The sequence below is a fragment of the Pseudophryne corroboree genome, chromosome 7 (genome assembly GCF_028390025.1).
Source record: "Pseudophryne corroboree isolate aPseCor3 chromosome 7, aPseCor3.hap2, whole genome shotgun sequence".
Lineage (NCBI taxonomy): Eukaryota > Metazoa > Chordata > Amphibia > Anura > Myobatrachidae > Pseudophryne > Pseudophryne corroboree.
Genome location: NC_086450.1, coordinates 386000358 through 386144536, shown reverse-complemented (window position 1 = coordinate 386144536; position 144179 = coordinate 386000358). Strand labels below are relative to the sequence as shown.

The 144179-nt window shown below is 46.2% G+C and overlaps 1 long non-coding RNA gene across 2 annotated transcripts; it reads right to left on the bottom strand.

The window, feature by feature from the left end:
• Positions 1-50284: 50284 nt before the first annotated feature.
• On the bottom strand, positions 50285-116808 carry LOC134943762 (uncharacterized). Of its 2 annotated transcripts, XR_010181732.1 has the most exons (4): positions 116563-116808; positions 76653-76803; positions 72904-73039; positions 50285-52609 (listed from the first exon to the last, which is right to left on the bottom strand). It is a non-coding gene; the product is annotated as an uncharacterized LOC134943762 (long non-coding RNA). The 2 variants fall into 2 exon arrangements; XR_010181731.1 differs by lacking the exon at positions 76653-76803.
• Between the last annotated feature and the right edge of the window lie 27371 nt (positions 116809-144179).

The following is a 144179-nucleotide window of genomic DNA, read 5'->3' as shown; positions in this document are numbered from 1 at the left end:
GGCAACGGAAAACCCTTTGAAAAACCTAACCTTATCAACTCAGCGTCCTCTCTATTTGGATAATAATCCAACCAATACAGTAATTTGTCCAATTTCACTGGAGTAGGGGCCCTACTTAACCCCAGCAGTTGCTGGGACTCATTGCTGCTGCTTGTGCAAACCCCCTCTACCACCGGCAGTCTGCTGGCAGTTTTTGATGGGGTGGGATACCTCACAGCGGATACAAACATGCCAAAAACGACACCTGAACCCTAGGGTACATTTATTACTGAAGGCATAACATTTGCCTGATCGATTCTTACCCACCATCCATCTGTTACTGGTATTGCCTCGCTTCTCAGCCAGACCCTCTGAACCACTTTTTAGAGGTTGAGTAACATCTACAAAAATCTCAACATCTTTTTTACCAAAATCTATGATTTCTTTGCCATTCTGTTTTCTACGAAACTCCTCATCATAGGACCTCCATGCTGTTCCGCGCCCAGATCTGGCCAATTTGTGAAGCAAATACTAGAGATGAGCGGGTTCGGTTTCTCTGAATCCGAACCCGCCCGAACTTCATGTTTTTTTTCACGGGTCCGAGCGACTCGGATCTTCCCGCCTTGCTCGGTTAACCCGAGCGCGCCCGAACGTCATCATGACGCTGTCGGATTCTCGCGAGGCTCGGATTCTATCGCGAGACTCGGATTCTATATAAGGAGCCGCGCGTCGCTGCCATTTTCACACGTGCATTGAGATTGATAGGGAGAGGACGTGGCTGGCGTCCTCTCCATTTAGATTATAAGAGAGAGAGATTTACTGGAGCTTAGGACTAGGAGGAGTACTGTAGAAGTGTAGAGAGTGCAGAGAGTTTACTAGTGAGTGACCACCAGACAGTGCAGTTTATTTAATATATCCGTTCTCTGCCTGAAAAAAGCGATACACACAGTGACTCAGTCACATACCATATCTGTGTGCACTGCTCAGGCTCAGCCCAGTGTGCTGCATCATCTATATATATTATATATCTGTCTGACTGCTCAGCTCACACAGCTTATAATTGTGGGGGAGACTGGGGAGCACTGCAGTGCCAGTTATAGGTTATAGCAGGAGCCAGGAGTACATAATATTATATAGTGAGTGACCACCAGACAGTGCAGTTTATTTAATATATCCGTTCTCTGCCTGAAAAAAGCGATACACACAGTGACTCAGTCACATACCATATCTGTGTGCACTGCTCAGGCTCAGCCCAGTGTGCTGCATCATCTATATATATTATATATCTGTCTGACTGCTCAGCTCACACAGCTTATAATTGTGGGGGAGACTGGGGAGCACTGCAGTGCCAGTTATAGGTTATAGCAGGAGCCAGGAGTACATAATATTATATTAAAATTAAACAGTGCACACTTTTGCTGCAGGAGTGCCACTGCCAGTGTGACTGACCAGTGACCTGACCACACTGACCACCAGTATAGTTAGTAGTATACTTATATTGTGATTGCCTGAAAAAGTTAAACACTCGTCGTGTGACTTCACTTGTGTGTTGTTTTTTTTTTTATTCTATAAAAATAAAACTCATTCTGCTGACAGACAGTGTCCAGCAGGTCCGTCATTATATAATATATAATATATACCTGTCCGGCTGCAGTAGTGATATATATATATTTTTTATATCATTTATCATCCAGTCGCAGCAGACACAGTACGGTAGTTCACGGCTGTGGCTACCTCTGTGTCTGCACTCGGCAGGCAGTCCGTCCATAATTGTATACCACCTAACCGTGGTTTTTTTTTCTTCTTTATACATACATACTACTACGACATCTCTTTATCAACCAGTCTATATTAGCAGCAGACACAGTACAGTACGGTAGTTCACGGCTGTGGCTACCTCTGTGTCTGCACTCGGCAGGCAGTCCGTCCATAATTGTATACCACCTAACCGTGGTTTTTTTTTCTTTCTTCTTTATACATACATAGTTACATAGACATCTCTTTATCAACCAGTCTATATTAGCAGCAGACACAGTACAGTACGGTAGTTCACGGCTGTGGCTACCTCTGTGTCTGCACTCGGCAGGCAGTCCGTCCATAATTGTATACCACCTAACCGTGGTTTTTTTTTCTTTCTTCTTTATACATACATAGTTACATAGACATCTCTTTATCAACCAGTCTATATTAGCAGCAGACACAGTACAGTACGGTAGTTCATGGCTGTGGCTACCTCTGTGTCTGCACTCGGCAGGCAGTCCGTCCATAATTGTATACCACCTAACCGTGGTTTTTTTTTCTTTCTTCTTTATACATACATAGTTACATAGACATCTCTTTATCAACCAGTCTATATTAGCAGCAGACACAGTACAGTACGGTAGTTCACGGCTGTGGCTACCTCTGTGTCTGCACTCGGCAGGCAGTCCGTCCATAATTGTATACCACCTAACCGTGGTTTTTTTTTCTTTCTTCTTTATACATACATAGTTACATAGACATCTCTTTATCAACCAGTCTATATTAGCAGCAGAAACAGTACAGTACGGTAGTTCACGGCTGTGGCTACCTCTGTGTCTGCACTCGGCAGGCAGTCCGTCCATAATTGTATACCACCTAACCGTGGTTTTTTTTTCTTTCTTCTTTATACATACATAGTTACATAGACATCTCTTTATCAACCAGTCTATATTAGCAGCAGACACAGTACAGTACGGTAGTTCACGGCTGTGGCTACCTCTGTGTCTGCACTCGGCAGGCAGTCCGTCCATAATTGTATACCACCTAACCGTGGTTTTTTTTTCTTTCTTCTTTATACATACATACTACTACGACATCTCTTTATCAACCAGTCTATATTATTAGCAGCAGACACAGTACAGTACAGTAGTTCACGGCTGTGGCTACCTCTGTGTCTGCACTCGGCAGGCAGTCCGTCCATAATTGTATACCACCTAACCGTGGTTTTTTTTTCTTCTTTATACATACATAGTTACATAGACATCTCTTTATCAACCAGTCTATATTAGCAGCAGACACAGTACAGTACGGTAGTTCACGGCTGTGGCTACCTCTGTGTCTGCACTCGGCAGGCAGTCCATAATTGTATACTAGTATCCATCTCCATTGTTTACCTGAGGTGCCTTTTAGTTGTGCCTATTAAAATATGGAGAACAAAAATGTTGAGGTTCCAAAATTAGGGAAAGATCAAGATCCACTTCCACCTCGTGCTGAAGCTGCTGCCACTAGTCATGGCCGAGACGATGAAATGCCAGCAACGTCGTCTGCCAAGGCCGATGCCCAATGTCATAGTACAGAGCATGTCAAATCCAAAACACCAAATATCAGTAAAAAAAGGACTCCAAAACCTAAAATAAAATTGTCGGAGGAGAAGCGTAAACTTGCCAATATGCCATTTACCACACGGAGTGGCAAGGAACGGCTGAGGCCCTGGCCTATGTTCATGGCTAGTGGTTCAGCTTCACATGAGGATGGAAGCACTCAGCCTCTCGCTAGAAAACTGAAAAGACTCAAGCTGGCAAAAGCACCGCAAAGAACTGTGCGTTCTTCGAAATCCCAAATCCACAAGGAGAGTCCAATTGTGTCGGTTGCGATGCCTGACCTTCCCAACACTGGACGTGAAGAGCATGCGCCTTCCACCATTTGCACGCCCCCTGCAAGTGCTGGAAGGAGCACCCGCAGTCCAGTTCCTGATAGTCAGATTGAAGATGAAGATGTTGAAGTACACCAGGATGAGGAGGATATGGGTGTTGCTGGCGCTGGGGAGGAAATTGACCAGGAGGATTCTGATGGTGAGGTGGTTTGTTTAAGTCAGGCACCCGGGGAGACACCTGTTGTCCGTGGGAGGAATATGGCCGTTGACATGCCTGGTGAAAATACCAAAAAAATCAGCTCTTCAGTGTGGAGGTATTTCAACAGAAAAGCGGACAACAGGTGCCAAGCCGTGTGTTGCCTTTGTCAAGCTGTAATAAGTAGGGGTAAGGACGTTAACCACCTCGGAACATCCTCCCTTATACGTCACCTGCAGCGCATTCATAATAAGTCAGTGACAAGTTCAAAAACTTTGGGCGACAGCGGAAGCAGTCCACTGACCAGTAAATCCCTTCCTCTTGTAACCAAGCTCACGCAAACCACCCCACCAACTCCCTCAGTGTCAATTTCCTCCTTCCCCAGGAATGCCAATAGTCCTGCAGGCCATGTCACTGGCAATTCTGACGAGTCCTCTCCTGCCTGGGATTCCTCCGATGCATCCTTGCGTGTAACGCCTACTGCTGCTGGCGCTGCTGTTGTTGCTGCTGGGAGTCGGTGGTCATCCCAGAGGGGAAGTCGTAAGCCCACTTGTACTACTTCCAGTAAGCAATTGACTGTCCAACAGTCCTTTGCGAGGAAGATGAAATATCACAGCAGTCATCCTGCTGCAAAGCGGATAACTGAGGCCTTGACAACTATGTTGGTGTTAGACGTGCGTCCGGTATCCGCCGTTAGTTCACAGGGAACTAGACAATTTATTGAGGCAGTGTGCCCCCGTTACCAAATACCATCTAGGTTCCACTTCTCTAGGCAGGCGATACCGAGAATGTACACGGACGTCAGAAAAAGACTCACCAGTGTCCTAAAAAATGCAGTTGTACCCAATGTCCACTTAACCATGGACATGTGGACAAGTGGAGCAGGGCAGGGTCAGGACTATATGACTGTGACAGCCCACTGGGTAGATGTATGGACTCCCGCCGCAAGAACAGCAGCGGCGGCACCAGTAGCAGCATCTCGCAAACGCCAACTCTTTCCTAAGCAGGCTACGCTTTGTATCACCGCTTTCCAGAATACGCACACAGCTGAAAACCTCTTACGGCAACTGAGGAAGATCATCGCGGAATGGCTTACCCCAATTGGACTCTCCTGTGGATTTGTGGCATCGGACAACGCCAGCAATATTGTGTGTACGTCCCATGTTTTGCACATACCTTGAATTTGGTGGTGCAGAATTTTTTAAAAAACGACAGGGGCGTGCAAGAGATGCTGTCGGTGGCCAGAAGAATTGCGGGACACTTTCGGCGTACAGGCACCACGTACAGAAGACTGGAGCACCACCAAAAACTACTGAACCTGCCCTGCCATCATCTGAAGCAAGAAGTGGTAACGAGGTGGAATTCAACCCTCTATATGCTTCAGAGGTTGGAGGAGCAGCAAAAGGCCATTCAAGCCTATACAATTGAGCACGATATAGTAGGTGGAATGCACCTGTCTCAAGCGCAGTGGAGAATGATTTCAACGTTGTGCAAGGTTCTGATGCCCTTTGAACTTGCCACACGTGAAGTCAGTTCAGACACTGCCAGCCTGAGTCAGGTCATTCCCCTCATCAGGCTTTTGCAGAAGAAGCTGGAGACATTGAAGGAGGAGCTAACACGGAGCGATTCCGCTAGGCATGTGGGACTTGTGGATGGAGCCCTTAATTCGCTTAACAAGGATTCACGGGTGGTCAATCTGTTGAAATCAGAGCACTACATTTTGGCCACCGTGCTCGATCCTAGATTTAAAGCCTACCTTGGATCTCTCTTTCCGGCAGACACAAGTCTGCTGGGGTTGAAAGACCTGCTGGTGACAAAATTGTCAAGTCAAGCGGAACGCGACCTGTCAACATCTCCTCCTTCACATTCTCCCGCAACTGGGGGTGCGAGGAAAAGGCTCAGAATTCCGAGCCCACCCGCTGGCGGTGATGCAGGGCAGTCTGGAGCGACTGCTGATGCTGACATCTGGTCCGGACTGAAGGACCTGACAACGATTACGGACATGTCGTCTACTGTCACTGCATATGATTCTCTCAACATTGATAGAATGGTGGAGGATTATATGAGTGACCGCATCCAAGTAGGCACGTCACACAGTCCGTACTTATACTGGCAGGAAAAAGAGGCAATTTGGAGGCCCTTGCACAAACTGGCTTTATTCTACCTAAGTTGCCCTCCCACAAGTGTGTACTCCGAAAGAGTGTTTAGTGCCGCCGCTCACCTTGTCAGCAATCGGCGTACGAGGTTACATCCAGAAAATGTGGAGAAGATGATGTTCATTAAAATGAATTATAATCAATTCCTCCGCGGAGACATTGACCAGCAGCAATTGCCTCCACAAAGTACACAGGGAGCTGAGATGGTGGATTCCAGTGGGGACGAATTGATAATCTGTGAGGAGGGGGATGTACACGGTGATATATCGGAGGGTGATGATGAGGTGGACATCTTGCCTCTGTAGAGCCAGTTTGTGCAAGGAGAGATTAATTGCTTCTTTTTTTGGGGGGGTCCAAACCAACCCGTCATATCAGTCACAGTCGTGTGGCAGACCCTGTCACTGAAATGATGGGTTGGTTAAAGTGTGCATGTCCTGTTTTGTTTATACAACATAAGGGTGGGTGGGAGGGCCCAAGGACAATTCCATCTTGCACCTCTTTTTTCTTTTCTTTTTCTTTGCATCATGTGCTGATTGGGGAGGGTTTTTTGGAAGGGACATCCTGCGTGACACTGCAGTGCAACTCCTAAATGGGCCCGGTGTTTGTGTCGGCCACTAGGGTCGCTAATCTTACTCACACAGTCAGCTACCTCATTGCGCCTCTTTTTTTCTTTGCGTCATGTGCTGTTTGGGGAGGGTTTTTTGGAAGGGACATCCTGCGTGACACTGCAGTGCCACTCCTAGATGGGCCCGGTGTTTGTGTCGGCCACTAGGGTCGCTAATCTTACTCACACAGCTACCTCATTGCGCCTCTTTTTTTCTTTGCGTCATGTGCTGTTTGGGGAGGGTTTTTTGGAAGGGCCATCCTGCGTGACACTGCAGTGCCACTCCTAGATGGGCCCGGTGTTTGTGTCGGCCACTAGGGTCGCTAATCTTACTCACACAGCTACCTCATTGCGCCTCTTTTTTTCTTTGCGTCATGTGCTGTTTGGGGAGGGTTTTTTGGAAGGGACATCCTGCGTGACACTGCAGTGCCACTCCTAGATGGGCCCGGTGTTTGTGTCGGCCACTAGGGTCGCTTATCTTACTCACACAGCGACCTCGGTGCAAATTTTAGGACTAAAAATAATATTGTGAGGTGTGAGGTATTCAGAATAGACTGAAAATGAGTGTAAATTATGGTTTTTGAGGTTAATAATACTTTGGGATCAAAATGACCCCCAAATTCTATGATTTAAGCTGTTTTTTAGTGTTTTTTGAAAAAAACACCCGAATCCAAAACACACCCGAATCCGACAAAAAAAATTCGGTGAGGTTTTGCCAAAACGCGTTCGAACCCAAAACACGGCCGCGGAACCGAACCCAAAACCAAAACACAAAACCCGAAAAATTTCAGGCGCTCATCTCTAGCAAATACATATATTTAATTATATTCCTGTGCTCCTGAGGTCTAGATTCCAAATAACAAGCCTCAAATATAAGCATGCCTTTCTGCCAATTAGAGTAAGACTTATAAGCCTCCTCACCTATACCCGATTTCTCTCTAGCCGCCTCTAATGCTTTTTTCGCTTTCTAGTTAAAGCAAACATATTCACAAATTTGCCCTGTCGAATACGCTCCCTAATTCTGGGCCGTACCCCTCTCAAAACAGCAGTATTGGCACATTGCAAAGAATCCTCGGGACCCTCCTCCGAGGACATGCTAGAGCCACTGTGTCTGCGCCTTCTTTTGTGTCTTTCTTTGCAACCACTGCACCTGCTGTCAACTGAAGATGAGGACTCAGAGGAAGAAGTGGATGAACCCCTGTGACTTCTGCGCCTATGCTTACGTTTTTGTGAAGCTTTTTTCTTGCATAATTTTTCCTTAACTGCGCCCATATTGCCTGAGCTAACCACTGCATCATTTTGACGCGCTGCAGGGTGCACATCCGACTCACCGTAAAGATCTACCTCGTCCAGGGCAGACTCTGCCACAGTCGCCGATTCCCCAGAATCCTCCTGTAATTCAGGGGCTGCAAAGGACTCTGCTGGAGAAATGCAAGGAGAAACATCCACCAGACACTCATTAGGATTCATATTGCCCCTATTCCTTCCACCCGTTCTGGCCCGTGAAACAGCAGCCGCTAAATCACTTACGCCATCCCCATGCAAACCGGAGGAATTCTGCTCACCCAAAAAATTCCCTTCAGTATGATTAGCAGTCAGCACCGGGACCAGTGCTGATATAACTGAAGTGCATATGGACGCTACCTCAGACGAGTTCCATCCAGCGCCATTACGCCCAAAACGCACAGCATCAGCTCCCCGTCACTGTGCCCCTCATACTATGTACCTCAGGCACCCCTTTTTTACCCCTAATATTCACAGTGCCTTTCAGCATTTCTCATTCTCGAGGTGCCCGCAGGCTGGCCCGCTACAACCGTGTCAGCCCCGGTATCTATTGATCTAACCGGACCCCTGTTATTTCCTCTGTTAGGTGCTCCCTCTCCTTGCACCAACAATTGTTCCCTTGTTCCTCTTTCATTTTGCTCACCTCTAGAAAGAACAGTGCTGCGACGACCACCTCTGGCAGCCACGGTCCCCCGCAGGCCCACGGGGCAACCGCGGCGTACCTCCAGCACATGCACTCCTGAGGTAACTCCTGAGGTAACTCCCCAAGATGTTACCGTTCTCCTCAACACCCTGCTCCTCAACTCCACCATAGCACCAACGCTTCGGGACATTGTACTATCGGTAATTAGTTCCGTAGAATCAATTCCCACAGCACGAGTTGAACCAACAGCTCGTGACACAGACACGCTGCTGACCCGGCCTCTGCATGATGCAGCTTCGCCCGCCAAAAGCCTCTCAGGCGGTCGAGCCCGACCCCCGGCGGCGGCATTACCCACATTATTCCTGGTTTGACCCCGTCCCTGTACTGACAAATGCTGTCCCCTACCTGACACTAACACAGCAGCGTCCCTGTCACCGCTTTCAATCAAACGGATAGGGGGACGCACAACACGACTGGGCCTCGGCATGTTAGAAAGTAGAAAAGATAGATAAAGAAAAAGTCAAAGAACAAAAGGGGGTGAAAAGATTAAAGATTAGTAAAGATTGAAAAGAAATAAGAAGAAAAATACCACAAATTCACAAATAATACACAGTTCAGTACAAAACAAACGCAGAGCACTTCACTGTTCAATTTTCTCTGAGGAAAAGAGGGAGAACCTAGTCAGTCCTCTCCTTATAAGAGCTAAGCCCCTCCCATCACCAGATTCCTCAGTCAACTCATAGGCCCACTGTTACCATGGATACCTCCACTTATCACAGCTGCTTCATTCAGCCTGCTAATCAGAATTTTGTCACTACAGCCATATAAAATGTCCTCCGTTCTCTAAATCAGGGACTCAGAGAATCCTCTATATGCTAAAGAACTGCATTTCTGTCTAAGTACAAATTTAGGAGCAGATTTATTTTATCACAGCTTGGAGAGTAATACAATGGAGAGAGATAAAGTACCAACGAGCTCCTAACTGTCATTTTATAGGCTGTGTTTGAAAAATGGCAGAAGCTGATAGGTTGGCACTTTGGGGTCTATTTACTAAGATTCCACTTAGCGTGGAGATAGAGCCACACCTGCTTCGCCCACTACAGCTGCATAGCAGGAGCTGGCTACCGCAAGTGTTACTAAAAATAGACCCGCCGAGGAGACTGAACATTACGTCTCTGACAGCCCTCTGAAATTTTACTGTCAACAAACCTTACTGACATCTGCCAAAATAAACAAGAGCCCACCTCCTGCTTCTCCAGTGAAGAGAAGCAGTTACCGGAAGCTGCAGGTGACAAAGCCACCGCTGGAGAAGACAGCTGAGGGTAATACCCCCTTACGATGAAAAACCCCGGTCCGAACCGGATAATTAAATATGGTTTCAAGCATTGTCACAGCTGAATTCCGATCATTATGCAGGCTGGACAAGAGTTAGTGGCGGGTCTTCCCTTTGCTGGCGCTGTGGAGATGACATCATGGCATTGGGGATGACATCATCTCCAAGCACTGGTGATCTGGGTCTCCATAGAGGAATTCCCAGGTTTGACCCTGGTATCTAACAAGGTCTGATTACTGGGTAACTGGACCCGGGTTATTTTGTAGGGACCCTTTTGCACTGAGCCGTGACCCGGGTAGACCCGGCAATAACCCGGGTTATTGAGGCACTGGAAAAGGGGTATAAGTGACCTCTCCTGTTAGTAACACCTGGGATACTTAACACTGCCAATCTCTGTCCACTCTATCTTACTCCAAGCTTTGAAAACTCTAGCCCTTGGAGTGGCTGACGCATCATCCATATTTAGGGTAGGATAGGCTGACCGTTGCTATTGCTCTCTAATGGAGTGGGATCTGTATGAGGAAGCTAGAAGAACCTGTGCTGATTTATAATTGTGGTGTAGAATGCTGATCAGGTGACCACCTATTTGTCTACTAAGTTAAAATTATATTGTTAGTATATGAAATATGTGTCTCACGTTACATAAGTTTTCTTGTTTGGTCTCTGTAAGCAGTTGGTATGGAAATACTCAAATTGTGGGTTCTCTCACAATATGGATGGACTGTGCCCAATAAATCTAAAGTACAGCATGTCAAAGGCATCAGTGTGACATAAATATATATATATATATTGTAGTAGTCCTGTACAGTATAATGAACATATGTATAATGTATAACTCAAGTGCATAGTCTGTAACCTGATCCCTAGAGGAGGGGGTGGGCCCTGAGGCAGTGGGGTCCGCCGGGGATGTTTCCCCTGTGGCCCTAAGGGAGTGGGGCCCACCAGGGGTTTCCCCTGTGGACCAATCTGGCCCTGCCCACAAGCTAATATATATTAGGCCTATTCCCAGCAGTATATGACTTTTCATTTTAGTGATGCCATTAGATTATGCATATGACCTTATAACACTTTGCAGAAGATTAGCCAATGACAAGTCGAGAGGTTTCCCACAGCAACCAATCAGCTCCTAGATATCATTTATCTAATGTAGAGTGACCATATTATCCCTTTTACCTGGGACGCTCATTGATTACACAGGTTCTGTGGCTGATTAAAACCAGCTGAAATGTAGGCTTGAAGTCAGCCAGCCACAGAACCTGTGTAATCGATGAGCATCCCAAGTAAAAAGGATAATATGGTCATTTTATTTAATGCATTCTATAAAATGATAGGTATCTGATTGGTTGCTTTGGGCAACACCTGCTCTTGTCCTATTTAGACAGTTTGATACATCTCCCCTATTGAAGTTTTCTGACATCACCAGGAATGTAAACAATAAAGCATGGGACTTGCCTTTCTTATTTAGAAAACACAATGGAGGATGAGTTCCCATTGTTCCTTGAAGCTGAGTACTTAAAGTCACAGGGAAGAGAGGCTTTAGCTGATCTCTCTATGGGAAGCATGAAACTAGACTGAGGCAATCTCTTGTTAAATGCAATTCATGGTTTTTCCAAGCTCTCTACCATGATGTGAGCCTTTCCACGCTTGGCTGCCACATTCAGTGTGAACTTTATAAAAGAACATTAAAATTGAGTGTTAAGCCATTGGCCACACATTAGTGTACGCTAACATAACCTAGTCCATGTGTTTATGGAATTAACAATCTTGGTTGATTTTCACTTGGCTCCAGGACGTCCATCTGAAGCTCTACTATTTCTTGTTGGTCTGCTGTATGTAGAGCCTCTTCTGCTAATGTAAAGGGTGCTGCGTGCGAGCTGTGTGTGTTCTGTGCAGCTAATGAGCATAGAAGAGTGTCTGCCCATTCACATAATGGTTTCACTGGTGCTGGGTCTGCCAATGGCAGATGGTGTTTGTGAGCAGTGCCAGGTCCCAGTTGAGTAGTGCCCTGGGAGACACTAACAGAAGCTGCCTCTGCAGAAAGCATTGCCAAACGCAGTGGCATATGCTCCACTCTGCCCTACACCTGTCTATGGGTAGGATTCACACACAACTCTCGTGGCACCGGCTGGAAGGAAAGAAGAAGATCTAGTTTCCATCTGGAATGTGTTTAACTGATAAACAAGCAAAAAAAAAAAAAAAAAAAAAAAAAAATAGAACACACAAAAAGACAAAGAGAAGAATGTCCTCAATGCAAGAACTGTGCGTGAAACCAAAACTATTTGGTTGTGCCCCAGACAGTGTAGGTGGGCTCATGTCTGGCCCTGCGCTGTGCTTTGTGTTTGCATCACACAGATACCCGGCAATGAGGGCTTGGATGTGACAATACCTGACAACACAACTAAGTTGATGCAGAACTTTTGAACCAATAGCACCTGCGTTACCTATGAAGGAAATGGTCAGCAGACAGTGGTGGCCAGCCATCATGAACCTAGAACCAGTTCACTAGGAACCAGTGACATCACTGAGGTCTGGGGCACAATGTGCATGTGTGGGCGTGATAGGCTTATATGCCTGCACTTGTATATATGTCGTCAGAGGACTGCAACATTTTGCCGGCGCTTGGGATCCCGGCTCCAAGCATACCGGTGCTGGGATCCCGACTGCTGGCACACCGACAGCTGGGCGAGCGCAAATGAGCCCTTGCGGGCTCACTGCGCTCGCTACGGGCGTGCCACGCTATTTATTCTCCTCCAGGGGGTGGTGGACCCCCAAGAGGGAGAATAGTTGTTGGTACGTCAGGTGTCGGGATTCCGGCGCCGGTATACTGAGTGCCGGGATCCCAACAGCCGGCATACTGAATACCTATTACGTGTTTCTAATTAGAAAAACAGGACATGAAGACTATTTTGTCTCTACGCATGCTTTCCATTTGGCGCTTAGTGCAATGGATCCATTATTGGAGCATTATTGGAGGAATCAGTTTACACTAATTTGATTAACACAGTTACAAAACTCTCAGTTAATGCTTTCCAGCGGCAATGATCACACATGGGAACCCGAGACAGAGCCCATATATTTCACACTTCCTGAGTATGTGGTAATGCAATTTCTCATGTCTGTTTCTTACATGAGGTATGTGATGTGCATTTCATTACAGACGCTGTTACAGCCAGTGTTATTACATAAGTGGTTGGTGCCTGCTTATTAAGGACATTGGACAGTCATATTCAGCAACTTCAATTATGTACATTACTGCCCTAGCATCCATTTCCCTGTAGTCATAAATTGGAATCTTCCTTACAGATGAACAGGGTGCATCAGGTATAGGGGTATATTTATCACAATACGCATTTTACATTTTTTAATGCATATGTAATAAATATTTTTTGGGCACATTTGCTATGTGAAAATTTTAATTTGCACACAATTGTATTAAAATGCTCACGTCAGGAGACAGACTCTGGAAGCAGTGTGACCGCTTAACGCTATCACACATCTTCCTGGTCCGGGTCCCTGGCAGCAAATGAGCATACACACATCACTGGGTGCTAACAGAAAGGGAGCCAGAGGCTATGAATTAGTAGCCAATAGGCTACTATACGATAAAGCCTTCTGTGGATCTGTGGATGGCGTTATCCTATCAGGACCAAGCATTCACATTCCGGAGCTTGGTAAATCTGATAGCTGTGCAGCCCTTATAGAAACCCAGGGCCGTAATTAGGTGTGTGCGGAAGGGACACCGCACATAGCACTGCAGGGCAGGGGGCACTGTTGGCAGCACTTGTCAATTATCTCTTTTAATTACTTTCACTTGCTGCTCCCCCCCTTTTTGAAGCCCAGCATCTCCTGACCACCGCTGTATCCTACCCTGACCCCGTCTGTCGCTAATACCTATACAACATTTATGAACTCAATTTGAGATTTCTTTGTTATCAGTCACACTGTCCTCTATTACATTTCAAGACTGTGACATACCCGGGATAAGAACCCATTGCCTATGGCATTGCAGTCAGAAAATCTATTTATTGAGCTATCTGCCCTCACATAGAAAGGTAGATAATTCTAATGGTGCCCATACACTTGTGCGATGACCCGCGACGTGACATTGCAAGACATCGCACCGGCAGTTCAGGTGCGACGAAATCACACCTGAACTGCCAAAGTGATTACCATGCGATCATCTGATAGATCGCATGGTAATCACGTGATGGGCACGTCACCGCCGAGTGGGAGCGGCCTCTGGTTGCTCCCGGCAGGTGCCCAATGCACATCGCAGTGCGATATATTGCATGTGTTTAAAAAAACGCATGCGATTGCACTGCAATCCGATAAATATTAAGTGCTGCACATAATATCATGAGACGCGACATTCGAGCGGCGTGCCCGCGCATCGCGTCGCATGGTACCTTAAATGTGCATACAATCCTTCGATTTATCTCACAGATGTGGTCGAAATCAAAGGATTGTACCTGATATCTCACAAGTGTATGGGCTACATAAGCCAGAGAATACTAACTATTTGAAGCTTACCTTGTACTTTGTGAAAACATGATCAGCAGCATTGTGGCTGAGCAGATCTATGTAGTGTGTGGCTGCAAGAGATTGGATGTGTGGCTGCACACTACATGGATCTGCTCAATTGCAATGCTGATTATTTGTTATAAAGTACCAGTAGCTTCATATAGTGTTCATAGTTTTTACGCATGATCGAATAGCTCAATGAGTAGGGAGTTTGATTAGAATTCAACAGGTTATAGGTTTGAATCCTGGGTATGGCAGTGTATTGAAATGTGTTATTTAATAAAGGGTATTGTAACTTAATTACAACGAGCTCTCACATTAAGTGCATGAATGTAGTATAAAGAGGATGTGTCCAAATTAAAAAATGTGGCAGCCGGCATCCCACCTACGTAAATAGTATGTATTCTATGTCACATATATGTTACACATCCGTGTATCCCAACACAACTGTTCCTGACATTCACTTCCGTATTGCCTTCTTTAGAAGAGCTCCTTAAAGTGTCTATGAAAGAAAATTCTCAATGGTCATGTCGCTGTGTATGATAAAAATCAGCAATGATTCTGGGGGTCATTCAGAGTTGATTGCTAGCTGCCGTTGTTCGCTGCGTAGCGATCAGTGAAAAAAAAGGCTAATCTGCGCATGCATATGCACCGCAATGCGCACGCACGTCGTACTGGTACGAAGTCCTTTGTGGTTTGCCCTCGTTCTAGCGACGATTCCAATCTCACAGCCGAACGCAAGAAGATTGACAGGAAGTAGAGTTTCTGGGTGGCAACTGACCTTTTTCTGGGAGTGTTTGGAAAAACGCAGGCGTGGCCGGGCATTTGCTGGGCGGGTATCTGACATCATTACCGTGTCACTCGTCGCAGCAATCATCGCACAGAATAAGTAACTACAGGGCTGGTCTTGTTCTGCACAAAATGTGTTTGTTGCCGCGCGGCTGCACACGCGTTCGTTCTCCTGCAAAGCGTAAATACACTCCCCCGTGGGCGGCGACTATGCATTTGCACGGCTGCTAAAAGTAACTAGCGAGCGATCTACTCGGAATGAGTGCCAGTGTTCTCTCTTTTTGGTGTTTTATATCTCTCTTAATTACTGGTAACTGGTTTCTAGATACATATTGATATTTAATAAAAGTGAATTGCGTATTTGAAAATTTTGTAACATACACCTTTGCTTATATTACTTATTTCATTTTGATGCTATTCTAATTAGCCCTAAGGCATTCCTCCCAAGTGACTATGGGGTCTATATACTAAGCCTTGGAGAGAAAAAAAAGTGGACAGGGACAAAGTACCAGCCAATCAGCTCCAGTTATTTTTCAAACACAGCCTGTAACATGACAGCTAGAAGCTGATTGGCCGGCACTTTATCTCCGTACACTTTATCCCTCTCCAAAGCTTAGTACATAGACCCCCTAGGTTTGGGTAAGACAGACCTGATGTGTGGACCTTGCAAAGGGTGGAGTTTCACAAAAAAGTGGGCTTTCCTTGGTGGGTACAAAGTTTAGGCAAATTATGTCTAGAGTTTGGCTGGTTAAGGGGCAGGGATATTCTGCCTGGTTCCAAATATCTAAGTTTTGGTATGTATGCCTTAGTGGTCATATGGGACCCCTAAGTCCTCATATAGGACCTGATTTAGTGTAAGCTGTAATTTTTGCAGTCTAAATGTATCATGTTGATATATATTTGTAGGAAATAATGTGTGCAGGTGTTGATACTGTATATAGGTACACACCAGTGGATGTCTCAAACTACGAACAGACCAGTCACTTAAACAATGGCGTTGGCTTATTGATAGAAAGCAGCTACAGCTGTACTCACTGTTATATGTACATTGGTGATGGAGGGAAGCAGGGTTTCATACAGCTCACAAGTCACTGAGCGTATGCTGCAAACAGGTAGCAGTGCAGGGATCCTGGAACAGCTTTATATTCAGATACTGTATTTACCAGGTCTCTCATAGAAGCTAAGCAGAACACTTCTATCTGCCACCATGGCCTCTTCACATGCTCAGTAGAGATCTTGGTAGCAATCTTGGGATAGAGTATGAAACCTCACTGGAGTACAGGAAGACTAGAGTCTATTTTCAGCAATAATATTCCAACTTTATGTAATCCAAAAACGCCATTTAGTAGATTTGAGAGTTTGACCAATCAATTCAAGACTTGATTATGGCATGGAATATGTAATATACATAGTATAGGAGTTCTTACAGTAAGCTTTTTTTTTATGGATGTGTCTACGAATATACTCAGCACAAATGTATTATACAGTAGCTTGTCTGAGCCCAGGGAGCTATTAGGCTAAATTGAGGACCTGTGTCATTTTTTGGACTGTAATACTGTTTTATTCATGTAAATCTAAGAAAAAGATTTCTGGCAAATTTATTGCCCGTGTATAACCTTCTGTTGCTGGTCTCCAGTCCTGGAAACATATCCACGCATATTGACATGTCCACATCTGCATTTGTTACTTCTTCATAATAGAAAATATCAAACGGCTGAGTATATTGTTGGTGCCAGGGTCGCTGTTCTTATACATCTATCAAGGGAATTTAATATTGTAGGTTTGAAACTGCCAGCTCCCTAGTTTTTGTCACAGAGAGTTTGCCAATTTTGTTATAGCCACAATCCTCCCTTATGTTCAGGAGAGAACCAGCCAAAAACGCAAGGCCTCATGTAAACAGACACGTACATGTTACATTTTCTGGCATTATATGTATGATATCAATCGTGTCAGTATTTAGAAGGACCATTTTCATGGAGAGCTCGTTTACAATTCCATTTCCTATCCAGCTAGTTACATTTTCCATTATTAAATATTCTCTAATTTTCAAGGGCTTAATATATACGGCTTCATCAGAGCTATCCTGCGTTGGGACCTTTTTACTAGAGCCTGGTTAAGATGGGAGCAAGAGCATAGGTGGCTTATGGATGTCCTGCCTCTGCTGTCTTCTACTTTGCACACATGTTCATCTAACAGTTTGACAACCGATACAATAGACAAAATGATCCTACAGAAATTAAACAAAGCATTACACAAATGTACAAGTTCACAAGACGTGGCAGAGGCTAGCATTGCTCTCTGCCAGGACCGGACTGCCCATCTGGCACTTCTGGCAAATGCCAGTAGGGCCGATCGGCTGGTGGGCCGGTCCCGTCCACAGAGAGCTGGGAAGGCCACGCACAGCGCAGCTCCTGGCTCTCTGGTTTGTCCTCCGCTGCCACCACCGCCACCCGTAGTTGCCCGTTGCTAAGCAATATGGGGGCATGCCACGAGTCCATGCCCCCTGACTCGCAGCACTCCCCCATTTGCAGTGTCCGCGCGCCCCTTTCTCATCACGCACGCCCCATTTCCCATGCGCGTGCACGCCACACGGATGCCAGGGCTGGAAAGAGGCCCCAGTCTGTCCCTGCTCTCTGCCCAGGTTCTTTTTAATAAATAACTTACATCAATAAAGGAAATTTTATTGATGTGACAATTGCCTACAAATACTCTGTCTCGCCTACAGAGAAAGGGGCCTATTCATAAACTGGCCCCCTTAGTCTCTAATTAAGGTGGGTTGGATCATCATGAACTTAAGTGGGTACAGTAGTTGAATGAATATTAGAGAAATGTTTGCAAAGAGCTAGACCTCTAGTAAAGGAAAATGTCTATAAGGTGTATTATAGATGTAATCGAGTACCTGTCGAAAATAGATACCTTTTAGGGGTAACATTAAATCCTATTATCTTAGTTTGCTTTTGTTAAATACTAATAGGCATTTCTACTTTGCCAGCCCTTGCCATATATCAGTTAATGTAACACCCTGAGGTTGGCGGTATGTCTAAGTGGTTGGAAGAGGTATCACAGATGTTGGGTGGCTATGTGACAGACCTTTTCCTGAAAATGTTCTTCCCCGTACTTTGTTAATAGTACCTTGCTCAAAGAGGTAGGATAGATTGATATGAAACAGGAGTGAGACGACAATTCCAACAGAATGTCTTTTTATTGAGCTGCAATGAACTCTGGGAATACAATGAATCCTGGGTTAGCAAGAATGTCACCTTAACTCAGTCTATTCAGTGAGGTCGAAACTAGCAATGGTATTGTAGTGTCTTTCAACAAATAAAGCTTACTTAGTAATAAGGTTTCCCTGGGCAAATAAACTCAGTCCTTTCCAGATACAGTAACTCAATTTCACTTGCATAAATGACTCACAATACCATTGCTAGTTTCATCCTCACTGAATAGACTGAGATACCTCTTCCAACCACTTAGACATACCTGCCAACCCCAGGATGTTATGTCTCTTTCTCCTCAGAGATCACTAAATATTTCTCTCAGCAGTTCTTAAACAGGGGCTGGTTTGCGAGATGTTGCGTTGTTGGGCGCGATAAGTAAGGACAATTGAATATTGCCCCGTGATCTCCCGTCGCTTGACATGGGAGATCGTGCGCAAATAAACAATTGATTTCCCCCCAGTGTGTCCACCACCTTCAATCACTCCATTAGACTCCTCCTCCTTCTTCCCACAAGGCTCCTCTGCTCCCAGACTGCCTTGTTCAATCTGCACTCACCATCTGGAACATGTGATCGGACCAGGGTCCATCCTTAACCCCTGCTGTACCAGCATCTCACCTTCTCCGCTGCAAACACTGTAAGTTAGCCTTAAAGGGGCACACACTTTCCGGGGTGCCACACTAACACATCAACAAACTAGTATCCCATAACTTGAGTGTAGCTAGTCTGAAGCTCCATCTATATCATCAGTTATGAATACAATATAACTCACCTTAGATGTTCTACAACAGAACTGTAACAATGTGAGTTTGACCCTTTGATATAGTTATTTGGTGGGCATACCTCCCAACTTTTATTTGACGATAAGCGGGACTCTTCTGTGCGGAGTAGCCGCGCACGTCCGAAAAGGGGTCAAGACCTCGATGAAAGGGGGAGTGGCATCGCGGCAATGCCACAACCGCCTGCCACACCTCAAGTTTTTGTCACAGTGGGGGCATGGCCAGTGCTCTGTGAGCTGCTGGCCATGCTTCCTGTCCCTCTATCTCCTGTGAATAGATTCTGTGCGCATGCTCACAGTGGCTATTCAACGCTCCTCAGCTGAGTAGCATGTGATAGTCTCCCAACTGCCCTACCACCACCACGGGACACTGTGGCCTGAGGGTGGGACTTCTGGACAGTCCCAAAGAAACATGACTGTCCCGTGAAAATTGGGAGGTATGGGTGGGTACAACAGTTTGTAACAATAGCTTATTGCTCAGTAGGTTTAGAAATTATTAAGAGCACCCAATGCCCCCCCTTCCTATGTAGTCATCTTCACTCCCATTTTTCACCCCATTTCCCCCCCCCTCCCTTCCCCCCCACCCTGTAATGAAAAAATAGGATTTTAATTACCTACTGGTAAATCCTTTTCTCGTAGTCCGTAGAGGATGCTGGGGTCCATATTAGTACAATGGGGTATAGACGGGTCCACCAGGAGCCATTGGCACTTTAAGAGTTTAACAGTGTGGGCTGGCTCCTCCCTCTATGCCCCTCCTACCAGACCCAGTCTAGAAACTGTGCCCGAGGAGACGACATAGTGGCGAGATTCATACCAGCTCACACAAACAAGGCAAACCCGGCAACAAAGCCAGAAAACTCAGCAACTGCTGAATAACATTACTGAACCAAGTAATAACACAGTACTTAACTAAGAACAAAGCAGTACTGACCAAGTAACCACAGCAGGAAAATTAAGCGCTGGGTGGGCGCCCAGCATCCTCTACGGACCACGAAAAAAGGATTTACCGGTAGGCAATTAAAATCCTATATTCTCTTATGTCCTAGAGGATGCTGGGGTCCATATTAGTACCATGGGGATGTACCAAAGCTCCCAGAATGGGAGGGAGAGCGCGGAGGCTCCTGCAGAACTGCTTGACCAAACTTGAGGTCCTCAGAAGCCAAAGTATCGAACTTGTAAAACTTAGCGAACGTGTTCGGCCCAGACCAAGTAGCTGCTCGGCAAAGCTGTAAAGCCGAGACACCCCGGGCAGTCACCCAGGAAGAACCCACCTTACGAGTAGAGCGGGTCTTAACTGATTTCGGACACAGCAATCCTGGCGTAGAATAAGCATGCTGGATAGTGAACCTGATCCAGCGAGAAATTGTCTGCTTAGAAGCAGGACACCCAATTTTCTTGGGATCATACAGGACAAACAGAGAGTCCGATTTTCTGTGACGAGCAGTCCTATTCACATAGATCTTCAAAGCACTCACAACATCCAAGGCCTTTGAAGTAATCGAGGCGTCAGTAGCCACTGGCACCACAATAGGTTGGTTGATATGAAAAGCTGACACAACCTTTGGAAGGGACTGTTGAGGCATCCTGAGTTCCGCCCTATCTTCATGGAAGACCAAATAGGGACTTTTACAGGACAAAGCCCCCAATTCCGACACACGTCGTGCAGAAGCCAAGGCCAACAAAGTGACAGCCTTCCACGTGAGAAACTTGACCTCAGCCTCCTGTAAAGGCTCAAACCAATCCGATTGCAGGAAATGAAACACCACGTCAAGGTCCTAGGGAGCCGTCGGTGCCACGAAGGGAGGCTGGATGTGCAGAACCCCTTTCAAAAAGGTTTGAACCTCAGGGAGGGCAGCCAATTGTTTCTGGAAAAAAATTTATAATGCCGAAATTTGGACCTTTAGTGACCCCAATCTCAGGCCCATATCCACACCTGCTTGTAGGAACAGGAGAAACCGTCCAAGTTGAAACTCCACCGCCGGAAACTTCTTGGATTCACACCAAGACACATATTTTTTCCAAATTCGATGGTAATGTTTAAACGTTACTCCATTCCTAGCCTGTAGCAAGGTAGGAATAACCGCGCTCGGAATACCCTTCTGAGCTAAGATCTGGCGCTCAACCGCCATGCCGTCAAACGTAGCCATGGTAAGTCTTGATAAGCGAACGGCCCCTGTTGTAGAAGATCCTCCCGAAGAGGTAGAGGCCGTGGATCTTCCAGTAGTAGATCCAGCAGATCCGCGTACCAAGCCCTCCTTGGTCAGTCTGGAGCAATGAGGATTGCTTGAACCCTTGTTTTTTTTACAAGCTGTAGAACTCTTGGAATGATAGGAAGTGGAGGGAACACATACACTGACTGGAACACCCATGGTGTCACCAGTGCATACACCACCACTGCTTGGGGGTCTCTTGAACTGGAACAGTACCTCCGCAGCTTCTTGTTGAGGCAGGAGGCCATCATGTCTATGTGAGGTACACCCCACCAACAGGTTACCTCCTCGAACACCTCCGGGTGGAGGCCCCACTCTCCTGGATGGAGATCGTGTCTACTGAGGAAGTCCGCTTCCCAGTTGTCTACTCCCGGATTGAAGATTGCTGACATCGCCACTGCGTGCCTTTCCGCCCAGAGGAGGACTCTTGCCACCTCTGACATTGCAGCCCTGCTCTTTGTTCCGCCTTGTCGGTTTATGTAGGCCACTGTGGTCACGTTGTCCGACTGCACCTGAACAGCCTGACCCTGTAGAAGGTGTGCTGCTTGAAGAAGACCGTTGTACACTGCTCTTAGCTCCAGGATGTTTATAGGAAGAAGACTGCTCCCCAACCTCTGAGACTTGCATTCGTGGTTAGAGGGATCCAGTCCTGAACTCCGAACCTGCGGCCCTCCAGAAGGTGTGGCAGTTGTAGCCACCAGAGGAGTGAAATCCTTGCTTTCGGCGACAGACGTATCCTCTGATACATGTGTAGGTGAGATCCCAACCACTGGTCCAGGAGATCCAGCTGAAAGGACTGAGCATGAAACCTTCCATACTGCAGAGCTTCGTAGGAGGCAACCATCTTCTCCAAAAGGCAGATGCACTGATGAACGGATACCCGGGCAGGCTTTAAGACATCCTGGACCATTGACTGTATCACCAACGCTTTCTCCACAGGGAGAAACACCCTCTGCACCTCCGTGTCGAGGATCATCCCCAGGAAAGACAGCCTCCTTGTCGGCTCCAGATGAGACTTTGGAAGGTTTAGGATCCAACTGTGCTCCCTGAGCAGATGCGTCGTGAGTGCAATGGACCATAACAACTTCTCACTGGACGATGTCTTGATCAGCAGGTCGTCCAGATATGGAATTATGCTCACCCCCTGCTTGCGGAGGAGAACCATTATCTCCGCCATCACCTTGGTGAAGATCCTTGGTGCCGGGGAGAGACCGAATAGTAGGGCTTGAAACTGATAGTGATCGTCTAACAGTGCAAACCTGAGATAAAAGAAGATGTATAGGCAGCGCTACTGATGAAGTGATTGGAATGGAACAATAATGAATAGTATAATAATTTATTAAATTAAAAACATTAAAACCACTAAAATTGGCAATTTCTGTTCTCAAGATTATATAAAATGAAATACATACACCACATTCAGTCAATATCTCTGTATATAATTGGATCAATTGGTGTCTGTTCCTGTATATTGTGCCCAGATAAGTCCACTAGTCCCATAGAGGCTTGATTAAAACAGCACAGTTCGGTTGTTAGATATTTACCGGTCACCGCTTTAGAGGTGGAAAGGCTTCCATACATGAGAGTCCATGTTAGGTTTAGAATGTCCTCATTTGTATTGGTGAGTGCTGGAAATGTCCTCTTGTTACTGCACAGCAGGCTGATAGTGGATCCGGGGTTGGTTCAGACACACCCTAGTGATCGCCAAAGCTGAAGTGGTGTAAAACAGGGGGGTTCTGACGCGTTTCGCTGCTCCCCAGAAAGTTTAGCAGCTTTATCAAAGGATATCATACAATGAATGAGTGGGGTTTATATACCCTTTCTAATGAGGAGGATTAATAACACTTGTGCAGGTAATCAATCCAATCACTTCATATAAAGTTCAAAACACATGTACAGTACATAGGAGGCAGACCTATTGTGTAGATTTAATACAAACAGCTTTCTGAATTCTATTATTGTGATCCAATATGTATATAAACCTTAATTCATCTTACTCTGACTATATATAGAGTATATTGCAACCAATGAGCGACAATGTTTACTATTTGTTACTGTAGTAACTAGAGATTATGCATCTCTATTGGTTACTGGGGTTAATAGACTTAGGCTACAGCCAATCAGAGCCAAATCCATTGATTGGCCAATAACGGTCACATGACCGCAAATGTCGATGACACATTCTAAAATTAAAAATTATGCACCTCTATTGGTTAATGAGGTTGATAGACTTAAACATAGCCTATCAGGATCATATCTATTGGTTGGCCAGTAGCGGTCACATGACCGCAAATGTCAATGGCACATTATCACATTCATTGTTCAATATTCATTGTGCGCCGGTCATGTGGCCGGGTCACATGGCTCGGCCCCAGCACTGGAAAGACCAGAAAAGAAATAGAAACTGACGTCCTGTTACGTTAGCGGTCATGTGACCGCGATCGATTATTTATTATTTTGTGAACCATTGTTGTTTAGTTAAACGGAGGCCATCTCTTCCCTCCCTCTTTTCTATTCGACATACGAGGATCTCACGATCTGTGTCCTCACACCTAGTTGCGTGCTGGGGCCGAGCCATGTGACCCGGCCACATGACCGGCGTACGTCACGCGACTTTGGGTGGGACATAGGAAATATTGAACAATGAATGTGATAATGTGCCATTGACATTTGCGGTCATGTGACCGCTACTGGCCAACCAATAGATATGATCCTGATAGGCTATGTTCTAAGTCTATCAACCTCATTAACCAATAGAGGTGCATAATTTTTAATGTTAGAATGTGTCATCGACATTTGCGGTCATGTGACCGTTATTGGCCAATCAATGGATTTGGCTCTGATTGGCTGTAGCCTAAGTCTATTAACCCCAGTAACCAATAGAGATGCATAATCTCTAGTTACTACAGTAACAAATAGTAAACATTGTTGCTCATTGGTTGTAATATGCTCTATATATAGTCAGAGTAAGATGAATTAAGGTTTATATACATATTGGATCACAATAATAGAATTCAGAAAGATGTTTGTATTAAATTTACACAATAGGTCTGCCTCCTATGTACTATACATGTGTTTTGAACTTTATATGAAGTGATTGGATTGATTACCTGCACAAGTGTTATTAATCCTCCTCATTAGAAAGGGTATATAAACCCCACTCATTCATTGTATGATATCCTTTGATAAAGCTGCTAAACTTTCTGGGGAGCAGCGAAACGCGTCAGACCCCTGTTTTACACCACTTCAGCTTTGGCGATCACTAGCGTGTGTCTGAACCAACCCCGGATCCACTATCAGCCTGCTGTGCAGTAACAAGAGGACATTTCCAGCACTCACCAATACAAATGAGGACATTCTAAACCTAACATGGACTCTCATGTATGGAAGCCTTTCCACCTCTAAAGCGGTTTCTGGTAAATATCTAACAACCTAACTGTGCTGTTTTAATCAAGCCTCTATGGGACTAGTGGACTTACAGTATCTGGGCACAATATACAGGAACAGACACCAATTGATCCAATTATATACAGAGATATTGACTGAATGTGGTGTATGTATTTCATTTTATATAATCTTGAGGAGAGAAATTGCCAATTTTAGTGGTTTTATTGTTTTTTATTTAATAAATTGTTATACTATTCATTATTGTTCCATTCCAATCACTTCATCAGTAGCGCTGCCTATACATCTTTTTTCTGTGTTTCTACAGGAGTGACCCTCCTGTTCATGTGGCAGCTGCTTGGTGCAGCAATCTCATAACAAGCGCCTGTTCTTCTTGTTAAGGAGCCTTTTTACCAAACCTGAGATAAGCTTGATGCAGCGACCAAATGGGAATGTGGAGGTACACATCCTTGATGTCCATGGACACCAGAAACTCCCCCTCCTCCAGACCTGAGATCAACGTCCTCAAAGATTCCATTTTGAATTTGAACTCCCTTAGATAAGGGTTTAACGATTTCAAGTTAAAAATTGGCCTGACTGAACCATCCGGCTTCAATACCATAAAAAGATTCGAATAGTAACCCTTGTTTTGTTGATGAGGTGGAACTGGAACAATGACTTATGACAGTTCCAATTTTCGGACAGCTTCCTGTACAATAGCTCTGTCTACCAGCAAAGCTGGTAAGCCTGATTTGAAGAATCGGTGAGGTGGAAGAGTTTGAAACTCCAGCCTGTATCCCCGGGACACAATATCCTGCACCCAGGGACCCAGGCCGGACGACACCCAGACGTGGCTAAAATGCCGGAGTCTTGCTCCCACCTGACCGACCTCCAGGCTGTGCGGTCCACCGTCATGCTGAGGATTTTGAGGCACCAGAAGTAGACTTCTGGTCCTAGGAACCTGCAGGTGCAGGTTTTTTGGATTTAGCCCTACCTCCTCTAAAGAAGGTGTTAGAGGGCTTGTTCTTTCTAGTCTTAGCGGGCCGAAAGGACTGTGACGTATTGGGAGAAAAAGGTTTCTTCATAGCTGGTGCAGCTGAGGTAAGAAAAGGAGACTTACCCGCGGTTGCCGTGGAAATCCACGCATCCAGCGCCTCCCCAAAGAGAGCCTGACCTGTGTAGGGTAGGTCCTCCACACTTCTCCTGGATTCCGCGTCCACAGACCATTGGCACAGCCAGAGACCCCTACGAGCCAGAATCCTGTATGTTACGTAAAAACAATTCAACGTCACCCTTATCCATCGTAGCCAAGTCTTCCAGTAGTGTGTCTGACACTTTGCTATAGCTTTAGATATCCATGCACAGGCAATAGTAGGCTGCAGTATCGCCCCTGAAGCCGTGTATATGGACTTGAGCGTAGTGTCAACCTTGCGATCTGCCGGTTCTTTCAATGCGGTAGATCCTGGGACAGGTAAGACCACCTTCTTTGACAGTCTTGAGACAGATGCGTCAACTATAGGCGGGGTTTCCCATTATTTCCTATCTTCCTCAGGGAGGGGAAAAGCAACCAGAACCCTTTTTGGGGTCTGGAATTTTTTCTCCGGGTTTTTCCCAGGATTTAAAAAAAATAGCATTTAATCCTTTAGCTGCAGGGAAGGTTAGCGAGGCTTTCTTAGTATCAGTGAAGTATGCCTCCTCAACATGCTCAGGAGTCTGCTGTGTCAGAATCGGTATCCGTGTCATCCTGCGTAATTTGGGCAAGAGCATGTTTTTGAGGGTGTACCGCAGAGGGGCCCGAGGGAACAGAACTGGACCATACTGCCATAGTGGACTGTAAAGCCTGAGTAACATTCTCAGTCTGTGCAACCTTCTCAGAAATATGAGAAATAACCCCCTTAAGAGAGGCTAACCACTCCGGTTCCTTAGCCGGGATATGCGCTACAACAGTGCAATCCTGATTACATGAAATGGGATGGATCTTCCTGAGAAGATACTGTATATCCTCTGCAGCATATGATACAGAGTTTCTAGACATGGCTGCTTGCAATCCCCACACACCCCACATACACACAGGGTAATGGCAGACAGAGTTCCCCCCCCAAGAATGGCAGAAAGACACAGAGATTGGAGCCAACCCACACACAGCGCTTCTGAGGAACAGGGGAATCCTCCCCACCTTATGCTGACTGTGCTCCTTAATAGGTAGACACAGTATACACACTGCCTCCCCCCCTTCTACAACCCCCAGGTACCGTACAGATAGCCGGAGTTGATGTGGAGGGACAGCGCTGAAGACTGCAGGCAGAGAAAATGGTGCTGAATGCTGCTGGGTCCACTCTGAGGAGAAGCTCCGCCCCTGAAGATGGCGCATCTTCCCGCTCTTCACAAGGATTATACTGGCCTGAGGTATATGCTGGCTGAGATCCAGGGACCCCGACAGGCTTGCTGACCAGTGCAGGGTGTAGGCGCTGGCTCAGGGCGCCCCTCACAGCGCCGCAGTGTGCCTCTGAGCTCCGGAGCACAGTTAATACCACGCTCCCTGCCCTGTTGCCGCCATCTTCACACCGGCTCCCCACTTGTCAGGGGAGCCGGTGACTAACTTCTGGCTCTGTAAGGGGGTGGCGGCATGCTGCTGGGGTGAGCGATCCCCTGTGGCTGCGATCGTTCTATCCCCTCAGGAGCTCAGTGTCCTGTCAGCGGAGTAAGTGGCTCAGACCCCGCAGGGCGGACACTACTCCCCTCCAGTGGTGCAAGTAGAAAAAATATCTTATAGGTACTGTGTGCCAAATGCCACATGGGGCGTGGCCAATGAAAATGGGGGCGTGATACACATATGAGGGGAGGGGCAGATACACATATGAGCCCAATAGTGCCAGATACACATTGCCCCACAGTGCCAGATATACATTGCCCCACAGTGCCAGATATACATTGCCCCACAGTGCCAGATACACATTGCCTCACTGTGCTAGATACACAAATGCCCCCAGAGTGCCAGATACACATTGCCCCATAGTGCTAGATACACAAATGACCCCAGAGTGCCAAATATACATTGCCTCACAGTGCCAGATATACATTGCCTCACAGTGCCAGATACACATTGCCCCACAGTGCCAGATACACAAACGCCCCCAGAGTGCCAGATATACATTGCCTCACAGTGCCAGATATACAAATGCCCCCAGAGTGCCAGATACACATTGCCCCACAGTGCCAAATACACAAATGCCCCCACAGTGCCAGATACACAAATGCCCCCAGATTGCCAGATATACATTGCCTCACAGTGCCAGATACAGAAATGCCCCCACAGTGACAGATATGCCCCCAGTGCCAGATATGCCCCCAGTGTCAGATACAGAAACGCCCCCAGTGCCAGATACACATGTCCCCGCAGTGCCAGATATGCCCCCAGTGCCAGATGCACATGTCCCCCGCAGTGCCAGATATGCCCCCAGTGCCAGATACACATGTCCCCCGCAGTGCCAGATATGCCTCCAGTGCCAGATACACATGTCCCCCCAAGTGCCAGATATGCCCCCAGTGCCAGGTATACATGTTCCCCAGTGCCAGATATGCCCTCAGTGCCACATATGCCCCCAGTGAAAGATACACATGTCTCCCCAGTGCCAGATATGCCCCCAGTGCCAGGTATACATGACCTCTCCTGTCCCTCAGTCGGTGTGGGTGTCTTTCTTCAATTCAGCGCCGATCTGTGAGCCAATCAAAGCTCGTGGTCCGGCAGCATTGGCTGCCAGTCCGCGAGCTCTGATTGGCTCACAGGCCGGGTGCTGAATTGAAGAAAGACACTGAGGGGCAGGAGAGTGAACGCTGCGCTCTCCTCCCCTCATGCAGCGGCGGTGATCAGCAGTGATCAGCGGAGGGAGGGGAGCGAGCGGCGAGGAGCGGCGGCCCATCTGCGTGGGTACGGCGTACCCATGGCTAAATTCTTAAGGGTACGCCGTACCCGTCCACTTGCACCGCTGCTCCCCCCCTTAGTCCCACGAAGCAGGGAGGCTGTTGCCAGCAGCCTCCCTGTGCCTAAACTCTATTAAAAATAATAAAACTAAAAGAACTCCTATGGAGCTCCCTTAGCTGTGACTGGCTCCTCCGGGCACATTTTCTAAACTGAGTCTGGTAGGAGGGGCATAGAGGGAGGAGCCATCCCACACTGTTAAACTCTTAAAGTGCCAATGGCTCCTGGTGGACCCATCTATACCCCATGGTACTAACATGGACACCAGCATCCTCTAGAACGTAAAAGAAATTAAACCTTATTATATTGTGATGAATGATTGTAAAACCACTTTTTTCAAAAACTTTTTTTGAATTGCAGTGAAAGTGAAAGCTCAAATCTAGGCTTTTAATTCCAATGCACTAGTGCAATTTAGCTTACGTATGAAGTATAGATGAGTGGGTTTGGTTCTCAAAGAACTGAACCCCCCCGAAGTTCACGATCCGAGCCGGGATCCGAGCCAGGCTTGGGACTTCCCACCAGACTCGGTTCCCAGAACGAGGCAAAACGTCATCATACCGCTGTCGGATTCTCGCAGGTTTTGGATTCCATATAAAGAGCTGCGCGTCGCTGCCATTTTCACTCCGGACTTGGAGAGTGAGGTAGATAGACCTCTGTCTCTCTCTGTGGGTGGTGGAGTCAGGTGGGGTCAGTGTGTTCTCTCTAGGGGTGCTGTGCATTCACTGTGATGTTAGGGGTGCTGTCCTGCTGTCACTGGTGTTTCATGTGCTGTTAGGGGTGCTGCAGCTGTACATGGGTGTTGCTGTCCTGGCTGTCACTGTGTTGTACAGGGTGCAGGGGCACTGTCCTCCTGTATGCTGTGAAAATACAGGGGTCCTGGCCCTGTCTTGTATGCTGTAAAAATTCAGGGGTGCAGTGAAAATAAATGTACACTGGCCCTGTCTTGTACGCTGTAAAAACTCAGGGGTTCTGTTGTTAAAATAAATGTATACTGACCCTGTCTTGTATGATGTAAAAATTCAGGGGTGCAGTATCTAGAGAGGAGGGGACCCATGTGCAGTCTCTATGTGTGGGCCCCCTCCTCTCCCATCCCGTAGCTGGCAGCGACGGCGCTATTAGCACTCTGAGTGAGCACTAGAGACTCTGGCACAGTGCCAGAGTCAACAGCGCATGAGCAGGTCTCCAAAAAAATAGCACGGTGGCCATTTTATCGGAGACCTGCGTATGCATTGTAGATTCTGGCACTGAGCCAGAGTCTCTAGTGCTAACTCAGAGCACTAACAGTACTGCCTGCTACGGGACTCGGAAGAGGAGGGGCCCACACACGGACACCGATGGACACCAGAAAGGTAAGTATAGGAGAATGGGTGCTGTGTGTGCCCCCTCTGGACCCAGGGGCCCGTGTGCACCGCACATACTGCATCCATTGTAGATACGCCACTGACACTGGCCCAGTCTTGTATGCTGTAAAAATTCAGGGATGCTGTTGTTAAAATAAAAAGTACACTGGCCCTGTCATGTATGCTGTAAAAATACAGGGGTGCTGTTGCCTGTCTGCTGTGTAATTCTTAAACAAAAGGGAGAAAGAAGAAGGCTCTTGTGTGGGCGCACTCATTAATGGTAGTTAAATAACTAGAATGAATAACACTAGGTTGATTAGTCAGCAGATAAAACAAAATTTATTTGGAAATATTAAGAATATAATTGCCCCTGGTTGAGGAGATGTGAATGATCCCAGATAAAAATGTTCTGGTCCTGCCTCAGGAAATGAGATGGAGAGGGGTAGAGACACTGCAAGTCATAAACCCTTTCTCACCCGGCCAGTACAGATGATCTGTGTTAATGAGATCAATTAAGTCAATTGATTTTAGATTCTGTCATAATCCTAATGAAGGAATAACAGCTATTATGGCAATGAGTAATAATAGAAACAAATCAAAGGATATACCAGGGTAAAGAAAGAAAAGGATAGGAACAAATGGTGATGCTGCTGTTGGAGTCACATACCACACATCATATGCAATGATTGATGTTCTACAACACTGAGTATTCCCTGTGAGTCTCCACCTCAGGTACTAACTCAGCCCACACTGTTTCGCTTCCAAGATCGGACGAGATCGGGCATTAGCAGTGTGGTTTGATAGTAGAAGGATTTGGTCAGACGTCCAATGAGAGTGCACCTATATAGGGGGGGATAATTAGCTGGGTCTTATAGATACAGTGTGGATCTGCTTTTTGTGTTAGGCAGGAGACATCAAGTCCCACACCGGTGGTATTGTGTCCCTGGATCACAAATGAGGGTCCACGAAAAAGGAAGATATATAGATTTATGAAAAAAACGAAGATATATAGATTTATGAAAAAAACCCTAAAAAGGAAAATGGAGATCAATTAGGCTGTAGTTATTAGGAACGGGTGATAAAAATTACCCGTCCGTATAGATACAAATGGATAAGGAAACACGGATCAAGAAATTTTTTTATATATATGTGTACATTGGTACTGGTGTAAGGAACAGAAAATATGTCAAAGATAATTGTAGATACAAATAAATAGTACTGGTATATGCAATGAAATAATCACTAGTGACATGGGTGTCATTAGAAACACTTTGTGTGAATTGGAGCTGTTATAATCATTAGGATATAGGGAAATAGACATGAAATTCTCATATAACCCATGCAGCAATATGACAACAGGATCTGCAGGAGGAAAGTCAAAGAAGAATGCAGTATTTCTTTCCTATAAAATGCAGTTTTTAATCCTGATGCAATAAACTAAGATGCATAAGCCTGGAAAAAGGCATAAATGAAGCCACACAAAAAGCAGATAAATAATACTGGTATATGCAATGAAATAATCACTAGTGACATGGGTGTCATTAGAAACACTTTGTGTGAATTGGAGCTGTTATAATCATTAGGATATAGGGAAATAGACATGAAATTCTCATATAACCCATGCAGCAATATGACAACAGGATCTGCAGGAGGAAAGTCAAAGAAGAATGCAGTATTTCTTTCCTATAAAATGCAGTTTTTAATCCTGATGCAATAAACTAAGATGCATAAGCCTGGAAAAAGGCATAAATGAAGCTGCACGGATATAGATACAATTTCTATGACAGCTGGGCAAAAATTAGCCCAAAATGGCAGGATGGAATGATCTGACCTGAGGCTAGGAGTGAATCACTTGCAGTTGGACAAAACAGGACCCATTGGAATGGAAAACATGTTTCACCCCTGTGGGGCTTGCTCACTTCCTGTAGGAAGTGAGCAAGCCCCACAGGGGTGAAACATGTTTTCCATTCCAATGGGTCCTGTTTTGTCCAACTGCAAGTGATTCACTCCTAGCCTCAGGTCAGATCATTCCATCCTGCCATTTTGGGCTAATTTTTGCCCAGCTGTCATAGAAATTGTATCTATATCCGTGCAGCTTCATTTATGCCTTTTTCCAGGCTTATGCATCTTAGTTTATTGCATCAGGATTAAAAACTGCATTTTATAGGAAAGAAATACTGCATTCTTCTTTGACTTTCCTCCTGCAGATCCTGTTGTCATATTGCTGCATGGGTTATATGAGAATTTCATGTCTATTTCCCTATATCCTAATGATTATAACAGCTCCAATTCACACAAAGTGTTTCTAATGACACCCATGTCACTAGTGATTATTTCATTGCATATACCAGTATTATTTATCTGCTTTTTGTGTGGCTTCATTTATGCCTTTTTCCAGGCTTATGCATCTTAGTTTATTGCATCAGGATTAAAAACTGCATTTTATAGGAAAGAAATACTGCATTCTTCTTTGACTTTCCTCCTGCAGATCCTGTTGTCATATTGCTGCATGGGTTATATGAGAATTTCATGTCTATTTCCCTATATCCTAATGATTATAACAGCTCCAATTCACACAAAGTGTTTCTAATGACACCCATGTCACTAGTGATTATTTCATTGCATATACCAGTACTATTTATTTGTATCTACAATTATCTTTGACATATTTTCTGTTCCTTACACCAGTACCAATGTACACATATATATAAAAAAATTTCTTGATCCGTGTTTCCTTATCCATTTGTATCTATACGGACGGGTAATTTTTATCACCCGTTCCTAATAACTACAGCCTAATTGATCTCCATTTTCCTTTTTAGGGTTTTTTTCATAAATCTATATATCTTCGTTTTTTTCATAAATCTATATATCTTCCTTTTTCGTGGACCCTCATTTGTGATCCAGGGACACAATACCACCGGTGTGGGACTTGATGTCTCCTGCCTAACACAAAAAGCAGATCCACACTGTATCTATAAGACCCAGCTAATTATCCCCCCCTATATAGGTGCACTCTCATTGGACGTCTGACCAAATCCTTCTACTATCAAACCACACTGCTAATGCCCGATCTCGTCCGATCTTGGAAGCGAAACAGTGTGGGCTGAGTTAGTACCTGAGGTGGAGACTCACAGGGAATACTCAGTGTTGTAGAACATCAATCATTGCATATGATGTGTGGTATGTGACTCCAACAGCAGCATCACCATTTGTTCCTATCCTTTTCTTTCTTTACCCTGGTATATCCTTTGATTTGTTTCTATTATTACTCATTGCCATAATAGCTGTTATTCCTTCATTAGGATTATGACAGAATCTAAAATCAATTGACTTAATTGATCTCATTAACACAGATCATCTGTACTGGCCGGGTGAGAAAGGGTTTATGACTTGCAGTGTCTCTACCCCTCTCCATCTCATTTCCTGAGGCAGGACCAGAACATTTTTATCTGGGATCATTCACATCTCCTCAACCAGGGGCAATTATATTCTTAATATTTCCAAATAAATTTTGTTTTATCTGCTGACTAATCAACCTAGTGTTATTCATTCTAGTTATTTAACTACCATTAATGAGTGCGCCCACACAAGAGCCTTCTTCTTTCTCCCTTTTGTTTATGCATATGTCACTGGCTCTGGGCGCACCCCCAAACTGGACATTATATTAAAGATTTTACTTGAAAATTGTCCAAATTTGGTTTTTCTGTAATCAAAAACTATTTTTAGACCGGTGCCGGGTCGCCCCCTTTGTGTAACTGCTGTGTAATTCTCCAGGGGTGCTGGCTATGCTGTATAAGTCCAGTTGTACTGCCTATCTGCAGTATAAATCCAGAGGTGCTGCCGTATAATTCCAGGGGTGCTGCTGTACTTGATCCTAGGTTTAAATTAAATCCTAGAGCAGAATATAAAACTAGCTTCAACATCACAGATTTGTGAAAACATATAGCCGCAAAGGTGGACATGGAAATTGTAATTTTGACAAAGTGTTTTCCTATAAGACCACATTTGTGGCCAAAGTCAGTCAGACTCAGAAGAGACAGAATCATAATCCAGCGCAAAAAAAACAGATTTTCCAAACACACCTATGTCTATATGTCTGCCAAATTATTCCAGGGGTGCCCTGTCTGAACCCGCTTATCTACATCTTCTGGTGTGCACTGTGTACCCAGCATTAGAGAGAGGTTCTTCTCAATTATATCATGTTAGGGACTCACTCAAATGAATTGCTCCAATTAGTCATCCTTTATTTTATTTTATTATTGATGTTCCACATTTTGGGATTATTTATTTGCAAAATGTGCATTTGTTGTACAGGGTTCTTTTCCTAAGGGCTGCGTAGGGTTATCGCAAGACCTTGTGGTGTTAAAAGATCTTGTGAAAAGAGTTTCAGTGATCTTGCATTGCATCAGCTTTCCATTGCACTGCAGCACTAGATGGGCCAGGTGCTCCTGTGAGGCACAAACAGTTACTGAATAAGGCCCAGTATGAAGTCTCATGGAGGCTAACAGCCAGGAAGATGTCTGGTTTGCCAGGCTGAGGCATGTTGTGGGCACAGAGGTTAACATTGCTTCCTCCCTTAGTCCTACTTATAGTAAGAAATTAGTTTCGACTGTAGAGTGGTAAGCTCCACTAGGGCAGGGGCTCAATAACAAAAAAAATCACTGCACAGTCCTGCTTAGTACTTTACCGAACCCACCCGAACTCAACTTGCCCCATCCAGGGCTGCTGTGGGGGCTCAGGAGGGGCTGCTAAAATATCTAAGGGGCTGCTTTATTTAAAAATAAAATATGAATAAAATAAACAAGACACGCAGGTATGCTCACATGCGTGTAACTGGTGTAGAGATGTGCCCTGCGTCACAGGGCACATTAGAACTGGAGCGGCGGGTGTCCGGTGCAGGGATCAGACTTTTCCCTGCACCAGACTGGCAGCAGCGTCGGGCAGCGCAGCAGAAGCGGCGCTTTAAACTTGGCACCAATTTGGCCGCCACTGAGAAGCGCCACCCACGGGATTTCAAATCTGGCACAGTCCGCGAGCCAATCGCAGCTCGCGGGGCGCCAGCCAATCACGGACGGGTGCAGCGAGCCAATCGGCGCTCGCCATGTCTTAGGCCTCGCCCCGGCTTCTGACGTCAGACGCCGGGCTGGAGCCGAAGGGGCAGTGTTGAAGAGGAGAGGACGCAGCAGGAAGAGCTCCGGTGGCCGCGGAAGAGGCCAGAAGACGCCGGGTTCCTGAGAGAACATGTCCAGCGGCGGCTGGACGCTGTGAAGAGGCGGCGGCGCCGCTGGCCAGGACGGGCCAGCGGCAGAAGAGCGCGGCTGAAGACCCAGAGAGGCCACCAGGGGAGGAATGCAGAAGAGCTAACGAAGATCCCCCCTGCTTCCACTCCCACCGTAACAGGTAAGCCCTCGGTGAGTGCGCCGGTTAACCCCTTCCTCCCTTGACCACCAGGGACCAGGCATTAGGCCCGTGGGCACAGTCAGGCCACAGGCCTGTGGCACTGCAGGCGGGCACTAGGCCCATGGGTAATAGGAGGCATTAGGCCTGAGCTATATTAGAGGGCATTAGGCCCTAGTTCTTTTGCGGCCACTAGGGATATAAGGTGACCCTGGGCATTAGGCCCAGGTCACCCCACGGGCCCGAAGTTAGGCGGGCGCTAGACCCGAGGGCAAAGTCAGGCCCCTGGCCTGTGGTCAGTAAGGGGGCAGTAGGCCCAAGAAAGTGTAAGTGTGGGTGGCTGTACGGCGCCCACTCCCCAGAGAACAGTTAGGGATTTAAAGGGACAGCACCGTTTAACCTTGTACTGTGATATTGTGATGTGTGTTGTTTCCGTGCAGGGCCAAGTTTGCTGATAGTTTGTGTCTAGTTTGTTGCATTACACACACAGAGCTAGTTTGAGGGCTCTGCCGTTATAGTTAGTGTAGTAGTGTTACACCAGTATAGAGTTGGGCCCTGCACGGCTGTTGTTTGTTTGCCTCCTTACAGGGACCTGTAAGTGGAGAAGTTCGCACTGCAAGATTGGCAACGGTGAGGAACATCTGTGTCCGTCTGTCCCTTTTGTCTGTCTGTCCCCTGAGCGCCGGAATAGGGGTTTGCTCACGGACGTGAGAACCCCTTTATCACACTATGCGCGAGAGTGCGAGTGTGTGAAATTTGGGTGGCTGAGGCTTTGTGCCGTGATGACCTTACACCCAACCGGTGAAGGTCGCCGCCACCCCTGGGGTATCCTCTTTTCCGGTGGAAGAAGAGTTGATACCCCCTTAATTTGATTTACTTTCTCCCCAGTTCGTCCGTCGTCAGCTCCGAGAGGGGATCGCCGTGTCCGGGTCCAACTGAAGATTTCCAGGTCCGTTAAAGGTACCGGACCTGAAGGTGAGAGAGTGCGGTGCCTGGTGAGTAGTGAGTCTACACCTGCACGGCAGCAGGCACTACACCGCACCGCCACCCTCTTACATTGGGACATACAGGTATGCTCACATGCGTGTAACTAGGAGCTGTGAAAAACGAAAATAAGTCATCTGCCACAAAATATTTAAATAAAAATGCAATAAAAAGAAACCCACGAGATTTTCACAAAATAAGTCTCCAGACTCTGTGGAGGGGAAAATATCCAATCTTGTTCCTGTGGTATACACCAGTTTATTTGCATCCCAGCATTACATCGGAGATTATTGTTATCCCTGAAAATGGAGAAGGGCGTACAAATTAAAAATTTGGAGGCTTTGGCCCCTAGTTTTTCAGTTTGTCCCGTATTGTGGTAATTATATTTCTGCAGCAGGTTACATTGTTTTCCATAGGCAAACATCAGGATGTAGAGTGGATCTTGATCCAGAGGCATCAACAAGCTAAAGCTTTAGGCTGTCCCAGGATGCATTGGGGCCTCCTCTGTAACCCCGCTTTCAGGCACTGCGAGCCAGTGTCGGACTGGCACATGAAGGGCCCACCGGGGGTATGCAGTGGTAGGGACCCATGATTAGAGGTGTGGTCAGCCTCCAAAGGGGGTGTGGCCAGCCTCCAAAGGGGTTTGGAGGGACCCCCAGGCAGTGGGGCCTACTGGTGGTTTCCCCTGTACCCCTGTGGGCCAGTCCGTGCCTGGTGTGAGCTCAGTTTTTCAGTTGGTGCTGCAGCAGCAGGTCACCATAACAGGATGGCTGCACTGGGCAGCCCTGAAAAAGCTTTTTCTGACAGAAAATTTCTTCAAAACTAGGCTGTCAGCGCTGTATGTCATGGTGACACTTCAGCGCTGCAGCTCCATCACAGTGGCATCGCATACTCCCGCGGCCTGTTCCCGGGTACTTGCGGCAGAGACGCTCTGGCTTTAGGCACACGGTTGCATTCGCTTTCCTGGTTTGCGTGGCCGCGACACGGAGGAGGTAAAAGGGTCCCCCAGGCCATTTGGGACCGTGCTGTGTTTTATATATATATATATATATATATATATATATATATATATATATATCTGTACATATACTAGTCCAGTGCAGTTTTATTGTCATAATAACTATCTGCATTGCCTGTGACTGTGTGTGCCTGTATCTGCTTATATCTGCTGTGTGGTTACACATTTCAGTGTTTCCCAGATGTACCTATCACTATATTCTGTACCCTAAGGGACTAGGTGCGTCAGGGTCATATATATAATGTGTCACAGTATTTACCCATTACGTGTATTCTTCTATGTACTCAAGGGGTGCATTTACTAAGCAGTGATAAGAGTGGAGAAGTAAGCCAGTGGAGATGTTGCCCATGGCAACCAATCAGCACTGAAGTAACATCTATAATTTGCATACTATAAAATGATACAGAACTGCTGATTGGTTGATGGGGAAATTCCTCCACTGGCTCACTTCTCCGCTCTTATCACTGCTTAGTAAATGTTGCCTGAAGAGTCACATAATACCGGATTTATTCACAGGTGTTGTGTACTGTGTCTGCAGTAACATTAGATATTAGTGTGTAAATACGAAATGACGTGCAGCGCATTACTAAGAGCCTAATTCATGTTTGTGCGGACATGCCTACACAGCTGTAATGTTTCAGGCTACGGACTCGCTAACCAGCGGAAGTAAAGCTGCCGCCCAGAAAAGTAGACAGGCACCCACCGGAGCTATCGCAAAGTCCTTATCAGCTGTGTACACATACACAGCACTGACACAATAATGAGGAACGTCAACTCGAGTAAATCTATGGCTACACAGACTGATCGCGGCATTAGCGTCACTGACGCCATGTTTCTCTGCATACATGAAAGCAGCTGAAAGCAGATACACACCCAGAAAATGGCCGTGACACACCTGCGTTTTTAGTAGCCACTCCCCGTTACCTCCCGAAATGGTCCCTTACTGTCAATCATTCTGTGACAAAGATCTCACTACGAGCGGTATCGCGAAGGTACCTTGGCACGTGCGCAGTGCGATCGCCGCACATGTGTGTGAACTTCAGCTTTGCATACAAATATGATTTACAGTAGGTCCTAAAATCATAGAGAAATCATTATTCTAGAGATGATCAAAATGTTCCAGCAGGTTCTATATTTAGTCAAACCACACCATTTACCATACACAGATATTGTAATACACTACTAGAATATTACTTTACGGCCATTTTGGAAAAGGGCGTAGAGGTCAGTGCAATTTTAAACAAAGTTGATTTAACAAAAGATCAGTTGGAGGAGTGACAGTTGGAGCCATTGAGAGAGGAGAGCTGGGAAATGCCAATGAGCGAAGTGAAGCAGATAAAAAGATAAGCAGCTAAGCGAGAGCTGCAACAAGCAGACTGGCTGAGACTTGTGGTTCCACACACAGAGTCCAGCTGAAGTAAAAGCTGTATTTAGCTGTTGGAGGGAAGTAGCATACTGATACAGTATACTATATTGGCAGAGTAAAATCATTTCTATGTCCAATTTTGTGGAACAGACATAGCTTTTAATACCTTTATATACATATCAGTGCTGCAACATTACTATCTGACTCCTAGTTCATATTTACTTTACGTGCCCCAACAGTGGTGGAACTAGCGAGCGGTGGGCCCAGGTGCGACAAAATGCTTTCCCCCCCCCCCTCAGCCCATCCAAGTCCACCCTCTCACCCCTGGAGAGGATCTGGTGAGGGGGACCTGATCGGGGCCGGAAAAATGGATACCTAGCAACAGTACCGTAACTAGACATTTTAGCACTGTGTGTAAGAAACGGCATCGGAGCCCCACCCGCCATGTAAAACAGGGGCAGTGCGCGCCGTAGGCGCGTGCAAAAAATCTAGGGGTGTGGCTTCGTGGGGAAGGGGTGTGGCCACAAAATAATACCAAATCATATAACGGTGCACAGTAGTCTCCATTATTTAAATTACGCCGCACAGTAGCACCACTACACCAGGTAGAGCCCCTTTTACACCATACGGCAGACAGATTCCCCTTTTTACACATTACGGCAGACAGCGTCCCCTTTTTACACATTAAGGCAGACAGCGTCCCCTTTTTATACGTTAAGGCAGACAGCGTCCCCCTTTTTACACATAACGGCAGACCGCATCCACTTTTTACACATTAAGGCAGACAGCGTCCCCTTTTTACACATTACGGCAGACAGCGTCCCCCTTTTTACACATAACAGCAGACAGCGTCCACTTTTTACACATTACGGCAGACAGTGTCCACCTTTTTACACATTACGGCAGACAGCATCCCCCTTTTTACACATTACGGCAGACAGCGTCCACTTTTTACACATTACGGCAGACAGCGTCCCCCTTTTTACACATTAAGGCAGACAGAAAGAAAGAAAGAAATAAAGAAATAAAGAATTATACTTACTCTCTCCACTGGCAGTCAGGCTCCTCGGTGCAGCTTCTGGCAGAGATCCCGGGCAGGGGAGAAGGAGGAGGAGGGAGGTGGTGGAGGGAGCCGCAGCAGCGCTGTGTAATTGGTGGAGGCGCTGCTGCAGCCTTCCCTGTCCTTCACCATAGGCTGTTCTCCGCCGCTGTGAATGCTGGGATGCGCTTCCCAGCATTCACAGTGTCGGAGAACAGCCTATAGTGAAGGAAAGGGACAGCAGCAGCAGCAGCGCCTCCACCAATTACACAGCGCTGCTGGGGCTCCCTCCTCAGTTTGACTCATTACATGCGGCGCTGCTTTGGGCCCCTGGACAGTGGCGGGCCCCAGTGCAAGGCACTGCTTGCACTGGCGGTAGTTCCGCCACTGTGCCCCAATGAACACATGAAGGCTCAAATGCAACCTGTATTATCAGCATTCAAGTAATAGAGAGCCTTCAGATTTCATAGTGTTTCAGATATTGGTATTTGGGTTAAATGATCCATTACTTAAAGGGACATTTGTTGAGTGCTATCAGAATGCATATTAGGTTAGGTTTATGTGAATATCCAGTTTTTGTGTAAATTTATAAAAAAATTTCCTAAAGAAGCTTTCACTAGTTTTATAGCTGGAGTCAGTAAAATTAAATATCCATTCCTATACCTGCTAGCCTGATTGTGCGTCTGGGGAAAGAACCCTTCCCTCTCTGCGAGGGTGTTGGTAGTTGCCAGCGAACAGGTCAGAAGTTTGATTATAGAGGTATCTCTAACTTGCACTTGCTACCACACCATCCGTACCATCACCTTAAATGAGGTGCCACACATTTTTTAAGTATTAAGAGGCATTTTTATCAATTAGCAGGTTTTGACCGGATAATTGTACTTTCTTATCATCATATTTGTAGCAATAAGAAATTAAATTAAACCAGTACATCGCTGCAATGTGTTCGAAGTCATCAGCAATCCCTTAACTTCTCTATTGGGACTCCTGCGCATGTGCAGTCTTCTGATCACGCATGTGTGTTGGCCATTGCGGTGAGGGTTTTGGAGGAGCCCTCTCCCAGTAAGTTTTGCAAAATGTAATCCATAGGCTTCAGCGGCTAACACCATCTTCAATACCAAACTCCAGAAAGCTTAACATTCCGGAGTTTAGTACATCAAACAGATTTGCAGCCACCATGGGATCAGTGGACCCACCTTCGCAAACCATTTTTCTAATCAGGGCCTCATTCCAGGATCCAGACAAGCAGCAATTTAGCTTAAGACAGCAGTTAGTCAAAGCTGCAAGAAGTTAGTCAAGGCCTGACAGAGTAGTACTGTCTGACAATTCTGGTGAGATTATCCCACTTTTGAGGAATTGCCCAGATTTATCCATTGTCAATCTGAAAATGGGACGTGTTGTCAACATAACATGACATGCCACGTGTTTCTCGTCACTTTGAGAACATTCTTTTACATTCCATATGCCCTTTACATATATGGTGGTTTCTCACAATGTGGAACCTCGGAAGAAATATATCCTCCCTAGGAAGACGCCATCTTCAGTTGTAAAAGAAAAAGTTTGTGAACCCCAATCGATGGCGCACTAGAAGCTGCCCGCACTCTGATTCACCACAAATGAACCTCACCACTAGTTCATGAATTAAACAAATTTGATTCAAAAGGAATGTGGGACTCAAAAATCAACAGGCGCTTTGAGAAATTATGAATACTTAACGATACGTCCCTAGGGAGGATTTCACACTACTACATGGACCGTTTTCTGTCTTCTACAACAGGGTACTCTTTCCTCTCGTGTGGATGTTACCATAAAGAAAAAATAACATATATGTGTAATAAAGTTTTTTAACCATGAGAGAGTCTCTCTTGTTGCAATACACTTTCACACGGAAAAGGTGATACAGGTTGAGTATCCTATATCCAAATATTAGGAAATACGGAATATTCCGAAATACGGACTTTTTTGAGTGAGAGTGAGATAGTGAAACCTTTGTTTTTTGATGGCTCAATGTACACAAACTTTGTTTAATACACAAAGTTATTAAAAATATTGTATTAAATGACCTTCAAGCTGTGTGTATAAGGTGTATATGAAACATAAATGAATTGTGTGAATGTAGACACACTTTGTTTAATGCACAAAGTTATAAAAAATGCATTCTGTGCTTAGATTTAGGTCCCATCACCATGATATCTCATTATGGTATGCAATTATTCCAAAATACGGAAAAATCCTATATCCAAAATTCCTCTTGTCCCAAGCATTTTGGATAAGGGATACTCAACCTGTATTCATTTCATTGAAGAGGCATACCCCAACTCACTTTCCACACAATGGGTTAAAGCCCATAAAGGTGTCTTTTATCCACCACTGTGTCACACAATCGCAATCTGGTGAAGGACCCTCTTTTCCAGAAAGGATAAGCGTACCTTACTCACAAAAAAGGGAGGCTGATTGAAGCGCATAAAGGTTTCTTTTGTGTTAGCGGTTGACGTAGACAACTCTCTATTTCCTTGCTGAAGCCACACTACCTGCAACTCTCAGCCACACTGTCTCCCCTTGCGTCTCTCAGCCACACCATCATCTCCCCCCTGCATCTCTAAACCACACTATTATCTCCCCCTGCGTCTCTCAGCCACACTTCCTGCATATCTCAGCCACACCATCTCCCCCTGCGTCTCTCAGGCACACCATCATCTCCCCCCTCCTGCATCATCTCTCAGACACACCATCAATTCTACACCTGCGTTTTCTCTCAGCACACCATCATCTCCCCCCTGTGTCATCTCTCAGCATATCATCATCTCCCCCCAGCATCTCTCATCCACACTATCATCTCACCCGTGTTGTCTCTCAGCATACCATCACCTCCCTCTGCATCATATCTCAGCCACACCATCATTTCCACACCTGCGTCGTCTCTCAGCACACCATCATATCCCCCGTGTCATCTCTAAGCCACACCATCATCTCCCCTCTGCGTCCTCATCTCAGCCACACCATCATCTCCCTCTGCTGTGTAACATTTGTGGACTACATGCAAAAGCAGCTAGTATTTACCCTGCACAGAAAAAATATAAATGGATTTGCTCCCCTTGCATGGCAACATGGTTTGTTTCAGCCAAAGTTACTTGTTTTTTTTGCTTTTTTTATAAACATGAATCAGGCCCATAGTGGGAAAATCGACATTACCGTTAGGGGTTACGGGGTTAGGGATTAAAGTTAGTGTTAGGGGTCAGGGATAGTGTTATGGTTAGATGTCATAATTGTAAACACATTATGGGCAATTGGATCTACTCAGACCTGGACACAGCTGTACGTTCGTGCGCAGCGGTCGCATCCAGGGGGTCTCCGCACGCCCACTGGCCATAGTGCACATGCGTGACCCTTCACTATGCGGCTGCATCCCAGATGTTTTGCTGACGTGGAGTGCAAAGTGGGAGCTTGACGGGAGCATTTTTCAGGCCGGCTGCGTGATGTCACAGGCAGCCAGTCCGAGGAAAAATAATTGTGCCAGACCGCCTGCCAGCGCAGCCAGGCAGGGGTCAACTTCAAACCGATGCGTTCGCAATTAAATTGCGAACACATCGTCACATCACGGGGCTGCGACACACACATCTGTGTGATGGGCGGCAAACAGCATGTGAGTAGATGGACGCAGATCTTGCTGCTCTGAATAACCCCCAATGTCAACATGTCAGAATTTTGCTTGGATTGCTATGAGGCATCAATATCACTGTCCGCATTAGATTGATTTAATCTGGTTACAATAGAGACTCCTTATATTCTCTGTTATGGGTTTGTACGTTTTTATGTCCTGGATATACAAAGATGCCACCGAGGTCTAAAGATTAGAGTTACACGTCTTCACAGGATGCTTTCCTCTGTCCTCACTTTATTATTCACAGCCTTTGTTCCGTGAAACGTACATCTCCCCCACCCTTTGAAACCCCAGGAGTAATTTTATGGGTTTATCCTGTCATCGGTATATCCATTGTTTTCATCATTATTTTTTTATGAGTCCCAAGGATGGCGGTTGCTAAGGGAGTTACCTCGCAGTTACTGTGTAATACACTGATCAATTAACTCAGTTGCTAGGTTTCACTTAGAATCAATTAGGTGGAACTGAAATTAACTAAAAATATCCTTTGCCTATTAGCAGACTAACTAATTGCAACAGAAAAAAAAGGAGAAACATGAAGGAGATGAGAGGCATTAACACAGAGAAAGAGAGAGGCATCTTTTGGCTCAGTGCCTGTGTCCTCATATGTACCTTTGTCGTAATCGACTGACAGGGATCTTCAGGGTTAAGTGACCCCAAGGACATAGTTTTGTCGTGTGTTCAAATGCCTATAGGATGCTGCAGTAATAACTTTACAGAACTCCAAATCAATAGCATGAATCTTGTCACATAGATGATATATCCCGATACTTTAAACATCCTTTGAGAAAGCTTTGTCTTAATACTCAGAATGAGCTTGTGCTGACAGGAGTGATCAATAATGATGTGTATATTCCATTTTATAGTTCAGGGCAGGGCAGAGAGGGCCTTTGGATATGGCTCACAGTTTATGGGGCCACCTTGGCTAGGATTGCAGTGTTCGGTTATTTTTACATACTGTAGTTATTATCATGTATCACTGCTATTGCCTGGGGTAAATGTATGAAGCAGTGATAAAGAATGGAGAAGTGAGCCAGTGGAGAAGTTGCCCATGGCAACCAATTAGCTGCTCTGCAGGACCGGTGCTAGCCGCTCAGCAAAGGGATGCAGTGCAGGTAGGCGCTACGCTGGAGAGGCGCTGGTGCTTTCCCAGCTCTGCATCCCTGTGCTGAGCTGCTGCTGATGTCCCTGCTGCTGCCGGCTGTTGCGCCTTTCCCCTCCCCTCCCCTGTGACAGCGCAGTTGCCGGGCAGGATCCAAAAGGGGTGGAGCTAGACTGGAATAAGGGGTGGAACTAGTCGGGACCAGGCTGCAGCAGGAGGATGAGCTGCTACAGCTCTGGCCAGCCTGACATCCTAAGTGTCTGGAAAGAGAGTGAGTGAGTGGAAGTGTGTGTTTATATGTATACAGTATCTGGGTATACTGTATATATGTATGACTGTGTATGTGTAATGTATGTACAGTATGTATGTGTGTGTGTGTGTGTGTGTGTGTGTGTGTCCTATGTATATATGTGTATTTGGTGTGTGTATCTGTGTGTGTATGTGTGACTGCAGCATAATGTGTGTAAGCGGCACTGGTACAGGGGGCATTACGTGTGTAAGCGGCACTGGTACAGGGGGAGTTACGTGTTTAATCATCACTGGTAGTGGCGATTTGGCATGGACGAAAACGGGACAAAAAACTGTCGAAAAATGTCAGCAAATTTGCCAAAACAGGTGGATCGGTGGCTAATTCGCTGATCCACCTGTTTTGGCGGAATTTCCGACAAGTCTAAAAAACATCGAAAAGTGCAGTTTTTTCGACCTGTTGGAAATTCCGACAGGAATTGAATATACCTTTTAGCATTTTTGCAGCGATAGAAAATTATTCTTTTCTGATTATTTTGATAGCTGAGTCACATTATGGGAGATGTATCAAGCAGTGTAAAGAGTGGATAAGTGGAGAAGTTGACCATAGTAATCAATCAGCTTTGAAGGAAAATTTATTAAGTACATTCTATAAAAGGATAGGTAGGAGCTGATTGGTTACTATGTGCAATTTCTCCAATTCTCCACTATTTACAATGCTTGAATACAGTACATGCATGGAAAATATGTTTCTTGGAATTTTTTTTTATTATTATTTGTTAATCAGAAATCGGCAATAGCAATTCCACGTTAGATTGTGGTTTAAGTTATCTTGTTTTATTTTATTCCAGTTGTTCTACTTCATGACCATATAAAGAAGATTTCACGAATTTACAAGAGTAATAAAGTAGTCTTCTCTAAAATTAGCCATTTGTTTTCTTTAACTGCTATTAATGATTTACAGTGTGATCAGTATCACATAAAAAAATATGTAGTGAGCAGAGGGTCTTGGAACATCCCAATTCTCAGCATGTACTGTACACACACAATCCTCCGCCTCTCCCTATATTATATCCTTTGCCATATTTTGGGCTGGCTGGCTGTAACTCAGAAATTAGCATTAAGAAACACCAATGTTGCAGCCAAATGCTTCCATCATAGAGACGGGGGTCGAGCTTTTAGTCATGCGGCTCCGACTCTATGGAACTCACTTCCCCGCACAGTGCGAGATGCCCCAACTATAGAATCCTTCAAAAGTAGACTCAAGACTTTCCTGTTTACTCAACCATTTACATAATGTCCCTTTTAGTATCTTCATGCTTCTGTATTTTATGAAAATGTACTTCATTATTTTCTGTACTATATTATGCTATGTATCTGTTAAGCGCCTTGAGTCCTATTGGAGAAAGAGCGCTATATAAATAAAATTATTATTATTATTATTATTATTAATGTTAGCCATATCAATTTATTCACCAGAATAATTTTACAGATGGAAACCTAAGTTAAAGGAGGACATCCCACAAACACAAATAAAACAAAAGTCAGGTGGAGTTGCATTATTTCACTGGCATATCTATAATGGGTACAGCGCCATTTCTTGGGCCGTGCAAGCCGTGCAATTGCACGGGGCGCCGCGGCCATGGCAATTGCATGTTACAGTATTCTGTCTGGAATACTATTGAAAATATCCCTCCCAAAATGGCTGTCGCCTCATAGAAGACAGTTTTTATGGATGCTAGAGGAGGCAGCAGCCATTTTGAAAAGGTTGTTTTCAATACTTTGATCTGGGGGTAGGCGCGAGTAGCGCTCCCCTCCGAGACTGCAGACAGCGGCGGTGGTGGGGGCCAGGGGGAACCCCTGACAACAAGCAGAACCCCTTGACAATGAGCAGGTACTGTGGTATTACAGTAGGGGCATAATAAGGTGACAAGGGCATAACTGTGGGTGCTTAATATGGTGACAGGGGCATTACTATGTGGAGCATATTATGGTGTCAGGGGCAATACTATGGTGGCTTAAGAGGCCACACCCAGTGTGACAAAGCCACACTCATTACAGTGAGGCCATCCCTCCTTAATTACATTTTTAAATGTATGGGGAGGGGGACATTTTTTTAGTGTTCGCACTGTGAGAAATTTTCTAGAAACAGTCGTGAATGGGTACAGGCAGTAGTGGATCTTGCCACGGGCAAGCAGGACTTTTGCCCAGGGCGCCGCCTTCGGAGGGCGCCGGCACCATCCGGAGGGCGCCGCACCATGGCAAGATCCGCTACTGTTTGGCAGTGCCCCCCGCTGTGTCCCGCTTTGAAGGGAACTAGACGCTACCCGTCTAGTTTCCCTTCGTGGAGAGGACCTTTGCTGTGCGGTGCGCAATGACATCATCATGCACCGCACAGCATTGTGGGACTGGCACAGACGCTAGGGGTCATAATTGACCTCTAGTGTCTATCTATGTTGTGCTATGGGAGAGACGTCATGATGTCTCTCCCATAGATCCGAGGAGAGGAGCGGCGCCGGCGGAGGTCTGCAGCGGTCGGGAATCAAGACCGGGGATAGTAAGTATTCTTTTTTTTTTGTTTGGTTTTGGTTTTTTTTGTAAGCGGCGCTACTGTACAGGGGGCACAAATGGGGTCACAACTCTACAGGGGGAGTAACTGACCACGCCCCTGTATGAAGCCACGCCCCTATTTTTCACCCGGGGCATCACAAGGGCTAGAACCGGCCCTGGGTACAGGGGGTGGGTCAATGAGGGCCCACACAACACATCCTGCACCCATTGAATATGCTTGTCTTACAGTGCCATATTTCTGCAGGAATTACTGAAAACAAAGGAGGAGCTATTTTATAGCGTTTTAAGCGCATGTGCCAGCACAATCCCTTCCAGGGTGTGTGGCCCAACGGAAAGTACACACTGCCTCTCCTCCTACAAAGTTCCCCTTACATTGTAATTTAAAAGTTATGTATTATTGAATCCAGGCTTTTCTTTTGTACCACTTTAAAATCTAAAAAAAACATTATTACATCAATGTTATGTGTTAAAAAAATATATATATATATATTGCAGTGACTTTTCATTCATTGCCTGGCTGTTCTCGACAAAATAGATTCCGCAGGACAATTTACAGGGAGCATTAATCTCTATGCAGTGATGCTTTCCCAACATTCTATTCGATTATTGCCATCAATATCAATTCTCCATCTTTCTATGATAGTCATCATTGCACTGTTTCCCTCTTCAACCTCTCTGTGCAATTAGTGTCTGTGGACATAATCAGAAGCCTGCACAGCTTTCCAGCGCTATTAATTTTTCCACCCCTGTGGGAAATCAGTGATATTGGGCAATTAGGCTCTGAGATGCTCTTCAGATTCTGATGTAAGTGATAAACAACCTGCGTCCAGGTTGCTGCTGTATGCGCTGCTGGCATTTACCTTGGTTTTTCCTTGTGTTCTGCTCAACAAACATTTTGGTATAAAGATACATTATTAAGTGGTAGGCACCGATCAATGCAGAAATGATCGGGATTAAAAAGATTACAGGGTTCTAAGACATTTTAAGGAAACATAATTCTGATATTTTCTTTCAAAAGTTCAGTGTTCCTTAAAATCTTCAATTGCCACTTTTTTCAACAACATCAAGTAAGAAGTGGATTTATAGCCAGTCTTGGACATCAAGAAAAATGTGGTCAATAGACTTAAACATTACTCGCATGGGAAGTTAGCAGAAATAAACCCAATATCACCAAATGTTTGGACCCAAGACTAGTGCAAGGAATTGGAAGGCTTTATCAGGGAAGACCGATAATACTGCTAGAAGTTGACTAACGGCTGATCAGGCTCCTACGTAGTTTAGAAAGACCTGACTGTGTAGCAGTCTCTACATTTGGACATGTTGGTAGGTGAGCTTGATGATCACTACTCTCCTTAATGGCAATTTGTAGCAGTGTGGTCTGCTTAATTCAGATCAAGTCTAATCACCTAATCAATGTGAATGCTGAAAACTTTCGACTTGGAGATTTAGCAGAAGATAGTGACCTATGGTCCATTGTTGAGATGACGGTGCAATACTTGAGGAAACCCTGCTCAGATCTCAGTAAATTTTTATTTGAAAACCAAGTTAAAGAAATTGCCTTCCTGTCCATTTAAAAGCTCCTCTGGTTACTATTTAGAATAATCTATGGTACTATACAAAATAATAAGAATTTGATAATTATGGCTGCTTGGTCTGTGCATCAAATAAATGACCTCTCACGTTCCAGGAGGCAACTGAGAAATTCCCAGTATTAACTGTGTACTTCGTGTCATTTCTTTTGGCACAACACTATGTTAACCTGGTTATTTACCATTTCTCCCTGGCTGATTGACAAAACTCCATAGACACAACGCACCAACATCTCAAAGTGACCCTGCCACCTGGATTTCACAGCTTCCAGGCCTGCAGATAAATAATTTGTTCCAGGTTCATACTAGGTTCTGTCAGCTACTCTCCTCTACTATGTACACGGAGATATTCATTCACATACTACACATCATATTTATCTCCGCATGGGAGGTTCCTCATTGATCTCTCAACAACTCATACCTGTTGTAAATGTGGTTTACCCCAAGCTGACCTACTCCATTGTCTATGGCCTTGCCCATCATTAGTTTGCAGATGTTGGCTACAAGTCCGTAATTATTCTCAGGAAAACTATATAAACTATCTACCCCTCTCTCCAGAATGGCCAATGACAATCTTCCACGAAATCTTAGGATTTCAAAAGGAGGCAGACAGCTGCTATTGGTGGTCAGTGTGGCACCTTGCAAATCGATTCTACAGGTGGGGATAAACCCTGAACCCCCAACTATATCCCTTTTTAAAACAACACTGTTTTTTCTTTTCCATATGGAGTGGGCGGTGGTTACGCTGGAGAAGGAGGCCAGAGCCAAGCGGATCTTCGAGACATGGGAAAGCTTCATAGCAGCCCTGTCACCAGCCATGCAAACCCAGATTCATGATTATTTGTGGAATACCTCTTGGTATCTCATGCTCATAGCAGAGGGCGATCCTTCTATTACTGTGTGATCTCAAGGGGTTGAGAGGCAAGTATGTTTATGTTCACTTATTGTTAATTAAAATTGTGTGTACAAGCCTGAAATTGACAATTTTCTGAAATATTCTTCTATGCATAGGAACAATATATTTTTCTTTTTGCTTATTATTCCCCATGGTATATGGATGCCATTGTGACGTTTTGTCAAGCTATGTACAATTGTATACTTGTCTCATCTGCCACCTGGAATGTTTTATAATTTTCCTTAAACTTGTTTGTCGATTACCTTTTGTATTTTTTCCTGTATGTTCGAGTTGACATGTTGGGCCCTCTATTTCTATATATAAAACCTTATTGCATTTCAGCTATTGTAATGTATAGCTCATTGCTTCAATAAAAATATCTAAAAAATAAAAAGAAGTGATAAATATTTAATTATACAACATAATAGAAGAGACCATAGACAACAGTGAGATGCTTTATACAGTAAGACTTCAATTATAAACATAAACAAATATATGTATTCTGTTCACCAACCTTTGGGATGAACGCACGGTTCCAGACGATCATTCCAGGGTCACGTTAATCATGAGACAAGGCTAATAAATTGCCTCAAGTGGCTATTAATTAAGATTGCAGATAGAGTTCAACATAAAAGGTATTTTTGTCTGTCCTCACCCCACTCCCTCAAACACTATATACTGTATGTAGGACCATACCCTTATTGATAAGCATCTCCATACTGTACAGAAAATAAATCAATATTTTGGTATATTGTAGACTTTGGGGTCAATTTGTGTTTCATAATATTGTATATTCTTTCTTGTGTATACAACATCTTGTTACATTACTGTGTATTGTGTATAAATAGGGTACTGCAGTTTTATCATCTACTGCTAATACTTTCATACCACCTCTCTATGCTGTTGTTAGGTGTAAACACACACAGTTGTATGCCTGGTATTGTTTGTTAGTGGGCCACATTCCATCCATGTGCACATAGGTACTTTTTTTCTTTTGTAACAATTTGCTGTAGATTGGTGCATCCAACTCTAAATGGTACCCCAAGGGGAAAAGAAGAGGGGGGGGGGAGAGATTCAGTATTTGCATAACTGGCTGGCAGTGACTTAACATGTCACTGACAAATGCTTACACTGGAAATCCAGACTTCAGCCTACAAGTTCTGATTCAATTAAAAAAGATTGGGTTGTACTACTGCCCTTGGTGGTAGCTAGCTTCCCCGTGCAAAGCATAAGGAAGCTACCACAGCTCATTTTACCAGAGATGAGGCTTCAAACATAGACCCCTAAATTTCCTAAGGCAAATTAAGCTCATTTTAGTTAACAGCCATTTTATCCCATCAGTATATTTGTGGAGTGTGAGGAACATGGAGAAAACCCACGCCAACACAAGGAGACATACAGGACCTCATTCAGAGTTGGACGTAAATGCAAGCTGCAGCTTTGTTTCTGTACAACTTGCTTTCATTTTATTGCGGACTGCCCTGACAAGTAACCCATATTTTGTATTTAGGGCCTACTGCGCCAATGGTGAACTAACAGGATCAAATGCTCCTGTTTGGAGGGGGATAACTTGTGGGCACTTGCAAGTTTCAGGCTTAAGAGGATGGCAGCTGCTGCCACACGTGATTCGCCTAATGTGGCTAAGACACAACTAATTATACCAATATGATAAAACTGCTGCGGCTCCAATCTAATAGCAGGATTACAGTGGATTGAACACTTGTTTTTAAAAAAAATACTCTTGTTCGGTTTATATATAACAACTTGAGTACTTATCTACACTTTCCGGTCACTTACTGTAATATACAGATGTGTCCCCTTAGTGTGTTGCTGCATATGTGTATGCATCGCAGTAATGCTATGCCAGGGTTTCCCATGCTATGCGAATGGATAAAAGGTACATGTGTACGCATGCTCACGCTATGCCGCGACTCGCATGGCAACACTATAAGCAGACACATCTCTATGCGAATTGTGTACTGTGCTTTTGCCCATCACAGTGCAGATAAACCTTCTGTCACCTCTCAAAACTTTACATTTGTCCCAAATTTCATATTTTTCCACAGGCACATTTTACGTATGAACTTAGATGCAAATTGCACGTAACTCAAAATAAGGGCCACAAACGCCACGCAGATAGGGCCCTGGTTAGATTAAAAACCCATGGCTCTAGCGCGCTGAGGCAGCAATTTTAACTGATACTGTATACCGCAGCAACAGAGCAATTATATTTTTCTAAAATAATTTCTTCCATATTCTATATAACTGCTTTGTAGAACCTGCCTCAGCTCTGCGCCTCACCGGCATGTACCCCGCTGTTCTGTGGAGACAGGGGAATGTTAGAACATTGTTTAATTTTGACTGCGATATCTCTCTTTCCCAGGTAGAACACAGCCTCTCATCTGCCTGTGGAACTCCAGGCTGTGTGTGTGTTTTGTAATTAAGCAGTTAATTGCACTGGAGTTCTTGATTAGCTTTGGGGGATGGTAATGTACTAGCAGGATGATATGTTGTGTACAGTTCAGAGTCATTTACAGAAATTGGAGCTAATTTTGCTGTCTGTGCTTATTACTGCATTAATTTAATTTGAGTTGCTTTTAGCTCATTAACACATCTAATTAATTTGTTGACATCACTATTAAGATGTCTCTTTGAAATTGGCGTCTCCAGATAATCAGGATGGAAGAGGCTGACAGATCAGGCGGGAAGCTGTCTGGGTAAAAGAGAAGGAGGGAAAAAAACAAGTAATGAATTTTCTGTCAGAACCACTGAACTTATCAGTCACAGGAAGGGAGCAGAGGAACAGACAGAGAAGTACAGGGGAGACAATTGAAATAGACATTTATTACTGAAAAATTCTCCAAAAGCACATTAAGCATTTCCTTGCCCAATACTGAGGCTTTAATGCAATGTGACACTCTATAATGGCATTGCACCTTAGTATTTAAAGCTATCCTCTGTTTGAGCAACAAAATTATCGCATAACCATCTCTCCTAAAACCCGCACTTTTATAGTGGTGCAGTTAAAAAGGAGGCGCAGATACACCGTGTTGTGAACTTGGCAGTAACACATTGTGACTGACCCACGTAGGGGTTGATTGGCTCAAAACTGGCCTAGCTAAACCAGTGACATGACATTCCTTTCTTACCCCCACTAAAATGAATACAAATCAATGTAGTTGTCAATAAAGTCACTGATTTTATTGATTAAAAAAGTAATCAGATTAATGGGATACATATGATATCCTGGCAGACAGGATTCCGGCTGTCACTATACCGACAGCAGTGTCCCCTGCTGCGCGCATGTTATCCGACACATGCATGAAGGACTCCTGGGTCATATACCTGGAAGTCCTTGTATCGCAAAGGACTTCTCGTATTAGGAGTGCTTCCCTTTGTGATGTTTTTCAAACAACCGGAGTTACTAAATGCTGTTAAGCTTGCGATGAGTCTAAGGATGTATTGCATGTAAGATGCAATGCTTGATGCATCTGCCCATGGGCCCTCATTCCGAGTTGTTCGCTCGCAAGCTGCTTTTAGCAGCTTTGCACACGCTAAGCCGCCGCCTACTGGGAGTGAATCTTAGCTTCTTAAAATTGCGAACGAAAGATTCGCAATATTGCTATAAGACATCTCTGTGCAGTTTCTGAGTAACTCGAGACTTACTCGGCATCTGCGATCAGTTCAGTGCTTGTCGTTCCTGGTTTGACGTCACAAACACACCCAGCGTTCGCCCAGACACTCCTCCGTTTCTCCAGCCACTCCCGCGTTTTCCCAGAAATGGTAGCGTTTTTTCGCACACACCCATAAAACGGCCAGTTTCCGCCCAGAAACACCCACTTCCTGTCAATCACATTACGATCACCAGAACGAAGAAAAAACCGTGAGTAAAAAACCTAACTGCATAGCAAATTTACTTAGCGCAGTCGCACTGCGGAGATTGCGCATGCGCACTAAGCGGAAAATCGCTGCGATGCGAAAAAATTTACTGAGCGAACAACTCGGAATGACCCCCCATGGTGTGGTGAGCAGAGAAACTTTGGAAAATGTGGCTATGATCATTTATAGTGTTTCCTCTTTCTGGTTATTTTTCCTGATTACCGCTACATGTGATTCTTCATAACCCTCAAAATCAGGTCAAATTACCTTCTTAGCTTTGAAAGTGGAAATTATTGGACATCATGCACATGGAAGGTGAGGCATAGTATTTTACATGAATGGGTGCAGGGTGCAATTATAAATCTCCTATGCAAGCTACAATGTCACATGTGTACAGTGCCTTTGTTACATTACAGTCTGAGATACTAAGACCGTTCCTGAAGTCAGGATATAGTTGCCGCTACAGTGTAGAAGAAACATAGGGGGTAATTCAGACCTGATAGTAGATGTGCTAAGAATAGCACATCTACAATCAGTTTCTCTGACATGCGGGGGGACACCCAGCACAAGGCTAGTCCGCCCCGCATGTCACACCCTGTTTCCCCCCCGCACAGGTGTGAAAGCATCACACAGCGGCGATGCTTTCGCATCCCCCAAGTAGCTCCCTGCCTGCCCACCCTAGCTGCCCTGGCAGGCGGCTACCTGCCGCATTCTGGGTCACAACGGCTGTGTGTGATGTCATGCAGCTGCCGCGGCCCGCCACCGCAACGGTCCGGACATGCCTGAGTTGCCCGGACCACACCCCACCAACGGCGTTCTAACGCCGTTGGCACGCCCCCTCCCGCCACGCGACCGCCTCTGCCTGTCAATCAGGCAAGGGCGATCGCAGCAGTGAGATGCTTTCGCATCTCACTGGGTGTGCACGTGTAGTGCGCCCACTGCGCGTGTGTACTCCCCAAAGGGCATCAGGCTACAATCGCTGCAGCGATCGGGTCTGAATTAGGCCATAGACTTTGCAGATTCAATTGGAGCTATATGGTGGTCAGTATTTACTGATATTATAAATAATAACCCTAATAAAGTACAATTTAGTGTTATGTACATTAAGAGAGTGCTCAGATAACAGTATACTGATCTCAAACTATGGAGACTGTGGGGAAAAGGCACAAGTATTTTATTAAAAACATTATGTTGCAAAATTGCAAACAACAATTGGAAATGTGACTTTTATCTAAGCTAATGTGTTCCTATCTATATTATACAAATATTATCCTGATTTGGAAAGGATCTAAGGGCCTTATTCATGTTTGTAAGTAAAACAAAAAAGCAAGCAACTGGTCAAAACTATGGTGGTCATTCCGAGTTGATCGCTAGCTGCATTCGTTCGCTGTGCAGCGATGAGGCAAAAAAATGGCACTTCCGTGCATGCGTATGAGGCCAATGCGCACGCGCGACATACTTTCACAACGGCCGATGTAGTTTTACACATGGTCTGGTGAAGCTTTTCAGTTGCACTGCTAACCGCAGAGTGATTGACATGAAGTGGGCATTTCCGGGTGTCAACTGACCGTTTTCAGGGAGTGTTCGTAAAAACGCAGGCGTGCCAGGAAAAACGCAGGCATGGCTGGGCGAACGCAGGGCGTGTTTGTGACGTCAAAACAGGAACTAAACAGTCTGAAGGCATCGCAAGCGCTGAGTAGGTCTGAAGCTAATCTGAAACTGCACAAAATTATTTTGTAGCTGCTGTGCGATCCTTTCGGTCGCACTTCTGCTAAGCTAAAATACACTCCCTGTTGTTAGCGAGCGAACAACTCGGAATGACCACCAATGTTACACTGCAGGTGGGGCAGATGTAACGTGCAGAGAGAGTTAGATTTAGGTGTGGTGTCTTTAAACTGTAATCTATTTTGCAGTGTCAAAATATAGTTGTCTGATATTTGTTGGCTACATGCAGAAGTAGCCACTATTTACCCTGCACAGAACCCCCCGCCCCCACCCAAATCTAAATCTATCTGCCCCACCTGCAGTGAAACAATTTTACACAGTTGCTTGCTTTTTTGCTTTACTTGCAATTAGAGATGAGCGGGTTCGGTTCTCCGAGAACCGAACCCCCCCGAACTCCACGTGTTTTACACGGGTCCGAACCAGGCTCGGTTGTTCCCGCCTGACTCTGAAAACCCGAACGAGGCAAAACGTCATCATCTCGCTGTCAGATTCTTGCGAGATTCGTATTCCATATAAAGAGACGCGCGTCGCCGCCATTTTCACTCGTGCATTGTAGAGGGTACAGAGAGGACGTGGCTACGTTCTCTCAGTGGCAAATCTCAATATCAGTGCTCAGTATCAGTGCTTATTGCCAGGGCGGCGCTACCACTAGGCAGCTTTAGGCAGCTGCCTAGAGCGCCAGCCACTGGAGGGCGCCGCTGAGACACTTAAAAAAAAAAAGGATGTCCGTTGTCTTTTCACACGATGCTGGCACCAGCTGCAGCCAGGGGGACTTACCAAACGCCCGCCCCCCGCTCCCCACCAATCCATCCCTGACAAACCAAAATGTTTTATCTTCCACAAAGACAGCAGCCACGGACCCCAATTTAAGTCCCGCCTATTGTTGCATTTGGCCCCGCCCCCTATCCACATACCCGTGAATTGCACTGCAAAGAGATACACCTGGCTCCCAATCCCATCAGTGACAGTGACCTGGCTCTCTGGTGTGGCTGCTGACAGTGACCTGGCTCTCTGGTGTGGCTGCTGACAGTGACCTGGCTCTCTGGTGTGGCTTCTCATCCTGCTGACCCCACTGGTACATGTTAAGTAAGTTAGTTATAAATATATATGTATATATGGATATATAGTATATGTATATATGGATATAAATATAGTGTCTTTGTGTGTCTGTGTGACACAGTAATGCTATCACTAAAGCACAATATATATATATATATATATATATACATACATACAATGGGTGGCAGTGATGGTTACTTTCAGTGGTGGGGGCGGTACTATTAATCCTGGTGGCTGTGATCATATGCGCACACAGGGGGGTTTTCCGAGTACCTGGAAACCCCCCCTGCATACCGATATATCGGCGCAGCTGACTGATTTTTTTATTTGTTGAATCGAGGAGCCGGCACTGCAGCTGTGTATGCCCCAATCATGGTAACGTCGTTGGGGGAACTGCAGCATGCATCTCCCAGCTCCCACTCAGAGCCGGGAGCTGACAGCCGCGTGTGATCTGCTGGGTGGTGCAGGTGGGCGGGCACAGCGGCCTGTCTTCTATTCTGATGGGGACAAATTGGCGCAGCGGGAGTTCCGGTGGGTAGCCGCGGCCACTGTCAGACAGTAAAGCACCGCGCGGCCCGCAGTCAGACAGTGAGTGACAGCAGTGCGGCCGCACAAGGAACTCATCTCAGAAGGCAGAGGAGGCGAGAACTGGACATTGCAGCTAATCGTGTGACTGTGGAGCAGCATGCAGCCTTGCAGGTTTCAATCCCTATCAGTCCCTTATGTCTCTCTGTCATCTCACTCTACCCCTCCCACTCTCTCTCCCCCACATCTCGCTCTCTCTCCATGTCTCTCTCACCCCAACATCTCTCGATCTCCCACACTGCTACCCCCAGCCTGCCCCCTTCTATGCACTATTACTCCCATTCTACCTCATGACTACTACACCAAGCTTTCCGACTGCTTCCCACTACTACTCCCATCCTACCCCTTACTTCCCACTACTACCTACATTCTGCCCCCATCTCTGCACTACTACTCTCATCCTGCCCTTACTTCCCACTACTACCTACATCCTGCCCCCTGCTCTGCACTACTACTCCCACCCTGCCCCTTACTTCCCACTACTACCTACATTCTGCACCCTGCTCTGCACTACTACTCCCATCCTGCCCCTTACTTCCCACTACTACCTACATCCTGCCCCCTGCTCTGCACTACTACTCCCATCTTGCCCCTTACTTCCCACTACTACCTAAATCCTGCCCCCTGCTCTGCACTACTACTCCCATCCTGCCCCTTCCTACTACTAAGTACATCCTGCCCCCTGCCTGCACTACCACTCGATCTCCCCATGCCCCCCTCTCTCTCCTCTGTGCCCCTCTCTCTCTCCATGCATCTCTTGCTCTGTCTCACTCCCCATGCTCCCTCTCTCTCTCCCCCCTCTCTCTCTCTGTCTCTACCCCATGCCACTCTCTGTGCCCATGCATCTCTCTCCCCCATGCCTCTCTTTCTTCCCCATGCCTCCCACTCTCTGTCCCCCTTTGCCTTTCTCTCTCGCTCTGTGATATATATATATATATAATTATATATCTCTGGAACCCCCCCCCCCCAAAAAAAATAAATAAAAAAATCCTGCTTTGCCCTTGGTGATATCCACGGGTGGGCCCCTATAATTTTTGGTGCCATAGGCAACTGCACATTATGTCCAATGTAAAAGACAGCTCTGTGCAAGGAGTGTCAATGTTATGGGGGCAAGAGGCTTAGGGGTGCCTGGACCCAGGATATAAAGGGCGAAATCCAAATGTTGCCGCCCCTTATATCCCATCTAAAGTAACAGGAGTTTCCAGGGGCGATATACAAATGTCACATGTTTTCACACTGATCGCTCCCAAAGCAGTCGGGTCACCGACTAAACTGTCCGGCGCAATGCGAAAAGTCCCATTTTGGTGCCTCCGGGCATGGCGAGCTGAAATGCTGATGTCACGCCCGCCGGCATCAACATGTCATGCTTAGTGGGTTTTTGTTTACTATTTCTTTTGTTGTAGGATGCATTATCTATTCAACAGAAGGGTGAGGATGGGGGGGGGGGGGGGGGGGGAGGGAGTAGGCAGAGGTTTTGCCTAGGGTGCCGAGAAACCTTGCCCCGGCCCTGCTTATTGCTGCTCAGTAATACTAGTACAGTGTCTCTCTTGTGCTGCATCTTGCTGCTGTAGGGTGCTGTGGTCAGAGCCGGCCCTAACCAATATGATGCCCTAGGCAAGATTTTGACTGATGCCCCCTAGCACCGCAGCTAGATCCGCCTCTGATCCTGCACCCCTTTCCCAGCACCATCACCCCTCACCCAGAGCAGTCTTCATTTTGGTAGTCATACCCCCCTATATTTTAAATAAAAACAGTGTGCACATTCAGCACACAGCCCAAAACGGGGCGTGTTCTTGCTGGGAAGGGGCATGGCCACACAATAGTACCCCCAGTTCAAATTACGCCACACAGTAGTGCAACTTTATTCACATTTTATCATGCGATTACACCACACAGTAGTACCACTTTACCTCATATAAGTTACTCCTAACAACAGTGCCCCTTTTACACATTACACCACACCATATTTCTCCTTATTCACATTACACTACACCATATTGCTCTTTTTCACATTAGACCACACAGTAGTGCCTTTTCTATACATTAAGCCACAAAGTAGAGCACCTTATAAACATAATGCCACACTTTAGTAATGCATGTATACACATAATACCACACAGTAATGCACCTTACACATACAGTATGACACATTATGAATGTCCTTATAAACATAATGCACTGTACACATTATGCCAACCTTTATTAATGCCCTTATACACATAATGTCCCTTACACATATGCTGCACATTATTAATGCCCTTATACACATAATGACACACACAATGCCCCTTTCACATATTCTGCACATTATTAATGCATTTATACACATATTAACACACATAATGCCCCTTACACATATGGCGAACACTACTGCACAACCAACCCGCAAACAGCACTCACACAGCTGCTAACATTGTGACCTCTGCCTCTGCTTGGATACAGATGTGTCCTCATACATCTTGCCTCAATACGCCATGCAGCAGGAGATGCCTGGCATGAGTCAGTTGGCAGCTCTGCTAATGTCGGGTGCCTTTTTTTTATGAAAATGCATCTTATTTCCATTATTATGTGGCTAGGACGCACAAGCAGCTTCTGCTGATTAAAATGATATGTAGCATGCCAATGTTCTGTGTGTGACTGTGGCTGTATCTGCATATGAAATGCTACATTACAGTGATTTGCAGGAATACACTGTAACGTAGCATATTGTATGTAGATACAGCCACACACAGAATATAGGCATGCAGCATATCATTGTAATCAGCAGAAGTTGCTTGTGTCCCTAGGCATTTGCCTAATTTGCCTATAGCTAGGGCCGGCTCTGGCTGTGGTAGTAGTGTCCTGTGACTGTGTATCGTTCATCATCATTCCAGTCACAGTGGTATCTGGGGGGGTGACAATTCCAGAATGCTTTTGTGCTGCTCAATAATACTAGTACAGTGTTTTGTGCTGCATCGTGCTGCTCAGTGTCAGTTCTCCGTAGTATCATCAGTGCTCGGTATCATCAGTGCCCAGTACCAGTGCTCAGTATCATCAGTGCTCAGTACCAGTGCTCAGTATCATCAGTGCTCAGTATCATCAGTGCTCAGTATCATCAGTGCTCAGTGTTTTGTGGTGCTCAGTAATACTACATTACTAATACTAGTACAGTGTCTTGTGCTGCATCTTGCTGCTGTAGGGTGCTGTGGTAGTGTCCTGTCACAGTGCATAGGTCATCATCATTCCAGTCACAGTGGTATCTGGTATCTATCTAGTGGTATCTAATTCCAGACATTACTGCCGTATAATTCCAGATATATTACTGGCATATAATTCTACACATTAAAAAATGGAGAACAAAAATTTGGAGGGTAAAATAGGGAAAGATCAAGCTCCACTTCCACCTAGTGCTGAAGCTGCTGCCACTAGTCATGGCAGAGACGATGAAATGCCATCAACGTCGTCTGCCAAGGTCGATGCTCAATGTCATAGTAGAGAGCATGTAAAATCCAAAAAGCAAAAGTTCAGTAAAACGACACAAAAATCTAAATTAAAATCGTCTGAGGAGAAGCGTAAACTTGCCAATATGCCATTTACGACACGGAGTGGCAAGGAACGGCTAAGGCCCTCTCCTATGTTGCTCATGACTAGTGGTTCAGCTTCACATGACGATGGAAGCACTCACCCTCCCGCTAGAAAAATGAAAAGAGTTAAGGTGGCAAAAGCACAGCAAAGAACTGTGCGTTCTTCTAAATCACAAATCCCCAAGGAGAGTCCAATTGTGTCGGTTGCGATGCCTGACCTTCCCAACACTGGCCGGGAAGGGGTCGCTCCTTCCACCATTTGCACGCCCCCTGCAAGTGCTGGAAGGAGCACCCACAGTCCAATTCCTGATATTCAAATTGAAGATGTCACTGTTGAAGTATACCAGGATGAGGATAATAAGAATTTACTTACCGATAATTCTATTTCTCGGAGTCCGTAGTGGATGCTGGGGTTCCTGAAAGGACCATGGGGAATAGCGGCTCCGCAGGAGACAGGGCACAAAAGTAAAGCTTTTACAGGTCAGGTGGTGTGTACTGGCTCCTCCCCCCATGACCCTCCTCCAGACTCCAGTTAGGTACTGTGCCCGGACGAGCGTACACAATAAGGGATGATTTTGAATCCCGGGTAAGACTCATACCAGCCACACCAATCACACCGTACAACTTGTGATCTAAACCCAGTTAACAGTATGATAACAGAGGAGCCTCTGAAAGATGGCTTCCTAAACAATAACCCGAATTAGTTAACAATAACTATGTACAAGTATTGCAGATAATCCGCACTTGGGATGGGCGCCCAGCATCCACTACGGACTCCGAGAAATAGAATTATCGGTAAGTAAATTCTTATTTTCTCTATCGTCCTAAGTGGATGCTGGGGTTCCTGAAAGGACCATGGGGATTATACCAAAGCTCCCAAACGGGCGGGAGAGTGCGGATGACTCTGCAGCACCGAATGAGAGAACTCCAGGTCCTCCTTTGCCAGGGTATCAAATTTGTAAAAATTTACAAACGTGTTCTCCCCTGACCACGTAGCTGCTCGGCAGAGTTGTAATGCCGAGACCCCTCGGGCAGCCGCCCAAGATGAGCCCACCTTCCTTGCGGAATAGGCCTTAACAGATTTAGGCTGTGGCAGGCCTGCCACAGAATGTACAAGTTGAATTTTGTTACAAATCCAACGAGCAATCGACTGCTTAGAAGCAGGTGCACCCAACTTGTTGGGTGCATACAGTATAAACAGCGAGTCAGATTTTCTGACTCCAGCCGTCCTTTAAATGTATATTTTTAAGGCTCTGACAACGTCCAACAACTTGGAGTCCTTCAAGTCGTCTGTAGCCGCAGGCACTACAATAGGCTGGTTCAGGTGAAACGCTGATACCACCTTAGGGAGAAAATGCGGACGCGTCCGCAGCTCTGCCCTATGTCGAATGGAAAATTAAATAAGGGCTTTTATAAGACAAAGCCGCCAGTTCAGATACTCTCCCGGCCGAAGCCAGGGCCAGTAACATAGTCACTTTCCATGTGAGATATTTCAAATCCACATTCTTTAGTGGTTCAAACCAATTGGATTTGAGGAAATCTAAAACTACATTTAGATCCCACGGTGCCACCTTAGGCACCACAGGAGGCTGTATATGCAGTACTCCTTTGATAAAAATCTGGACCTCAGGGACTGAGGCCAATTCTTTTTGGAAGAATATTGATAGGGCCGAAATTTGAACCTTAATAGATCCCAATTTGAGACCCATAGACAATCCTGATTGCAGGAAATGTAGGAAAACGACCCAGTTGAAATTCCTCCATCGGAGCACTCCGCTGCTCGCACCACGCAACATATTTTCGCCAAATACGGCGATAATGCTTCGCGGTGACTTCCTTCCTTGCCTTTATCAAGGTAGGAATGACTTCTTCTGGAATGCCTTTTCCTTTTAGGATCTGGCATTCAAACGCCATGCCGTCAAACGCAGCCGCGGTAAGTCTTGAAAAAGACAAGGACCCTGCTGAAGCAGGTCCCTTCTCAGAAGTAGAGGCCACGGATCGTCCGTGACCATCTCTTGAAGTTCCGGGTACCAAGTCCTTCTTGGCCAATCCGGAGCCACTAGTCTTACTCCTCTTTGCCGTATAATCCTCAAAACCTTTGGTATGAGAGGCAGAGGAGGAAACACCTATACCGACTGGTACACCCAATGTGTTACCAGCGCGTCCACAGCTATTGCCTGCGGATCTCTTGACCTGGCGCAATACCTGTCCAGTGTCTTGTTGAGGCGAGACGCCATCATGTCCACCATTGGTTTTACCCAACGGTTTAATAGCATGTGGAAAACTTCTGGATGAAGTCCCCACTCTCCCGGGTGAAGGTCGTGTCTGCTGAGGAAGTCTGCTTCCCAGTTGTCCACGCCCGGGATGAATACTGCTGACAGTGCTATCACGTGATTCTCCGCCCAGCGAAGGATCCTGGCAGCTTCTGCCATTGCCCTCCTGCTTCTTGTGCCGCCCTGTCTGTTTACATGGGCGACTGCCGTGATGTTGTCCGACTGGATCAACACCGGTCTTCCTTGAAGCAGAGGTTTCGCCTGGCTTAGAGCATTGTAGATTGCTCTTAGTTCCAGAATGCTTATGTGAAGAGACTTTTTCAGGCTCGACCACACTCCCTGGAAATTTCTTCCCTGTGTGACTGCTCCCCAGCCTCTCAGGCTGGCATCCGTGGTCACCAGGATCCAATCCTGCATGCCGAATCTGCGGCCCTCCAATAGATGAGCCTCCTGCAACCACCACAGAAGGGATACCCTTGTCCTCGGCGACAGGGTTATCCGCAGGTGCATCTGAAGATGCGACCCTGACCATTTGTCCAACAGATCCCTTTGCATGGAATCTGCCGAAAGGGATTGCTTCGTAAGAAGCTACCATTTTTTCCCAGGACTCTTGTGCATTGATGTACAGACACCTTTCCTGGTTTTAGGAGGTTCCTGACCAGGTCAGATAACTCCTTGGCTTTTTCTTCGGGAAGAAAAACCTTTTTCTGAACTGTGTCCAGAATCATCCCCAGGAACAGCAGACGAGTTGTCGGCATTAATTGGGATTTTGGAATATTCAGAATCCATCCGTGCTGCTTTAGCACCTCTTGAGATAGTGCTAAACCCATCTCTAGCTGTTCTCTGGACCTTGCCCTTATTAGGAGATCGTCCAAGTATGGGATAATTAATACGCCTTTTCTTCGAAGAAGAAATATTATCTCGGCCATTACCTTTGTAAAGACCCGAGATGCCGTGGACAAACCAAACGGCAGCGTCTGAAACTGATAGTGACAGTTTTGTACAACGAACCTGAGGTACCCCTGGTGTGAGGGGTAATTGGAACGTGGAGATACGCATCCTTGATGTCCAAGGATACCATAAAGTCCCCTTCTTCCAGGTTCGCTATCACTGCTCTGAGTGACTCCATCTTGAACTTGAACTTCTTTATGTACAGGTTCAAGGACTTCAGATTTAGAATAGGCCTTACCGAGCCATCCGGCTTCGGTACCACAAAAAAAGTGGAATAATACCCCTTCCCTTGTTGTAGAAGAGGTACCTTGACTATCACCTGCTGAGAATACAGCTTGTGAATGGCTTCCAAAACCGTCTCCCTTTCTGAGGGGGACGTTGGTAAAGCAGACTTCAGGAAACGGCGAGGTGGCTCTGTCTCTAATTTCAACCTGTACCCCTGAGATATTATCTGCAGGATCCAGGGATTTACCTGCGAGTGAGCCCACTGCGCGCTGTAATTCTTGAGACGACCGCCTACCGCCCCCGAGTCCGCTTGCGAAGCCCCAGCGTCATGCTGAGGCTTTTGTAGAAGCCGGGGAGGGCTTCTGTTCCTGGGAAGGAGCTGCCTGTTGCTGTCTCTTCCCTCGTCCTCTGCCTCGTGGCAGATATGAATAGCCCTTTGCTCTCTTATTTTTAAAGGAACGAAAGGGCTGCGGTTGAAAGGTCGGTGCCTTTTTCTGTTGGGGAGTGACTTGAGGTAGAAAGGTGGATTTCCCGGCCGTAGCCGTGGCCACCAAATCCGATAGACCGACCCCAAATAACTCCTCTACGCATCGCCTGTCCACTGTCGTGTCCATAAAGCTCTTCTGGCCGAAATGGACATAGCACTTACCCGTGATGCCAGTGTGCAGATATCTCTCTGTGCATCACGCATATAAAGAAATGCATCCTTTATTTGTTCTAACGACAGTAAAATATTGTCCCTGTCCAGGGTATCAATATTTTCGATCAGGGACTCTGACCAAACTACCCCAGCACTGCACATCCAGGCAGTCGCAATATCTGGTCGTAGTATAACACCTGCATGTGTGTATATACCTTTTTGGATATTTTCCATCCTCCTATCTGATGGATCTTTAAGTGCGGCCGTCTCAGGAGAGGGTAACGCCACTTGTTTTGATAAGCGTGTTAGCGCTTTGTCCACCCTAGGAGGTGTTTCCCAGCGCTCCCTAACCTCTGGCGGGAAAGGGTATAAAGCCAATAACTTCTTTGAAATTAGCAGTTTTTTTATCGGGGCACCCCACGCTTCATCACACACGTCATTTAATTCTTCTGATTCGGTAAAAACTACTGGTAGTTTTTTCACACCCCACATAATACCCTGTTTAGTGGTACCTGTAGTATCAGCTAAATGTAACATCTCCTTTATTGCCAAAATCATATAACGTGTGGCCCTACTGGAAAATACGGTTAATTCGTCACCTTCACCACCGGAATCAGTGCCTGTGTCTGGGTCTGTGTCGACCGACTGAGGCAAGGGGCGTTTTACAGCCCCTGACGGTATTTGAGGCGCCTGGACAGGCACTAATTGAGTGTCCGGCCGCCTCATGTCGGCAAACGACTGCTTAAGCGAGTTGACGCTATCCCGTAATTCCACAAATAAAGGCATCCATTCTGGTGTCGACCCCCTAGGAGGTGACATCCTCATATTTGGCAATTGCTCCGCCTCCACACCAATAACGTCCTCATACATGTCGACACACACGTACCGACACACAGCAGACACACAGGGAATGCTCTATACGAAGACAGGACCCACTAGCCCTTTGGGGAGACAGAGGGAGAGTCTGCCAGCACACACCAAAAAGCGCTATATATGACAGGGATAGCCTTATGATTAAGTGCTCCCTTATAGCTGCTTTTATATTAATATATTGCCATTTATTTTGCCCCCCCTCTCTGTTATACCCTGTTTCTGTAGTGCAGTGCAGGGGAGAGACCTGGGAGCCTTCCTGACCAGCGGAGCTGTGACAGAAAATGGCGCCGTGTGCTGAGGAGATAGGCCCCGCCCCTTTTTCGGCGGGCTCGTCTCCCGCTATTTAGTACATTTAGGCAGGGGTAAATATCTCCATATAGCCTCCGGGGCTATATGTGAGGTATTTTTAGCCTTTTTAAAGGTTTTCATTTGCCTCCCAGGGCGCCCCCCCCCAGCGCCCTGCACCCTCAGTGACTGCCGTGTGAAGTGTGCTGAGAGGAAAATGGCGCACAGCTGCAGTGCTGTGCGCTACCTTAAGAAGACTGCAGGAGTCTTCAGCCGCCGATTCTGGACCTCTTCTTGCTTCAGCATCTGTGAGGGGGCCGGCGGCGTGGCTCCGGTGACCATCCAGGCTGTACCTGTGATCGTCCCTCTGGAGCTTCATGTCCAGTAGCCAAGAAGCCAATCCATCCTGCACGCAGGTGAGTTCACTTCTTCTCCCCTCTGTCCCTCGTTGCAGTGATCCTGTTGCCAGCAGGAATCACTGTAAAATAAAAAACCTAAGCTAAACTCTCTAAGCAGCTCTTTATGAGAGCCACCTAGAATTGCACCCTTCTCGGCCGGGCACAAAAATCTAACTGGAGTCTGGAGGAGGGTCATGGGGGGAGGAGCCAGTACACACCACCTGACCTGTAAAAGCTTTACTTTTGTGCCCTGTCTCCTGCGGAGCCGCTATTCCCCATGGTCCTTTCAGGAACCCCAGCATCCACTTAGGACGATAGAGAAATGGGTGTTGCTGGCGCTGTGGAGGAAATCACCTCTTCGGTGTGGAATTATTTAAACAGAAATGCAGACAACAGGTGTCAAGCCGTTTGTTGCCTTTGTCAAGATGTAATAAGTAGGGGTAAGGACGTTAACCGCCTAGGAACATCCTCCCTTATACGTCACCTGGAGCGCATTCATCAGAAGTCATTGACAAGTTCAAAAACTTTGGGTGACAGCGGAAGCAGCCCACTGACAACTAAATCCCTTCTTCCTATTGTACCCAAGCTCCTGCAAACCACACCACCAACTCCCTCAATGTCAATTTCCTCCTTAGACAGGAACGCCAATAGTCCTGCAGGCCATGTCACTGGCAAGTCTGATGAGTCTTCTCCTAACTGGGATTCCTCTGAAACTGGGATTCCTCTGATGGATCCTTGAGTGGAATGCCTACTGCTGCTGTTGTTGCTACTGGGAGTCGATCGTCATCCCAGAGGGGAAGTCGGAAGACCACTTGTACTACTTCCAGTAAGCAATTGACTGACCAACAGTCCTTTGCGAGGAAGATGAAATATCACAGCAGTCACCCTGTTGCAAAGCGGATAACTCATGCCTTGACAACTATGTTGGTGTTAGACATGTGTCCGGTATCCACCGTTAGTTCACAGGGACTTAGAGAATTGCTTGAGGTAATCTGTCCCCGGTACCAAATCCCATCTAGGTTCCACTACTAAAGGCAGGCGATACAGAGAATGTACACAGACGTCAGAAAAAGTGTCAATAGTGTCCTAAAAAATGCAGTTGTACCCACTGTCCACTTAACCACGGACATGTGGACAAGTGGAGCAGGGCAGACTCAGGACTATATGACTGTGACAGCCCACTGCGTAGATGTATTGCCTCCCGCAGCAACAACAGCGGCAGCACCAGTAGCAGCATCTCGCAAACGCCAACTCGTTCCTAGGCAGGCTACGCTTTGTATCACCGCTTTCCATAAGAGGCACACAGCTGACAACCTCTTACGGAAACTGAGGAACATCATCGCAGATTGGCTTACCCCAATTGGACTCTCTTGGGGATTTGTGATATCAGACAACGCCACCAATATTGTGCGTGCATTACATGTGGGCAAATTCCAGCACGTCCCATGTTTTGCACAAACAATTAATTTGGTGGTGCAGAATTTTTTGAAAAACGACAAGGGAGTGCAGGAGATGCTGTCGGTGGCCCGAAAAATTGCGGGCCACTTTCGGCATTCAGCCACCGCGTGCCGAAGACTGGAGCGCCAGCAAACACTCATGAACATGCCCTGCCATCAGCTGAAGCAAGAGGTGGTAACGAGGTGGAATTCAACCCTCTATATGCTTCAGAGGATGGAGGAGCAGCAAAAGGCCATTCAAGCCTATACATCTGCCTACGATATAGGCAAAGGAGGGAGAATGCACCTGACTCAAGCACAGTGGAGAATGATTTCAACGTTGTGCAAGGTTCTCCAACCCTTTGAACTTGCCACACGTGAAGTCAGTTCAGACACTGCCAGCCTAAGTCATGTCATTCCCCTCATCAGGCTTTTGCAGAAGCAGTTGGAGAGATTGAAGGAGGAGCTAAAACGGAGCGATTCCGCTAGGCATGTGGGACTTGTGGATGGAGCCCTTCATTCGCTTAATCAGGTTTTACAGGTGGTCAATCTGTTGAAATCAGAGCACTACATTTTGGCCACCGTGCTCGATCCTAGGTTTAAAGCCTACGTTGTATCTTTCCGGCAGACACAAGTCTGCAGATGTTCAAAGACCTGCTGGTGAGACAATTGTCATGTCAAGAAGAACGTGACCCGCCAACAGCTCCTCCTTCATTTTCTACCACCACTGGAGCTGCCAGGAAAAGGATAAAATCTGCATAACCACCCGCTGGCGGTGATGCAGTCAGGAGCAAGTGCTGACATCTGGTCCGGACTGAAGGACCTGCCAACGATTACTGACATGTCGTCTACTGTCACTGCATATGATTCTGTCACCTTTGAAATAATGGTGGAGGATTATATGAGTGACAACATCCAAGTAGGCACGTCAGACATTCCGTACGTATACTGTCAGGAAAAAGAGGCAATTTGGAGGCCCTTCACAAACTGGCTTTATTTTACCTAAGTTGCCCCCCCCCCCCTCCAGTGTGTACTCCGAAAAAGCGTTTAGTGCAGCCGGTAACCTTGTCAGCCATCGGCGTAGGAGGTTACTTCCAGAAAATGTGGAGAAGATGATGTTCATCAAAATGAATTATAAATTTCTCAGTGGAGACATTTACCAGCAATTGCCTCCAGAAAGTACACAGGGACCTGTGATGGTGGATTCCAGTGGGTACGAATTAATACTCTGTGAGGAGGAGGATGTACACAGTGAAAGGGGTGAGGAATCGGAGGATGAGGATGAGGTGGACATCTTGCCTCTGTAGAGCCAGTTTGTGCAAGGCGAGATTGATTGCTTCTTTTTTGGTGGGGGCCCAAACCAACCAGTCATTTCAGCCACAGTCGTGTGGCAGACCCTGTCGCTGAAATGATGGGTTTGTTAAAGTGTGCATGTTCTGTTTATACAACATAAGGGTGGGTGGTAGGGCCCAAGGACAATTCCATCTTGCACCTCTTTTTTTATTTATCTTTGCATCATGTGCTGTTTGGGGACTATTTTTTTAAGTGCCATCCTGTCTGACACTGCAGTGCCACTCCTAGATGGGCCAGGTGTTTGTGCTGCCCACTTGGGTTGCTTAGCTTAGTCATCCAGCGACCTCGGTGCAAATTTTAGGACTAAAAATAATATTGTGAGGTGTGAGGTATTCAGAATAGACTGGAAATGAGTGAAAATTATGGTTATTGAGGTTAATAATACTATAGGATCAAAATGACCCCCAAATTCTATGATTTAAGCTGTTTTTGAGGTTTAAAAAAAAAAAACCCACCCGAATACAAAATGCATTTGAATCCGACAAAAATCCGAAAGGGTGGTTTTGCCAAAACACGTCCGAATCCAAAACACGACCGCGGAACCGAATCCAAAACCAAAACACAAAACACGAAAAATGCCCGCTGCACATCTCTACTTGCAATATGAGTCAGGCCCTAAGTGTGGTTTACACAAGTGGGTGCAATAGTGATACTACACTCTAATCACAAAATAAGATTTATAGGCTAAAAACACATTGTATCACTAGTCAAAGACCATCTAGACATTGAGTGGTCCTGGTTATTAGGGGATGCTTGACTACCAGAGGGGTCTCAACAAAGTTCCTCCATGGAGCATTTTCCTACTTGCAGTGGCACACAGTGTGAGCATGGCATATGTGAGCATGGCATAGTTGAGGGCATGGTTATGGCTCTACTGCTCTCTTTGGCCCACATATCTCTCTGCGCCCCGGTCACAGATACTGGGGGTATTAAAAGACTCATGTCATGTTGCAGATGAATGTGAAGTAATTTTTACCCATGAGTGTACAAAGTTGGAGTTCAGGCCATTTGGAATGTGCATCGACGGCAATCATAAGCATATGATCTATGAATTGACCTGCAAAATCACAATGAACTCATTGCCATGGGAACGAGAGCCATTTCCAGGGTGAAACAGAATTGCTGGAGATGACCTTTGAGGGGGGAATTCAATATCCCCCTGGGCTATTGATTTTGCCCCAAAGTCAGCCCGCACTTATTGGGGCTTTTTTTTCGGGAACTGTTCAGCCCCCGGAAAAGAAAAATCCCTGATAAATGCCCCGTTTTTACGATCACAGATGCGTAAACAAAACACACATAGGTCTGTGAAATTATTACAGATTCTATGTGTTTTCGCTCGAAAATTGATAATGTTTTGAGAAGTAAAAAAGGGCTCTAATTGGATTGCCTGAAAAAATAATAATTGCGGAGCACTCCAAATAACATTACTGTGGCACCACCCCTAGTGTCATAATTCTGGGAGTATGCGATTTATAGTGAATCGTGTCATCAATACCCGCATTCTGCTCACTTCACAGTAAGCTAATGGGATGCAAAGGATTAGCCCACTTTAGTAAACTTCCAGGAGATTGGACAAATATGCAGCTGTACGTTTTCACCTCCATTATACTCAGCACGGCGGACATTTTCTTTTCTGCCACTATCATTATTCGAATCACAATAAAATTCCACTCATTCACTATTATATATAAAGAAAACACTGGCAGATTAATCAGACAACCCCAATCTGTATTTTCTCTATACCCATATTTTCTGTGCTGCACATTTGCTGAACTTAAAAAAAAACCTTGCTACTTTATAAATGGCTATACATGGTAATAATAAATATGTTTTCTTGACTTGTTAAATTACTGTAACAGTGGCTCACATATGTTTTGACTGGATGCTGTCAGTGTATGTCATTGCAGAACTGACCCCTTGCCATGGCTTGTGAGATAGTTTTTCACACCATAAGAAGAGGTCACCTAATACTTAAGAAGAAGGTTCTAATCACTGTTGTAGGACTTGTGCAATAAAGGGTGATGTTTGCTTGTGTTTATCAGCAAACATCATCTGCTTCTCTTGTTATTTGAATTACTGTACTTATTAATTGACATCAGATGAATAGAACATTGGTGATCTAGAAATTAGAACCCAACATTCTGTACTGTATTTGAAGTGACTCATGGCTACAGACAGTAGTGTATTTCCCATTAGGCAGGTGAGGCATGTGTCTAGGGGAGGCACTTGTTTTGGGTTGGCATTAGTTTTATAACTGTTAGTCTGAATTTACTAGTAACTATAAAATATTTCCACACTACCACCCCGTACGCCATCTTGTGTGGGGTGTGGATGGGTAGTACATGCACATACTGCTGCTGTGAGCTGCCCTATGTAGCAAATATGCATGCATAATTAAAACTTAAATAAAAAGTCATAACTCATGGTTTGTTTTATTATTATATTAAATTGGCAATCATCAATTGAGGAGTTATAATCAAACACAAAAAATTATAATAAAAGTGAGCGGAGGGGGCAACCATTACATTTGTGCCTAGGGCAGAGGTTCCCAAACTGTGTGCCGTGGCTCCCTAGGGTGCCTCGGGACACTTGCAGGGGTGCCCTGGGTTGGTGGTCCAGGACCAATTCAAATTATTCATGGTCATTATAATAGGCAAAACCAGTGCTGGTGGCTGCCAGTCATAAAATATGTGGCCAAACAGATGCAAATCTTGTCCCTCACCACACAACTGACCCTAAGGATGACATATAAACGTGATCTACTTAATGTAATATTTCTTTCTAAATTTCTCAATAAGAAATTTTTGTCCTAGGGGTGCCGTGAAAAAAATTCTGATATTCTATGGCGCCGTGATTCAAAAAAGTTTGGAAACCACTGGCCTAGGGGTACCCTGACCCCTAAATCCATCCCATAATGCAACAGGCTCTGATTTGGCAAGAGTGGGGATTTATTTTTTGGGGGTGAGGGGGGAGGTTTAAAGGCAAAACCAACCTGGTGAGAAAGCACCACTTTAAATCCAGTGGCAAAATCCATGAAAAATCACCACTTACTGTACCTCTTACATTCTGGCCTTGGGATAGCCATGAAAGTCACAAGAGGATCCCCGGTGAACCCCAAACCCAATATCACATTTGATAAATGTTATGCATGAGAATTATTATTGCCCTCTGATGTCACAAAATAATGAACCTGGTTGATTATTGTGTATTTATGGTTATATGGAGCTACAAAAAATATATTATTTTGGCACCACTGTGTATGGATATTTACTGTAGATCCTTACACTTTCTTATAGTGAGCACATATATATATATATATATATATAGTAAGCAAATAGTCCCGGCACTCCCCTTAGTAACTGATAGTATTTGCTGCGGTGCCCTCCTAGTGAAAAATTGCTTTCCACAATATAAGGTAAAAAAAGAGGCCCTGAGGACGGGGTCTAATCCCCGAAACATGTTGGCACAATAATAATATCTACATCAGTTGCTAAGTCTGATTGAGTGCCGCCGCTACCTTTTTACCTTATATATATATATATATATATATAGTTAAGACAAATTACCGGCACTCACTGTCTTAAGTGTAGAACGCCCGGGTGCCCTCCGTCACTCACGTGCATGTAATCTAGTTGTATTCCGGCGGCACTCACTCAGGACTTGTACAGCAAATCAGTAAAGCAGAGACAACGCTCTTAACTCAGTTAACGTTTCAGATTTATATCTTTCGTCAGAACAGCATATACATAATAATCCACGTACCTTTATACCCTTCACCATCACCCGTGCACCGTATCCCAGGCTCGTCCACGCCGGCGGGGGACGGATGACGTCATCAACCTGCACCTCTCTCCCAGACGCTCCTCCCCGTCGACGTCCCGGTTGCCATAGGGACCATCTATAAACAACAAAAGTGCAATATACATTATACTACGTCTCCAGTAAAAACGCTGGAACCAGCTACCAAGTTGCACATGACTAGCAATCAATCATAATAAATTTCAAGTATAAAATCATTCTGACCTATATATTATCCACTTTTAATCTGTAAAACAGTTTAAGCTAAAATGCTCATTAAGTCCACCCGGGGCAACTGTATTTAATCGGTGTATCCACCTGGCTTCCCGCTGTAATAACAACCTACCTCTATCGCCACCGCGAATATTTTTAGGTTGTTGGTCTATGATTTTATATTTGAGGGTTGCCAACCCATGTCTAAACTTGGCAAAATGCCTGGCCACTGGTTGTGCCTGGCTCTGTCCCTCAATAGCTGCACGGATCGCGGACCTATGCATGGCCATTCTCTCGCGAAATTGTCGTGTGGTTTTACCCACATAAAAAAGCCCACATGGGCATCTTATATAGTAAATCACATGGGTACAAGTACAAGTCAGAATTTTGTCTATTTTTATGAACTTCCCCGTATGGGGATGTGAAAAACCAGGGCCCACCTCCATGTAGCTGCAGGTTGTGCAGCCCACACATCTGTAACACCCCGGTTTTTTGGTCAAAAATGTAGTTTTCTGGATAGGTCGAAATGAAGAAATGTCATTATGTACCAAGTAATCCTTCAGATTCCTATTCCTAGTGTAACTAGGCAATAGGGACATATCCTTGAAGGTACTTGTTTCCTTATCCGATGCAATAATTGACCAAGCTTCCCTCGTATGTTTAGAGATTTCACCACTGATAGTTGAAAATCTCTGAACAAAGGGGATTTTATGCTGCATCTTATCTGTCTTGACATTTGATTTTTTAAGTAGATCCCTTCTATCTAGGTTTAAAACCTTCGCTTTCGTTTTCATCAGTTCCTTCCAATTATATCCCCTCGACTGAAAATTACGGGCCATACCATCTATCTCCAATTCAGTATTAACAATATTATCTGAGATTCTGTGTGCCCTTAGGAACTGGGAATATGGTAAACTATATTTGGTTGTAGCGGGGTGAAAGCTAGAAGCCTGCAATAAGGTGTTTTTATCGGTCGGTTTTTTGTAGAGACCAGTATGTAACCGTCCTTCTGACAGAGTAATTTCGACATCCAAATAATTTACCCGTACCTCACTAATAATGGCAGTAAACTTAATGTTTACAACATCTCTCTGATTGATCTCTAAGATCAATTGATCAAGGGATTCCCTGGTTCCAGACCAAATTAGAAGCAGGTCATCTATGTAGCGTGTAAAGAATATTATTCTTTTTGCGTTACTTGGGTTAGAGAAGAATAAATCTTTTTCTATCTCGAACATAAAGCAGTTCGCAAATGCTGGGGATACGCAACTACCCATTGCGCACCCCTGCAGTTGTTCGAACCACCTGCTGTCGAACAAAAAGTAATTATGTGTCAGGGTCAGTCTCAACAAGTCTAAAAAGAATTGTAGATCCGGGCCCTGATACAATGAGTGACTAGATAACAGCCGTCTTGCCGCCTCTATACCCCTATCATGTGGGATGTTGGTATAGAGGCTGACCACATCCAGCGTACACAATATGGTCTCGGCAGGCAGATCGGGCAATGATTGTAATTTACTAATTAGTGACGTTGTGTCCTTAAGGTATGTAGACTGTGCCTGAATGACAGGCTGAAAATAATGATCTAAATATTGCGACACCTTGTAAAAGACAGAATTGCGGGCTGAAATGATCGGACGACCCGGTGGCTCTGTCATGTTTTTATGAATTTTAGGTATTGTATAGAAGACAGGGGCCACCGAGAAGTCCTGTATCAGTGCCTCCCGCAGTGCTGTTGTAATTAAACCCTCCTGCACTGCTTCCTCTAACATGCCTTTAAGTTCACAATTGTATATGTCTGTCGGATCCACCATCAAACTTCTATATACCGAAGTATCTAATAATTGTTTGTACGCTTCCTTTTTATATTGGCATAGACTCTGTACAACAATACCACCCCCCTTATCAGCGGGGCGTATAACTATGCTCTGATCGTTACTCAGATTAACCAATGCTTCCCTTTCCCCTTTCGATAAGTTGGACCTCTGCTTCTGATGGGATTTAGCTGATTCCCCTACTTTAGAGTCTAAGACCCTCGCAAAGCACTTGAGTGAAGTATTAGATGTAACAGGGTCAAAGTTCGAGCGTTTTCTCAATGAGCTGGGAATGTCCGACCTCTTTGTCAATTGTGGTTGTATTGAAAAATGTTCTTTTAACCTTAGCCTTCTATTGACGTTATAAGAATCAATCTTCCACTGGAAATCATTAAACTCCGTAGTAGGTATAAATGACAGGCCTTTACCTAATACTGAGAGTTCATCAGTGGTTAACACCCGTCCTGATAGATTGAAAATTATGTTGTTTTCTTCGTCTTGGTGGTTGTTTTTTTTACTGATTCTTTGGTTTTGCTTGCTGCGCCTTGTGGAGTATCTGCTTTGGCGCCTCGCATGGCTCTTGTATTGACCCCCAAAGGGGGCTTATTTCTCTGTGATCGGCCAGCTGACTCATTTTCACTAAAAGTGGACTGTTCACCACTAGATGTGTCTGTCCCATACCCCCTACGGGGTCTCTGCTTGAATCCACGTCGTTGTTGTTGGCGTCGGCCGTCCGGGTTATTGACCCAGCTGTAAACGGTACCTTCCTGATAGTCCTTCTGTACCGTAAGTAATTTACGCCTTTTGAACTGTACCAGCTCCTGTTTGTATGCTTCCAATTGCTCTGTTAATTTATCCATCCATTTTACTTCTGGATCAGCCCTAAGTGCAGTCAGGTGTTTCTCCTCAAATGCCACAGTCATCTCTTTCAGCAGATTCATTTCACGTGCCGATTCCTCTATTACTAGAAGAATCAGATCGAGACTACACTTATTGAGAATACCTATCCATTTCCGGCAAAATTCAATATTATACTTTCCTATCGTAGGAATATTGCGCACCCTGAAACCCCGTGGAATCTGGCGGTTTCGGTGATAATCCGATAACGTTACACCATGCATAAAAAAGTCCGTTTGTTTCTTGTGCAAACGCAATAATTTCTGATAAACAATATCATTGCTTTCCAGGCCACCCGACGTGGCCAAATCTTCTTTAAATCTGATATTTTCCGCGTCAGCATCTGAAAAGGACCATATGTCGCATGCGGCAACATCAATATGCCGGTAACCTCCAGGTTCTCCTGGTTCCGTACCATGTGCCATGGTCACCTTAAAACAGAAAGCCTTTACTGTGAAACACCAACACCAGATGACTGATTGAAGATAGAAAGTCAGAAAAACGTTGACGGTGCCTTGTATATTCCAGATCAGATACTCTCACTCAAAGTGTCAGTATCCGACTTCAGGACAAATGCAGTTAAGACAAATTACCGGCACTCACTGTCTTAAGTGTAGAACGCCCGGGTGCCCTCCGTCACTCACGTGCATGTAATCTAGTTGTATTCCGGCGGCACTCACTCAGGACTTGTACAGCAAATCAATAAAGCAGAGACAACGCTCTTAACTCAGTTAACGTTTCAGATTTATATCTTTCGTCAGAACAGCATATACATAATAATCCACGTACCTTTATACCCTTCACCATCACCCGTGCACCGTATCCCAGGCTCGTCCACGCCGGCGGGGGACGGATGACGTCATCAACCTGCACCTCTCTCCCAGACGCTCCTCCCCGTCGACGTCCCGGTTGCCATAGGGTTTCAGGGTGCGCAATATTCCTACGATAGGAAAGTATAATATTGAATTTTGCCGGAAATGGATAGGTATTCTCAATAAGTGTAGTCTCGATCTGATTCTTCTAGTAATAGAGGAATCGGCACGTGAAATGAATCTGCTGAAAGAGATGACTGTGGCATTTGAGGAGAAACACCTGACTGCACTTAGGGCTGATCCAGAAGTAAAATGGATGGATAAATTAACAGAGCAATTGGAAGCATACAAACAGGAGCTGGTACAGTTCAAAAGGCGTAAATTACTTACGGTACAGAAGGACTATCAGGAAGGTACCGTTTACAGCTGGGTCAATAACCCGGACGGCCGACGCCAACAACAACGACGTGGATTCAAGCAGAGACCCCGTAGGGGGTATGGGACAGACACATCTAGTGGTGAACAGTCCACTTTTAGTGAAAATGAGTCAGCTGGCCGATCACAGAGAAATAAGCCCCCTTTGGGGGTCAATACAAGAGCCATGCGAGGCGCCAAAGCAGATACTCCACAAGGCGCAGCAAGCAAAACCAAAGAATCAGTAAAAAAAAACAACCACCAAGACGAAGAAAACAACATAATTTTCAATCTATCAGGACGGGTGTTAACCACTGATGAACTCTCAGTATTAGGTAAAGGCCTGTCATTTATACCTACTACGGAGTTTAATGATTTCCAGTGGAAGATTGATTCTTATAACGTCAATAGAAGGCTAAGGTTAAAAGAACATTTTTCAATACAACCACAATTGACAAAGAGGTCGGACATTCCCAGCTCATTGAGAAAACGCTCGAACTTTGACCCTGTTACATCTAATACTTCACTCAAGTGCTTTGCGAGGGTCTTAGACTCTAAAGTAGGGGAATCAGCTAAATCCCATCAGAAGCAGAGGTCCAACTTATCGAAAGGGGAAAGGGAAGCATTGGTTAATCTGAGTAACGATCAGAGCATAGTTATACGCCCCGCTGATAAGGGGGGTGGTATTGTTGTACAGAGTCTATGCCAATATAAAAAGGAAGCGTACAAACAATTATTAGATACTTCGGTATATAGAAGTTTGATGGTGGATCCGACAGACATATACAATTGTGAACTTAAAGGCATGTTAGAGGAAGCAGTGCAGGAGGGTTTAATTACAACAGCACTGCGGGAGGCACTGATACAGGACTTCCCGGTGGCCCCTGTCTTCTATACAATACCTAAAATTCATAAAAACATGACAGAGCCACCGGGTCGTCCGATCATTTCAGCCCGCAATTCTGTCTTTTACAAGGTGTCGCAATATTTAGATCATTATTTTCAGCCTGTCATTCAGGCACAGTCTACATACCTTAAGGACACAACGTCACTAATTAGTAAATTACAATCATTGCCCGATCTGCCTGCCGAGACCATATTGTGTACGCTGGATGTGGTCAGCCTCTATACCAACATCCCACATGATAGGGGTATAGAGGCGGCAAGACGGCTGTTATCTAGTCACTCATTGTATCAGGGCCCGGATCTACAATTCTTTTTAGACTTGTTGAGACTGACCCTGACACATAATTACTTTTTGTTCGACAGCAGGTGGTTCGAACAACTGCAGGGGTGCGCAATGGGTAGTTGCGTATCCCCAGCATTTGCGAACTGCTTTATGTTCGAGATAGAAAAAGATTTATTCTTCTCTAACCCAAGTAACGCAAAAAGAATAATATTCTTTACACGCTACATAGATGACCTGCTTCTAATTTGGTCTGGAACCAGGGAATCCCTTGATCAATTGATCTTAGAGATCAATCAGAGAGATGTAAACATTAAGTTTACTGCCATTATTAGTGAGGTACGGGTAAATTATTTGGATGTCGAAATTACTCTGTCAGAAGGACGGTTACATACTGGTCTCTACAAAAAACCGACCGATAAAAACACCTTATTGCAGGCTTCTAGCTTTCACCCCGCTACAACCAAATATAGTTTACCATATTCCCAGTTCCTAAGGGCACACAGAATCTCAGAAAATATTGTTAATACTGAATTGGAGATAGATGGTATGGCCCGTAATTTTCAGTCGAGGGGATATAATTGGAAGGAACTGATGAAAACGAAAGCGAAGGTTTTAAAGCTAGATAGAAGGGATCTACTTAAAAAATCAAATGTCAAGACAGATAAGATGCAGCATAAAATCCCCTTTGTTCAGAGATTTTCAACTATCAGTGGTGAAATCTCTAAACATACGAGGGAAGCTTGGTCAATTATTGCATCGGATAAGGAAACAAGTACCTTCAAGGATATGTCCCTATTGCCTAGTTACACTAGGAATAGGAATCTGAAGGATTACTTGGTACATAATGACATTTCTTCATTTCGACCTATCCAGAAAACTACATTTTTGACCAAAAAACCGGGGTGTTACAGATGTGTGGGCTGCACAACCTGCAGCTACATGGAGGTGGGCCCTGGTTTTTCACATCCCCATACGGGGAAGTTCATAAAAATAGACAAAATTCTGACTTGTACTTGTACCCATGTGATTTACTATATAAGATGCCCATGTGGGCTTTTTTATGTGGGTAAAACCACACGACAATTTCGCGAGAGAATGGCCATGCATAGGTCCGCGATCCGTGCAGCTATTGAGGGACAGAGCCAGGCACAACCAGTGGCCAGGCATTTTGCCAAGTTTAGACATGGGTTGGCAACCCTCAAATATAAAATCATAGACCAACAACCTAAAAATATTCGCGGTGGCGATAGAGGTAGGTTGTTATTACAGCGGGAAGCCAGGTGGATACACCGATTAAATACAGTTGCCCCGGGTGGACTTAATGAGCATTTTAGCTTAAACTGTTTTACAGATTAAAAGTGGATAATATATAGGTCAGAATGATTTTATACTTGAAATTTATTATGATTGATTGCTAGTCATGTGCAACTTGGTAGCTGGTTCCAGCGTTTTTACTGGAGACGTAGTATAATGTATATTGCACTTTTGTTGTTTATAGATGGTCCCTATGGCAACCGGGACGTCGACGGGGAGGAGCGTCTGGGAGAGAGGTGCAGGTTGATGACGTCATCCGTCCCCCGCCGGCGTGGACGAGCCTGGGATACGGTGCACGGGTGATGGTGAAGGGTATAAAGGTACGTGGATTATTATGTATATGCTGTTCTGACGAAAGATATAAATCTGAAACGTTAACTGAGTTAAGAGCGTTGTCTCTGCTTTATTGATTTGCTGTACAAGTCCTGAGTGAGTGCCGCCGGAATACAACTAGATTATATATATATATATATATATATATATATATATATATATATATATATCTATCTATCAGGGATGAGCGGCATCGGTTCTCTGAGAACCGAACCCTACTGGACTTCACACTCTGAGCCAGGTTCCGAGTCAGGCTCGGGATTTCCCGCCTGACTCGGAAACTCGAACAAGGCTAAATGTCATCATCCCGCTGTCGGATTCTCGCGGGATTTGGATTCCATATAAGGAGCCGCGTGTCGCGGCCATTTTCACTCCAGTCTCGGTGAGTGTAGTGAGAGAACGTGTCTCCGTCCTCAGCAGGGCCGTAACTAGGGGGGGGCAAGGGGGCATGCGCCCCGCGTGCAGGATTTGATGGGGTGCCAAGGAGTTACAGAGGAGCAGGTTTCCCCCCCCCCCCCCCCAACTGGCAGTGCTGTGCTGCTCCTGTGAAACAGCAGACAGCTCCCAGGGCAATGTTTCTGACCCACCTGTCTGCCCGCAGCTAGCTCCGGCGCTGTGCAGGTGAGCTCCAGTACCTGGGATCTCTCCTATGCCGGTTACTGTCTTAAACTCTCTTCTTTGCCATGCAGTGCTGCGACTAGCGTGTGGTGCACTGTACAAGCTATAGAAGCGCACTGTGCTCCCAGTTAGCAGTGTCAACCTCCACTTTGCCTCCCAGATGGGGGGGATTTGGTGTAGCTTATAGGGTATGTAGTGTAGTAATGTATTGCAGTATATAGGGGCACGTAGTGCACTGATGTGGTGTAGCATATAAGGGGATGTAGTGTAGTGATGTAGTGTAGCATATAGGGTATGTAGTGCAGCGCATAGGGGCATGTAGTGTAGTGATGTAGTTCAGCGTGTAGGGGATGTAATATAGTGATGTAGTGCAATGGATAGGGGATAGGGGAATGTAGTGCAGTGATGAAGTGTTATGATATAGTGCAATGTATGGGAACACACAAAGGAGCATGTAGTTGAACACGCTGGCGGGGCATGTGACGCATAGGATATTTGAGGCACATAGGGGAATATTGTCCAATAGTATCCTCTTTTTTCGCATTTTTTGATAATATGATTATTTTAGTCTGACAGGGTTTTTTTTTTTTTTTTTGGGGAGGGGGCGCCAATTTGCCCCGGGTGAGGAAAATCCTTGTTTCGGCCCTGTCCTCAGTGTCTGTGTGGGGGCGGGAAAGTGGGGTGGCGAGTCTTGTGCTGTCTTGTGCTGCTCAGTCAAGTCCAGTGTAGTCAGTGTCTTATGCTGCATCAGTCCAGCCAGTCACAGTGTTGGTGTCCTCTGCTGCTATATGTCCCCAGTGCTGCTGGCTGCTGTTTATTTCCCTTGCATTTTTGCTGTGTTGTCTTGCATCAGACCAGGGGTAGTGTCTTGTGCAGCATCAGTCCCGTGACCAGTCACAGTGGTGGTGTCCTCTGCTGCCATATATCCAGTGTAGCTGTATAAGTCCCTTTCAGTGGTGCTGTGTTGTCCTGCATTAGACCAGGGGAAGTGTCTTGTGCAGCATCAGTCCAGTGACCAGTCACAGGGGTGGTGTCCTCTGCTGCCATATATCCAGTGTTACTGCCGTATAATTCCTGTGATACTGTCGTATAATTCCCGTCATATTGCCGTATAATTCCCGTGATACTGGCGTATAATTCCTGTGATAATGCCGTATAATTCCAGTGATATTGCCATATAATTCCTATGATACTGGCATATAATTTCTGTGATATTGCCGTATAATTCTCGGAATACTGATGTATAATTCCTATGATATTGCTGTATAATTCCTGTGATATTGCCGTATAATTCTCGGAATACTGGCGTATAAATCCTGTGACATTGCCGTATAATTCTCGGAATACTGGCGTATGATTCCTGTGATATTTCCTAATAATTCTCGGAATACTGGTGTATAATTCCTGTGACACTGCCGTATAATTCTCGGAATACTGGCGTATAATTCCTGTGATACTGCCATATAATTCTTGTGATACTGTCATATAATTCCTGTGACATTGCCATATAATTCCTGTTATATTGCCATATAATTTTTGGAATACTGGCGTATAATTCCGGTGATACTGGTGTATAATTCCTGTAATATTGCCGTATAATTCCTGTGATATTGCCATGTAATTCTCGGAATACTGGCGTATAATTCCTGTTATACTGCCATATAATTCCTGTGATACTGGCGTATAATTCCTGTGACATTGTCGTATAATTCCTGTGATATTGCCATATAATTCTCGGAATACTGGCGTATAATTCCCGTGATACTGACGTATAATTCCTGTGATATTGCCGTATAATTCCCGTGATACTGCCGTATAATTCCAGCTATCCTGCCGTATAATTCCATATAAATCCATATAATTCCGTATAAATCCAGTCCAGTGGTGCTGCCATATAAATTCAGTGGTGCTGTCCTGTGCTGTATATTATTTTCTCCAAATAAAGGGGTTATTAATATTTAATCCAAGTACACTCTCTTGTGCCGCATATTGGGGGTCATTCCGAGTTGTTCGCTCGCAAGTGAATTTTAGCAGATTTGCTCATGCTAAGCCGCCGCCTACTGGGAGTGAATCTTAGCATCTTAAAATTGCGAACGATGTATTCGCAATATTGCGATTACACACCTCGTAGCAGTTTCTGAGTTGCTTCAGACTTACTCGGCATCTGCGATCATTTCACTGCTTGTCGTTCCTGGTTTGACGTCACAAACACACCCAGCGTTCGCCCAGACACTCCCCCGTTTCTCCAGCCACTCCTGCGTTTTTTCGGGAAACGGTAGCGTTTTTTCCCACACGCCCATAAAACGGCCTGTTTCCGCCCAGTAACACCCATTTCCTGTCAATCACATTACGATCGCCAGAACGATGAAAATGCCGTGAGTAAAATTCCTAAGTGCATAGCAAATTTACTTGGCGCAGTCGCAGTGCGGACATTGCGCATGCGCATTAAGCGGAAAATCGCTGCGATGCGAAGATTTTTACCGAGCGAACAACTCGGAATGACCCCCCTTGTGTTATATAACTCCAGAAAAATAATGGAAAACAAACATTTTGAGGATAAAATAGGGAAAGATCAAGCACCACTTCCTCCTAGTGCTGAAGCTGCTGCCACTAGCCATGACATAGATGATGAAATGCCATCAACGTTGTCTGCCAAGGCCGATGCCCAATGTGATAGTAGAGGGCATGTAAAATCCAAAAAGCCAAAGTTCAGTAAAAAGACCCCAAAAAAGAAATTTAAATGGTCTGAGGAGAAAAGTAAACTTGCCAATATGTCATTTAAGACACGGAGTGGCAAGGAACGGCTGAGGCCCTGGCCTATGTTCATGACTAGTGGTTCAGCTTCACATGACGATGGAAGCCCTCATAACTGAGGCCTTCACACTTATGTTGGTGTTAGACGTGCGTCCGGTATCCACCATTAGTGCAGTGGGATTTAGACAATTGATGGAGGTATTGTGTCCCCGGTACCAAATCCCATCAAGATTCCACTTCACTAGGCAGGCGGTACCGAGATTTTGCCATTTAATTCCAGTGATTTGGACGTATAATTATTAATTACAGTGATTTTGCCAATTAATTACAGTGATTTGGACGTATAATTACTGTGATTTTGCAGTATAATTCCAGTGATTTGGACGTATATATATTATCTTCCAGCATTGAATGTTTCTTAGTTTATATAGTATTTTTTTGCGCATTCCTACACTGCCATTATGGCTGTATATCCCCATGTTGCAAAAATTACATTGACAACTTCTATTATAGATGTTTTTAATCTTGTTTTAAGTACACTTATACACTAATATACTCAGAATATGCTATACACGTCTATGACAGCATTATATTTATGTGGTCACTCTTGTTTATTTTATTGCACTTTTTCCTCCCTCCATTCAGCTCCTGTGTGCCGCGGGTCGAGGGAACGCCGTGTCTGGTTTCCTGGCAACGTGGTGATGTCATCAGCAGGTACACGTGTGACAGTCCCAGTGCACACGGCCCGCTCTCCGCTGGCGTCCGGAAGCGGGAGGTGAAGGATCATACACTGGTCACCTCTTTAGGTAAGTGCATTTGGTTCTTGTTTTGTTTGTTTGTTTTTTGCACGGATCCAGCATTTGGCACCTTGAAAAAAACGCCTGTAAGGCATTGAAACGTCGACTCTATTGCACAATGCTTACTTGTTTGTAATGCACTGAACTGTTATGGATTTATAAAAGTTCAATCAATTTAAAAAAACCTATGGAGTGCCGCCTGGTTCCTAATTCTTGGAGGTGACTAGCCAGTCCATACCAGGGAACCATAATGTTTGTATATATATATATATATATATATATATATATATATATTAGTGATGAGCGGGTTCGGTTTCTCGGAAACCAAACCCCCCCGAACTTCACCCTTTTTACACGGGTCCGAGGCAGGTTCGAACCTTTCCGCCTTGCTCGGCTAACCCGAGCGCGCCTGAACGTCATCATCCCGCTGTCGGATTCTCGCGAGATTTGGATTCTATATAAGCAGCCGCGCGTCGCCGCCATTTTCACTCGTGCATTGGAGATGATAGGGAGAGGACGTGGCTGGCATCCTCTCCGTTTATTGTAGAAGACAGTTGATTCTTGTTTGTTTTTTATTGCTTAATTGTGGGGAGGATTGGGGAGCAGCTGTTAGGAGTACAGTGCAGAGTTTTGCTGATAAGTGACCACTAGTTTTTTTATCCGTTCTCTGCCTGAAAAAAACGCTCCATACCATATCTGTGCTCAGTGTGCTGCATGATATATCTGTGCTGAGTGCTCACACTGCTTAATTGTGGGGACCGGGGAGCAGCTATAGCAGGAGTACAGTGCAGAGTTTTGCTGACAGTGACCACCAGTATACGTTGTCTGCCTGAAAAACACTCCATATCTGTGCTCCCAGAGTGCTGCTTTATTGTGGGGACTGGGGACCACCAGTATAATTAATATTATATAGGAGTAGTACAGTGCAGAGTGCACTGCTGTACCTACCTCTGTGTCGTCACTCGTCATCCATTAAGTATACTATCCATCTACATTGTATACCTGTGGTGCATTTTAGACTAGTTTAGCAGTTTGCTGACAGTGTCCACCAGTATACTATATATAGCAGTACGGTAGGCCACTGCTGTACCTACCTCTGTGTCGTCACTCGTCATCCATTAAGTATACTATCCATCTACATTGTATACCTGTGGTGCATTTTTTTAGACTAGTTTAGCAGTTTGCTGACAGTGTCCACCAGTATACTATATATAGCAGTACGGTAGGCCACTGCTGTACCTACCTCTGTGTCGTCACTCGTCATCCATTAAGTATACTATCCATCTACATTGTATACCTGTGGTGCATTTTTTTAGACTAGTTTAGCAGCAGTTTGCTGACAGTGTCCACCAGTATACTATATATAGCAGTACGGTAGGCCACTGCTGTACCTACCTCTGTGTCATCACTCGTCATCCATTAAGTATACTATCCATCTACATTGTATACCTGTGGTGCATTTTTTTAGACTAGTTTAGCAGTTTGCTGACAGTGTCCACCAGTATACTATATATAGCAGTACGGTAGGCCACTGCTGTACCTACCTCTGTGTCGTCACTCGTCATCCATTAAGTATACTATCCATCTACATTGTATACCTGTGGTGCATTTTTTTAGACTAGTTTAGCAGTTTGCTGACAGTGTCCACCAGTATACTATATGTAGCAGTACGGTAGGCCACTGCTGTACCTACCTCTGTGTCGTCACTCGTCATCCATTAAGTATACTATCCATCTACATTGTATACCTGTGGTGCATTTTTTTAGACTAGTTTAGCAGTTTGCTGACAGTGTCCACCAGTATACTATATATAGCAGTACGGTAGGCCACTGCTGTACCTACCTCTGTGTCGTCACTCGTCATCCATTAAGTATACTATCCATCTACATTGTATACCTGTGGTGCATTTTAGTTGTGCGCAGTATATATAGTAGTAGGCCATTGCTATTGATACTGGCATATAATTCCACACATTAAAATATGGAGAACAAAAATGTGGAGGTTAAAAAAATAGGGAAAGATCAAGATCCACTTCCACCTCGTGCTGAAGCTGCTGCCACTAGTCATGGCCGAGACGATGAAATGCCATCAACGTCGTCTGCCAAGGCCGATGCCCAATGTCATAGTAGAGAGCATGTAAAATCCGAAACACAAAAGTTCAGTAAAATGACCCAAAAATCAAAATTAAAAGCGTCTGAGGAGAAGCGTAAACTTGCCAATATGCCATTTACGACACGGAGTGGCAAGGAACGGCTGAGGCCCTGGCCTATGTTCATGGCTAGTGGTTCAGCTTCAAATGAGGATGGAAGCACTCATCCTCTCGCTAGAAAAAAGAAAAGACTTAAGCTGACAAAAGCACAGCAAAGAACTGTGCGTTCTTTGAAATCACAAATCCCCAAGGAGAGTCCAATTGTGTCGGTTGCGATGCCTGACCTTCCCAACACTGGACGGGAAGAGCTTGCGCCTTCCACCATTTGCACGCCCCCTGCAAGTGCTGGAAGGAGCACCCGCAGTCCAGTTCCTGATAGTCAAATTGAAGATGTCAGTGTTGAAGTACACCAGGATGAGGATATGGGTGTTGCTGGCGCTGGGGAGGAAATTGACAAGGAGGATTCTGATGGTGAGGTGGTTTGTTTAAGTCAGGCACCCGGGGAGACACCTGTTGTCCGTGGGAGGAATATGGCCATTGACATGCCTGGTCAAAATACAAAAAAAAATCAGCTCTTCGGTGTGGAATTATTTCAACACAAATGCGGACAACAGGTGTCAAGCCGTGTGTTGCCTTTGTCAAGCTGTAATAAGTAGGGGTAAGGACGTTAACCACCTCGGAACATCCTCCCTTATACGTCACCTGCAGCGCATTCATCATAAGTCAGTGACAAGTTCAAAAACTTTGGGTGACAGCGGAAGCAGTCCACTGACCACTAAATCCCTTCCTCTTGTAACCAAGCTCCTGCAAACCACACCACCAACTCCCTCAGTGTCAATTTCCTCCTTACCCAGGAAAGCCAATAGTCCTGCAGGCCATGTCACTGTCAAGTCTGACGAGTCCTCTCCTGCCTGGGATTCCTTCGATGCATCCTTGAGTGTAACGCCTACTGCTGCTGGCGCTGCTGTTGTTGCTGCTGGGAGTCGATCGTCATCCCAGAGGGGAAGTCGGAAGACCACTTGTACTACTTCCAGTAAGAAATTGACTGTCCAACAGTCCTTTGCGAGGAAGATGAAATATCACAGCAGTCATCCTGCTGCAAAGCGGATAACTGAGGCCTTGGCAGCCTGGGCGGTGAGAAACGTGGTTCCGGTATCCATCGTTAATTCAGAGCCAACTATAGACTTGATTGAGGTACTGTGTCCCCGGTACCAAATACCATCTAGGTTCCATTTCTCTAGGCAGACGATACCGAAAATGTACACAGACCTCAGAAAAAGACTCACCAGTGTCCTAAAAAATGCAGTTGTACCCAATGTCCACTTAACCACGGACATGTGGACAAGTGGAGCAGGGCAGACTCAGGACTATATGACTGTGACAGCCCACTGGGTAGATGTATTGCCTCCCGCAGCAAGAACAGCAGCGGCGGCACCAGTAGCAGCATCTCGCAAATGCCAACTCGTTCCTAGGCAGGCTACGCTTTGTATCACCGCTTTCCAGAATAGGCACACAGCTGAAAACCTCTTACGGCAACTGAGGAAGATCATCGCAGAATGGCTTACCCCAATTGGACTCTCCTGGGGATTTGTGACATCGGACAACGCCAGCAATATTGTGTGTGCATTAAATCTGGGCAAATTCCAGCACGTCCCATGTTTTGCACATACCTTGAATTTGGTGGTGCAGAATTATTTAAAAAACGACAGGGGCGTGCAAGAGATGCTGTCGGTGGCCCGAAGAATTGCCGGCCACTTTCGGCATTCATGCACCGCGTACAGAAGACTGGAGCACCACCAAACATTCCTGAACCTGCCCTGCCATCATCTGAAGCAAGAGGTGGTAACGAGGTGGAATTCAACCCTCTATATGCTTCAGAGGATGGAGGAGCAGCAAAAGGCCATTCAAGCCTATACATCTGGCCACGATATAGGCAAAGGAGGTGTAATGCACCTGACTCAAGCGCAGTGGAGAATGATTTCAACGTTGTGCAAGGTTCTGCAACCCTTTGAACTTGCCACACGTGAAGTCAGTTCAGACACTGCCAGCCTGAGTCAGGTCATTCCCCTCATCAGGCTTTTGCAGAAGAAGCTGGAGACATTGAAGGAGGAGCTAAAACAGAGCGATTCCGCTAGGCATGTGGGACTTGTGGATGGAGCCCTTAATTCGCTTAACCAGGATTCACGGGTGGTCAATCTGTTGAAATCAGAGCACTACATTTTGGCCACCGTGCTCGATCCTAGATTTAAAACCTACGTTGTATCTCTCTTTCCGGCAGACACAAGTCTGCAGAGGTTCAAATACCTGCTGGTGAGAAAATTGTCAAGTCAAGCGGAACGTGACCCGTCACCATCTCCTCATTCACATTCTCCCGCAACTGGGGGTGCGAGGAAAAGGCTAAGAATTCCGAGCCCACCAGCTGGCGGTGATGCAGGGCAGTCTGGAGCGAGTGCTGACATCTGGTCCGGACTGAAGGACCTGGCAACGATTACTGACATGTCATCTACTGTCACTGCATATGATTCTCTCACCATTGAAAGAATGGTGGAGGATTATATGAGTGACCGCATCCAAGTAGGCACGTCAGACAGTCCGTACGTATACTGGCAGGAAAAAGAGGCCATTTGGAGGCCCTTGCAGAAACTGGCTTTATTCTACCTAATGAAACAAACCAACCTAGGTTGGAAAGGGCGCTTTAAGTGTTTTCCAATTTGAGAAGTGCAGCAGCTGCCTATATAGGGTAGTTAAACCTTTATAAAAACAAAACTAAAATACAACAACAAAAGGCTGCGCTTAGAGAGATGAATTGTCTAAAAAACAATATAAAATTTATTAAACTTAAAATCCGTCCATTGGACAATTGAATTAAAATAGACTGTAATGGATAACCTTCAATCACCTTTTCAACATCACATAAGCTTATTTTGTGAACCAAAAATGACCCTGTATGCTTGAAACCAATTTTATCCTTTTGTTGTTGTATTTTATTCTACCTAAGTTGCCCTCCCTCCAGTGTGTACTCCGAAAGAGTGTTTAGTGCAGCCGCTCACCTTGTCAGCAATCGGCGTACGAGGTTACTTCCAGAAAATGTGGAGAAGATGATGTTCATTAAAATGAATTATATTAATTCAATTCCTCCGTGGAGACATTCACCAGCAGCAATTGCCTCCAGAAAGTACACGGGGACCTGAGATGGTGGATTCCAGTAGGGACGAATTAATAATCTGTGAGGAGGGGGATGTACACAGTGAAAGGGGTGAGGAATCGGAGGATGATGATGAGGTGGACAGTTTGCCTCTGTAGAGCCAGTTTGTGCAAGGAGAGATTGATTGCTTCTTATTTGGTGGGGGCCCAAACCAACCAGTAATTTCAGTCACAGTCGTGTGGCAGACCCTGTCGCTGAAATGATGGGTTCGTTAAAGTGTGCATGTCCTGTTTATACAACATAAGGGTGGGTGGGAGGGCCCAAGGACAATTCCATCTTGCACCTCTTTTTTCTTTCATTTTTCTTTGAATCATGTGCTGTTTGGGGACAATTTTTTTGAAGGGCCATCCTGCCTGACACTGCAGTGCCACTCCTAGATGGGCCAGGTGTTTGTGTCGGCCACTTGTGTCGCTTAGCTTAGTCACACAGCGACCTTGGTGCGCCTCTTTTTTTCTTTGCATCATGTGCTGTTTGGGGACAATTTTTTTGTAGGGCCATCCTGCCTGACACTGCAGTGCCACTCCTAGATGGGCCAGGTGTTTGTGTCGGCCACTTGGGTCGCTTAGCTTAGTCACACAGCTACCTCATTGCGCCTCTTTTTTTCTTTGCATCATGTGCTGTTTGGGGAGTATTTTTTTGAAGGGCCATCCTGTCTAACACTGCAGTGCCACTCCTAGATGGGCCAGGTGTTTGTGTCGGCCACTTGTGTCGCTTAGCTTAGTCACACAGCGACCTTGGTGCGCCTCTTTTTTTCTTTGCATCATGTGCTGTTTGGGGAGTATTTTTTTGAAGGGCCATCCTGTCTGACACTGCAGTGCCACTCCTAGATGGGCCAGGTGTTTGTGTCGGCCACTTGTGTCACTTAGCTTAGCCATCCAGCGACCTCGGTGCAAATTTTATGACTAAAAATAATATTGTGAGGTGTGAGGTGTTCAGAATAGACTGAAAATGAGTGGAAATTATGGTTATTGAGGTTAATAATACTATGGGATCAAAATGACCCCCAAATTCTATGATTTAAGCTGTTTTTTAGGGTTTTTTGAAAAAAACACCCGAATCCAAAACACACCCGAATCCGACAAAAAAATGTCGGTGAGGTTTTGCCAAAACGCGTCCGAATCCAAAACACGGCCGCGGAACCGAACCCAAAACCAAAACACAAAACCCGAAAAATTTCCGGTGCACATCACTAATATATATATATATTCTCCATACCATAGCTTAGTTTAGTTTAGTGTGTAAAATCCCGCAGGGTGTGCTATTTAATTCATAGCGTTTCGGGGTAACATTCCCCTTTCTGCTGAAACGCTGGGGGAAACTGTTCCTTTATATATATATATATATATATATATATATATATATATATATATAATAAGAATTTACTCACCGGTAATTCTATTTCTCGTAGTCCGTAGTGGATGCTGGGGACTACAGAAGGACCATGGGGAATAGCGGCTCCGCAGGAGACTGGGCACAACTAAGAAAGATTTAGGACTACCTGGTGTGCACTGGCTCCTCCCTCTATGCCCCTCCTCCAGACCTCAGTTAGGAAACTGTGCCCGGAAGAGCTGACACAATAAGGAAAGGATTTGGAATCCCGGGTAAGACTCATACCAGCCACACCAATCACACCGTACAACTCGTGATACTATACCCAGTGAACAGTATGAATAACAACTGAGCCTCTCAAACAGATGGCTCCAAACAATAACCCTTTAGTTAGGCAATAACTATATACAAGTATTGCAGACAATCCGCCCTTGGGATGGGCGCCCAGCATCCACTACGGACTACGAGAAATAGAATTACCGGTGAGTAAATTCTTATTTTCTCTGACGTCCTAGTGGATGCTGGGGACTCCGTAAGGACCATGGGGATTATACCAAAGCTCCCAAACGGGCGGGAGAGTGCGGATGACTCTGCAGCACCGAATGAGCAAACTCAAGGTCCTCCTCAGCCAGGGTATCAAACTTGTAGAATTTAGCAAATGTGTTTGAACCCGACCAAGTAGCAGCTCGGCAAAGTTGTAAAGCCGAGACCCCTCGGGCAGCCGCCCAAGAAGAGCCCACTTTCCTCGTGGAATGGGCTTTTACAGATTTAGGATGCGGCAGTCCAGCCGCAGAATGTGCAAGTTGAATCGTACTACAGATCCAGCGAGCAATAGACTGCTTTGAAGCAGGAGCACCCAGCTTGTTGGGCGCATACAGGATAAATAGCGAGTCAGTTTTCCTGACTTCAGCCGTCCTGGAAACATAGATTTTCAGGGCCCTGACTACGTCCAGCAACTTGGAATCTTCCAAGTCCTTAGTAGCCGCAGGCACCACAATAGGTTGGTTCAAATGAAAAGCTGATACCACCTTAGGAAGAAATTGGGGACGAGTCCTCAATTCCGCCCTATCCATATGGAAAATCAGATAAGGGCTTTTATATGACAAAGCCGCCAACTCTGACACACGCCTGGCCGAAGCCAAGGCCAACAGCATGACCACTTTCCACGTGAGATATTTTAGTTCCACGGTTTTAAGTGGCTCAAACCAATGTGACTTAAGGAAATCCAACACCACGTTGAGATCCCAAGGTGCCACTGGAGGCACAAAAGGGGGCTGAATATGCAGCAATCCTTTAACAAACGTCTGAACTTCAGGCAGTGAAGCCAGGTCTTTTTGGAAGAAAATCGACAGAGCCGAAATCTGGACCTTAATGGAACCTAATTTGAGGCCCATAGTCCCCCCTGACTGTAGGAAGTTCAGAAATCGACCCAGCTGAAATTCCTCCGTTGGGGCCCTTCTGGCCTCACACCACGCAGCATATTTTCGCCATATGCGGTGATAATGGTTTGCGGTCACCTCCTTCCTAGCTTTAATCAGCGTAGGGATGACTTCCTCCGGAATGCCCTTTTCCTTCAGGATCCGGCGTTCAACCGCCATGCCGTCAAACGCAGTCGCGGTAAGTCTTGGAACAGACAGGGTCCCTGCTGCAGCAGGTCCTGTCTGAGCGGCAGAGGCCATGGTTCCTCTGATATCATTTCTTGAAGTTCTGGGTACCAAGCTCTTCTTGGCCAATCCGGACAATGATTATAGTTCTTACTCTTCTCCTTCTTATTATCCTCAGTACCTTGGGTATGAGAGGAAGAGGAGGGAACACATAAACCGACTGGTACACCCACGGTGTCACTAAAGCGTCCACAGCTATCGCCTGAGGGTCCCTTGACCTGGCGCAATATCTTTTTAGCTTTTTGTTGAGGCGGGACGCCATCATGTCCACCTGTGGCCTTTCCCACCGGTGTACAACCATTTGGAAGACTTCTGGATGAAGTCCCCACTCTCCCGGGTGGAGGTCGTGTCTGCTGAGAAAGTCTGCTTCCCAGTTGTCCACTCCGGGAATGAACACTGCTGACAGTGCTAACACATGATTTTCCGCCCATCGGAGAATCCTTGTGGCTTCTGCCATCGCCATCCTGCTTCTTGTGCCGCCCTGTCGGTTTACATGGGCGACCGCCGTGATGTTGTCTGACTGGATCAGCACCGGCTGGTGTTGAAGCAGGGTTCTTGCCTGACTTAGGGCATTGTAAATGGCCCTTAGTTCCAGAATATTTATGTGTAGGGAAGTCTCTTGACTCGACCATTGTCCCTGGAAGTTTGTTCCCTGTGTGACTGCCCCCCAACCTCGAAGGCTTGCATCCGTGGTCACCAGGATCCAGTCCTGTATGCCGAATCTGCGGCCCTCTAGAAGATGAGCACTCTGCAGCCACCACAGCAGCGACACCCTGGCCCTTGGAGACAGGGTTATCAGCCGATGCATCTGAAGATGCGATCCGGACCACTTGTCCAACAGATCCCACTGAAAGATCCTTGCATGGAACTGTCCGAATGGAATTGCTTCGTAAGAAGCCACCATCTTTCCCAGGACTCGCGTGCAGTGGTGCACCGACACCTGTTTTGGTTTTAGGAGGTCTCTGATTAGAGATGACAACTCTTTGGCCTTCTCCTCCGGGAGAAACACTTTTTTCTGTTCTGTGTCCAGAACCATCCCCAGGAACGGTAGACGCGTTGTAGGAACCAGCTGCGACTTTGGAATATTCAGGATCCAGCCGTGCTGTTGTAGCACTTCCCGAGCTAGTTCTACTCCGATCAACAACTGTTCCCTGGACCTCGCCTTTATAAGGAGATCGTCCAAGTACGGGATAATTAAAACTCCCTTTTTCCGAAGGAGTATCATCATTTCGGCCATTACCTTGGTAAATACCCTCGGTGCCGTGGACAGACCAAACGGCAACGTCTGGAATTGGTAATGACAGTCCTGTACCACAAATCTGAGGTACTCCTGGTGAGGAGGGTAAATGGGGACATGCAGGTAAGCATCCTTGATGTCCAGTGATACCATGTAATCCCCCTCGTCCAGGCTTGCAATCACCGCCCTGAGCGATTCCATCTTGAACTTGAACCTTCTTATATAAGTGTTCAAAGATTTTAAATTTAAAATGGGTCTCACCGAACCGTCCGGTTTCGGTACCACAAACATTGTGGAATAGTAACCCCGTCCTTGTTGAAGGAGGGGTACCTTGATTATCACCTGCTGAGAATACAGCTTGTGAATCGCCTCCAGCACTGCTTCCCTGTCCGGGGGAGCTGTCGGCAAGGCAGATTTGAGGAAATGGCGAGGGGGAGACGTCTCGAATTCCAGCTTGTACCCCTGAGATACTACTTGTAGAATCCAGGGATCCACCCGTGAGCGAGCCCACTGGTCGCTGAAGTTCTTGAGACGGGCCCCCACCGTACCTGGCTCCGCCTGTGGAGCCCCAGCGTCATGCGGTGGACTTAGAGGAAGCGGGGGAGGACTTTTGTTCCTGGGAACTGGCTGTATGTTGCAGCTTTTTCCCTCTACCTCTGCCTCTGGGCAGAAAGGACGCGCCTCTAACCCGCTTGCCTTTCTGGGGCCGAAAGGACTGTACCTGATAATACGGTGCTTTCTTTGGCTGTGAGGGAACATGGGGTAAAAATGCTGACTTCCCAGCTGTCGCTGTGGAAACGAGGTCCGAGAGACCATCCCCAAACAACTCCTCACCCTTGTAAGGCAAAACTTCCATGTGCCTTTTAGAATCTGTATCTCCTGTCCACTGCCGAGTCCACAATCCTCTCCTGGCAGAAATGGACATTGCGTTTATTTTAGATGCCAGCCGGCAAATATCCCTCTGTGCATCTCTCATGTATAAGACAGCGTCTTTAATATGCTCTACGGTTAGCAATATAGTGTCCCTGTCTAGGGTATCAATGTTTTCCGACAGGGAATCTGACCACGCAGCTGCAGCACTGCACATCCATGCTGAAGCAATAGCCGGTCTCAGTATAATTCCTGAGTGTGTATATACAGACTTCAGGATAGCCTCCTGCTTTCTATCCGCAGGCTCCTTTAGGGCGGCCGTGTCCGGAGACGGTAGTGCCACCTTTTTTGACAGACGTGTGAGCGCTTTATCCACCCTAGGGGATGTCTCCCAACGTGACCTGTCCTCTGGCGGGAAAGGGTACGCCATTAGTAACTTTTTAGAAATTACCAGTTTCTTATCGGGGGAAGCCCACGCTTCTTCACACACTTCATTTAATTCATCAGATGGGGGAAAAACCACTGGTAGCTTTTTCTCCCCAAACATAATACCCTTTTTTGTGGTACCTGGGGTAATATCAGAAATGTGCAACACATTTTTCATTGCCGTAATCATATAACGAGTGGCTCTATTGGAATGTACACTAGTCTCATCGTCGTCGACACTGGAGTCAGTATCCGTGTCGACATCTGTGTCTGCCATCTGAGGTAGTGGGCGTTTTAGAGCCCCTGATGGCTTTTGAGACGCCTGGGCAGGCACGGGCAGAGAAGCCGGCTGTCCCACATCTGCTATGTCGTCAAACCTTTTATATAAGGAGTTGACACTGTCGCGTAATTCCTTCCACATGTCCATCCATTCAGGTGTCGACCCCGCAGGGAGAGACATCACATTTATCGGCACCTGCTCCGCCTCCACATAAGCCTCCACATCAAACATGTCGACACAGCCGTACCGACACACCGCACACACACAGGGAATGCTCTGACTGAGGACAGGACCCCACAAAGTCCTTTGGGGAGACAGAGAGAGAGTGTGCCAGCACACACCAGAGCGCTATATAATGCAGGGATACACACTACACACAGTGATTTTTCCCCTATAGCTGCTATAATACACAGTGTGCGCCTAAATTTAGTGCCCCCCCTCTCTTTTTTACCCTATTGAGCCTGGAAACTGCAGGGGAGAGCCTTGGGAGCGTCCTTCCAGCGGAGCTGTGAGAGGAAATGGCGCCAGTGTGCTGAGGGAGATAGCCCCGCCCCCTTCTCGGCGGACTTCTCCCGCTTTTTTCAGGATATTTTTGGCAGGGGATTTTACACATATATAGTCTTACTGACTATATTATGTGTTTTTTTTGCCAAGCTAAGGTACTCTTATTGCAGCCCAGGGCGCCCCCCCCCCCAGCGCCCTGCACTCATCAGTGACCGGAGTGTGTGGTGTGCATGGGGAGCAATGGCGCACAGCTGCAGTGCTATGCGCTACCTTAATGAAGACCGGAGTCTTCAGCCGCCGATTTCCTGGACGTTCTTCTTGCTTCTGGCTCTGCAAGGGGGACGGCGGCGCGGCTCCGGGACCGGACGACCGAGGCTGGGCCTGTGTTCGATCCCTTTGGAGCTAATGGTGTCCAGTAGCCTAAGAAGCCCAAGCTAGCTGCAAGCAGGTAGGTTCGCTTCTTCTCCCCTCAGTCCCTCGTAGCAGTGAGTCTGTTGCCAGCAGATCTCACTGAAAATAAAAAACCTAAATATACTTTCTTTTCTAAGAGCTCAGGAGAGCCCCTAGTGTGCAACCAGCTCGGCCGGGCACAAAATTCTAACTGAGGTCTGGAGGAGGGGCATACAGGGAGGAGCCAGTGCACACCAGGTAGTCCTAAATCTTTCTTAGTGTGCCCAGTCTCCTGCAGAGCCGCTATTCCCCATGGTCCTTACGGAGTCCCCAGCATCCACTAGGACGTCAGAGAAATATATATATGTGTGTGTGTGTGTGTGTATATATATATATATATATATATAAATATATATATATATAAGTTCCTGTGCACATACTCCCAGCAGCATTATATTAGACCACCCCCCGTTAATTAATTGCCCTGACACCATATTAAGTACCATCAGTGATGCCCAACTCCATATTATGCCCCTTATTTTATGTCCCTGTCACCATATTATGTCCCACACAGTAATGCCCATGACACCATGTTATGCCCCTACAGTAATGCACCTGTCACCATACTATACATCCACAGTTATGCCCCTGTCACCAAAATATTATGCCCACATAGTAAAAATTCCCCAATGCACAGTACCTGCTATCAGGGGAATTCTGCGCATTATCAGGGGAACCCCTCCCCAGCCATCACTGACGCGTGTCCACGATCCTGATGGGGGCCCACTGTACACGTCTGCCCCCTTCAACCCTTTTGAGAACGTACCTCACAAAATGGCCGCCACCTCCTCTAGCATTTAAAGTAGCTATCTCCTCTGAGGCGGCAGCCATTTTGGGAGGGACATTTTCAATACTTCCAGCAGAGACCTCTCAGCAGCGGGCAGTGGCTGGAGGCAGCGGGCGGCCCTGGACTTCAACTCTCCCAGGCCCGGGATGGTGGCCCTGCAAGCAAATACTGCATGATGTAAGTCCTGAGGGCAGTACTTAAAGTGGTCCTAGAGAGGTGGTGGAACTCACCCCTCTCTCCCTGGTGCCTAGTAAATAGAGGGACTGCAAGTGCCATAGTCAATGGGGCATGGTCTCAAAAAGAAAGGGGCGTGGTCACAGAATAGTATCCCCAATTCACATTACGCTGCACAATCTTAATAACATTACACAACATAATTCATGTTATGACACACAGTAGTGCCACTTTTACATAATGCCCACAGTAATGCCCCTTATACACAATGCCCACAGTAGTAGTGCCACAAATAACATAATACCCAGATCAGTAGTGCCTCTTAAACAATGGCCACAGCAGTAGTGCCTCTTATGCAATGCCCACTGTAGTGGAAGTGTCCCCTATGCAATGCTTACAGTGGTAGTGCCCCTTATGCAGAGCCCATAGTAGTGGTGCCCCTTATGCAGTGCCCCTTAAGCCCCCAAGAGTGATGCCCCTTATGCAGTGTCCCCATTAGTAGTGCCTCCAGTAGTAAGCCCTCCTGTAGTACTAGAGTCCCCAGTGGTAATGCCCCCTGCAGTATTGCCCCCATTAGTAGTGCCCCCTGTAGTAGTGTCCCCAGTATTATTGCCCCTTTGGTAATGCCCCCTGTAGTAGTGCCCCTAGTAATGCCCCCTGTAGTATTGTCCCAGTACTGATGCCCCTTTGGTAGTGCCCTAGTAATGCTCCCTTCAATATTACCCCTTTAGTAGTGCCCCCTGTATAAGTGCCCCCAGTAATGCCCCCTGTAGTATTGCCCCTTTGGTAGTGCCCCTGTAGTAGTGCCCTTAGTAATGCCCCCTATAGTGCCCCTTACACACACACACACACACACACACACACACACACACAAAAACTTACCTAAAACTTCAAAATCCTCATCTCTACCCAGTCTTCCAACCCCCGGTACCTCTTTGCCACTGTTAACTCCCACCTCTGCCCACCACCACCTCCTCTCCCTTCCTCATTGTCTGCGCTTGACTTTGCCACTTATTTCACATCCAAGATTGACTCCATACGTCAGGACATCACATCCTACCAGACCAGTAACCAGCCACCACCCATCCCTTGCCACCCCTCCCCTTCCCTCTTACCAACTCTGACATCTTTCTCCCATGTATCTGGTGAGGAAGTCATGGCCCTCTGTTCCTCTCCCCCCACAACCTCCTCACTTGACCCTATCCTCTCCCACCTCCTCCGCTACCTCTCTCCTTCTGCCTGTTCCAATCTTGCCCACCTTCTCAATCTCTCCCTCTCATCAGGCACTGTGCCCTCTGCTTTTCAAGCATGCTCTTGTCTCCCCTACTCTTAAAAAAAACCTACCCTTCATCTAAACACTCTCTCCAACTATCGACCTATCTCTCTCCTCCCTTTTGCCTGCAAACTTCTTGAGCATATTGCCTATAATCGCCTCACTGCCTTTCTTTCCTCTCATTCACTGCTTGACCCAGACCAGTCTGATTTCCGTTCTCTCCACTCCACTGAAACTGCCCTCACAAAAGTATGCAATGACCTCCATGCAGCCAAATCTAAGGGCCACTACTCTCTGCTTATTCTTCTTGACCTCTCTGCTGCTTTTGACACTGTGGACCACCCTCTCCTTCTGCAAATCCTTCACTCTCTTGGTCTGCGTGATACTGTCCTCTCCTGGCTGTCCTCCTACCTCTCTGATTGTTCCTTTTCTGTCTCCTCTCATGATGCTACGTCCCCCCCACTTCCACTAACTGTTGGTGTCCCCCAAGGCTCTGTTCTTGGTCCTCTCCTTTTCTCTCTCTATACGTCCTCTTTAGGTGAACTCAATACCACCTCTATGCTGATGACACTCAAATCTACCTCTCCTCCCCTGACCTCTCCCCTGCTCTCCTCACTTGTACCTCCAAGTGTCTTTCTGCTATCTCTTCCTGAATGTCCCAGCGCTTTCTTAAACTCAACATGTCTAAGACTGAGCTGATCATCTTCCCACCCTCACGCACAACCTCACCTCCCACAATCTCATTATCCATTGATGGCATGACTATCTCCTCTAGCCCCCAAGTACGCTGTCTTGGCGTAATCCTTGACTCCTCCTTCTCCTTCAAACCACATATTCAGCACCTCTCACAAACCTATCATTTTCATCTCAAAAATATTTCCAGGATCAGACCTTTTCTCACCCAGGATGCTACTAAGATCATTATTCACTCACTGGTTATTTCCAGACTGGACTACTGTAATCTCCTCCTAACTGGCCTCCCTGACAATTATCTCGCTCCACTCCAATCTATCCTCAATGCTGCTGCCCGGCTCATCTTCCTCACCAAACGCACTACATCCACCTCCCCTCTCCTACAAGCCCTTTACTGGCTTCCCTTCCCTTTCAGAATCCAATTCTAACTTCTCACACTCACTTACAAAGCCCTCACCCACTCCTCTCCCATTTACATCTTTGACCTTATCTCCCTTTACTCTCCCACCCGTCCTCTTCTCTCTGCTAATGCACGCCGGCTCTCCTGCCTTCTAAATACTTCCTCCCACTCCTACCTCCAAGATTTTTCACGTGCTGCTCCCTTTCTCTGGAATTCTTTACCTCTCCCCCTCAGACTCTCCACCTCTCTACAAAACTTCAAACGGACTCTTAAGACCCACTTCTTTACCAAACTCAGCCAAATCTCATCCTAACCCTCTGTTCCACGCTCTCTATGTACCCCATCTGTGTCACCCCGGTCTGTCCACCCCTCCCATTAGAATGTAAGCTCTCACGAGTAGGGCCCTCTTCCCTCATGTGCTTATCCTTTTCTTACTTTAATAATCCTCAACTGCCCAAATCCCGCAGTTTTTTGCCCACCTTGGAACTTATCTCTAGGTCGTTTACTGGTGTAGTTATGCTTAGTTACCCTGTACTTGTCCTATATTGTCTTCAACTGTAAGTCACTGTTTTCCTGTTTTGATTATGTGCATATATACTCTGTAATTGGGCGCTGCGGAACCCTTGTGGCGCCATATAAATAAAGAATAATAATAATAATAAAAACCCTGCTTCTGCCTCTGACCACTGCCGACCATCTGCTCTGGCCACCCACTCCTCGGAACTATGGTCTCAACTATAGTTCATGCTGCGGGACTCGGGAGCCAGAAGCCATCTCTCTGCGGCGCCTGACTGACGCACTGAATCGGGTTAGGTGGGCCAGAACTACGTTCTGTCTCCAAAAGGAACTGACGGAGCGCAGTTCCACCCCGTTCCGGCTCACTTACACCCTGCCTGAGGGTTCACTTGATGCAGAGAAGTAATATCTAAAAGCCTGCAGTAAGTCCCGCGCTTAACTGAATTTCCCCCTTAATTTTATGCAGCTTATCAGATTCGCCTTGATTTTCACAGTATACAGTAAGTCTGTTTTAACACAATCAAAAGGCATGTACGATATTGGCCTGGAGATGTGAACAAAGGTAACTGGGATCTGGTTGGTCGAAGGGTATCACATGGGTGAATCAGGAACATAGCCAGTTTATTTTTTTACTCAGAACTATCAGAAAAATATTTTGCCATATATCTTCAGAGGTAAATAAAGTAGCTTATTGTTGGTTTTCCTATTGCACACTGACCAGCCTGGATATGGCGCTATGATACCCTCCAGCTGTACCTTTTTGGCAGGTACAGTATCTTTTTTTATGGTCTGTACCGATTCTTGGCTCTCCAAACTTCCATTGAAAGTATAGGAAAAGGGGTGTGGCCACACCCCCTTTACCAGTGGTCATGCCCCCTTTTCGAATTTGCACCGATTTTTCTGTGTAAAATGTTGGAGGGTATGCACTATTGTTTTGTATGCCTTCTCAAAATATGGATGTTTAATTTGGTTACAGGTGTATTACTCAGCATATAGACAATGGCCCTCATTCCGAGTTGTTCGCTCGCTATCTGCTTTTAGCAGCATTGCACACGCTAGGCCGCCGCCCTCTGGGACTGTATCTTAGCTTAGCAGAATAGCGAACGAAAGATTAGCAGAACTGCTACTAAATAATTCTTTGCAGTTTCTGAGTAGCTCCAGACCTACTCACAGATTGCGATCAGCTCAGTCCGTTCAGTTCCTGGCTTGACGTCACAAACACGCCCTGCGTTTGGCCAGCCACTCCCCCATTTCTCCAGACACTCCCGCGTTTTTCCATGACATGCGTGCGTTTTTTTAGCACACTCCCGGAAAACTCTCAGTTACCACCCAGAAACGCCCCTTTCCTGTCAATCATTCACCGATCAGCAGTGCGACTGAAAAGCGTCGTACAAACAGCAGCAAAACTGCAAAGTTTTTAGTTAAATAACTTAGCACATGCGCGCTGCGTACCATGCGCATGCGCATTTACCAGCAAATCGCAGCATAGCGAAAATCGTCAACGAGCGAATAACTCGGAATGAGGGCCAATATTACTTGTTAGCTGTAGGTGCCAGTGGCGTGCGGTGAGGTCAGTGGCTGGTGAGGCACTGCAGACATAATGTCTGCCGAGTCCTGCCGACGACCCCTACCACCGCGGAGACTATGCCTGCTACTGCTAGAGCCAATGCCCTCTACCGCCGCCATCCCTGATGCCCGCTACCCCCACCACTAATGGCCACCACCCCCGCCATTGGAAATTGTCCACCATCAACTGCCCAGGCCCCCCGCCACTAATTCGCATCTCAGTCCAATGCCGCTGCCAATGCCCGCAGCCTGCCTGCTCATAATTCTTGTGATGAGCCGGCGGCTAATATAATGTACATTTTTATAAAACAAATAATAGTGTTTGGGACTGGGAAGGGAGTAGGAGGAGGACATGAGTGCAATTTTGTTGTCCAAGGCTTCCATTAACTTAACAGCGCCGTGAGTGCAGCGCTATTAAGTTAATGGAAGTACTGGACAACAAAATAGCTAGCAGTGGGTGACAGGGAGATGGTGATCCCAGGGAGATGGTGATAGCAGTGGGTGACAGGGAGATGGTGAACCAAGGGAGATGGTGATAGCAGTGGGTGACAGGGAGATGGTGATCCCAGGGAGATGGTGATAGCAGTGGGTGACAGGGAGATGGTGATCCCAGGGAGATGGTGATAGCAGTGGGTGACAGGGAGATGGTGATCCCAGGGATATGGTGATAGCAGTGGGTGACAGGGAGATGGTGTTGCCAGGGAGAGGGTGACAGGGAGATGATGATGCCAGGGAGAGAGTGACAGCAGTGGGTGACAGGGAGATGGTGATGCCAGGGAGAGGGTGACAGCAGTGGGTGACAGGGAGATGGTGATGCCAGGGAGAGGGTGACAGCACTGGGTGACAGGGAGATGGTGATGCCAAGGAGAGAGTGACAGCAGTGGGCGACAGGGAGATGGTGATGCCAGGGAGAGGGTGACCGCAGTGGGTGAAAAGGGAGAGGGAGACAGCAGTGGGCGACAGGTAGAGGGTGACACCACCGAGAAGGTGACAAGAAGAGTGTGACGCCAGCAAGAGGGTGACAGGGAGTGACGCCACGGAGAGGGTGACAGCAGTGGGTGACAGTGAATGACACCACAGAGAGGGTGACAGCAGTGGGTGACAGTGAGTGACGCCACGGAGAGGGTGACAGCAGTGGGTGACAGGGAGTGACGCCATGGAGAGGGTGACAGTAGTGGGTGACAGGGAGTGATGCTAGCAAGTGGGTGAAAGGGATTGATGCCAGGGAGAAGGTGACAGTAGTCGGTGACAGGGAGTGACGCCAGGGAGAAGGTGACAGTAGTGGGTGACCGGGAGTGACGCCAGCGAGAAAGTGACATCAGTGGGTGACAGGGAGTGACGCCAAGGAGAGGGTGACAGTAGTGGGTGACAGCCCCCCCCCCCCATAATAAAATATGGATGGTGCGCGCCTTCGACCCATGCCAAAAATAAAAGGGTGTGGCCTCATGGGGACAGGGCATGGCCACACAGTACCAATGCAAATTACAACACACAGTAGTGCAACATTATTCATATTACACTGCATGGTAGTATCCCTTATTCACATTACGACACACAGTGGTGTCCGTTGTTCGCATCACACCACACAATAGTGCCATTAATCAGGAGAAAGTAGTGAAACAAGAAGAGACTGGAAGAATAGGGGGAAATGGGAGGGAGATGGTAGGAAGAAAGGGGTAAAAAGTAGGAAGACAAGGCTTGACTGGAAGAACTTGTGGAGATGGTAGGAAGACGGGACATTGGAGGCTCCTCCACAAGAACAACTGGTAATACCCCTTTCACACAGAAAGTGAAACTACCGGGTGAAGAATTTCTACCCGGTAATTTGCCAAAAAAACACTGGTCCTTTTTCTGTGTGTCAGGGTCAACCCAGGTTGAAATTACCGGGACTTCGATCCAGGAATTTACCAGGGTTGGAGACACTGGAATTTCGACTCGAGTTGACCATTTCACACAGACAAAATACCTGTTTTGGTCTGCAATTACCGAGTCGAAATTATTGACCCGGTAATTTGCTCTTCTCTGTTAAAAGGGGGGATGTCAGACAGGGTAATTGCCAGGATTTCTGTCTGAAAAGGGTATGTGTCACATAAAAAAATATACAGTATATAATATCCGTCTAGAACGGGGAAAAACATGAGGAGACCACAGGGGGATGGGATGAACATAGGGGGAACAACAGGCGGAGACCAGAGGAAAACGAGGAATATCAGGCAGATGGGAAAAAAGAGAATGATAAACAATCAAAATGCATATATACATAAAAGTGTAGTGCCAGATAACAGAAGTGTGTGTAATATACAATATGTGTGTGCCCATCCACCGCAGATATAGCCACGAGCGTGGCTACATCTGTGTGTATATATATATATATATATATATATATATATATATACACAGGGCGTGGCCAAATATGGGGAGGTGTAGCCACCCCCTCAAAAAAAAAATAAGAATTTACTCACCGGTAATTCTATTTCTCGTAGTCCGTAGTGGATGCTGGGTACTCCGTAAGGACCATGGGGTATAGACGGGCTCCGCAGGAGACTGGGCACTCTTAAAAGAAAGATTAGGTACTATATCTGGTGTGCACTGGCTCCTCCCTCTATGCCCCTCCTCCAGACCTCAGTTAGGGAAACTGTGCCCGGAAGAGCTGACATTACTAGGAAAGGATTTGGAATCCAGGGTAAGACTCATACCAGCCACACCAATCACACCGTACAACTCGTGATAACTATACCCAGTTAACAGTATGAACAATAACTGAGCCTCTCTCAACAGATGGCTCATACAATAACCCTTTAGTTAAGCAATAACTATATACATGTATTGCAGAGAGTCCGCACTTGGGACGGGCTCCCAGCATCCACTACGGACTACGAGAAATAGAATTACCGGTAAGTAAATTCTTATTTTCTCTGACGTCCTAGTGGATGCTGGGTACTCCGTAAGGACCATGGGGATTATACCAAAGCTCCCAAACGGGCGGGAGAGTGCGGATGACTCTGCAGCACCGAATGAGCAAACTCAAGGTCCTCCTCAGCCAGGGTATCAAACTTGTAGTATTTTGCAAAAGTGTTTGAACCCGACCAAGTAGCAGCTCGGCAAAATTGTAAAGCCGAGACCCCTCGGGCAGCCGCCCAAGAAGAGCCCCCTTCCTCGTGGAATGGGCTTTTACTAATTTAGGATGCGGCAGTCCAGCCGCAGAATGTGCAAGCTGAATCGTGCTACAGATCCAGCGAGCAATAGTCTGCTTTGAAGCAGGAGCACCCAGCTTGTTGGGTGCATGCAGGATAAATAGCGAGTCAGTTTTTCTGACTCTAGCCGTCCTGGAAACATAAAGTTTCAGGGCCCGGACTACGTCCAGCAACTTGGAATCCTCCAAGTCCCTAGTAGCCGCAGGCACCACAATAGGTTGGTTCAAATGAAACGATGATACCACCTTAGGGAGAAATTGGGGACGAGTCCTCCATTCTGCCCTTTCCATATGGAAGATCAGATATGGGCTTTTACATGACAAAGCCGCCAATTCTGACACACGCCTTAGCCAAGCTAAGGCCAAAAGCACGACCACTTTCCACGTGAGATATTTTAGCTCCACGGTCTTAAGTGGCTCAAACCAGTGGGATTTTAGGAATCCAACACACGTTAAGATCCCAAGGTGCCACTGGAGGCACAAAAGGGGCTGAATATGCAGCACCCCTGTAACAACGTCCGAACTTCAGGCAGTGAAGCCAGTTCTTTTTGAGAGAAAAATGGATAGGGCCGAAATCTTGGCCTTTATGGATCCTAATTTTAGGCCCATAGTCACTCCTGACTGTAGGAAGTGCAGGAATCGACCCCCCTGGAATTCCTCTGTAGGGCCTTCCCGGCCACACACCAAGCAACCTATTTTCGCCATATACAGTGAAAAAGTCTTGCTGTCACGTCTTTCCTAGCCTTTATCAGCGTAGGAATAACTGCATCCGGAATGCCCTTTTCTGCTAGGATCCGGCGTTCAACCGCCATGCCGTCCAACGCAGCCGCGGTAAGTCTTGGATCAGACAGGGTCCCTGTTGCAACATGTCCTGACTGAGAGGCAGAGGCCATGGGTCCTCTGAGAGCATTTCTTGCAGTTCCGGGTACCGAGTCCTTCTTGGCCAATCCGGAGCAAAGAATATTGTTCACACTCCTCCGTTTATTACAATTCTCAGCCCTTGGGTCTGAGAGGAAGAGGAGGGAACATATAGACCGACTGGAACACCCCCGGTGTTACTAGTGCGACCACAGCTATCGCCTGAGAGTCCCTTGACCCAGCGTAAAACCTTTTTTATCTTTTTATTGAGGTGGGACGCCATGTAGTCCACCTGAGGCAGTTTCCATTAATTTGCAAAACTGCGTGAAGACTTCCTGATGAAGTCACCACTTTCCCGGGTGGAGGTTGTGTCCACTCCCGGAATGAACACTGCTGACAGTGCGCTTACTTGATTCTCCGCCCAGCAAAGAATTCTGGTGGCTTCTACCCTCGCCACCCTGCTCCTTGTGCCGCCCTGGCGGTTTACATGAGCCCCTGCGGTCTGACTGGATCAGAACCGGTTGGTCGCGAAGCAGGAACTCCGCTTGACTTAGGGCGTTGTATATGGCCCTTAGTTCCAGGATATTGATGTGAAGGCAAGTCTGTTAGCTTGACCACAAACCTTGGAATTTTCTTCCCTGTGTAACTGCCCCCCACCCTCGGAGGCTTGCATCCGTGGTCACCAGGACCCAGTCCTGAATGCCAAATCTGCGGCCCTCGAGAAGGTGAGCACTCCGCAGCCACCACAGGAGAGACACCCTGGCCCTGGGGGATAGGGTGATTAACCGATGCATCTGAAGATGTGATCCGGACCACTTGTCCAGTAAGTTCCATTGTCCTTGCATGGAACCAGCCGAAGGGGATGGCCTCGTATGATGCCATCATCCTTCCCAGGACTCGAGTGCAGTGATGCACTGACACCTGTTTTGGTTTTCAATGGATTCCTGACCAGTTTCATGAGCTCCTGAGCTCTCTCTATCGGGAGATAAATCCTCTTCTGGTCTGTGTCTAGGATCATGCCTAGGCGAGGCAGATGAGCTGTAGGAACCAACTGCGACCTCGGAATATATAGAATCCAGTCGTGTTGCCGTTTCACTTCCAGAGAAGGTGATACGCTGTCCAACAACTGCTCTCTTGATCTCGCTTTTATGAGGAGATCATCCAAGTATGTGATAATAGTGACACTTTGCTTCCGCAGGAGCACCATCATATCCGCCATTACCTTGGTGAAATTGGTAATGACAATCCCGTACCGCAATTCTGAGGTACACCTGATGAGGTGGATAAATGGGGACATGAAGGTATGCATCCCTTATGTCCCGATTCATTTCAGGCTTGCAATGACCGGTCTTAGCGATTCCATCTTGAACCTGAACCTTTTCAGGTATATGTTCAGGGATTTTAATACAATATGGGTCTAACCGAACCGTCTGGTTTCGGGATTATAACAAGGTCGATAATAACACCCTCTTGTTGAAGGAGGGGACCCTTGACCACCACCTGTTGAAGATACAATTTACGAATTGCAGTTAACACTGGCTCCCTCTCTTGGGGGGAAGCCCGCCGGGTCCTCGGTGAGGGGGCATCTTTTCACAGTCCAGCCTGTATCCCTGCGATACAATTTCTATTGCCCAGGGATCTAACAGGGAGTGAACCCACTTGTGGCTGAACTTACGAAGGCGTGTTTCCACCGGGCCTAGCTCCGCCTGTGGAGCCCCAGCGACATGCGGTGGATTTTTGTAGAGGCCGGGGAGGACTTCTGTTCCTGGGGACTAGCTGTGTTGTACAGCTTCTTTCCTCTGCCCCCGGCTCTGACAAGAAAGCGCACCTCAGACTTTCTTGTTTATTTATTCGAAAAGCTGCATTTAATAATGTCGTGCTTTCCTAGGCTGTGCAGGAATATAAGGCAAAATATCAGAATTACCAGCTATAGCTGTGGAGACCAGGCCCGAGAACCTTTCTCCACACAATCCTCAGCCTTCCATATGCCTCTTAAGTCGGCATCATCTGTCCAATGTATATTCTACAGGACACGTCAAGCAGAAATCGACATAGCTTTTGTCTCTAGGACCCAGTATACTCATGTCCCTTTGGGCATACTTTATAATTATATATCTATCACTTAAGACAGCATCTTAAAATATTTATATGCATACTAGGGTCTCAATCTCTGCTGATAAGGTACCTGTCCACGCTGCCACAGCGCTATAAACCCATGCCGACACAATCGCCGGTCTGGGTAGTATACTAGAATGTGCACACTATCTGCAGGATCCCTGAGAATAGCTAGTGCAAACAGGACACCCAAGGGGAAGATTCTCAACACATCCTGGCCCTAGTGGGGAAAGGATACAGCCTGAGAATTCTCCTTTGGGAAGCTGCCGTCTCTTGTCTGGAGATTTCCCTCCTCTCATGAGGAAAAAGAGCGGGAATTTACCTCAGCATTCTTCCCCTTAACATGTGTACTCTCGTGTCAGGGACAGATGAGTCATCAGTGATATGCAAATCATCTTTTATTCCAATAATCATATATTGAATATCTTTTAGCCCTCTTGGCTGTAACTTTACATTATCGTAGTCGACAGTGGAGTTAAACTCTGTGTCGATAATAAGAATTTACTCACCGGTAATTCTATTTCTCGTAGTCCGTAGTGGATGCTGGGGACTCCGTAAGGACCATGGGGAATAGCGGCTCCGCAGGAGACTGGGCACAACTATAAAGAAAGCTTTAGACTACTGGTGTGTACTGGCTCCTCCCACTATGACCCTCCTCCAGACTTCAGTTAGGATACTGTGCCCGGAAGAGCTGACACAATAAGGAAGGATTTTGAATCCCGGGTAAGACTCATACCAGCCACACCAATCACACCGTATAACTCGTGATACAATACCCAGTTAACAGTATGATAACAACTGAGCCTCTCAACAGATGGCTCAACAATAACCCTTTAGTTAAGCAATAACTATATACAAGTATTGCAGACAATCCGCACTTGGGATGGGCGCCCAGCATCCACTACGGACTACGAGAAATAGAATTACCGGTGAGTAAATTCTTATTTTCTCTAACGTCCTAAGTGGATGCTGGGGACTCCGTAAGGACCATGGGGATTATACCAAAGCTCCCAAACGGGCGGGAGAGTGCGGATGACTCTGCAGCACCGAATGGGCAAACTCTAGGTCCTCCTCAGCCAGGGTGTCAAACTTGTAGAATTTAGCAAACGTGTTTGACCCCGACCAAGTAGCTGCTCGGCAAAGTTGAAGAGCCGAGACCCCTCGGGCAGCCGCCCAAGAAGAGCCCACCTTCCTTGTGGAATGGGCTTTCACCGATTTAGGATGTGGCAGTCCAGCCGCAGAATGTGCAAGCTGAATCGTACTACAGATCCAGCGAGCAATAGTCTGCTTTGAAGCAGGTGCACCCAACTTGTTGGGCGCATACAGGATAAAGAGCGAGTCCGTCTTTCTGACTCCAGCTGTCCTAGAAACATAGATTTTCAGGGCCCTGACTATGTCCAACAACTTGGAAGCCTCCAAGTCATTTGTAGCCGCAGGCACCACGATAGGTTGGTTCAGATGAAACGCTGATACCACTTTGGGGAGAAACTGGGGACGAGTCCTCAATTCTGCCCTATCCATATGGAAAATCAGATAAGGGCTTTTACATGACAAAGCCGCCAATTCTGATACACGCCTGGCCGAAGCCAAGGCCAACAACATGACCACTTTCCACGTGAGATATTTTAATTCCACGGTTTTCAGTGGCTCAAACCAATGTGATTTTAGGAAATCCAACCCCACGTTGAGATCCCAAGGTGCCACTGGAGGCACAAAAGGGGGCTGAATATGCAGCACTCCCTTAACAAAAGTTTGAACTTCAGGTAGAGAAGCCAGTTCTCTCTGGAAGAAAATCGATAGAGCCGAAATCTGGACCTTAATGGAACCCAATTTTAGGCCCATAGTCACCCCTGACTGTAGGAAGTGCAGGAAACAGCCCAGCTGAAATTCCTCCGTTGGGGCCTTCCTGGCCTCACACCACGCAACGTATTTTCGCCATATGCGGTGATAATGGTTTGCGGTTACTTCTTTCCTAGCTTTAATCAGCGTAGGAATGACTTCCTCCGGAATGCCCTTTTCCTTCAGGATCCGGTGTTCAACCGCCATGCCGTCAAACGCAGCCGCGGTAAGTCTTGGAACAGACAGGGCCCCTGCTGCAGCAGGTCTTGTCTGAGCGGTAGAGGCCATGGGTCCTCTAAGATCATTTCTTGAAGTTCCGGGTACCAAGCTCTTCTTGGCCAATCCGGAACAATGAGTATAGTTCTTACTCCTCTTCTCCTTATTATCCTCAGTACCTTTGGTATGAGAGGAAGAGGAGGGAACACATAAACCGACCGGTACACCCACGGTGTCACTAGAGCGTCCACAGCTATCGCCTGCAGGTCCCTTGACCTGGCGCAGTACTTTTCTAGCTTTTTGTTGAGGCGGGACGCCATCATGTCCACCTGTGGCCTTTCCCAACGGTTTACAATCATTTGAAAGACTTCTGGATGAAGTCCCCACTCTCCCGGGTGGAGGTCGTGCCTGCTGAGGAAGTCTGCTTCCCAGTTGTCCACTCCCGGAATGAACACTGCTGACAGTGCTAACACATGATTTTCCGCCCATCGGAGAATCCTTGTGGCTTCTGCCATTGTCGTCCTGCTTCTCGTGCCGCCCTGTCGGTTTACATGGGCGACCGCCGTGATGTTGTCTGACTGGATCAGTACCGGCTGGTTTTGAAGCAGGGTTTTTGCCTGACTTAGGGCATTGTAAATGGCCCTCAGTTCCAGAATATTTATGTGCAGGGAAGTCTCCTGACTTGACCATAGTCCTTGGAAGTTTCTTCCCTGTGTGACTGCCCCCCAGCCTCGAAGGCTGGCATCCGTGGTCACCAGGACCCAGTCCTGTATGCCGAATCTGCGGCCCTCTTGAAGATGAGCACTCTGCAGCCACCACAGCAGAGACACCCTTGTCCTTGGAGACAGGGTTATCAGCCGATGCATCTGAAGATGCGACCCGGACCACTTGTCCAACAGGTCCCACTGAAAGGTTCTTGCATGAAACCTGCCGAATGGAATTGCTTCGTAGGAAGCTACCATCTTTCCCAGGATCCGCGTGCAGTGATGCACCTGCACCTGTTTTGGTTTTAGGAGGCCTCTGACTAGAGATGACAGCTCCTTGGCCTTCTCCTCCGGGAGAAATACTTTTTTCTGTTCTGTGTCCAGAATCATCCCCAGGAACAGTAGACGTGTCGTAGGGACCAGCTGTGACTTTGGAATGTTTAGAATCCAGCCGTGCTGTTGTAGCACCTCCTGAGATAGTGCTACCCCGACCAACAACTGCTCTCTGGACCTCGCCTTTATCAGGAGATCGTCCAAGTACGGGATAATTAAAACTCCCTTCTTTCGAAGGAGTATCATCATTTCGGCCATTACCTTGGTAAAGACCCTCGGAGCCGTGGATAGACCGAACGGCAACGTCTGGAATTGGTAATGACAATCCTGTACCACAAATCTGAGGTACTCCTGGTGAGGATGGTAAATGGGGAAATGCAGGTAAGCATCCTTGATGTCCAGTGATACCATGTAATCCCCCTCGTCCAGGCTTGCAATAACCGCCCTGAGCGATTCCATCTTGAACTTGAATTTTTTTATACATGTGTTCAAGGATTTCAAATTTAAAATGGGTCTCACCGAACCGTCCGGTTTCGGTACCACAAACATTGTGGAATAGTAACCCCGTCCTTGTTGAAGTAGGGGTACCTTTACTATCACCTGTTGTGAATACAGCTTGTGAATTGCCTGTAACACTGCCTCCCTGCCTGAGGGAGTGGTTGGCAAGGCAGATTTGAGGAAACGGCGGGGGGGAGACGTCTCGAATTCCAGCTTGTACCCCTGAGATACTATCTGAAAAATCCAGGGATCCACTCGTGAGCAAGCCCACTGATTGCTGAAATATTTGAGACGGGCCCCCACCGTATCTGGCTCCGCCTGTGGAGCCCCAGCGTCATGCTGTGGACTTAGAGGAAGCGGGGGAGGACTTTTGCTCCTGGGAACTGGCTGTATGCTGCAGCTTTTTTCCCCTACCTCTGCCTCTGGGCAGAAAGGACGCGCCTTTAACCCGCTTGCCCCTATTGGGCCGAAAGGACTGTACCTGATAATACGGTGCTTTCTTTGGCTGTGAGGGAACATGGGGTAAAAATGTAGACTTCCCAGCTGTTGCTGTGGAAACGAGGTCCGAGAGACCATCCCCGAACAACTCCTCACCCTTATAAGGCAGAACTTCCATGTGCCTTTTGGAATCTGCATTACCTGTCCACTGCCGAGTCCATAACCCTCTCCTGGCAGAAATGGACATTGCACTAATTTTTGATGCCAGCCGGCAAATATCCCTCTGTGCATCCCTCATGTATAAAAGTGCGTCTTTTATATGCTCTACGGTTAGCAATATAGTGTCCCTGTCTAGGGTATCAATATTTTCTGACAGGGAATCTGACCATGCAGCTGCAGCACTGCACATCCATGCTGAAGCAATAGCTGGTCTCAGTATAACACCTGTGTGTGTATATAGAGATTTCAGGATAGCCTCCTGCTTTCTATCAGCAGATTCCTTCAGGGCGGCCGTATCCGGAGACGGTAGTGCCACCTTCTTTGACAAGCGTGTGAGCGCTTTATCCACTCTAGGGGATGTTTCCCAACGTGACCTATCCTCTGGCGGGAAAGGGTACGCCATTAGTAACCTCTTAGAAATTACCAGCTTCTTATCAGGGAAAGCCCACGCTTCTTCACACACTTCATTTAACTCCTCAGATGGAGGAAAAGCTACTGGTAGTTTTTTCTCTCCAAACATAATACCCTTTTTTGTGGTACCGGGGGTAACATCAGAAATGTGCAACACATTTTTCATTGCCTCAATCATGTAACGTGTGGCCCTACTGGAAGTTACATTAGTCTCATCGTCGTCGACACTGGAGTCAGTATTCGTGTCGACATCTGTGTCTGCCATCTGAGGTAGCGGGCGTTTTAGAGCCCCTGATGGCTTTTGAGACGCCTGGGCAGGCACAGGCTGAGAAGCCGGCTGTCCCACATTTGGTATGTCGTCAAACCTTTTATGCAAGGAGTCGACACTGTCACGTAATTCCTTCCACAGCACCATCCACTCAGGTGTCGACCCCGCAGGGGGTGACATCACATTTACAGGCATCTGCTCCGCCTCCACATAAGCCTCCTCATCAAACATGTCGACACAGCCGTACCGACACACCGCAAACACACAGGGAATGCTCTGACAGAGGACAGGACCCCACAAAGCCCTTTGGGGAGACAGAGAGAGAGTATGCCAGCACACACCAGAGCGCTATATAACACAGGGATCCCACTATAAATGAGTGTTTTCCCTTATAGCTGCTTTTTATATATATATATATCCTGCGCCTAAATTTAGTGCCCCCCCTCTCTTTTTTACCATTCTGTAGCTTGCAGACTGCAGGGGAGAGCCAGGGAGCTTCCTTCCAGCGGAGCTGTGAGGGAAAAATGGCGCCAGTGTGCTGAGGGAGATGGCCCCGCCCCTTTTCCGGCGGACTTCTCCCGCTTTTTCTGGAATACTGGCAGGGGTATTTTTACATCTATATAGCCTCTAGGACTATATATGATGTAGATTTGCCAGCCAAGGTGTCATATATTGCCCTCAGGGCGCCCCCCCCTCAGCGCCCTGCACCCATCAGTGACCGGAGTGTGAGGTGTACATGAGGAGCAATGGCGCACAGCTGCAGTGCTGTGCGCTACCTTGGTAAAGACCGAAGTCTTCTGCCGCCGATTTTCCGGACCTCTTCATGCTTCTGGCTCTGTAAGGGGGACGGCGGCGCGGCTCCGGGAACGAACACCAAGGTCGGGTCCTGCGGTCGATCCCTCTGGAGCTAATGTTGTCCAGTAGCCTAAGAAGCCCAAACTACCACCTGTTAGGTAGGTTCGCTTCTTCTCCCCTTAGTCCCTCGCTGCAGTGAGTCTGTTGCCAGCAGATCTCACTGTAAAATAAAAAACCTAAATATACTTTCTTTCTAGGAGCTCAGGAGAGCCCCTAGTGTGCATCCAGCTCAGCCGGGCACAAGATACTAACTGAAGTCTGGAGGAGGGTCATAGTGGGAGGAGCCAGTGCACACCAGTAGTCTAAAGCTTTCTTTATAGTTGTGCCCAGTCTCCTGCGGAGCCGCTATTCCCCATGGTCCTTACGGAGTCCCCAGCATCCACTTAGGACGTTAGAGAAACTTTGTTATTTTGGATAGTGAACATAGAGAGACTCTGAAGGACTCTGTGACATAGGGACAGACCAGGGTAGATTTCCTTTCTGTTCCCTAACATTTTGTGCAATAATTTTACCTCAGCACTTACACATATCCAAACAGGTGTCGGCGTTGTCGACGGAGACACCCTCCCCCACACATATCTGCTCTATCACCTCCTTAGAGGAGCCTTTTACCTCAGACATGTCGACACACGCGTACCGACACACCACACACACAGGGGATGCTCTATTTGAAGACAGTTCCCCCACCAGGCCCTTTGGAGAGACAGAGAGAGAGTATGCCAGCACACACCACAGCGCTATATAATACAGGGATGTACACTATACTGAGTGATTTTTTCCCCTATAGCAGCTTATATACACAGTTTTGCGCGTAAATTTAAGTGCCCCCCCTCTCTTTTTTACCCTTTGTGTACCAGGATACTGCAGGGGAGAGCCTAGGGAGCTTCCTTCCAGCTGAGCTGTGAAGAGAAAATGGCACCGGTGTGATGAGGAAGAAGGCCCGGCCCCCTCAGCGGCAGGCTTCTGTCCTTTTATGTACTTTAATGGCGGGGGTTAATGCACATATACAGTTTATCAGACTGTATTATGTGCTTTTCGCCAAGTAAGATAATCTAATTGCTGCCCAGGGCGCCCCCCCCAGCGCCCTGTACCCATCAGTGACCGCGGTGTGTGGTGTGCTAAGGGAGCAATGGCGCACAGCTGCAGTGCTGTGTTCTACCTTAATGAAGACCGGAGTCTTCAGCCGCCGATTTTCAACTTCTCTTCGTTCTTCTGGCTCTGCAAGGGGGACGGCGGCGCGGCTCCGGGACCGGACGACCGAGGACTGGGCCTGTGTTCGATCCCTCTGGAGCTAATGGTGTCCAGTAGCCTTAGAAGCCCAAGCTAGCTGCAAGCAGGTAGGTTCGCTTCTCTCCCCTCAGTCCCACGTAGCAGTGAGTCTGTTGCCAGCAGATCTCACTGAAAATAAAAAACCTAACAAATACTTTCTTTTCTAGGAAGCTCAGGAGAGCCCCTAGGGTGCATCCAGCTCTGGCCGGGCACAGATACTAACTGAGGTCTGGAGGAGGGGCATAGAGGGAGGAGCCAGTGCACACCAGATATAGTACCTAATCTTTCTTTTAAGAGTGCCCAGTCTCCTGCGGAGCCTGTCTATACCCCATGGTCCTTACGGAGTACCCAGCATCCACTAGGACGTCAGAGAAAAGTGGGGGGGAAAACGCTGTATGAGAAGGGGAGAGCTATGTGGGGGAGATCTGAGTGAATTGGAGATGAGTGAGGGGGGTGCTGTGTAAGGGGGGAAAGAGCATTTGGTCTGTGAGAAGGGGTGAGCTATGTGAGGGGAGGAGAGCTGTTTAGGGGGATCTATGTGAGGGGCTGAGGTTGAGCAGTGTGCATGGGGTGGTGAGAAAAGGGGAGAGCTCTGTCAGGGGGAGAGCTGTGTAAGAGGGAGTGAGGTATATTGGGGGTGATCTGAGTAACTGTGAAGAGGCTGAGCAGTTAATTCACCGGGGCTAATTGTCCTGCTGGGGTCTATCTAATTAGCCCCGATTAGGCGGCGCGTGCTGCGGCTTCTTGGAGATTTTGTTTCACCTGCCTCTGGCAGGCGAAGCAGAATTCCCGGAAACAGCTCAGTTTTCGTGCGAAAACTGAGCTATTTCACACGAAAACACACAGGTTTCACTGAACCTGTGTGATTTCGGGAGAAAGTTTTTTTTTTTACAGGCGATCAATCTGGAGGCAGAGCCGTCAGGGAGAAGATGATGAAAGGAACCAGTAACAGATGAGGCCATGTTCAGCGTGGTGAGTGTGCTTAGACAGGAACTGGCTGCACTACTCTCCCAGAGGCTGCTACCTCTACTTTCATACAGCTTGTGTAGTGTGCAACGCAGCTTAGGACACAGAGGTAGCGGCAGACGGCAGCGGTGGGGACCCCTGTCCTGTGAGGAGAGAGGGAGGGAAAGTACTAGCACAGCGCAGTTGAGCCAATTCAACTTCTGCGCATGCACAGAACCTATTTCCCAACGTTGCCCGATCGGAGCTGAGCCCTGATCGCGGCAGCTAGCCAGGCAAAGGAGTGTGTTTTGTGTAATATTTTAAAATAATTACTAAGACGTGTGTCAGAGGGAGGACCTATGAGTCTGAGATATTGGCTTCTTATTGGTCATCCCAGCTAGTTTTCATCCTGGACTGTGGACGGACCATGCAGTCCCGGGACAAACTGCTGCATTGGGCAACATCTGGGGGCTCCAATAAATGGTGCCCTTAGACCTAGTGACCTAGGAGAGCTGCTTTAAATGTGGATGTAGTGATAATGTCTACATTTATTTACAAAGTCAAGACACATAATGGTGAAATCAGTTATGAATAAAACAAAAACTCACTCACATTTGCATAAGGGGCGTGGCCACGCAAGTCCGCTATTAGGCCACGCCCCCTGACCTCACAGTGCGCAGGACAATGGGGTAGTTGCTAGCAATAGGGGTAGGGCCCCCCTGTCTTCAGTGCCCTGGTCCCCCACCCCAAAGTATAATCCAGCCCTGCTGATGTGCACACTCACACTGAATGGTTTGAACTGCTGCCGGGGAAAGGAGTTGTGGTCTGCCTGGGTGGTCCTGGGCAGACGTGCCCTGTGCTGGTCTTCCTGCCGCCTCCGGGGACAACGCTGCAGTTGCTGCCTGTCAGACTCCCTCCACCAGGTGATTCACGCCATCCGCCGGATCCCTCCGCCGCTTTGCCGCTTATGAGTGATTAGACAGCTGATCCAGCGCTGGATCCCCTGTCCAATCACAACTGCCTCGCTGACAGGGGCGTGCTTTGATGTGGGCGTCCCTGTCAACGAGGCACTTGTATAAGTGCCGCTTTGCCCTCTTTTTTGAATGGGCTTTTACAGCCCACTGGCTGGCTCCACCCCCCGCTTTATCCCCCGCTCCCATTGTCAACGGGAGGCACTGCTATCAGTGCCTCCCAAACTAGTTTAATGCATTAAACTTATTAGAATAATATGAAGAAGATAATTATGACACAGAATATGTCATAAGTATCTTATTCATATTATTTCAATCATTAATGACAGGGGAGGCACTGCCTCCCCTGACTGCACGTCCCTGGTAGGGGCTGTAAGTTAGCCACCGTGTACATAGATATTTATATTATCTAGTTTGTATTCAAGCTTAAAAGAATTTACGTAAGTTGTATCACATTGTGTCCTTTGGGGCAAATTACATGGAAATTTATTGCAAGCGAGCACCTTCTGAGAATCAGAATTTTTTTATTTTTTTTAAAGATAACATTGACTATCATGTAATGTCAGGATAAAGTTAATATAAGAGAGTAATGCCAGTTGTAATACACAGTTCAGATATTATTAAAGCCCACTGGGAACAATAGATACAGAGAAATTCATACTGTAAGTCCCAATAGAAAGCTTTCCGTGTGCAGCTCCGTATAAACTGGGTTGGAACTTCCATTGTGGTAATTCACTAAAACAAAGAGAATGGTAAAGCTGTAATCTGCGATGTTGCTTAAAATAATTAGTTATAATGTTACTCACACACATGGGAAGTGGTGCTCTAGATAATTGGAATCATGTACAATGAATAGGTCTATCAAAGTTGGTTACTTGGAACATTTGTACCACAGTGTCAAGAAGCTATAGATGAGTTGGTGAAGTGGCACACGTTATTCTGTATGGTTATACCAGAGGTGCCTCCACATATGATTATAACAGCATATTAATACTAACATCCCGCTCATATTGATTACACCAGTGGTCTTCAGTAGCTCTCCCCATAGAATATCACTGATTGAGTGCATGCATCCCTGGTATATGACAAGGCTATCAAACAAGACTTTGGGTCCAATTTAGTTAAGAGCTGTAGCCACTGGAATGGCTTCACATGTTACCTCATGGGTGGCTAGTTTTGTTTGCAATTTATTGAGGTGTGAGCAAAATCATCCTGCCACTGGTATGGGTAGCAGTACAAAGCACGGGTTTGGTTCATGTGACCGGCAGTTGGGAGACCGCCAGTCACCATACCGACAGTGGGATCCCGGCTTTTAGATGGATGGTGGGGGGGTGTGTGGGTGGCGGGCGCATCAAAGCCCCTTGAGGGCCCGGTGGCTCGCTGCTAGGGAGGCTAGTCCTGGGCCTTTTTTCAATACCCGAGATTAAGTTGAACATTTGAAAATTCAAATCTTCAGTGTAGCCCTTCCCCTTCTCCCCCTTTCCAGACCCGCCCAGCCTACAGAACTACTCACCATCCTCTGGGAGTATGGGCAGGCGGTCTGGGCAGCGTGGGCAGCTGGTGCCGGACAGCGCAGCGTGACCTCTGACTTCGCGTCACGCTGCGCAGTGCATGCAGATGGCGGCAGGGGAAGCCGCTTTCTGGCACTGAAAAAACAAGGGAGCTTTCTAATCCCGAAATCCCTGGGATTGGAACCTCCAATCCCAGGATTGAATCCCGGCCAATTTTAGGCCTAAATCCCGGGATCCCGAGATTGGCCACCCTACATGCTGCGCTCGCCACAGGTTCTATTCCCACTCTGTGGGTGTTGTGGACACCCTCCAGTGGGAATAGTCCCCGTTGGTCGGCATGCCGACTGCCGGGTTGTTCACTGTGCGGGATCCCGGCGTCAGTATAGTGACCGGCGGTCTCCCAACCACCAGTCACATAACCGCATCTCACATTGGCTTCAGGGTGATTTACACCAACCTCAATTCAGCAACAATCAAATCTTCCCTAGTTGTAAGAATATGTAGTGAGATCCTCCTGCATTTGAACGTGTGTAATCAGTGAGGAGACATTATGACCAGTGCCAGATTAAGGTCCTCATGGGCCTGGAGCTGAAATGTCTGTAGGGCCTATTGTGTGCCTCCGCAGGGTGTGTGACCAGAATGGTGGGCTGTGGCTACTGATATATTTTATATATGTGTCTATGTGTGTGTTTTTGTGTGTTTTAATAATAGAAATACTTTGGCATTTAAATGCCCAATTATATCTCTACCAAATCAATTACTGAAACAAGACATACACAGATAACATAGAAATTCCAAAAATTTAAATCAGATAAAACAAATGTGAACACACTCCCTTCTTTAAAAAGGTTGGCTGTCATCCTTAATAGTCCAGAATATAAATATAGAAAAAACAAATGAGGACAATATGCCAAATAGTGAAGTACAGTATATAACTGAAATGTTGTGTACATTCTTACATAGTAGTCCACTTTTGTTTTATATATTTTGTTTTATATATGTGTGTGTTTATTTCCTTGGTACAACAAAAAGAACAGGAGAACACACATAGGGGCTGATTCATAAGTAGTCACGTCTGCTTCTTTTGGCAGTTGCGCATCTGCGGCTTTATGCAAATGCTGCTCCAAAGCCCTTCCCATGTGTACAAGTGTACGTCCAGATATGCAAGGACTGAGATGCCAACTTTCATCATCTATAGACACAGTACTTAGAGCCACCATTGGTCACACCATTAAAACATGCACTAGCCCTATGGCAGGTGCAGATTTCCCATCTGAGTATGGCCTCCAATGTAAATGATTAAGTGCCTGTGTAGGAAAACACTTTATCAACACGCCCACTACACGCCCATAACATGCCAATGAAAGATACCATTGTTCTGTGCATTAATTGCCACCTCCCAATCACTGCACAGAAATGCCCATCACTTTTCCAAGTCATTTCTGATACTGTGCATGTCAACCACAACAGCGTAATACACGTGCTGTACCAGTTTTTAGTAAATTACATCTTATACCATTATATCAGCAGTGTCGTAACTAGACATTTTAGAGCTGTGTGCAAGCAACGGCATCGGTGCCCCCCACCCCCACCCCGCTTATATAAAACAGGGGCAATGCGCGCCTACGGCGCGCATCAAAAACATAGAGGCATGGCTTCATGGGGAACGTGTGTGGCCACAAAATAATAGCAATTCATATTACGGTGCACAGTAGTCTCCATTATTCAAATTATGCCGCACAGAAGTGCCATTACACTAGGTAGAGCACCTTTTACACATTACAGCAGACAGATTCCCCTTTTTACACATTACGGCAGACAAAGTACCCTTTTTACACATTACGGCAGACAGAGTCACCTTTTTACACATTACGGCAGACAGAGTCACCTTTTTACACATTACGGCAGACAGCGTCCCCTTTTTTACACATTACGGCAGGCAGATTCCCCTTTTTACACTTTACGTCAGACAGAGTCCCCTTTATACACATTACGGCAGACAGAGTTAACCTTTTACACATTACGGCAGACAGAGTCCCCTTTATTCACAATACGGCAGAGTCCCCTTTATACACATTACGCCAGAGTCCCCTTTATACACATTACGGCAGACAGCGTCCCCTTTTTACACTTTACGTCAGACAGAGTCCCCTTTATACACATTACAGCAGACAGAGTTAACCTTTTACACATTACGGCAGACAGTCCCCTTTATACACATTACGGCAGAGTCCCCTTTATACACATTACGGCAGACAGAGTCCCCTTTATACAAATTACGGCAGACAGAGTCCCCTTTATACACATTACGGCAGACAGAGTCCCCTGCATACATATTACGGCAGACAGAGTCCCCTTTATACACATTACGACAGACAGAGTCCCCTTTATACACATTACGGCAGAGTCCCCTTTATACACATTACGGCAGACAGAGTCCCCTTTATACATATTACGGCAGACAGAGTCCTCTTTATACACATTACGGCAGGCAGAGTCCTCTTTTCACACATTATGGCAGACAGCGTCCCCCTTTTTACACATTACGGCAGAGTCCACCTTTTCATTATGATAAAAATGCCTTAATAAACGGGCACTGAAATGTTGACACAATTAAGCTGTCTTAGTGCTTTCTTAAACACTGTGCCGCATGAAGATCACTCACTCTCCCGAGCTCAGGCCACCTTCAGGGAGCTGCATTCTCAGTTGTTATGCTGGTGCTTCTTAGGGCTCAGTGATGTCTCATGCTGCCTTGCCTGAATATGCGGTGCAGCGTGGCCAGGGCTAGTGAAGCCTTTGATTGTGCGGCAATAAGTTCACAGTGGCGGCGGCGCCGCGGCAGAGTCCGATCCGCCGGTGCAGTGAAAGCAAGTCGCATACGGGTCGGGGTCATAGCGGGGGTCGGGGTCACAGCAAGGGCTGAGGCGGCTGGCGGGGTCTTGGTCATGTGGCAGGCTGCGCTGCTGTAGCAGGAAAAATGTTTTCCTGTGTACAGCAGTAGCACACAGCAGTTCTTGTGGGCCTATTTTGATGGGGTGGCCTGGAGCTGCAGCTCCATCCGCCCCATTGTTAATCCAGCCCTGATTATGACCAAACTACTAACAATGCACTAAGGGCCTAATTCAGAGTTGTATGCTGTGGCGATGTTTTCACAATTGAGTGATTATCGTCAGACTGCGTTCACGCTGCGCATGCACAAAAGTATCACAATGAGGATTCAGTCGCAAAGTGATTTACAGCAAGTGACCGTTTGGAAGTGATAACATTGTGTTAGCAGGGAGTGGGTGTAAAAACGCAGGCGTGTCATGGCTGTTTATGGCACGTGAATGTGATGTCAGCTGTAAGCTCCTGCGTACATTAACATGGCGTCTGCACGACTACTGCTGCGTCTATTCTGTGTAGCCGTAGACCTACTCGAGCAGTCGATGTTTAATTTTCTTGTGTATAGGCAACATATATGTGTAAGCAAATTGCGAATGAGCAGCGCTCGCTCTGGTAGGAGTCTATTTTAATTTTTTGTGGTAGCTTTACTTGCTAGCACCACCCCTCACACGTCAACAAACAAAACAGGCCCCACATGCACATCGGGCCACAGGGAATCTTCCCTGTGTGTCCTATGGCCAATCCACCCCTGCTTATATCCATATGTAAACAAGCCCCTAAGCAGTTATAGTTTGGCTAATATACACTGTTGAGTAACATTATTATAACCGTAGCCCATGAATAACGTCACATGTCGTGCTCTGGCTTGGTTGGTATATACGGTGTGCAATAGGACATCTGCGCATATATCACTCATTGCTGTCATGGGTAAAGGGGGCGTTTTATTCGAGTTGCACAAAGGGATGATTATCGGCTAAGGGTGGCAATATTTCTGAAACCGCGCAGTCTGTGAACTGTTCCTGTGCTGCTGTGGTGAAGGCAGGGCCAGCACTTCCATTAGGAAGCTTTAGGCAGCTGCCTATGGGCGGGTGATCTGAAGGGGCGGCCCGCTGAGAATGCCCTGGAAAATTTATGCGCTACAGAGTGAAGGCAGGGCCGGCTTGATTGTTGCGCCGGGTACGCGCTGAATACAGCGGTACAGTGAGGAGAGCGGAGCTGTAGTGGCGGGTCACGGCATCACGCTGAGGAGCAGCAGTGGCAGGGGTGAGGATTTGTCTTCGTGTCAAGCTGTGCTGCTCACTGACCTGCAATAGAGTGACAGAGACGGCATTTTGAATGCAGCACTAGCTGTGAGCCAATCGCAGCTAGTGCTGCATTCAAAATGCCGCCTCTGTCACTCTATTGCAGGTCCGCGGGCAGCACAGCTTCACAGTGCAGCAGGTTACCTCATGTGCCCGGCGTAGACTCTGGGGTCTATTCATGAAGCAGTGAAAAGTGTGGAGAAGTGAGCCAGTGGAGAAGTTGCTCCTGGCAACCAATCAGCATTGAAGTAACATTTATAATTTGCATACTATAAAATTGTACAGAGCAGCTGATCCACAGGCTCACATCTCCACTCTTTTCACTGCTTCATGAATAGACCCCTCTGTTCTGGACACTGAGGTAATCGAAACCCCCGAGTTGCCTCTAGGAGGGGACAGATCCTTTTCCACCTTTCGGAAAGAGAAGGTGCTGCAGGGGCAGGCAGGAGTGGGGAGCGGAGAAAGGAGCACACAAGAGAAGAAAGAGCTGGACAACCTGCTCCCCGCCACCAGAGCACCTCACAAGCCTCCTTTCTGAGTAAGTATGTGCATCCATAGGCAGAGAGAATGTTTTTAGTGCACTCAGGCTGCTGCTGGCTCCCCCACACTCTGTAAAGTAAGTGCTGCTCCTGGTTCTCCACACACTGCCAGTGGCGCACGCAGGGGGGGTTTCTGAGTATCCAGAACCCCCCCCCCTGATCACCCAAATTATTTTTTTCAGAGACAGCTGTGTCTCTGTCTCAATACAAACTACGACCGCGACCGCGGTGCTGCAGGGACCTCTCATCGGCAGAGCTCAGTCTCACTCTCTGCACAGAGGAGCGTGAGAACTGCTGCTCCCTCACCTACTCCTCAAATTCTGCAGGTGCCGCACCACCAGCTCCTGTATCTTCACATATATATGCAGGCACCCAGTGCACACAGCATTAACAAACACACACACACACACACACACACACACACACACACACACACACACACACGCAGATACTTACTGTAACAACAGAACTTTACAATACATATCTCGCCTAAAAATAACCCTTATGAATGGTATTAGAATATTTTTAATAATTTCTTACCGTAGAGAGAATACTTATGTACCTTTTAGACTGTGATTACTGGTATTCATGACCACTAACTCTTATAACCACTCTCCTCATATTTTCTCCCTGTCATCCACTGCCTTTCCCCGTCACCCTAACCTATCATCCACGGCCACTCTCCCACTATCTCTCCACGTCACCTCTCTCTTGTGTCACACATTCCCTGGCATCAACCACTGTATCCCTCTGTTACCCATTCTCTGGCATCACCTACTTTCACTCACTGTCACCCTCTTCTGTCACCCACTGCTCCTCCGTCTCCCACTATCTCCCTGCCACTAAATGTCTCATCATCTGCCTCATCACAAGCTTCCCATTGCCCTCTCTCCCGTCACTCTCTGCCTCTTCAAGGCATCACTCTTACCCAGTCATATGGATATGCCATTCCCTTTGAGGCTATGCGCCTTGGGGCGAGACCACACCCACTTTTCCAGGGGTGTGTACACCTTTGCCGCACGCAAATAACACCCTTCCCCTGTCATGGTGTCCCCCCAGTCATTTTGCTCTGGATCTGCCACTGTGTACTTCATTGGCATTAGGAAGTGCCAGCTGCCACCTCATTGCACCCAGTTCAAAACTAATGGGAAATGCACTTATTAATATACAAAATACTATGCCCTGTTCAAAAGTACCATCCTATAAATAAACAAAATTCTTTGTCCCATGCAGACACACTTTATCAAATACTGTTGCAAAAAGTATCCGTCAAAGTTTATACAGTGTGCGTAATATTTGTTCTTTCTCCTCAATAAAGTACCATCCCAAATGCAATAGTTAATGCCACAAAAGTTTAAAGTTTCCAGTACTCTTAAAAACTTCCAATTTTATTCACGCGTAAAAGGTCAGAAGGAATGCATATTTTATACGGAACACCTCTGTTCCCTTTACAGGCAAGTGATTACAGGCCAGTAGTTTTTTAAAGGGGAGCTCATCTGACCACTGGAAGCCAACCCAATGTGAGTATTCTTAGATGTTGTATTTATATGACTGTTTTGTGAGCTGGACATGGTTTTATTCCAATTTCTGAAAAAAAGAGTTATTACATCTATGATTAATGTGGAGTTAAAAGTGCTTTTCAAGCTTGACAGAAATTTCTCAACAATCAATTATTGCATTGGTGGCTATTGTGGAGTCAAAAGCTTGAAAGTGAATTTTGAACAAAAGGTGCAGCGCTGTATCGCGCTCATTTTTCACATTACATACAACACTAAAGTGGTCTTTTGTCTATTTGTTGTTAATAGAGAGGTGATAAAGTCTGGGCAATATCCTCTGTCCCTTCTAAAAATTCTCCAGCAACACCAGAGTCAGCAGCAGCGCCCACTGTACACACTGTACCCTGCAGATAAACTAGTGCTCTCCCACACGCCCCCATATTCACTGACCAATCACAGTGGCACCAGCTGGGAGAGGTCCATACTGTAGACAGGAACAAGCCCACCAGGCCGCCCAACAGAGGTCACCGCACAGTGCCAGCATGGTGAGAAGGAGTTGAATACTGACATAAATCTATCACCTCCACACTTTTTGAGAGAGGGTGTGTGTGCGTGGGGAGGGGGGGCAGGAGTTTTGCCTAGGGTGCCAAATGACCTTACACTGGCCCTGGGTGAAGGTGTATTATGACTGGATAAATGGTTCCATTTGAATAAGCATTGTGGAAACTTTGGTGCACCATGTACCATTGATGTGAGAGGTGAATGTCTGCTAGGAAGATGCGTGAGGGCTGACCGACACGCTACAGTGGGGGTGTGGTATGGTATGCCGGCGGCCGGGCTCCCGGCGACCAGCATACAGGCGCCGGAAGCCAAACCGCCGGCTTACCAACAGCGTGGTGAGCACAAATGAGCCCCTTGCGGGCTCGCTGCGGGCACGGTGGCGCGCTACACGCACCATGCTATCTATTCTCCCTCCAGGGGGGTTGTTGACCCCCACGAGGGAGAAAAACTGTTGGTATGCCGGCTGTCAGGATTCCAGCGCCGGTATAGAGTGCGCCGGGATCCCGACAGTCGGCAAACTGAAGACCACCCTACAGTGGAGCAGCTCACTGTCAAAATGAACCTGGTGGCTACCAGATGTGTGTCTAAAACAACAGTTCAGCCCGTCTAGCTGCTGTCTGTGCTGCACACACCGGTTACTCTCGCTATTACCTGGTGGTGACTCAACCATGTGTATACTTTCAAGCGGCCATGGGAAACATTATTTGAAAATGCATGTAGCCATAGGCATCATTGTGCCTTATAACTTATGCAGGGAAATTATTCCATTTGAATGTTTATATGTCTGCTTTATTTATTTTCCCAAGTATATAACAGCTACATAATGGGGGTAAGGTGCAAACAGGGAGATTGGTACATTCTTCAGGGAGTCAGGGGAGTTTGCTACTATTTCATGGAGTCTCCCTGACATTCAGAGAGAGTTGGCATGTATTTATTACGTACGTTTCACTCTCAGCACAGAACAGAGGCTGGAAGGTTCCCAGCTGTAACAAGAATCCGCAGAACCTTTATGCTCCTTCTATACTCAAACTAAGTTGGCAGCGGTAGCTTCCTAACAGACACATCACTTTAGGCTAAGCCTCTGCCATCTGTCCCACCCTCCACTTACAAATGCAAGAAAAAGCACGTAATTCACAGTGGCAACGGAAAAGTGATTCAAATGCAAGTGTCTGTCCTCTATTCATTCCTGTATGCATCTGTTATCTTTTCTCCTACATCAGGCTGGAATACAGTTCCGTGTCTAGAAAATCCTTTTAAGGAAGGAACCGAACAGGCATTGAGAGTTTAAGAGGTTTTCACTGCTCTGTGTTATTCATTTCAATTCTTAAGTCTTTTTTTCTCCTGAAGGAAAAAGCTTCAACTACAGTGATCTCAGATATCATGGTGTAGGGATTGCTAGATTTATTGTCAAGGACATACTATGCTCCCCCAGGTTTTTATCAGGAAGCTTTTTTGGTTGATTATTATAAAAAGCATTGCTTTCACCAGGCATCTGCAGATGTTTATTAGTTAAAGTGAAAGAAAAACGCAGCTATTTTACTGAGAGCAAACACATTCCACTTATGGAGTAATGGCCGTGATTAGCCTAGGCTGCGGATTACACAGGACACAAGTGATTTCCCAAACCGAGTGTATTAAATTCAATATTCTTCAAATTGACTCTAATGGACAAGAATTTCCAGTGGAAGAATAATTTGCAGCCTTTTGCATCTTAGAATAGACTTTGTTTTTTGTTAAACTGGAGGATTTGATAGTGGTGGATGTTAGCGATGACCATTAGTTAGAAGAAAAATCCTTTTTGTTTTACATTAATCTTGAAAGACGAAAATGCTACTGAAATTGATAATGATACTGATGAACTTATTGGAAAACATATGGTCTTGTAATGGTGTCATAGGAATAAGGTAAGGGAGTAAGAAACACTTCTGATAATTTACAAAGTGTAAAACAAGTCTAAGAGCCTGTTATTTATGATAAAGTTATATTGCTTCCAAACAAATTCTATTTATACATCTTCATTTTCTTAGGGTGTGATACCTTCCTATATTTAGTGCCCATCGTTTTAATTCTTTCCATTCTAGCATTGTAAATCCAAACTAAAAACTAACAATTGGCAATTTTTCATTGAATAAAGCATATATGGACATATTTATTAAAGCTATTTCGCATGGAATCCACCCAAAACTCCCACCAAATATACTGTAGGTATCTACTAAATGTAAAATGAAGAACGCAAGTGCAATAAAGCTACAGCGGCTGCAAGAAAGCTACATCCTGAAATTGCTCATTAAAATTTAGATGTCCAGCCTGCCTAGATGCCCCTAGGCTTTTTTACTTGCCCCTAGGCCAGCGGTTCTCAAACTTTCTTGCATCACGGTACCCTAGAGTTTCAGCAGGTTTTTTCACAGAACCCCTAGGATAAAGGTTTTTTAATGATGAGTTTGGAAAAAAATATTACATTAAGTAAACTGTGTATAGCTGTCAGCCTTTGGGTCAGTTATGTGGTGGTGTACAGCTGTGCTTCTGATTGCCCACATGTTTTATGATTGCCAGCCACCAGCACTGGTTTTGCCTATCACTTTGACTATAAATATTTTGATTTGGTCTTGGACCACCAACCCGAGGCACCCCTGTAAGAACCTCGCGGCACCCCATGGAGCCTAGGCACACAGTTTGGGAGCCACTGTCCTAGGCTTTTCGGATGCCCCTAGTCATTGGCCTGTACTGTCTATGCCTAGGGCCGGTCTCTCAGCTTAACTCAGCTAGTTACTGTTGTTCTCTCTCTCTCTGGGTCCTCTCCAATAACAAGTCACAACACAAGTCATAGGGCCAGTACACTTTTCAGGGACCAAGAACAGTAAGCTGTTCTGCTATCCATGGCCTTGTGTCCTTAGTGGTGGCACCAGTCTGTTGAAGGTGGAGAGTGCTACCCCATATTGTTCCTCGGGGAGGCTTCATTCCCAGTACCAAGATGGCCACTGACCTAAGTACTGCGCATGCACACCACCATTTGCCACTTGGTGGGAGACAGTTGTCTATCTGATTCTGCATACAATCACTGGCTGGTGAGCTGAACGATACGCTGCTTCGCTCAAGCTTTGATCCATCTACCAGTGTTTATGACTGTACCTGTTTTACCTTCAATAATACCACTCCACTGGTTAAGAAACTGAGTTACTCATTGTCTCATTGTATCCACTGGTGTGTACAGAAACTCTGTCAAAGAGGGGTGCTTTAAGAGAGAAGGCGGCCCCAGCTTCCTCCGTTCAGGCCCCCTCCTCTCTGCCAGCTGCGACGTGGTGCTGAGAGTCTGAGCACTAGAGGGCTCAGACTCTACTGCGCATGTGGTTATTTTCACAGTAATTTCTCTATAGCGCATGAGCAGAACTCAGTGAAAATGGCCGCTGTTCCGTTTTCACTGAGTTGTAACAGTGCTGCTGACTTCGGCGCGGGGTTCTGAAGGAGTAAGTATTCCAAAAATGGGTGCAGCGTGTGCAGTGACCCCCCCCCCCCCCCCCTGGACTTAGGGGTCCGAGTGCACCGCACACACTGCACAAATTATAAATACGTCAGTGCTGTCACATTATAAAATCTGTACACACATATTTCCAACAGCATTGCCCCTTTGCCACATTACACAGAAGCTCTCTTATTGTCACAACACACACTAGAGATGTGCGTTGGACACTTTTGGGGTTTTGTGTTTTGGTTTTGGATATGGATCACCGCTTGTGTTTTGGATCTGGATTGGTTTTGCCAAAACCACCCTTTCGGGTTTTGGTTTTGGATCTGGATGATTTTTGGAAAAAAAGCATAAAAACAGCTAAAATCACAGAATTTGGGGGTAATTTTGATCCTACGGTATTATTAACCTCAATAACATTCATTTCCACTCATTTCCAGTCTATTCTGAACACCTCACACTTCACAATATTGTTTTTAGGCCAAAAGGTTGCACCGAGGTCGCTGGCTGACTAAGCTAAGCGACACAAGTTGGCGGCACAAACACTTATCCCAACTAGGAGTGGCACCGCAGTGACAGACATGATGGAAGTTTTAAAAACTAGGCCCCAAACAGCACATCATGCAAAGAAGAAAAAGAGGCGCAAGATGGAATTGTCTTGGGCCCTTCCACCCTTATGTTGTGTAAACAGGACATGCACAGTTTAATAAATCCATCATTTCAGTGTCAGGTGGTCTCCCTGGAAAAAGCTTGCCAAGTTCTCCGAATCATAGCTAGCTACAAACATACCACCTCCACATTTGATGACTTTTCACATTATAAGAAGAGGCAAGAGGAAGAGGACAGTGTCAAGAAGGTGATTAAAAATTACAGGGGCACATGCAATCAGGAACAACACACAGGCTTTCACCTCCACTCCTGTATTGGTGTGGAACAGAAAGGACTTCAACCAAGCAAATATATAATTATTAATTACCACATTACTGAACAAACTGAAAAACTAGGGGCCAAAGCCTCCAAAATTGTACCCCCTTCTCAGGGCCGGCCCAAGCTTATTTTTTTTAGTAAGCAAAAATCTATTTTGGGGCCCTTTAATGGGATAAAAGGGGTGTGGTCTTACAAGAAAGGGGTTTGGCTGCACAATTGTACTCCCCGTGGTAGAGAGTGATAGTGGGTGACAGGGAGATAATAGGTTACTGGTGAGGCAGGGGTGACAGGGAGATGGTGGGTGACTGAGGCAGGGTGACATTGAGATAGTGGATGACTGATGTCCCCAGTGCCAGATACACATGTCCCCACAGTGCCAGATATGCCCCCAGTGCAGATACACATATTCCCACAGTGCCAGATATGCCCCCAGTGCAGATACATATATCCCCACAATGCCAGATATGCCCCCAGTGCAGACACACATGCCTCCACAGTGCCAGATATGCCCCCAGTGCAGATACACATGTCCCCACAGTGCCAGATATGCCGCAAGTGCAGATACACATGTCCCCACAGTGCCAGATATGCCCCCAGTGCAGATACACATGTCCCCACAGTGCCAGATATGCCCCCAGTGCCAGATACACATGTGCCCCCAGTGCCAGATATGCCCCCAGTGCAGATACAAAATGCCTCCACAGTGCCAGATATGCCCCCAGTGCAGATACACATGCCTCCACAGTGCCAGATATGCCCCCAGTGCAGATACACATGCCCCCACAGTGCCAGATATGCCCCCAGTGCAGATACACATGCCCCCACAGTGCCAGATATGCTGCCAGTGCAGATACACATATCCCCACAGTGCCAGATATGCCCCCAGTGCAGATACATATGTCCCCACAGTGCCAGATATGCCCCCAGTCAGGGTCGGACTGGCCCACAGGGGTACCAGGGAAACCACCGGTAGGCCCCACTGCCTGAGGGCCCACTCCTTCCTCTAGGGATCAGGTTCCATACTATGCACTTGTATTATACATGGTAGATATGTTGCATTACACTGCACTAAACTATTGTGTATTTCAAGTCTCTGTAGAGGCTGGCCACACCCCCTTTGTAGGCTGGCCACACCCCTAAGTATGGGCCCCGATCACTGCATTCCCCCGGTGGGCCCTTCATGTCCCTGTCCGACACTGCCCCCAGTGCAGATACGCATGCCCCCACAGTGCCAGATATGCCACCAGTGCAGATACATATATCCCCACAGTGCCAGATATGCCCCCAGTGCAGATACACATGCCTCCACAGTGCCAGATATGGCCCCAGTGCAGATACACATATCCCCACAGTGCCAGACATGCCCCCAGTGCAGATACACATGCCCCCACAGTGCCAGATATGCCGCCAGTGCAGATACACATCCCCCCACAGTGCCAGATATGGCCCCAGTGCAGATACATATATCCCCACAGTGCCAGATATGCCCCCAAGTGCAGATACATATGTCCGCACAGTGCCAGATATGCCCCCAGTGCAGATACTAATGCTTCCACAGTGCCAGATATGCCCCCAGTGCAGATACACATGCCTCCACAGTGCCAGATATGCCCCCAGTGCAGATACAAATGCCTCCACAGTTCCAAATATGCCCCCAGTGCAGATACACATGCCCCCACAGTGCCAGATATGCCCCCAGTGCAGATACACATCCCCCACAGTGCCAGATATGCCCCCAGTGCAGATACATATATCCCCACAGTGCCAGATATGCCCCCAAGTGCAGATACATATGTACCCACAGTGCCAGATATGCCATCAGTGCAGATACACATCCCCCACAGTGCCATATATGCCGCCAGTGCAGATACACATCCCCCTACAGTGCCAGATATGCCCCCAGTGCAGATACACATACTTCCACAGTGCCAGATATGCCCCCAGTGCAGATACATATATCCCCACAGTGCCAGATATGTCCCCAGTGCAGATACACATGCCCCCACAGTGCCAGATATGCCCCCAGTGTTGATACACATGCCCCCACAGTGCCTCCCACAGTGCCAGATATGCCCCCAGTGCTGATACACGTGCCTCCCACAGTGCCAGATATGCCCCCACAGTGCCAGATATGCAACCAGTGCTGATACATATGCCTCCCACAGTGCCAGATATGCCCCCACTGCTGATATACATGCCCCCACAGGGCCTCCTAGTGCCAGATATGCCCACAGTGCCTCCCACCCCCCGAAAAAAAAAGTGCTGCTCACCTCTTTCAGCTGCTGGTGTGAGGAGAGGAGAGCGCAGCTCACGCCTTTCCTACCCGTCCGTCTCCGGCGGCGGAGTCTAAATTTGGCGCCGGCCCGTGAGCCAATTAGAGCTCGCGGTCCGGCAGCCAATCAGGAGCCTTACCTGCCGGTCCGCGAGCTCTGATTGGCTCACGGGCCGGCGCCGAATTTAAGATAGACACCGCCGCTGTAGATGGAGGGGTAGGAGAGGCGCGCACTGCGCTCTCCTCCCCTCTCCTCCCCTTACAGCAGCAGCCGCTGGAGACCTCAGAGTGCGCCGGGCAGCGGTGGCCGGGAGCGTATCGAGCTGCTTGCTGGCCACCGCTGCTGTAGAGAGTGAGTCACTGTGACTCACTGTCTGCAGCAGCGCCCTCTACTGCCTGGCACTCAACGCGGCTGCGCAGCCCGCGTATGTGTCGGGCCGGCCCTGCCCGTTCTCCATTTTCAGGGATTAAGATAATCTCGGATTTAATGCTGGGATGCAAATAAACTGGTGTATACCACAGGATCAAGATTGGATATTTTCCCCTCCACGGAGTCTGGAGATTTATTTTGTGAAAATCTCTTGGGTTTTTATTTCCATTTTTTATTGCATTTTTATTTACATATTTTGTGGCAGAGGCCTTATTTTGTGAGTATACCTGTCTGTCCCAGTTACACGCATGTGAGCATACCTGTGTATCTTGTTTATTTTATTCATATTTTATTTTTGAATAACGCAGCCCCATAGATGTTTTAGCAGCCCCCCATGAGCCCCCACAGCAGCCCCAGATGGGGCAAGTTGAGTTCGGGTGGGTTTGGTAAAGTACTGTGCAGTATATTTTTTTGTTATTGAGCCCCTGCCCTAGTGGAGCTTACCACTCTACAGTCCAAACTCATTTCATACTATAAGTAGGACTGTGGGAAGAAGCAATGCTAACCTCTGTGCCCAAAGCATGCCTTAGCCTGGCAAGCCAGACATCTTCCTGGCAGTAAGCCACCATGAGTCTCCATACTGGCCCTTATTCAGTAACTGTTTGTGCATCACAGGAGCTCCTGGCCCTTCTAGTGCTACAGTGCAATGGAAAGCTGATGCCATGCAAGATCACTGAAACTCAGTTCTTCTAACACCGTGAGGTCTTGCGATAACCCTACACAGCCCTTAGAAAAAGAAGATCCCTGTACAACAAATGTGCATCATCTAAAGAAATAATCCCAAAATAAGGAACATCAATAATAAATCAAAATTAAGGTTGATTAATTGGAGTGAGTCCCTAAAATAAAATAATTGAGAAGAATCTCTTTCTAATGCTAAGGCAGAAAATATCACTTTTACCTCACCAGCAGTCTTGCTGGATTATGATTCAGTCTCTTCTGAGTCACACTGAGGGGCAGTGGCAGAGGGGCAGCACCCCATATAGGGCAGAACACCTGGAATTATGTGTCAAAGAAAAGACGTGCAAGATGGAATTGTTCTTGGGCCCTCCCACCCACCCTTATGTTATATAAACAGGACATGCACACTTTAACAAACCCATCATTTCAGTGACAGGGTCTGCCACACGACTGAGGCTGAAATGATTGGTTTGTTCGCGCCCCCACCAAAAAAGAAACAATTAATCTCTCCTTGGACAAACTGGCTCTACAGAGGCAAGATGTCGTCCTCATCCTCAGATTCCCCCTTCAGTGTTTACATCCTCATCCTCACAGAGAAATAATATTCAAACAAACAAACAAACAAACAAACAAACAAACCACATCATTTAGGTGTCAGTGGACTGCTTACACTATTACCCAAAGTTTCTGAACTTGACAATGACTTATGATGAATGTGCTGCAGGTGACATATAAGGGAGGATGTTCCTAGGTGGTTAACATCCTTAACCCTACTTATTATGGATTGACAAAGGCAACAGTAGGCTTGACACCTGTTGTCTGGATTTGAGGAGAAATAACTCCACACCGAAGAGGTGGCTTTTTTGGTATTTTGCCCAGGCATGACAATGGGCTTTTCATCCCATGGCCAACAACTGTCTCCACTGGTGCCTTATTCAAACAAACCAGATCCCCATCAGACTGCTCATCGTCAACTTCCTCTGCAGCGCCAGCTACTCCTCATCCTGGTGTACTTCTACAGTGACATCCTCAATCTCAATATCAGCAACTGGATTGGCGGTGCTCCTCCCAGCACTTGCAGGGGGCGTGTAAATGGTGGTAGGAGCCTCCTCTTACCATGCAGTGTTGTGAAGGTCAGGCCTAGACATTGCAACTGCGGACAATGCCAGCACCCCTGTATTTTCACAACACCCCTGTAATTTTACAGCATACAAGACAAGGCCGGTGTACATTTATTTTCACTGCACCCCTGTATTTTTACAGCATACAGGACCAGTGTACTTTTATTTTAACAACATCACCCCTGTATTTTTACAGCATACAGTGCCAGTATACATTTATTTTCACTGCACCACTGCATTTTTAGAGCATACAAGATACATTGATTTTCACTGCACCCTAGAATTATTACAGCCTACAAAACAGGGCCAGTGTACATTGATTTTCACTGCACCCTAAAATTATTACAGCATACAAGACAGGGCTAGTGTACATTGATTTTCACTGCACCACTGAATTTTTACAGCATACAAGACAGGGCTAGTGTACATTGATTTTACTGCACCCTGAATTTTTAAACATACAGGGCCAGTGTAATATTATTTTAACAGCAGCACCCCTACATTTTTACAGCATACAGGACCAGTGTGCTTCCAATTTTTAACAACTGCACCCCTGAATTTTTACAGCATACAGGGCCAGTGTAATGTTATTTTAACAGCAGCACCCCTACATTTTTACAGCATACAGGACCAGTGTGCTTTCAATTTTTGACAACTGCACCCCTGAATTTTTACAGCATACAGGGCCAGTGTAATGTTATTTTAACAGCAGCACCCCTATATTTTACAGCATATAGGAGCAGTGTGCTTTTAATTTTTAACAACTGCACCCCTGAATTTTTACAGCATACAAGGCCAGTGTAATGCTATTTTAACAGCGGCATCCCTATATTTTACAGCATACAGGAGGACAGTGCCCCTGCCCCCTGTACAACACAGTGACAGCCAGGGCAGCAACACCCATGTACAGCTGCAGCACCCCTAACAGCACATAAAGCACCACTGACAGCAAACACAGCCAGGACAGCACCCCTAACACAGCACAGCACCTCTACAGTCTGTCTCCCTCACTCTCCAAGTCCAGAGTGAAAATGTTGGCAACGGGTGGCTGTTTATATTTAAACCCCGCGAGAATCCGACAGTGGGATGATGGCATTTTGCTTCGTTCTGGTTTCCGAGTCTGGTGGGAAGTCCCAAGCCAGGCTCAGATACCGGCTCAGAGCATTACATTTGGGGGAGTTTGGTTCTCAGGGAACCGAACCTGCTCATCTCTGACACAGACCATTCCATACTGCACAGTTCCTCCAAAAACGGATCATACAAAATATGCATATGTGCAATTATAACAGTTGGTATAATGGTTAGCATTACTGCCTTGCAGCACTGAGGTCATGGGTTTGATTCCCACCATTCCCTTATCTGTGTGGAGTTAGTATATTCTCCCTGTGCGTGCTTGCATGGGTTTCCTCCGTGTATCTATGTACTGGCTCCCAACAAAATGAACTCTAGTGTGAATGAGTGGGCATGTATATGTGATAGGGAATATAAACTGCAAGCTCCATTGGGTCAGGGAATGGGCAAAATATTCTTTGTAAAGGACCGCAGAATATATTTCCTCTATATAAATAACTGGTAGTAGTAATAATAATAATAATAACAACTTGTGAAAAGTAAGATATCACTTGTGATTGGTTGTTAATTCCTATTATGCACACATATTTATCAGAGCCATAACTAGACATTTTGGTGCCCTGTGTCAGAAAGAACATTTTAAATAGCGACAGGGGCATGGTATTGCAGGAAAGGTGGTGTGGCCACACAACAGTATACCTAATTCAAATTACAACACACAGTAGTGCAACCTTATTCACATTACACAGCACAGTAGTGCTCCTTATTGAGTTTGTGCCACACTATAGTGCCCTTTATTCACATTAGATCACACAGTAGTGCCCCTTATTAACATTACACCTCACAGTAGTAACCCTAAGCTCATTATGTCACACAGTAAACCCCCATATTCACATTATGCCACATAGTAGTACCCCTTACACAGTAGTACCCACTTTATAGAAGAATACAACTGCTGGAAGGAGAGCAGTGGGTGGGGGGAAGTGAGGGCTTTCAGGCACAGACAGGACAACTGTCAGGTGCAGGCAGGCCAGCTCCACTCCTCAGCGTCCTCACGTTGGGGACGTCAGGTGGCAACAGCAGTAGGGCAGTAGGGTAGCTGCAGAGAGGAGGAGATGGGGGAGGGGAGTGACATAAGGGGAGGGGCCCCCTTCTTTTATACCCAACCCAGCTGTAGCAGCTGTCTGTCAGCCCGGGAGGAGTTGCAGGTGCATCTGCCACTCTCACCTCACTCACTGCCGTCCGCTCCTCCTTGCTTCTGCCTCGCCTTCTGTGTCATGTCATGCACAAAAGGAGCTGGGCACACCACTAACAGCATACAGTACATCACAGTGGGTACCAGGCAAAAAGAGATTGTGGCAGTGGACAGTTTTGCTCCTACGGCATCCACCGCTCTATGAAGTGGAACCGGCCACACACCCCTATTTACGGCCCAGATATTTATACTAAATCTCTACTATGTGTGGGAGAATGTACTCAGACAGCTAAAATTACTTATGGTAGAGTGGAAAGATTATGTTTATATCCCCCTCAAAAGGTACTACAGAATAAAGCTCAGACTCTAAAATGTTGTGCAAAGGAAACCATACTACTGCGACTACGAGGAAAGGCTTGCTAGGCATGTTTACACTGGAAAAAAGGAGATTAAGAGGTGACATGATTAACATGTACAAATATATAAGGGGACAATACACACAGCTAGCGGGGGAATTGTTTTTGGTAAGATCATCACAAAGGACACGTGGACATCAGCTTAGGTTAGAGGAGAGGAGATTTCGCACACAAAGACGGAAAGGTTTCTTCGCAGTAAGGACAATACGTATTTGGAATTCCCTGCCTGAGAGAGTAGTATTGGCAGACTCGGTCATTGCTTTTAAGAATGGGCTGGAAAAATTCAGAATGGATAAGGATATACAGGGTTATGGTGGGTAAATCATGCATCAAAGAACAAAAGAAAATATATATAACATAACGGTTAAACATTCACAAGAATAGAAATTAGTATTAAAAATATTAAAGTGTAGGAGATCACTAACAGGTTGGACAAATTGTCTTTTTTCAACCTCAGAAACTATGTTACTATGTTACCATGCTATTCAATCTTACTATGTGCCATCTTTTTATTATGCATTGCACAACAATTAAGAGTAGGCCTGCAAACCTATATTGTATCTGTGATATATATCCTGGAAATGGTTAGTTATGGTTCTATGTCATGACCCAGCCCACAGCGCACAGCAGATCGGCGGTGAATGTATGCTGTGCACATGCACGCAATATCCAAACACTATAAGCCCAGAGACTGGGGCAGCCCAGTAGCTTGGGAAGCACTGGGCCCGCCACCAGCATAACAAGGACAAGGACATGATGCTAACTCATACCCCCATGACACAAGGCCATGCCCTTGTACCACAAAGTCATGCCATCTTTTTCATGGGTGATCCTTTGGCAAGCATATAGTATTGTCCCAATCCCCACCTTCCAAATGTTGGAATATATGATTAAATGAATATGAATAAAATAGCTTCTAATCCATAGTGGTCCGTTTCTATGATGTCAACTAATTGGTGCTTTTATTAAGTTGTGCAAAAGCACCATTACATGAATATGACTAGAATACCTTCTGGCAGCCATATAAGAAACGCCACAGTGGTTTGTCATTTCTAATCTGATAGAGATCGACAGTGGATTATATTTAGTCATGAAAGACACCTTATAGTAAATGCTATCAATTAGAAATGAAAATTGCTGTCAATCAGCGGTGGGTTCTGTCGGGTTGTAAAACCACATAAATCCCACTGCATATTATTTTTGGCCATTTTTTTCTGGATTTCATGACTTTTGCAGTTTTGCACCTTATTGGAGTGTCATGGGAGCATTGTGTGTGTGTAGCTATATTTCTGTGCTGTTCCGTGGCGTGCATATAGAGAAGGAAAGTCTGTATCTGGTGGACCTCTTGCATCTAAAATGGGTCAGATGCAAGTGCCTATACTAACAGGGCTGTAGAGAACCAGTTCGGAACTGCCAGGGGCATGGCCTAATCCCGGAGACATGGCCACACCCCCATACCAATAGATTGGGGGGTTGGGGTGATATCAGTGAGATTGCTGCCTCTGCACATCATGCATGCAAAGTAGCCATTTTGGCTTCCGTGGCTGCCCACAAATATAGCCACTTTGCATGAGACTAATAGGCCCTACACACTGGGCGATAATAGTCAAAGATATGAACGATCTCGTTCATTAATGAATGAGATACCGTTCATATCTTTGAGTGTGGAGGCACCAGCGATGAACGATGCACGTCCCCGCGCTCGTCCATCGCTGGTGCCCCGTCGCCTGTGCATGCAGGCCAATATGGACGATCTTGTCCATATTTGCCTGCGCTGCTATGGAGCCGGGTGACGGGGGGAGTGAATAAACTTCCCTCCCCCCGTCACCTCCCCCCCGCCCCCGGGTCGCCCGTCGGCCGTATCCGCCGTCGGGCAGCTCGGCGTCGGATCGCTAAATGTGTAGGGCCCTTAAGAATCAGTCCCAATTTCAGCAAAATCAGTGACATACTTTGTGCTACTGAATTTTTTTTGAAGATATTCAATATATGCCAGGAACATTCCAATAATCTGTAATAAGCACCCATGCTGATTTAATATTTAGACATCCCAGATGAGCAGGCTATGAAGACTGAATGCGAAATAGACCAATCACACATATTAGTGAAGTAGTTAAAATAGCACCTTGTATATTTTAAAAAACCCTTTTTTTTGGGGGGGGGGGGGGGGGAGAATTTACAGGAACTGATTTATACTGTATTGTCAATGGAAGTTGGCAAAAAATAAAACATTTTAATGGAACATATTTTACAGCTTGCTAAATATGTATGTACTATGTGCACCATTAATGTGCCAGTGCTAGCAACTGTAGGGTGAGACAAGAGACAAAATGGGAATAATTGTACTGTAAGTTGTGAGCTTTTTAGCGACCCAGCACCAGTATTTCTCAATCTACCTGTGAATGGGACTGTAATGCCTTAAAGGCAAAGCATAGGGTTTCATGCAATGCAATTTTTCATGGCAGATTGTGTTTTACCCTGTTTCTTTCCTAAAGTGTTGATAGGTGGGACTTATCCTTTAAATAGCTCATTTAAAGCGACTGGTGAATATATTGCAGTTACTTACAGTAGGGTTCTGTGCTAGCATCCTGACTCACTTCACAGTCAGCTGCATTTCATTGCCTTCCAGTCATTTGTTCACTTGTGTGTTTTTGAACTAGTGTCTACTGGCAATTAAAGGTGTGAATTACAGCTCACATAGCTCTGGGGTTTGATCCTTTTTGCACCTTAATGCTCTTTGTTTTTTTTTTAAAGTTGTTGTCAAGTCTGGCTTTCTGTAAATGAAACAAGTTCTTAGCATTCTGCAGAAACTTTTTATATGCACTTTAGAGAGACTGCAGAAAGAGAGGAGCATAAATTAGCATAATTTGGTATATATGTAACTGTGGCAATGTCAAATACAATCTTCTTTAACCTATAATTAATTCTGCGCACACTGAGTGACAATGGGGTGAGGGGTGGTGTGGCCACATCAGTCCTAATAACACAAGTGAACATAAGCAATAAAAAACTAAATAAAACATTAGTATAAGTCAAGATTGGCAATAATTGTAAAACATGAAATAGTTAAGGTCTTAAACACAGATATAAACCAAAATATTTATGCAAGCCACATAGAAGATGACAGCTATCTTTTGGCCCTTTCATCTCGATGTTCATCAGTTTAGAGAGGCAAGCCCTAACTGTAACTATCCAATACCTGTATGGACTTTAGGGGTCTATTTACTAAGCCTTGTACCAGCCAATCAGCTCCTGTCATTTTTCAAACCTAGTCTGTAACATGGCAGTTAGGAGCTAATTGGCTGGTACTTTTCTCTCCGTCCACTTTATCTCCATCCAAGGCTTGGTAAATAGACCCCTATGTCCCAGTGATAACTATTCACTGCTCTAGAAGCCCTGAATGTAAGCAAACACCACCTGTAGGGAGGGACCAAGATTTAGAGAGATAACCACCCACTGTTTGTCAGGATTAAAAACAAATGTATCTATCCACTACCTATATGTAATAAAAGATGTAATTGTCCACTATGAAGCCCTAGAGGTCAGCATCCATTTGACCAATAGATATCAAGCCCTAGAGGTCAGCATCCACTTCCACCTATAGGTACAAAGCCCAAGAAGTCGGCATCCATCTATAGATACCAAGCCCTAGAGGTAACTATGTACTGGATGCCAACTATCCCAGCATGCCCTACAAAATCCCTGACAAAATGGCTGACAACAAGGAGTATGTAAAGGGAGATTGGTTGGACGCCTTATTGGCTTCCTTGTGACTGATTAATTTCCCATGGTTAAACTATTTGATGAAGTGAAGTGGTTAAAAATCAAGAAAGCAAATATGTTTTCCTGGAAAAACTTAAAAAAACAAGCTGTTGAAATAAGAGTGCACTACTGCGCTGAGTCCAGTTTTCCTATTCTCCAGGGTGGTTTCATGCCCTATCTCAAGATGGCCACTGAGATCACTACTAAGCATGTGCAGGAGACATCTTCTGTCTTTTCTGTGTATGACTGTGTAGCATAACATGGTGCTTCCCCCATCTTACACAGCAGCACCGTCTGCCACATTCTTCAACTCGTCATTGTTTTTCTTCCCAATCGCATTGGCTCCCTCTCAGCAGAATAGATCACAGTGGTTGGCTTCTTATGGGGACTATGAAAATGCCATTCAAGCTCCAATAAGCTTAGTGCCATCTTTAGATGGTGCTGCCATTGTACCTATGGGTTTAATTTCCACAAATGTTGATCGCCATGCGAGCGCATTAAAGAAGCCAATCGCTTTATTGAATAGGCGTCATCGGATCCATTCCGACAACTGCATGTCGGAATGGATCCGACTCCTTTTGAATATACCCCTTTGTCTGGGTAGTCTCTGGAGCCTGTTTCCTGGTGTCTCTCCATTAATAGACAACCCTGAAAATACATTACAAATAGCCATAATGAGAAATAAGGAATGTTATCTTTTGGGGCAATTTTCAGCAAAAATTCATAAATAGACCCCTTGGACCCTTCCCCTGGTAATGTGCTAACAGGTCACTTAACACCTAGCCATCTGCTTTTGCCTACCAATATTTTTATTGTAATACATTAAAAAACACAATGATTAACTAGACAAACATTAAACAGACATTTATTAATATGTATTTGTACTAATGTTAAAATGGTTAATTGTGATTGTGTCACAAGTACAAACACATTGATTATAAATACATTCTTGATCACACATACCCATCCCATACATTCTACATGTTCACACCTTCACCGTACAGCTGCTGAGATGCTCTTCATAACCTAGTACTGTATATCTTTACTAACACTAGAAAATTATGTTGTATTAATGCAGAACATAAACAGAATATTTCCAAAAGACTTTGCTTGACAAATATAAAAGCAGCCACTTATAGGAGACTATTTATCATTAAATAGTTGTGGGATAGTTCCTAAAAACAGAGGTTTTCGGGGGGATACCTTCAATTATTTAGTATCCCCCAGATGTACTATGTAGGGATCGCAGTAGATATCTCCGATGTCTGCTGCAGTTGCTATTATTTCCGACAGCATCTGCCTCACCTGCAGCTGTCAGATTTACTAAAATAGGGATTGCTGGCCCTGATAGGATCACTCCCTCTCCAATGGCCCCCAGCCACTCATGCACATTGGCTGCCAAAGACCCAAACCAGGAAGCAGTGTTATTGCGTTACACTGGAGCTAGTCTCCTGGCAAGAGCATTTTAGTAAATGGAAATATTCATTTTTGCATTGTGAATGTGGGCAAAAAAAAAAAAAAAAGTTAAATAATTATATCCTAAACAATACATCCCACCAGGGCCGTAACTATGTGTGTGTGAAGTGTGCTTTGCACACAGCGCACTTTAGCTGAGGGCGCATCGTGCACTGTGATCCCAATTGCCCACCTTATTTGTGTTGCAGCGCTGTCTGCTGTAGACAGTGCTGCCAAGTTCCCAGGTGGAAGGAGATGAAGTGCCAGGTCGGTGCTTACCTGAAGAGTGGAGTGTCCAGGGAAAAAGGAACCACCGCAGCAGGAGTTCGGGAGCCAGTGACTGGAGTCTGCAGTGTCCGGAATACAGCTGGGGTGTTGGAGTGGCAGCAGCACTGAGGGTCCAGGAACCAACTGCATCTAAGCCAGAGAAGACCCCTGTCTGCTGATGGAGTGTCCTCGGGAGTGCCTGTGCAGAAGGAAGTCATCCAGGTGAAGACCAGAGACCGCGGGAAGGATCAAGTCACTCAGGAGCTGTGGCAGAGGGGAACAAAATGGTGGAGGAGTCCCCCTTCTTCTTGTGACCACAGAAGACCCGGCAGTGGAGACCAATGGTGCGCAGGCACCTCAGAAGACAACCCCCACCGGCTTCAAGACCCGTCAGGACCCGCGGAAGGACCCCTACAGTGAGTACTCAGCTTGAAGTACCCCCTACAGAGGACCCCTGGAGAGAGGGGGAAAGGAACGCTCCAGTGGGAGTCGGAACCGGAAGAGCCGAGCCAGCAACCAGATAGGATTGGCAAGAACCCTCTGTGCGGCAGGAGCAAACCGGTGCAGTGTCATACATCCAGATCCTGCTCATGAGTTTGGAGGTGGTAGAAGAGGCACAATGTGGGGTGGAGAAATACACTTTATTTTTTTTCTGATGCCCTTCTGCTGCATACTGTGCCCTGTAAGGCTAAGCCAACCCAAGGGGGCGTGCGGGGATGGGGGTGGGGGAAGGTAAGCGACGACGACGACGCTGTGTGTCTCTTGCAGACAGCACTGAAATATCTAGCTACGGCACTGCATCTAACATTTTTCCTCACCTTATTATGTAATATACTCTAAATACACAAATTTAGTATTCTAAGGAATATCATAGCCTGTAACTAGTATACAGTAAAGTCATACTTTCCAACTCTCCCTTATGTCAGGGAGACTCCCTGAAATAGCAGCAATATCCCTGAATCCCTGAAGAGTCTATCAATCTCCTTTATTGCACCTTACCCCCATAATGTAGTTGTTATATACTTGGAAAAAGAATAAATCTGAGATATAAACATTCAGTTAGGATCATGTTGCCTTTTCCCTGCTTTGTTTATAAATGAACAATGATCCCTACAGCTGTTTTCATTTTTAAATAAGGTTTCTCGTGGCCGCTTAGATGGAATCACATGAGTGGAAGACAATACATGAACAAACCATGTAAAGTGTCAGTGATTTTTTCGCCGACAAGTAGATATTAATGAGAAAATACAGCAGTGCTCTGGTGGAGCACTACACGCCCACTTAAACACTGCGCTTATACAGCAGGTATTTTTTCCCCCCCACAATCTCCCTGAAATTCTTTTTCACAATCTTTCTGAAATTCTTTTTCACAATCTCCCTGAAATTCTTTTTCACAATCTCCCTGAAATTCTTTTTCAAAAGTAAGCAAGTATTGTATAAATCACTTGACCTGCACCTCGATCCTTAGTGGCCCATAATAGCCTTTTAAACTACACTAGAGGATGCACTAATTCCTATTTAATACAATGAACACTTCACACTAGCTACAGGTACCTGCAGAGGTGTAATTGCTATCTTGACTTGTGAAACATATTCACCCATACTACTGTGTAAGTGTGGCATACATTAACAGTACTGGCGATACTTATGTCAGGCTATGGCCTTCACTATAATCCGTTACACAGCAGCAACTTATTTTCAATTTGCTGTAAAATATATCACTCACATCAAACCTGATATGTCATCTTTTCAGCAGCATTGGTCAAATACCAAGCAGCCTCATTCCGGCCAATTCTATTTATTTAGCCCATTGATAAGTCATACAATTATTATCATACAATAATAATACAATAATAATCACACAATAATAAGATGAGTAATCCTTCCTTGTGTAACCCAAAACTATGTATAACCTCCAATTAAAATCTAAACACACCTGACTTGATTTTCATCAATGTGGCTAGAAAATGTAAATGGTTATTGACTGTCCTATAGGGTTTGTTCTGTCAATAGGTGAAAATACCTGCTGCCGCTGAAGTGATTGTACTTTTTAGGGGGTAGCAGTTGATTTAGCGACGGACA